This window comes from Onychostruthus taczanowskii, unplaced genomic scaffold (assembly GCF_017590055.1).
Source record: "Onychostruthus taczanowskii isolate IOZ18803 unplaced genomic scaffold, ASM1759005v1 scaffold12, whole genome shotgun sequence".
NCBI lineage: Eukaryota > Metazoa > Chordata > Aves > Passeriformes > Passeridae > Onychostruthus > Onychostruthus taczanowskii.
Window position 1 is genome coordinate 12,584,482 of NW_024498351.1, and position 144,179 is coordinate 12,728,660.

At 36.8% G+C, this 144,179-nt stretch overlaps 1 protein-coding gene across 1 annotated transcript; it reads right to left on the reverse strand.

The window, feature by feature from the left end:
* Positions 1–45,092: 45,092 nt before the first annotated feature.
* VEGFC (vascular endothelial growth factor C) lies at positions 45,093–113,605 on the reverse strand. The gene is made up of 7 exons (XM_041427944.1): positions 113,153–113,605; positions 62,246–62,459; positions 60,064–60,254; positions 52,785–52,936; positions 50,040–50,149; positions 49,476–49,806; positions 45,093–46,307 (listed from the first exon to the last, which is right to left on the reverse strand). Exons 1-7 carry the CDS (start codon positions 113,294–113,296, stop codon positions 46,193–46,195), a joined length of 1,257 nt encoding a protein of 418 aa, XP_041283878.1. The 5' UTR covers positions 113,297–113,605; the 3' UTR covers positions 45,093–46,192.
* Positions 113,606–144,179: the final 30,574 nt, after the last annotated feature.

A 144,179-nucleotide genomic window follows, 5' to 3' on the forward strand; every position in this document is an offset into this window, starting at 1 on the left:
AAAATTCAGTTTGGATAAAATAGTAGAAAAAAAGAATTTTTTTGCCCTGGATTAAACTTTTCCATCACCAGAGAGGTAGACAGGTATTGCTTGTGTTCTTTGTAGTAAGATGTTCCATAAATTCATTCTGCAATTGTTTCATTAGTAAAGTTTCAGAAAACTATGTCACTGACACTTGATTTGTAGGTTGTTATCTACTCATCATGGACAAGTTCAGCCCTTGATCTTAAAATATTTATTTTATTAGATCTCCGAGATTATATCTAAATTAAATGGTTTTGTACTGTTTTTTGAAATAGGTATTTTTAAAATTATTAGCTAACTATATCATAGCACTTTAAAATATGATTTTTCTGCAATTAAATTTTGTTTTAGCCTCTAAAAACAGTCTGAACTAAAATCCTCTTCCTGCTTTTTGCAAAAGAGAATGCCTAATATATGCTAAATTAGAGGTTTTCAGAAACTGATTTCTATAGTAATTTTATTTTCATTAATAAATAAATGATTAGGAAGCAAATTCACAGGGGAGGAAAAGAATTTGTGGATATATGAAAAGCAAAGATTATTGACTGGATTTAATGAATGAGAATGGTGACATGTTTTGTGCAGTAGTTGCAACTTGTTTTATCAAATCACATGATGCTTAAATGAAAGCCTTTTATTGAATACTGTGCCAAAACAAGCTAAGTTGAAGAGTATGTCTATTCCCCTTCAGACTTATTTCATCTGATACTGAGAAAACAGACTTTTGAATTAAGGTCAGAAAGACAGTAAAGATAACCAAATCACCAGACCTGAAATATCTACATTCCCCTATTGTACAGAAACTCTCATTTGAGTAGTTAAATAATTTCAATCTCTTTTAATGTTTCATTCACACTATGTCTCTGAGTAGGCTGAACCTGCACTATTAAATGTTTTGGCAGTGTTCTGCCTAAATGATGACTTGGACAGCCATAAAGATAAAAACACAGGAAGAGCTAAGTCTTATTTCTACTTAATCACTCTTCAATAGTTATTTCCTTAAATATTCAATCCAATAATTAGTTTTGTTTTATGCACAAGATTATTGCAATCAGCCATCTTTGCAGGTTAGGAAGTGCTAGGTAATTTTGATATTCAGCCAGTTAATTCTTTCTCAGTTAGATAACAGGTCAAAAACCTTATCAGTGTAGTAGTAGTAGTAAAAAAGCATTTTACATCATGCTAATTTGCTTTTTGAAAATTCCACAATGTAAGATTGTTTTTTATATCATGCCAAGAAAGACATTGCTATCCTCTTCAAAAATATAACACAGGCAGATGTGTTTTAAGACACAGAAAAATTAATTTTATATCGTTTTGCACCGTTGAAGCTGGATGGATTTCTAGGACAGTTTGCTTTTTCAAATGGCAAAAAAAAAAAAAAAGCCCTAGAATGTTCAAAGTACAGTTTCTATTAAGTGATAAATATACGTCTTTGATTTGAAAGTTTAGCTTCAGAGACTGGATCTAAATTTAGCAGCCCTGGAATAGCAAGTTAAACTGCCTCCTATTATAAAAATTGAGTAGTATGTTACTGGATTAGAAGTGCTTGGGTTCACAGGAGATTCTTTCAGGAATTCAAGAATTATGTAATGTGAAATCATCGTAGCAATTACAGCTGGGTGGTTTTTGACAGCCTGAAATTGAACTGGAGCTTGTAAAGATAAGAATTTATATCTTCTGCATCTGAGAACTACCATCACTTCTGTCTGAAATAAACTGCTATTCAGGCTAAGAAGTGCTGTTTGAAAGATTTTATTTTTGTCGGGACATCAGGACACTTTCAACATCAATCACTGATGTTCTTCTACCTAGTACTGAAATTTGTTAATATCTTGCACTTGGGTAGATGCTGAAAATTACCTTTCTTTTATAACCAAACAGTAGTTTGGAAATCACGATACTGTATAGTCTAAATTTGGTGGTGGGGAGAGTCGGATCTGTTAAATCCTTTCTGCAGATTGAACTTGTGTAGCAAATGACCAAAATAATTGTAAAGAGAACAGTAAAATCTCTAGTCAGAGCAAAATTGTTCAATTGATTTGATTTGCTTCTGACCTTAAACTTTTCAAATTGCTACTTTTTGTAGGGGACAGGAATCTATTCAATAAAATGAAAATTTCATGAGTTTTCTGAGGAATTTTTTTCACTCTTCTTCAGGAATAGGTGATAACTTTATTCATCTTGAGGAGCAGCTAAATGTTGTTTTACAAAGAATTTACTGCCAACTCACCATTAACAAATAAAAGAGGTGATATTTTGGTGGACACATATTCCTGCCTGTGTTGTCACTAGTTACCAAGGAAACAATTTTGAGAAACTTTTGAAGCGTAACATGAAGCAAAAAAACTGTCTATTCAGCCTACTCCTAAAAATCACCATGAAAATTCTGGCTGTAAGGGCAGTTGGTAATAAAGCCAGAAACCCAAATGACTCAACTGCAGGGAAACTTTTTTATCAATACTTATCCCTAAAGCTTCATCATAAAGTAACTAGTTTTTTTCTCTCTGCTCACAACCCAGACAGTCTGTGATCCTGATCTTAAATCAGACTAATTAAAAAGTTTTAAATGTCATAAGCATAGTAAGTATTGCCAAATTCTCATAAATTAAAATATAATTTATTTAATAACTGCATATTTATAACTCCCTATCTCCTTCACACACACCCATACAAATACTTTCCATTGTATTTTGACTAGATGAGATGTCGCTTGTAAACATTTCAACACAGTTTATATGAAACATTTGTCTATACCCTTGGAAGAGTATTTGAATATTCAACAAATCTCTGGTTGATACAGCATTTTAAATGACTGACACATTTTCCTACTTCCAAAGTTTACACAGTGTTGTTTCACTCTGTATCTCTAAAGAATCAAACAGTAATGAATTTTAAAATGTTTTAAAACAGTTTTTAGACTTTCAAAGGAAACATGAAGAGAAGGCTAATTAGCATTGAGAACTGAAGTCATACAACGCTCTATTTGTTTAGGTAGGCAAGCAGAGTTACGTGATAGGGTGGAGGCAGGATATCCCAATCATCATAATTTTTTCCTCTATAATTATGAGCCCTAATCAACATTTTGTGTTGCACTTTTTTCCCCCTGGGCAAATAACCACTAAACATGTTGGTACTCTTTATGTAGTCTAAAATCCCAGAGTTTGTCTGTATTGTAAAGACCTCTCTAGATTGAAGAAGAGTATCTGAACTCATGTACACAGACTTTTTTTCTTAAGTGTAGTAATTTGAATAATGATTAAATGAAAAAGGCTTTCTCTGTGTTTTTTTCCACGTCTTGTTCTAATTAGTCCTAACTGTATGTAGAAATCTGGAAGTCTTGGCTATCTGCCCCAAAACATGCATTATAGTTGTGCTACTCTTTTCGTGATCTCAGCTCAAATAGAATTCCAGCATACTTGATGGGTGGCATTAAACCCTTATTTATGGGATAGAGGGTCAAGAATTCCTCCTTGGTTTCTATGGTGATGGATGAGAAAGCTGGCTGAAATTACCTGGAACTTCCTCTCAATTGAGAAGTGCAGTGCAGAGAATGACAAAAGTGTTCAGAAATCACTCTGGAGTTTAGGATCTCACCACTCCCCAGATCAGCATAGAGAGACAGAGTCTGTGTCCTGTTTCCTGGACACTGTGTAGTTGGCAGTGCCTCGGCCACAAAGCAGAGACTTGTTCCAACAGAGAGCAATGCCTGCCTACGTGAATTATTATTTGTGACTCTAGGTATCCTTTTTACAGAGATTAGTAATATCTGAGCAATAGTGCTGCGTTGTACTGGCATTGTCTTCTGCTGCCCAGCTGCAGCAGCGCCTGCATTTAGGAGAGGGCAGTATAAATTGTGAATGGACCAGAGCAGAATAGAGAATTGCTCATAAACTGAGATGGACATGAATGATCCTGGATGCAGGAGCCCCAAAACCAATAAATGTGGGGTTGAAGCTTTCAAAATGGGAAAATATAATTCTATGTTAATAGCAGAATGATTTTACAGTAATTTAACCACTTATTTTCTTATCCTAGTGGACTTTCAAAATAAGAAGATAAATTATCAGAGCTAGTTAGCTAATTAAGTTAGCTAAACTTAAGAAATGTCTGAGTAGCCATGAAAAGATGCATGTAGATAATTGCTAACACACTGCATTCTCAGAACACAGAAGTAAATTTTTTTCCAAAAGCAGTGAACCAGTGAGTGAATATTGGTCAGACACAGCTTTTAAGGCAAACTTGTCAAGACAATTTTAAACCCTAAATTTTTATGCAAGTTTTTCATATGTGCCTGAGAAATGCTTGGCAACTACAAACAGCAATCAAACACTATTTCCCTGGTAGCTTAGATATCTGTTTAGATATCTAGCTTTTATTTTATTTGGACTCAATACTGGGATCCTTACCAGTGCTTAAGAATAATATTATGAAAGTGAACATAACTGAACTTGTCAAAGGACTTGGACTGAGAGTTGTTTTTTGGAGATGTTTTGTCTCAATCCATTATCATTGGTGTTTCCTCTCATTCTCCTTTGAAGACTGCAGTCTTTTTCTTCATGTAATATGTTGGGGTCTTTTTCCTCTTTTATTTTTTTTTCATGTTGTCCCTTCTGCAACCTCATCACTAGCAATATTCCTAAAGTTCTGAGTAAACTGGAAATTACTAAAGAATTACATTGTAAAATTGCACTCAGTTTTAGTAACTGTCATGCAACCAGCAGCAAATAGTGGCAGCAGTCAAAAGAGAGACAGGTCGAGTTCATCAGTCTGTTCTAGAAAGTTTCCAGCAGCAATTTGAATAATTTGGTGGCTTATATTTGTAATAGAGAAACCTGATTTTATCTGAGAACACCACTGGTACTTGACAGTTGGCGGAGTGGATTACTGTGGGTTTGTCTTGTGGCTTTCTATAGAAGAGAGACTTTCTGGTTCAGTCACTTTTGATAAAGAAGCAGCAAAAATAGAGGGTTGGCAGAAGCATAAATTGTGTTTGATGTATCCTTCCAGATGTTTTCACATAGTAATCAGATGAAGACTTTTTTAACTTTGTTCTTTTTTCTCACTCAAACTTATTTCTATAGAAATTAAGATCTTTTTTAATAATCTCTGTTAGGAAAAACTATTGATTTTCACAGAAATGTTAGATTTGTATTAAAAAAGATACCCTCACAAAAAACCCCACCTCTAGTGCTTTGTATAAGAAATATATATTTTTGTCTTGATCTTTCTGTTTTACAACCAGCAGTGAGTTCGCATTTATCAAGGCTGAATTAATTCTGTAAAATATGAAAGCAATAAGTTTCTATAAAGTTTCACTATAAATCAGGTTTATCTTTTAAGTAATCATTTAATCAAAACTGTCTGTGTCTTCTAATGGCCGATCAAGCAGAGACAAATAGATGAAAGCTAAAACTTGAATGTAATCAAATATGAAAGCACAGAAAAACCAAACACTCTAAAAGAGTACATGCATGCTTTCAAGGCTATGTCAGATTACAATAAAATTCAGTCTTCAACGTTTTTCTAGAGAAGATAAATATTTTAATCAGTTACAGCTCCAAAGTGGCGTGTAATTTGTTTTTCTAGGTCAACAAAGAACAGTAGTCAGTCATATATAAATGAAAATAAAAGAAAAGCATACCAAGAAAACAATTACGAAATGACAGATCACAAGGAAAGCAATGAATTTTGGGGAAGAAAAATCTTCCCCAAAATGGAAATTGCATAGAACACAAATACCTCTATGCAATGTTGCCTAAATGTTGGTTTAAACGTCACTTGTTCAACAGAAATGAAGTTGTGGGTTCAGATTGGTGCATTATGGTCTTCCTAAGTTAATTTTGCTCTAAAGAAGTTGGTTATTAATTAGTGGAACCTTATCAATGCTTTCTCTCTACCTTGTTTGTGTGCCCTTTTTGAAATTGCTCTACAATACATACACTATATAAAGTATTTTTTATATGCAATGCATCGTATTTTGTACTTAGGCTCATATGTATATTTACATGATGATAAAACTGACCATTTTCTACTTTTTCTGTTAATATTTTCTTACCTTGTAGGTTTTCAGAGAAAATATAGTAGTTTTCCCAAAGTTGCCCTAAACCAGGACATCAAGAATGAGACATTAACTACAGTAATTAATTTCTAATTTCAGATTCACCTTGGTCTCCTTTATTTCATTAGGGTCTTTCACAGTAAGACCTTCAATATACTGAAGAAGTTGATAATGTTTGATTTCTCTAGTTACTTTTTGTTTACAAATGTAAAAGCAAAATAAATGTGCTATTAAAATAATCAAAATTAATTGAAGTGAATGTACTTAGGTAAGTACACATATACAAGAAATGTATGTATAGTACATACTACTATTTGTACTTCAACACATATGTAAATATTTCTTTATGTGTATTCTGTATATTCTACAATATTTTTTAACCCATCTCAAACATACGCAAAGCTCTACACTGGTACCTGTGCTTTTTAGAGAAACAAATTCTTAGTCATGTTTTGCACTATTTGGAGGTTTTATTTTTTTCTTTTTTATCTTCTATGTGCTATTGTTTTCATAAAAAAAAATATGAAAATACTGTTGCTCTAGAACATGTTGATATCATTTGAAATTATTGACTACACTTGACTGGCTTATGACCTTTTCTTGAAGCACATATAAATCTAACTCACATGCCAAGTATTCTTTGATTAGTATGTATGCAGATATCTAAATGCCCTTCATCCAGGGTTTTTATAAGTGATTTATTGAACAATTTATATTTTTCCTGACAATTTTTTTTTTTTGCCTTTTTCCCACTGAGCAATATTGGAGCAGCTACTTAAAATCGCTTGTCACGGAAGTTAGACAAGCTAATCTGGTAACATGATAGATCCTGAAACAGTGAGAAAGTGAATTTTGTGGGATTTGGGTTTGGATGGTTGGTTTTAGATATGTTCATTGGTTTTTGGTTTTTTTGGTTGGGTGTTTTGTGTGTCGCAGTGGGGGCTGGGGCAGGGGAGGGTTCTGATTGGACTTTTCAAGGTTGTGTTTCTGAATGAGGCAGTTCCAGAGAACACTGCCCTGGTATGGAGAACTAGTACCTAAATTGGCTGAGATCTCCTTTCATTTCCTTTGTATCCCTCTAGACCTCTGCCCTCAGGAACTGAGCTGTGGATTTACTTGTAGAGTAGGAGGAAATAGGATGTCATATTCTCTTGTCCTCAGTGGCTGAAGGGAGTTCACCTGCAAATTGTTTGGTCTAAAATTTCAAGTCCTGTTGCAAGACAGTTTGCAGTAGAAAAAGAGCACTGTATAGTGAGTGTCTTCCTCCCATTGCTTCCTGAGAGCCCTCATTAGCAGCCTCGTAAAACTGTGTTTTATCAGATTTCATTTATCTGCGTTAAGGATGACCCCATCATGTTTGCCCATTGTCTGCTTGCTCATACATTAACCCGCGGCTGTCAAACAAGCAATAGGTGGAGGTCCAGTGGGCTGGTACTTCCTGCTCCCTTCCAGATGCACTGATAAAGGACTCTTTGCGTGGATGTCTCTCAGGGTTTGAGGGGCTGTCAGGCTAAAGCTGAAGGGCGGGTTTTCCTCCTCACGTGTCTCAAACACATGTGCCCACATATCACCATATCAACAGCGTCAAAGCAAAACTTTCAAATGTTTCGATGCACATTTTCAATCAGCATTTCTTCTTCTTTCTTTGTTCTGAACAAAAAATAGTAATTCATGTCCTCTTATTATTTTTATGAAACCTCTAATCAGAGGCAAGAAAAGCAGTTCTGTTTGAAGAAAACACTGCTTGCTCTTTTTATGCATATCCTCATGGCTGAGCATAAAAAATTGAGCACCAACTATTCTATTCCACTAATTTTCTTTCTTTCATAATAACATGATAATAATTACAAATCATTACAATGCTGAAATATTGTGTGTTGTTTCAAAAAATTTTGCAACAGAGATGATAAAAAATTATTTTATAGACAAAACCTGCTATTAATTACAGAAGTTATAGAGTATTCTGAGTTATAAGGGACCCCAAAGGATCATTGAATCCAGCTCTGAAGTGAATGGCCCTTATGGGGATCAAACCTACAGAGAAGCATCTGAATGATAATAGGAAAAAAATATAAGTTTTTATATATTGACTTGATTCAAATACTCAAGCAATTTAAAAGCTTCAGATTCAGGAAATATATGAATTTTTACATTGAAATTGAATATACTTAATATATCTATCTACTTAGCTTGCACTATAATAGAAAATAATTTTAGAATAATCTTGGCTCTGGAATACTGTATTGGAACTTGGCAGCTCTCTCTGGCTATTGTAACATTTGAATTGTGCTGCTGAATACCCATTAGGGTGTTAACCAACTTTATCCATAAATAAATTGAGAAATTATAGGTAATGATAAATGCACACTGCTGACTTTGTATGTCTGTAAAACGTCTATGGAGTTTGAAAGTCTATTGTCAAATTCTTTTTCTGGGAATTAGAAGGTGGGGTGTTTAGTGCTTCAGAAATAAATAAATAAGAAAGGAAATAGGCGTGCTGTTCCTCTGTCAATTGCAAGCCCAGGTTGGTAAATTGGGACCTTTTTTCACTTGGATGTTTCAATGCATTGGTTAGACGTGTACAGTTATGGGGAAATGGTAAACACATCATGCCTGATGGGAAAGTTTCCCCTAAGATCTTGATCTTGCATTCTACTTAAATAGGTGTGTTTCAGTGGCAATAACACTTGGGACAGTCTCTCGTTGAATTCTGCATTTAACAGTAGAAAGAAGTGAACTTCTGTTAACCTTTCCACAGCACATCCAGTAGCAGCAGATATTTACTCTCGGGGAAAGTACAAAGTGATGCTTTCCATTACTGATGGCTATTACAGCACTGAAGACATTCTGCCCATTTCCAGTCTGGAATGTCAATGTTGTTGATATCTCCATGTGGAATGGAAGGATTCTCTTTGGCGTGTTTGGGAGTCTGGTGCTGAAGCTCATTTGAAGAAGAGATAAAGCAAATGATGGCTCAGTAGATAAATAGGCAAGGCTGCCAGGGAAACATTGTGTGGTCAGGCACAGATCAGAAATAGGGGCACAGTCTAAGCTAAAAATCAAGAAAAATTGCCATTAAAAATGGTTTTATGAATCATAAAATTATACATCAATTTTAAAATCCTTTATGCGAAACCTTTTTCAAAGACTGGTTTGTTCTTTTTATCATGTTACTTCCTTCTGAGTTGCAGAGAAAAGCAATTTTTTTGTTGGATCTGAAATATCAGATGCACTTAGGAATGCAAATCTGAGCTTGCATAATAGCAAGCTTGCAATTCAGCTAGAAATTGAACTTTGTGATAAAATCCATTGATTTGTGGGATTAGAATTAATGAAAAGTGATCTGCAAGACTTTCAGAAGTATTCTTCCTATGTTTTCAGCAGTAGGAGTATGAATCAAAGATGTATTTCCACTTTTTTTAGCATTTTGATAATTTTTTTAAAAATGACAATATGTCTGAGTCTGCTTGACAGATAAGTATGCTGTTATCATCTGAAATGAATCCTGTGTTAGTTTATCAGGGTAGATGAAACAGCAAAAAAATTCCTTGATTGTTGAATGTTCTAGATCCTCTTTGTAAAAATGGGTGTTACCAAATATTAATCAGCTTTCATCCCTTATGTGGATGTGGAAAAATGAGGAAAATATAGCTGGGCCCATTATTTCTACCAAATATAGATATTTTCTTGAGGGGAAAATTAAACAGTAAATGTCCTTAAATAAGTCTAGGCAGTTGCTGGTAAATATCGATGTTGCTTAATAACCAGATTTTATTTAATAGCAAAAAATAGTTAAATATTTAAAATATAATTAAATCTATTTAAATTTGCAATGGAATTTAATTTGTAGTGGTCAGTTTCCTGTCTCTTTATGCCATCTGACAGAAGAGTTCTCTAGCATGTAGAACTATCTAAAAAGCATTGCTCTTTAACATTTTGTCTGGAGAATTTTAAGTAAATGATGTGACTGTTTTAAAGAAGGGGAGTAAAAGACAAAATGCATATGTTTGTTTTCATTTATTCTTGGATTAAAACAGTAGGTTTTTATCATTTTGAAGTGTCCATTTCCAATTTAGGTGTCAACTGACTCTAAAAATAAAGGAAGAAAAGGGAAAAAGAAGTTATAGCAAAATCTGCATTGAAATGTTACATCTTGAATTAAGCTTAGATTAGAATGCATTTCTCCTCCTTGTTCCTCTCCTCTCAGTCAGCATTTTTAGAGCTGGAAGGTGTTTTCTTGCTTATGTCAGTCTTACTACCAGAAACAGCTCTCACTGCAATTTTCGCAGTTTTGGTACAGAAGGAAAGACTATAAAGTAGTTCAATTCATTCTTCTTTGAGACATTGCAGAAGTTGATTTATAGGCAGTTGCCTTTTGCCTTTCAAAAGCCTTAACCTCTGAAATACTCAGAATAGCAGACATAATTTGTTTCATTGGTGTTTTTAGTTTACTTTTATCCACTTTTAAAATATATTTTCAATTACTAGGGCAGTTCTATGGGTGGATGTGGGCTGATACTACTGCAGGTTGTCATTTGTATTTCTAAAGTTTGTTTTGTTTTATTTCTTCTTCAGCTGGAACTGTTGCTTTCCTTTACATTTGGCTGATTACAAGCCATGAACTAAGGCCATCAGACTTGGTTGCAACCCAGATGAGTTTGGCAAGGCAGAATCTTTTCAGCAAATGGCAAAATCTTTAGCTTCTCCCTCAGCTCCGAGTCTTCCTGCAAGCCGGTCAAATTATGTTAGAGTAGTTTAGCATTTTTCACTGTCATATTTTCTTCTTACTCCAGATACACCTTTTTTTTTTTTTTTTTTTTTTTTTTTTTTTAAGTCCTATGGGGATTTTTAGACTCCTAATTAATAAGTGGCTGAAAGAGAGATGCCTTAGGTCAGCTCTCTGAAAACTTTTGGTGGGCAAACCACAACTAGAAAAGGACTGAACTTCTTGATATATTTATTCTAAAGAGTAAATCATTTGGTAAATAGCATCCCTTAGGAAATTTATTCAAGTCCTGGGAATAAAGGTGTGTTCCTCATGTTTATGTGTTTTTTATTTATCTTAGAGTTTCATAAGAATCCACTCAGTTTTGATTAATTATTGTATTGCTGTTTTAATATTTTGATCTGGGTTTTTTGCTGCTTCTTGATTTCATTTTTACTAAGCTTGATTTGAGTGTTATTCTTGTAATACTTGATTGCATTAGTACTTTAAATTTTTTAAAATTTTCTTGTTTTCTGTCATATGCTTACAGAAACTTTTCACAGCAGTTCACAGATCCACAAAGTCAAATGCACCTCCCACTGATACATTTTCAGGCTTTATTAACAAATCAATATTTAGCTTCTTTTACACAACAGTGACCACAATGTCAAGTAAAAACAAGTTTCAGCAGGTACTTAGCCTATCTTCACAGATGATGCTTCTTTCAGCAATGCAGCTACACAGTTTAAAAAAAGAGGGCTTCAGGTTAAAAATAGGTTGTATTGTAAAGACAATTACATCTTCAGTTGCCAGCATATGTTTATACTGGGTGGGCTATTGGCAATGAACTCTTTTATTAAGTGTGTTTTTCCTGTAAGTTCCCTGTAGCTTGTTCCATTTCAGTTGATACTATACCTCAGCTGTCTCTAAGGCAACCAGGCTGAGAGGAAGTCATAAGACACACATATGGATACACTAGAGAAAGAGACATCTGTAAGGAATTTAAATACTACCCACAGGCTTTTCATTCCTATGCTACTGCCTGATTCTCCTTATTTATTTGTGGGGTCCATTCTTGTAGTTCTCACCTGGATGAACATATTAGTCATAAGAGTGAAGACTTTATCAGGTGATTCAACAGAAAGGTATGCAGGGGATGGAAGGTGAAATGGAGCAGGCATTTTAAATAGTCTATACTGGGTAACTTGAAGCACTCAGAATTTGACTGAGATCACTGTGAGGTCGAATCAAGAGAGAGCAAGTACTAACTAGAGATGTTGTGTTGTTAAATCAGAAAAATCTCAAAGTTCAAAGGCATCAGCAAAAACCTGGTGCTAAGATGGAAAAGATATTAGGTGAACAGGTATTGTAATTTAAAGCCTCTTTTAGCAATGGTCAATTCATTATGAGTAAATGATTGTATGATACGATTTATTTAGAATTTAACTTTTTGCTTGTAGTTTTACTTTGCTGAATCATACATATGCAAAGTAAGGTCACTTATAGTAGGCATTTACATCAGGGATCTTCCCCAGCATTTTCTGCTAGAAGAGAAAATGAGGAAGAACTTCAAGTTTTTACCTATGCTAGTGTTTGGATTTCTTATTTTATTAATGTAATCTTCAAAGAAAAACTATTTTCTGAGTTGTTGGGCGCTGGTAAGTTGGAGGATGGTAAGTTTACAGGCTGGGTGAGGTTGTATTGATGCAACTTTGCTGCAGAAATCTATGTCATCAGGAAAATGTGTTATTAAACTTCTCTATTAAAAAAGTCTAAGAATTTCACATACTGAATTTCCTATGGGAACTGATAAAGCTATGTTAATAGTTATAGCAATTATTGGGAAAATCATTGAATAATGACTGGGCAAACAAAGCAATTTTTGGCAATGAACACTGCTGCAATGTAGTAATTGTATTTCAGTGCAATTCAGTCAATCCTCTTTCTGTTCAAGAAGGTTGCATTCCTGACTCTCATATCTGTGAGGAACTGAGGAACAGTTTAAGAGAAGTTAAGTTTTTAATTCAAGTATCTTCAATAATATACAAAGAAAAATGGTCTGTCCTGAAACTTTATTTTTTCCCCTAGAAAAGTTTAGATGAGATTCAAAGACTAGGTACATCTTCTGGTGGAAAAAAGGCTCACAGTAAGGGGTTTTAAAATTACATTTAATGGTTAATTTATCTTTAATGAATACAATTGAAAAAAATTGATGCCTTAGCTGTTCTTAAAATATGCCACTATACTACACTACTGTTGAATATTGCCAAGTTTCTGAACTGTCAAGTGGTCTTTGTACTCATGGCTTCATGTAAAAAAAAATTGATTTCATGCCATATGATGACATATAAATAGGAAGGCCTATTTCCTTGGAGGATATAATTTTCTTTCAACTTGAGAGAATATTTCATCATCGCAAATAATTCTAAATGTTATCTCGCACTTCACGTCTGTTTCTTTGTTTTTGTTTTCTGTCTTTTTTGATGAATATGTTTCTCCAGGGGGTATTGTCTGCATGCATCTCATTTCTGCAAGATAAAAATTGTGGCTAGATTTAATTTTGGTTGTACAACTGTTTTCAGTCTTTACTTCAATTTCCTTTGATCGTTTTTCTTTATTTGGTGCTTTGTCACGAGTCAAATATTAGTGTAACTAACCAAAAAAAAGCTCTAGTATGTTATTAGGCTGTGGTCTTGTTCCACCCTGTTATATAATTGCATAGTCTCCAGACATGTTAATTTAAGTAACTATTTCCAAATGGGTATAACTGTATTTTTTAATTGCTCCTTTCTTCCTACACCTCAACAAGTCCTATCTCATGTACACAGTGAAAGATATTTCTTATTATTTATGAATTGTTGCCCATCAGCTTCTGAACAGCTGGCCTTCACCTACTTAGTACTTCAGACATTTCCTTTTCTCCAAATCCTAAATTGAGGTAAAATTTGGATATCAATGCAGATAAAATAAAAATTTTATTATAAAATATTTAAAATAATTTCTACCTTCTAAGCCATTTTTCCTAAACATCACTATTTTTGAAATATTGCTGTTGTTCTGAATCCTTGTATTTTCCAGATTTTAAACATACAGAAGAATTTAATTCCATTTCCCAAAATATGTTGACTTTGTGCTGTTAGGATGTGTTTTTCCTGTTTTCCTTTTCTAAGCCACACTAATAATGAATTAGGTAAAAGTTATGGTTAAGATATTTTGCACCCAAGTTACTGATGTGGTCAGGCATATATCCAAGATACAAAAATTGGTATTTCTTCTGTAAGAATGGTACTATTAGTAAAGACATTTGGTTTGGGATACAGCTGACCAAATATTGTCAACCATAATGCAAATATCATAATCAGAATTAGTCATCTGGGTTTATTTATAGGCAGAATAGAGAAATAGGCATTCTATGGCCCAGCTAATCTCATTCTAAAATGGGTGAGAGTTGGGAGACATCTCCAGCCAGCTCCCCTACATACAGTGTTGAATTGAAGCCAGATGTCAGCACACACTACTCTCCATATACAACACATGCTTCTATTTTGCTGCTAAGAATAAAATTGAATTAGATTTTGCTTTTTATTGTTTTATTATATCTTTTTGACCTGCTGTACTTCTTGCCCAATAAAAAACCTCAAGAGCAACTTTTTATGAACTTAGAATCCTCTCTTAAATTTGAGTTACAAGTACTATTATAATTCTCATTCTATGTTCCTTCTAGGTTATGAAGTTCAGGATCATTCTGACTTGCCAATATAAATTTTGGAAATGTATAAAAAGCTTTGCATTAAAACATCTAACTGTGTGGTGGAATAGTGTTGCTCCAGAAATTTATGATCAGTGATGAAAAATAAGTAATTTAGGTAAAGCTGATTATGATGAATGCAATTAGAGTCAGGTTTGCAATTTCCCCCTTATACATTTGGGCTGTCTTTGGTCTTTATTTATTTAAGATTTAATAAATGACATATGTTTATTCTTGAGAAAGTTGAAGATCTTCAGCTTTGTGATGAAGTAAATTCCATTGAACAGAGGTGACTGCATTCATAAGCCATTCTTGGGAGCAGTTTACTCAGAGGCATTGAAAATGAGTGCATGAGAGACACAAAACAAGATCTCAGAGCTTCCCATGGGAAATGTCTTTCTTGCTAGGTCACACAATCAGGCTGTCACTTGTGTATTAAATACTTGAATCTTTTCAGCACAGATATGCATTTACCAGAGAGTAAGGAAGGAGACTGGTCCCTTTATAGCCCACTGACATCTTATCAGTTATGGGGATATGTTGTTTCCTGGAAAGGTGCTCTTATCAGAAGATGATTGCACAGAGATAGGTAGTTCCTACCATTTGCAACTGGTTTTGTCCTTCTTCAAGGCAAACCCTCTAATCAAGAAACCTGACCAGCTTTGTCTTCATATTTGGGTTTGAACAATGTACAGCAGCAGCAGCAAAGATTTACATAATGACTCTTTCTTCTTGCAGTCTTTTTTTTGAGCAGCAGTCACATTTAGCCATAAATTCACTGTATGAGAGAGAGTAGTGCGAGGTCTTGTGCAGGCATATGCCTACTCCATTTTAGCAATGGCATGGATTAGTCTAGACCACTTCAAATTTGCATCTGCGTATTAGATTTTATTGTGTCTTTTCCACTTCCAAATTTTTAAATATATTTAAATAGTACATAAACAAATACCTTATGGAATGCTGGAATGGTTTGCCTGGGGAGGTGGTGGAGTCACCATCCCTGGATGTGTTTAAAAAAAGACTGGATGTGGCACTCAGTCCCATGGTTAGTTCAGGTGTTAGGGCTGGGTTGGACTTGATGATCTTGAAGGTCTCTTCCAACCTGGTGATTCTGTGTGTGAAAAGACTGGGGTTTTCCAGTTCTACTGATCATTCTCATGAAAAGCAGACAAGAATCCCCCACCAATTTAATTTGAAATATGAAAGTAATCAGGTGCTAAAAGTGAGCTATAACATCACAAATATGTGAAACTTCAGAAGCTTGCTCAACCACTGTGTCTGCTCTTCCTTTTTAATTCTAGGGTTTTTCCATCTTGATAAATATGTAAATAAATAACCTTCCTTCCCTTTCCAGACCTTTCACTGTTCCCCCTTATATGTGCACAGCAAACAGAGAAAAAGACTATGAAAGGTAATTTGTCATAATCAAGTATGATTATCAAATTGTGTCCAGGCTTAACTAGGAATATTCTATTCTGCAGGGTAGGAAAAAACAAGTCATTGCTTGGTGCAAGGTTTATTCCATAGTGTCTCACAATGCTCAGGATCACTAGAGAGAAGAGGGTGTCCTTGCCCTTCTTGAGAAGTCTAAAAACCTGGAGAGCCCAAGGTTGGGTGTTTATGAAGCACTACTGCTGGACCATCTCAGTTTCTGCAGACAGGCTTCTCCTTCCATGTCTGAAGAACTGGGTTCATTTCCTTAAAAAGAGGGTTAGAGGAAAAGAAGGTCTCATAGATCTTTTCATTAGGAAATGAAATAAGGACTTTCTTGGCATCTGGAGTGGGAATTAGTTTAATATTATGTAACACTTCCTCTGGTGGTGTTTTGATAGAGCCAAAATCCATTAATTGAATGAAACTCAGACTGCAACTTTATAAAAGAAATTGCAGGAATTATGAAAAACAAAATGATAGCAACTTGATTTCAATTCCAAAAGCAAACAGAAATCAAAATTAAAAAGTCACCCCCCTTAGGAGCATTTCCAGAGCACACTAGGTGGTGCTGTAATTCCAACAGCAATTGCTGAATGTGCTTTATTCCTTCTGCTTTCCTGTACAGGTATAACTTGCTGCAGTGAGTTTTTCTTATAGTTGTAAAAATTTTTAAATTATAAGTTTTTGCAGTGTGCTTTTAAGTTGCTCTAACGGATCTTTTATTTGGTAGGAACAACACTGAAACCTCTATTTTTCATATTTTGGTATGGTGAAATAAAGTCCAAAGACTTTTGATTATTATTTTACTTAGGACTAAGGTTTCAGACATGAGTTTTCCTTCTGTTGGATAATTTTGGAAAAATCCTGGATGTCATGCTCAAAAAATTCTACTGGAGACTGTTATAATCTGTACCTGTGTTGGTACCACAACTTTACCAACATCCATAGAAGTGAATCACTCTGCACATAGTCTGGGATAGGTCTGTCAGAAGAAGAGAACTTCTTCTGGGGTAGTGGGATTTAGATTCCCACTACTATCCATGTTACAGATATGTGGCCTCATGTGTAGGAGTTGCTACTACTTGAAAAATGCCACTGGTCTTTGTATTAAGCTGGCAGCAGAGTTTCAGGTTTATCTGGCTTTGCCTGGACCTTGTCTTGATCTTCCTGGAAGTTTGTTTTAGCTTGTTTAGCTGCTACAGCAATTGCCTAATGAGAAGATGACCATGAATGGCTCATTCTCTCTTTTGCTTAGCTTTTTGCAATTTTGTGGTATAGTGCTTCTTGTTACATAAAGTGCCCAATAATAGGCAATAATATAATAAAGCTATAGTATGTAGAATGAACTATGATTGCCCCTGGCATAAAATGTAGGGTAGAGGGGACAGGGAATGACAGTAAAGCCTTTTTAATTATACTAGAGGCCCTGGTGTTATAAACCACTCCATGTGGTCAGTCACTGGTCACCACAGAAATGCAGCCTAGGGACTGGTCAAAACTAGTGTTAGGGATTGCAAGGAGAACAGGGGAGAAGTGTCCAATACATTAAAATATGCTGTGTGTAGGGAATTTGGTGATACTGTGGAATTGTAAACCAGTGGCACGAGCAATGTGTAGAGCATGTTAGAAAGTGCATCAAAATAGAGATATTAGAGGGGAGGAAGAAAGCCAATATCACACTTCTCCTTGAGAAGACGAGAAAGCAATCATCAACTTACACTCTTAACCAAAGGAAGGGTGTGATAATACCAAAAATAAGGTGTAGATACTAGTAACTGCGTGGATCCAATTTTAACTACTGCTTTGGAAGACTTTTCTATAATAATATTTTTTCTTTGATTATTCTCTCTCTTTTTCTCCCTGAAATAAGGAGTCCTGGGCTAATAATAGTTCCTTGATTAGACTGTTATGATTTGAGATTTGCAAAAATGAGTTTTTAACCCATAAGGTGTTTTTTTAATTCCATGCAAACTGTACAAGCTGTAGCTCAACAACCTGATGGGAAGCTTAGACTGTGATCTAGAAGCAACATCTCCAGCATTTTGACAGCACTGTGTTTTACTTCCCCCTCTTGGAGATCATTGCATGAGTCAGGGAAAGAAGATAAAATAATTTCAAGTGGAAGTTTGAGTGATTGAGGTTTTATGCTTACTATGTATGTTTACAGATGAGTAAGAACTCTTCCACAGCACTTTCTCACTCTTCTGTACTCCAAGTGTGTGTATTTAAGCAATATTAGTAGGGTATCATTGGCATACCTAATATGACTAATTTCATTGTTAGTAAGAAGAATGGAAATTGAATACAACTTTCCAAGAAAAAAAAAGTCACTGCAGGGCTGGATGAAATTATTTTGGAAATATTACCCATACTACTTCTTATATGTATGGCTTTAAAAAATTATATGCACTCACAGTGGTCCTATTAACATATCAGTAACAGCTGGAAATACTCTCCAGCCTTGATGTGAATTAGGAATCATGTGGGAAGATGTGAGAGCATGCCAGTTCAACATTTAGATTAACAATTTTAGACAGTTTGAACCCATACCCTAGGAACAAATCAAAAGACACATATAATTTTTAGTTCTACACAAGCCATATATTACTGTACTGTATCAGAGTTTGTTAAGGTTATTTAAATAGAGCCCTTCTCTTGTCAAGTGTCCTGTATTAAACTATAGTTTCATGCTGACATTCATTAAGAAGGAAAGATTTCATCAGATGTTTCCTATCACATCAGAAGGTCTTTGCTTTGGGTAGGCAAATATTGCAGAAATTATCTCGGCTTAATTAAATCTAAAAATAGTGAAGATTTAGGAGAATAACTTTTAAAATATTTTGCATGCTGTCAGCACTGATTATTTTTGAGTTTTTTAAATTGTTTAAAGCACAAAAAATGCCAACTGTGTTAGGAAACCCTTTGCTCCTACTTTTGCCTTTCAGTTTTCTGTCCAAAAACTTGTTTTATCCAGTGATTTATCTATTAACCTTATGTACTGAGGGGTGTTTCAATTCACCTTTGTAATGGTACTTTCAGGTTCTGAAATATTTAATTTCTTCAGAAAATTTTGGGTTTTATGTTTGAAATGCAAAATTATGTACAGTTAAAATAAATGTCTACTTTCCAAATTGAACTAAAAGTGGAACAATGTATCCCATTTTATTATTGTTTTCCATTCTAATCGGAAAGTAATCATGCAGCACTATCTTTTCTGTTATTTCAAACTTCATGTAAAAAAATTAAAATTTCCAGTCAATCATGCTCTCTTTTTTGAAAAAATTTGAATCAGTTGGCTTACTTCAACTGATTTTGAAAGACTAGTAGAAGCCTCAAGGCTATTAAGTTCATACGGATCCATGAAAATTAACCTGAAAATTTGGTATGGGTAATGCTTCCTGAGTAAAATGCTGTGATATAAGGTTAGTGAGACACATGATTCACCTGTGGGGAAAACCTCAACTCAGAATACACTTGAACATCTAACCATGACACCCTTAGCAATAAGAATCTATGTATGCTGAATTCCAGTATTTTTTTAAGAGTTTCAGCCATGTGTAAAGGCCTATTGTTTTTTCATTCTACAGAGGAAAGGAGAAGATATATATATAAAATTCTCTGTTAATAAATCAATAGAAAGCAATCATTTTTCCCAGCATGCTCTTTCCTACCTGCAAATTTGTTTCTGCTTGAAACTAAAATCTTTGCATCAGTTTCTCTGGAGCAAAATATATACTTTCAATGTAGCACAAAAACCTAACAACATTCTTTTTGCATCAGCCTAAAATCTGGTTCCTTAAAGTATTGTGAAGCTCCACGACAGTCGAGATCATATATCTCTAGCTTTTACTGTCTGTCTGCCAGCTTGCTCCTTGAGGCTATCTGAGCTCTGTGGCTCACTAAGTAGCATCCAGTAGCTATGAAAGTTTATTTTTTATCACATTTTCAGGCTAATTTCAGTAGATGAGGAAAATTAGATAACTTGTAGTAAGTTGAATGAGATGGATTGTTACATCATGAAAAATAGCATGCCAAGGTAGGGAAATGCCATTTCCCTATAGGATGTTGAAACAATGAACACCTATTTTGAGAAGAGAAAGATGCTATCAGCTTATGTAGACAAAAGCTCATCATATCTCATAATTTTATGATTACACAATAAATACCATTAAAGATAACACAGTCTCTTGTAGATAGTGCTTTTTACTGGTACTGTTCTAACAGCTTAATGAAGCAACATCCAAAAACCTCTGTAAGCACTTTGGAAAAGTTCATATTGCATCCTTCCTTTTTCCATAACTGTTCCTGCAAATTTTTGCCAAAATCTTTTTAGCTCTAGTTCCATATCCTCTATGTTGTTTTCACTCAGTTGACAAAAAGTGAAAGTTCTTTCTCATGGCTTAAGAAGTAAAACACATCCATAGTTATGCTCCTTTTAAATCCAGATGGGACAAGAGTTCAGCCACTATAGGGTTTTTCTCTAACATTTTGTCTTTAAAGCAAAGGCTGAACACAGACTGTCATAAGCAGATATCACTTCAGGTCAAAGGGTCCATCAGACTTCATTCTCCTCTGTGCATCTCCCTTTGCTATCTCTCGATACTAACATTCTGCTAGAAAAAAAATCTATGCCAATACACTAAGATTTGGGAATACCTAATGTTTAGAGAAGTTTGACCAAATTTATAGAATTTTTTGTGTGAAAGATGATGATATTCAGTCATTGCCAACCTTTAGTAAAAATTACCATGTGTGCATTTGTTTATTTCATTAGCATACATCAAGGAAAACCTAAGGGTGCAGGGAAGCAAAACCAGAGAAATTAGGTGCAGGCTGATTTTGACCTCCTCTGTCTACCTCTGCCCCTCTCCCCAGGATTGTATAAGATAAAAAACCAAGATGACGTTTGTGGCTCTAAGACAAAAGGTTTTGAGAATGCTCAGGTAATGAGAAGTTTATATTAGTTATGTTCTTCTAATGCTGTCTTTTAAGGCAAATAAAAACATTAGGATATTATTATTTATAACTCATTACTTAGCATAAACTAAGCAAAAACTTAACCTCAACAAATCAGAGGTCTGGCAATCACTGGCTGTAGGAAGCTTAAGAAAGACTAGTGCCAGATTCTGCACCAGTGATGGGGTGACCCTGGATGTACCTACAGACTGGGAAATGAGGTGCTAGAGAGCAGTGATGTGCAAAGGGACCTGGGGGCCCTGTTTGATGGGAAGTTGAACATGAGTGAGCAGTGCCCTGGCAGCCAGGAGGGCCAATCCTGTTCTGGGGAGCATCAGGACACAACATTGGGCAAGGGAGGGGATGTCCTGCTCTGCTCTGCACTGGGGAAGCCTCACCTTGAATATTGTGTGCAGTTTTGAGTGCCTCAATAGAAAAAATACATCAAGCTATTAGAGAGCATTCAAAGATAGTCTACAAAGGCAGTGGAGAGCCTGAGGGGGGAAGCCATAAAAGGAGCAGCTGAGGTCACTTGGTCTGTTCAGCCTGGAAGAGACTGATACCTGGGATACCTCAGTGCAGTCTGCAACTTTCTTGTGAGGAGCAAAGAAGGGGCAGGAGCTGATCTCTTCTTCCTGTTGACAGGACCCGAGGGGATGGCCTGAAGCTGTTTAGGTGGGATATTAGAAAAAGGGTGGTTGGCAGAGGGTGGCTGGGCACTGGAAGGCTCCCCAGGGAAGAAGTCACAGCACCAAGCCTGACAGAGTTCAAGGAGTGTTTGGACAATACTCTTGGGCACATGGTGTGACTTTTGGGGATGTCCTGTTCAGAAATAGGAGCTGGGCTTCAATGACCTTTGTGGGTCCCTTCCAACTCAGCATATTCTGTAATTCTTTGATTCTATAACAAATAAATTGTTAGCTTGACTAGTAGCAATCCAGATATGCAAACAATATTATTTCCATCTGAGAATAGTTTTTAATTAACTCATCTGTTCAGAGATTTTTGTCAAGTTGCCTGGTGACTTTATCTCTTTTCAATTTAGACTTATTGGAAGATAATAGTAAGAGTTTTAAAAAAGCAGACAACTGAGAACAAATCTGCAGATTTATAGAAATCTGTCAGATTTAGGGCTGGGAAACTGTGTTCAGAATCCATGGCACAACAAAATTCCTAACATATTTTGCACGCTAATCACAGATATCAAGGTGCCCTAAATGAATTAGTCAGGCTTATCCTCCAGCTTACACTTATTTGAAAGTATTAGTTTCCTCCTTTTAGGTCCACACTTTATTGAAGTTACTTAGAAACATGCATTAGTAAATGCAGGACTGCAGAATTTTTTATATGTATATATTTAAAAGTTTTAAAATTTCTTTACCAGTTTTCAAGTTTTGAAAAGCTAGAATCACTTTGAAATCTTAAAAAAAGAGAAGAATTTGGATACTTAAACTCAGCATTGGGCTCAGTTATATACACCACCAAAAATAATTATCATTACTGCAAAATAACAATGGATAATCAGGCTATGTAATATTTATTACTCTTGCATCTGTAGAGACTAAATAGGAACATTCAAAGCCCTGAGTGTAGAAGTACTACAATGTCACTTTTCATTTATATCACTGAGATGGAGAATGGGCAATAGAGAATTTATTTCTGCAGCAAACATATGATGTACAGGAAATATGCAAATATACTCATTCTGTGAGCAATTTTGATTTGTCTTTCAACCTAGAAGAGCTTGGAAGTTTTAAAACTTTCACAAGGCAATTTGTAAGAGCAACTTAGATCTGAGTTGTGGTCCTTCACTGCTGTGACACTTTGAGTGTTTTACAGTAATTTAGTTTATTTTAAGGTGTCATAAAAGAGACAGGATGAAAATACTTAAGCTGTTGAAATAAATTTTATTTCTGTGGGAGTGATGGTTATGCATTCACTTTATAAAGAAAACTAAGAAGGATCACTAAAACTAAGAAGATAATTTAGTCAAATAAAGCATGTAATATTGCTTTGAATAAATACAAGTTTTAAATATTTCAAGTTCTGAAGGTCAGGAAATAACTCACATGATCAGTTTAATTCCTTCTCAAAATATGTTAATGAGGGGTAAGCATAAAGTAGAAAGAAGCAAACAAAGATGGAATAAATACTTGTATATATGTCTGTTGCACTGGGTTGAAATTTGTAATCTCAAGGTGAACTAAAACTTTTCTGCTTATTCATGAAGATTACGAATGGACATTGCATAAATTGGCCTGCCATATTTTAGGGGATCTATTGATTTTCTCTTTGATTTATTTCCTAACAGCATCGCCACAGCAGAACAGGCTGTGGCCCACTTTTTGAAGAGTTTTCTGGCTTGTGCAATCGAGCTGCAATGATAATAGCTGTGACTATTAGCTGGCTTGAAATGTAACCCTGTTAAACATCAACCAAAGCCTTCCACAGAAGGCTGCTGTGTTCTGCTGGTGCGTGACTTAGCTGTTTACAGAAAACTGACTGGATGTTTCTGGCTGTTTACAAAGCGGCTCTGAAGGTTTACTTAGCAGTGGTCTGCTTTCAACAAAGTTGTGTGCACGATTTCCGACTGCTTTTTTTTTTTTTTTTTTTTTTTTCCCCTCTTTTTCTTTGGACTTCCATGAAGAGCGGGAGCAGTTTAACTTGATTTAGAATTCTGTTTCACTTGGTCTTAGAGCTTAGTTTGGAAGGAAACATGTGCCTTTCTAGAGGAATTATCTTCTGGGCATTTATGAAGACTTTAGATTTGTTGCCACCTACATCAGTTTTGAATCCCAAACATGACCTGAATGGGGCTGTTCCAGGTTTATTTTTTATATGTTACTGCTTGCAATTAGTGGGATCTAGTATTGTTAGAAGGTCCTCAGTAAACAAGAAGGTGACAGCAGCACACATTTTTTGACTACTTTCACCCCACAATCCATAAGAATCAGCTGTAGTATTTTGTCTTTTTATTAGATTGTTCTGAAATGTAATCCTACATGTCTAATGATATATTTTACTCCTTTAAAATAGTTCTTCACTTGACTGTATTTTTTTTCCTCTTAAGTTTATTCATCAGTTCAGAATTCTGTGGCATGGTACGAGAGCTGACTTCTCCTGAAATATCATCTCTCACATTCCTGCAGCAAAATTGTCTCCCCCAATGATAAGTTTAGGATAGAACAGTTCTCTCCATTTACAGATTTGACCATTAAAAAAAAGAAGTCTGTACTTTCTCCTGCAGAATCAAGTAGAAGGGGCTTGGATTGTGAGGAAAAAACCTCCATTTGTAAACAAATCTGCATTGCATTGTAGGAAATACCTAAATCTTATAGCCTCAATAATATGAATTTTTTTCCTGGATTTCACTGAACTGAAAGTTAGTCTTTCTATTAATTAAGGAAATGATAAAGTGAAAATTGAAGTACACATGCATTACTTGTTTGTTATTCCATCTCTGATGGAATCCACTGAGGAAGTCAGGCTCTTTGAGGTGGAGAGGACAGGGTGGAGGCCATAAGAATATTATTTAAAAGGACCTAGCTGTCATACTAAGTCAGAACTGTAAAATAAAAGTAGATAATTTTTATATGTTGTAAGAAAAGTATTTTAGATTATTCCAGTACTTTAATATTCTGAACTAAAATTTTAAAATTTATGAATGTGTGAAGAGATTTGGAGCACGTTTATTCTTGGATAAGTATTTTGAGAGACATTTAACTGTATGACAAAATGTGATAAATCCATAATCTCATTTAAAATTTCTGGTCTTTATTTTTCTTACACCTTGGATCTCAGCAATGAAAGCAAATTACTTTTACAAGATACAGTATAATTATCATAGAATGTCTTGGGTTAAAAATGACCCATAAGCATCATAGTCAATCTTTCAGTGTGTTTACTGTTTCAGGTCGTGTACCTGAGGTGATTATTCAGATTTTCTTTAGTTACAGTTCTCTTGTTACAGGATACAGAGTAGAAATTTAAATCTTAAAATATAAAGAAGGAAAAAATAATGAATAATGGCAGACATACACAATTTTAACATTTGTTTCCAAAATCGCAGTAGATTGTCTCAGATTTATCACTTGTAATCACTTGGAATCATGAGTATCATATAAAAAATATGTGGTGGGGAAGATGAAAAAAAGTTAATAATAAAATCAACGTTTGTATTTCCCGCCATTGAGATGAAATAGATTACTGCTTCAATGTTGAGTTATTAAATAGCATTCCTCAATCATCTAACTTAAAACTGTTACTACTTGGTATTAATTAATGTCTCAAATAACAGAATAAAAAGAATATGTAGGATATTTTCTGATAAGAATGACCTAGAAAGAAGCCATAAAACATACAGAGTGAGAGATTATAATTTCTTTAAAAACACATGAAAGTACTTCAGAAATGCATAATAGAAGGAAAAGGTTAGTAAAAGCATTATTGAAATACATTTACTTAATTAGAAACAATGGCAAAATAATCCAAATTTGCAAAGATACTAGTCTAGCTCAATAAAATTATTGAAAAGATGAAGCATTTGTTGTGAAAAATACACGTGCGTGGAGCTAGGAAAAATGATCTGAACTCACTAAAATGGTGCACTTGTTTGCTGACCCTTGGAAAACAGGTGCTCTTCAGCACTGGCTTGTGATTTGTATCCATGTAGCACTCCATAAAACCAGTTTCAAAGCCATACAAGTGTTGAAATCCCAGTCCCACAAGTTATGTATTTGAATAGTTTGGAAGTTAAATGTAATTGAAAATGGAAAATAACACTGAAATTTAGGCACATATAAAAATCTTGCTGTCAGCCCAGTCCATGAAGAACAATAGACAGCTGACATAGCTTTCAAAAGACAATGGAAGGAAATGCCTTCAAGGGAACTGTTAAAGAAAAGCTTTTTAAAATAGCCCTTAAGACTTTTTGACTCTACCTTCAGTTCTGCCATAAGTATCTCAGGACATGACTGTAATGGTGGTGTTGAGGAGCTTTGTGTGTGAATGTTGAATAAGGCTATGGTGCAACTTTAGACTGCAAAGGAGCACGAACTATTTCTTCATAAAGTCATAGACATGAAGAGGGAAATTGTAGCCCATTTTCCTATGGCTACCAATAGGTGAAATACAATCAAATATTTGCCTTGAGACTTGGTTTCAAAGGAAGTTAGCTATGGGATAAGAAATTTGCCTAGACAGAGCAACCCATGGTATAGGCATCTACTCCTGTTAATCCCATACAGCTGTTGGCATGAGTCTGTGTCACCTGCAGATAACTCCTTCTGGTGACGCTATCTTGATGTCATCACAACGCATCAATATGTAACTGAAAACATAACTTAGTTCATAGGCAACCATAATGATAATTTATGTAAATTTTCAAAAGTATCTTCAACTAAATTTAAAAAAAGTCATCAGCTTTTATCAGAACTTAACAGCATTTCTCATAAGACTGTGTGCAATCAGTATTGTCACCTATAACTGTGTGACCGTAATTTTTGTAACTCTTTCCTCCTCCCTGCTGGGAAGCTTTAAATAATGATTGCACCTATTGCCTTTACTCAGTAGAATATGTACAAGCAAACATTTGGGAGATTTATTGCATTTCATTTCTCCCCTCTGAGCAGATTTTTGAGTCTTTCTTTGCTTCTCAAAGAACAAGCCAAAGAAGGGAATATTTGATATATTTCTTCCGGTTTAGAAAGCGTATGAAGTTTCACGTACTGCAAATAAATACATGTGCTTGGTTGACCCTGGCTGGATGTCAGCTGCCCACCAAAGCCATCTTATCACTCCCTTTCTCAACTGGACAGGAAAGAGAAAATATAACACAAAGATTGCGGGTTGAGATAAGGGCAGGAAAAGATCATTCAGCAGGTACCTTCATGAGCAAAACAGACTTGGCTTGGGGGAATTAGTTGGATTTGTTACCGATCAAATCAGCTTGGAATAACGAGAAATAAAACGTAGGACTGGTCGTAAGTAGGAGTGTAAATTTCTGTGAAGCCAGCCTGTTGGTTGGGTTCACGTATAAATATGAGGATTTTGAATACCTCCATGGGCTGAAAATGAGAGGGGAAGAAGGATCTCTGACAGCATAAGCAATATCTTCTTGGAAGACATTCTGGCCTTTAAAACTCACTTCTAGACTTGCTTTCAGAAAATCATAGAAAAGAATACTTTACCTGCAAGAAATGAATGCAGAGTAGAGCTTAGCTTATGATAGTAGCTCAGACGCTTAATTTCATTAGCCACATTTTAAACCATGTTCTCTACTTGCTGCTTTATCTGAAAGGATGGTGGATCCTCTGGAAGGATGAACATCTTCAGGTCCTCCTTTGAAATGCACATCACAAATCACTTTGGCTAAATGTACTGCTCCTTTTCTTGCAGTGGCAGCATCCTTTGAGGTAATTCTTCCTGCTCTTCCCATTTTATTTACTTTCAAGACAAAAGGTCTACTACTATGTTTTTTATATTCTTTTGGGGGTTTTCCCAATATTTCTCACATAGTATGTATGAGATATATGAAAAAGTTTAGATAATACACCTCCTGGAGAAGCGGCAGCATAAAACATGGTTCCTACATCCATTAAAAATATTTTTATTCACTTTAATTATAAATGAAAGTTTAAGGATAAGAGCTTTCATCAAAAGAGATTTGCTTAAATACTTGCATTAGTGATTTGATTCTGTAATTCTCTTCAGAAGTTGTTTAATTTAACAAACGCTTAACTTTATTTAGGAACTGTCAGAATATGTACTTTTAAAGGTCAGGGCTTAGGTAGTTTCCTTATTAATGTTTTAGGGAGGGAAAAAGAGGAACAAAGATCACTGCTTGGGTACTTTGCCTTGCTTAGAATGGAAAGAAAAACCCAAACAAACCATAAAGTCTTAACAATCATTTCACTTTCATCACATTTTAAAAGGCTTACGCAAAGCATTTCTCCTCTGCAAAGCCAAGCAGGATTTGTCCCTTTATGATGATTGTCTTAGAAAATTTAAAATGCAGGGAAACGAGTTTAGCAGCTGTCAAAATTAGTGCAACTCCTGGGACTAATAAAAAGAAAAACTGTAATGTTGACACATCAAATAACATCCTCGGGATGTGGGACAACACCTAATGTGGGTTTTGTCTGACCTACAAGATGTGTGAGTGGCAGCCCTTGTGCGCGGTCATTAACTTGAAGAGGGACAGTATGCTTAGGTCTCAAATTGTATATACTACTTAAAGGAGAATAAACATTATACTGTAAGTGTGGGGGACCAAAACAAACCCTGAATTTGTGGAGCGCCGCATTGCAATACTGATGTGTGCTTAAATGTCCCTTTTAACCTGTGTGTGAGTGCGTTATTTCTTCAGTGTTTGGATGTGGATATGTCTAATAATGCTCATCTTTATAAAATATTTATTTGGCGTAAATACATATCTATTCAATGCATAGTGAGAAACTATAAGAATTACAAAGTATGTGTTTTTAAAAAATATTTCCAGATTCTAAAACAGAAAAAAATATCAGTAGAAAATATAAGTATGAAAAAGGTAAAATGATGTTTTAAGAGAAATTTGTTTCCAATATACTAATTTAATTACCTTGAACGAAACAGGTCAAGGGCTCAAATGCAGAAAACGGTTGCAAGTCAAAATATAAAACACCCCAAACCCATTACCCTTCAAAGAAAGGTTTCCAGGCTTATCTGGATGAATACTGACCTGAGAAAGAACCTCTTCCCTCCTGCCCTAAAGACAGCATGAAAGAGAGCTTTATCTTTTAGGTCAGAGAAAGTAGGAAGAGGTTAGAACTGCCAGAAGTCAAACTGAAGTGAAATTAAAACAAATAAACAAAAAGATTCCTTAGATAAGGAAGAGAACAAGATCTGTTTGCATGAGGTAACCTGTATTGGCCCCAAATAAGAGTAGTATTTCAAATCACTTTAAGTAATGATGCTAAGAATGTGCACAAGCCAGACAGCTAATGATTATGGACATGTGGCAATGGAAACCACCTCCCTAATGACAGTACAATAAGCTCAGTATGTAACATATGCTAAATGGATTATGGGTAGGAATTGGATAAGTGCTCTCACGAGTTTTGCCATTTCAGTATGGTAGCAGCTATTTAGGAAAATGGGATGAGAAGGGGGAAAACTGTAGAATGAAGTACAATTGGTGTTCTTCAATTATGTATCTTCTTAAAGTAATATAAGCTTAGATAAGATACGTGATCACATTACCAGCAATAGAAGTTATTTTTTTAATATTCCTAGCTCTGTTCAAGCATAAGGCACATGCCTTCTGTGTCAGCTAAGGACATTGTGCTTTGTGTTTTGTATTAAACACTCTAAACATGCTGTGGAGCAGTGGAGTGTTTTATGGCTTGTTTTGTGCTGAGAGAGTTAAAACTTTTGTTTCACAGACTCACAAACTTCTTTTTGCTGGGTTAGTTTGATTCTGGGAATGAAATCTGATGCTTGTATAGGGTGCTACATAAAGTCCTCTATTTTCCTCTGACTAAAAAACATGTTCTATGTATGTTCAAGGTCTGGAGGTGTATCTTTTTTCCCAGGTAACAAGCAATAGGACAAAAGGAAATGGTCTCATATTGTGCCAAGGAAGGTTTAGGTATTGGATATTAGGAAAAATTTATTTACTAAGAAGGTAGTCCAGCATTGGAACAGGATGCTCAGGGAAGCAGGAGAATCCCAGTCCCTGGAAGTGCACTTGGTGATGGGGATGCGATTTAGTAGCGGATATGGCAGTGCTGCTAATGGTTGGACTTGATGATCTCAGAAGTGTGTTCCAACATAAATGATTCTACGTAGAAATATATAAACAGCTGGCCTTGCCTTTGCTACTGTGGCCCAACTTCTTGGACAACTCATGGATAGAAAATAATAGTAAATGGCTTCTTGCTTGCAAGAACTAAGCAAGGATGCCTGGGAGGAATTTAAAGGCTATGTTATGAACATATTATATACACTGGTTATTAATAGAAGTTACTGCACTGACTTTAGTGAGAAACTATTGTTCTCCAAAGAGCTTGGAGAAAATCTGCTTTCCAAAGGCAGAATTTAAGACACTGCGGAAAAGAGCCAACAGCTCTGAACTGCTATTGCCTTTTCACAAGCAACTGGAGACTAATTTTATTAGAATTTTTTTTTTTTTCCAAGAGGTATTAGCTACTGTATTCGGAGAAGGAGAGGATATACAACTTGGCAACAAAAGCTTTCATCACATTTTCACTAAGGGCTGGGGTGCCTGCAAATTTTTGTTTATTTTATTCTTGACAACTATTATCTCCTTGTCAGAGTGGAAGTGCCACACAAGGGAGAGAAAGAGTTCACCTCCTATATGTGATTAGCAGCCAACTTGTTCCCTAACATCACCTAAACTCATAATTCTTGCCATGGTGGAGAAATATACTTCGTCCTCCTATAATAAATTTACAGTTAATACATGTTTTGGTGGGATTGACCCTCTTCCTTGCTGTTGATTGATATATGTCCTAACCCTTAGAATTCCTATGTGTCCTATTGTACACTCTGCCACAGCATTTTAGCACTAGGAAAAGATATTCTGCCTTATCTAAATCTCTGTATTCTGCTACTTAAGACATCCCTGTTCCCCCAGATTCTGCAAGAGCCATTTCAGAAGGCTGCTTCATGGGTGGCAGTGGATGCAGGAGGAGTGTGCCTGGTATGACACTGCAGGTGTGACTCTCCAAAGATTACTACCTGCAGTGCAGAGGAAAAATTACTCTCATGACTTGTTTAGAGCTACTTGTGGCATGTCTTTCCTATTCCCTTTTCTAGAGGAAGCTGAGCATAGATTAGAAGTAGCTCAGCACAGCTCTGTCTGGACAGTGAACACTGATGCATGGAGCCGGTGAAGCAGTGCAGGAAGTGTTGGGAGTCTTCAAGGAGGGTCTACAAAGATTTGAAAATTTGTAAAGCAGGTTTACGGTGTCCTGAATTCTAGCTATTTTCTACACACACATAGTAGTTGCATATTGGGTGAAAAGAGCATGACCTTTTCTTTCCGAAGTGAAACATTCCAGAATTATCCCAAATTTTATTAAACACAGCCACAATATTCACTGTATAACCTAAAGCTTGGCATACTCAGAGCCAGCACTAATAGAGTTATGCAGGTGGTCTGTTGAGGGATGTGTGCTGTAAGCATGATGAAACTTTACCTTTGAGAATATTTTACCTTAGTCTTTGTCACTTTTATTCATCTACTGATTTATCTGGATAATACAATTTGCAGGTTTTTAACTGTGGTGTTTAATTGCTGTGGTATGTTTATATTTTTCAGCTTCTGAGGACTTACATTCCAGACTGTCTTTTATTAAGCAGAAGCTATGGCTTAAATGCAAGTTTGACTTGGAGGCAAAGCCTGTTGGTGTGGTGGTTTTGGTCTCTACTGTGTTCATGCTTGTATTAATTATTTTTGTGGTCTTCTTGTAAACAAGAATTAGCTTGCTTTTTAAAAAATTTTTTTCTGGTGAATATCTGTTTGCCATTGACAGATTCTTGAAAGGTGGTTACAGGCTGATTTTGCTTTAAGAATGTTTTAATTTGGATAATTAGGGTTATATCTCCAGAGACAAAAAAAAAATAACAGAAAAAAAATGCATTATATTAAGTATTTTAATTCCACATACAATTTCCATTTCAGAAGAGAAAACTGCCTGAAAGTTTTGCAAAAGAAAATAATTACTGATATGCGGAACATTTTATACGTAAATACACTCCTTGCATGTTTAAGGAAATTAAATTTCATTAATGTTTGGCATATTATATGCATAATCCCATAGAGTTCAAAGTCTTGTTTTACACTTCAGCACTGGGAATCAGGATTTCCCAACACAATGCAGTCAGAAAAAATGAATTAGCACTGACGCAGAGCTCATGACCTCCTTGGCGCCAAGGGGCTACATTTAGCCAATTTCCTGCAAGGATATAGTTCAAGGAAAATTTCTCACTGATGCCTAATGTAACATATATATGATTGCATTTATCTTTTTGTTTTAACTTTTTTAGGAGTGACTTTAAAAAAAAAAATCAAATTTGTAATAGTTAGTTGAATACCATTCCCTTAGTGAAAATAAGATTTAATTTCATTGCCTTTGTATATGCCCTGCTTGATGGTTAAGTCCAGCGTTTTGTTATTTCAACAGACTTCAAACATGTCATAAATAAATTTCCACTGGGTTGGCACTTCCTTTTTGCTTCCTGATGTAGGGATTGATTGTTCTTTGCAAGTCTCTCGGGATTTTATGAGCTTTCTCAGAATGACTGACTTGACCACAAATTCAGCCATCATAATTTTCAGAAACCGTTCACACAGAAAAGCCAATAGAGGCAATTTTTAGAACAATAGTAAGTGCAACATATTGTATGAGATCAAATGCCTTCTCAGGTGTAGCAAGAGACACAGACAATGACGAAATCTATTCAAAATGTTACTGGTGGGATTAGAGTCAGTAGCAGAGAAGGTTGTTAATATGGAAGTTGTATGAGATAATATTCCTAGAATAAGTGTTTCTCACAAGGGGTGTCTGTATACGCATAAAAATACTGACATAGTTAAATAGATTACTTGGCATTTGGAAAGTTTTTCAAGTACTGTGGAGATGAAGCAATATTAAAACTACTCCACTTACAATAAGACCATAGTAAAATTTTAATATCTAAATTAGTTAAGTAATACAATTGATTGTTTCTGTGATGTTTCTGTGATTGTTTCTGTGATGGCAACAAATGCACAATGACTTCCAACTCCTCTTGGTTGTTGTCCATGTAGCGTGCATTGGTGCAGATGTACTTCAGTTAGGCTATTGATCCCATCATCTTTTATGAGTTTTTGGATGTCTGATTTGGATTTCCTATTGACTTTGGAGATTCTGTAACCAATTAGAAGGTTTCTCTGGAGCCAGCTGGGCACATATATGGGTTGGACTGCTATTGCCCTATAAGATCAAAAAAGCAGCTTTTTTTTGGAAATTTATTTTTGCCAATACTTTGAAGCTGAAAATGAGATTGTTCAGTTATTTCCTATTCCAAATATTGGGTAAAACTGGATTAAATATTTAAAGACAGTAATTGCTGAAAAATATGTTTTGTAATGCCGAATGATGCATAATTAGCATTCCTAGACTTACTATTTAAAATATTTCTGGAAAGCATTCTAAGTGATGCAGAACTAAGTGTCAAATATGCATTTAATTTATGTCCAAAAATGCTGCTGGCACAGTCATCCACTTAGGAACAAGTGGTTACTTGACTACTGAGCAAACGTGATACTAATGAATGGAGTATAACATCACATAATTTTCCTATGTTCCTACCACAGAAAAAACCGTGGAGGGCTTTGATCCAAAGTAATAATTTTTCCTGTTTTCATCCACAAGTTGTACAGTTCCACTATGCTGTGTGGAAAAGCAGCCGGAATTACATACCCAGTGTAAGCAACTACTATACAAGTTTGTACCCGGGTAGTAAATAAGCTCAGAAATATTTATGCATTTGCTTAACAGAACCAAAACTGCTTACTAATTTGTCACTGTATCTATGCCCTATATAATCATGAGAAACATGCCATTTTAATCAGAATTTTATGCCCAGGGGCATAACTTTCAGTCTTCGGTTACATCTGGTGCGCAGCCAGCACGTAAAATGAAAACTGCATTCAGCAGAGCACTTTTTCTTATCCACCTGCACAAATTTAGAAATTTGCTACAGAGACCAGAATTAAGAGTTTTATCTCCATTGCTCAATAACTAATTCGAAGTGGGAGAAACTGTATTTAGAATAGTGGGAAGACTGATATTTTCATTACCACATCTTATCAAAGAGAAGGTGAGTCTCATCAGAGGAGATACTAAATGTCCTGCAATGTAAATATCTGAAGTGTTGCAGTGTGCTTTTATACTTTGTAATAGTTCTGATTTTGTATCCCCTTATTCTCCCCAGATGATGTACCCCTTTTTGTACCCCCTTCCTCTACCTGTGTAACCATTCTCCTGTGTTGAGATCATCCCCCAAATCCCCGCCCTGGCTCTCTGTCAGTCACTCAGCATCCCATCCCTTCTATCTAGATCTTTCGGTCAAAGCTGTCGAGTGATTAGCCCGAAGCCAGGGGTCAGCCCTCCAAGGATGATGTTATACGCTATCCCAAATGTCCATCCCCTAAGGCTGTATCCCTGGAGGGTCTTTATTGGTCAGCAAATGTATCTACCCTCGGTTTCCTCCCCCCCTTTAAATGTAACCTTGAGATTCCTTTGTCTCACTCTGAGCACGGCGCACCCCTGAGGTGTGGGGCTCCCTGGGGAGCTCCGAATAAACCTTGGATTGGCCCCCTGTTCAGAGTCGGCCTTTTACCCTCCACTGATGTCTCTAGCGTCTCTTCTGCTGCAAAGGCGACTAGCCTAGCTGCCCTCAGTACCCTCGGGGCACCAGAGAGTGTCCCCCCGCTGTCGGTCACTTCGGGGCTGCCCCCGCGCTGTTTGCTGACCCGGGGCTGGCCGGGGTTCACTGGGAGGCACCCAGAGAGACGGAGACACTGAAGCTTGATCACTGTGTGCTCAATTTTGGGTCTGAGCTGCTTCATTAGGAGAGAAACCATGTGATGCCACATTCAGGCCTTTCTTATGACAGTTTGCTACCATTGCAGGCAGAGAAGATATCCAACAGGCTGGATGCTCCAACACTGGCTGTGGTGTGATCCAGGGGCAAACAGCTGTTGGTCTCTGTTTTGGAAGTTGGGAGATGAATAGGGAATCAACTAACAACTACAGAAACAATGCTGGGAGAGATGTCCCTATTGCATGAGAAAGTAAGTGGTGAAACTAAAAGGTGACAGGAACTCAGAGAGACTTGATGCACCATTTTACATAAAATTCATTTCAGGTAATACCACTTAAAATAGAATTTCTTACAAAAAGCTAAACATATGGTCTCTTACCCATCATACAACTTCAGGGAAAAAACCCCATTTTCTGTATGTCATTCATAATATGTATTGAGGAGATTGTGTATCGTGGGACACACTTGAAAAGGTTTGCAAACTGCTGAGATTATCTGCTCTAAGACCTAGCAGAGGGATCATTTATTTTCTTAGGTTAAAATTCTCATTATTACTTGTCCTTAAATTATGGTACTTGGAAAGTGATTTTTTATTCCTTGAAATTGTCTTTTTGTATGTATATGTAACGGTATTTTATCTAGCAAAATAGGAAGGCGTTCAAAACAACAGTTTTAGCCCAGACTTCCCTTCAAAGTCTCTCTGATTTTTTTTTTTTTTTACTCTAGTTAACTGTATATATACTTCATACTTTTTAATTTATTTACCTATTTATTTCTATGGAGATATATAATATAAGCTTTACCAGTTATCAAAATATATCTGTAGGAATTTAGCTACTGTGGTTAATATTTAGAAAGAAACCAGCTATATTCTATACTTTGAAGTGAATATTCTATTTATTTTTTTTAACAAAAAATAAGAACATAGCTACTCTCTCGATCAGTCATTTAAAAAAGGACATAATTGTGTCACCAAGAACTATGCTATAGTTTAAGCGTCTTTTTGCTTGACTTGGATGTGAGAATTTAAATTCTGCCTGGGAAGCGCTTCCCAATTAAAGCATGTTAGAATTCAAGACCAAATTGACCAAATTGACCAAATTGACCAAAATAATTAATTTCAATAGAAACCAACAGGAAAAAAAGAAATACTCTTACTGAGCTACAATTCTGGCACTCTTGGGGGAATGGGAACAGATGGTTTTACTACAGATCCAGGACTGTTATGCATTATTTTTCCTCACTGTCTCTTGTCCTGTCTTTCAAAAGCAACAGCTCCCCTTTTCTGGACCACAATACAGATTTTTTTTTCATACTTAGCAGGATGTGTACAGATGTGGGGTTATGAGATTCCATACAGAAGGATGCATGAAGCCAACTGAGTCAGAAGGGAGATTTTTGCTCTGCTCTTGTGAAGATACTGGTGTTTCTCATAGAAACGGTAGCTGCAGGAAAAGGATAGAAATGGATCAGAAAAGTTGGCCAGTGGCTGTATTATGAACATTATAGAAGATCAGACTGTATATAAACTGCATATTATATATGAATTAGATATAGTGAGACAGACTGTCTCACTAGTGCTGGATACCAGATTTTAGTACCTGGTTGTGCAGAACTTGAAGCTTTTTTAATTCTCATCAAAGTTTGTAGTGAAATAGAGGATATGTCTTGTTTGCATCTTGTCATGGGAATTAGTCTGCTGTTTATGGGCTGTTTAGAAAACAGCCTAATTCTGGTCTGAAATGGCTTATGCAAGAGAAAACTCTTTCTATTGTGTTTATTTTTCAATTAAATAATTTTTTTCATCTGTTCAAAATGTATGAAACAGATGAATAGTACTGAAATTATGTTTTTTATGGAGTTATATGAAAACCTTGCAGTGCTCTCTGTCTTATTTGTAGTTAAGTATTTCTAGAGAGGATGTTTAACATTTTTTTCCTGTATTTTGGCATGAGAGGGGGACTAGATCTATTAGAAATGCATACTGTTTGGTGTAATCTGGAAGTAAAACAAAATGTATCAGAATTCTAACTAAAGAATGAAATTAGCTTTTGTAATATTATTGTTCAGTGCATTAAGGGCATATTTGATGCTCTTCTCATACACAGTGTGTCCTGACAGATGGAATGATCCAGCTGGGCTTCTAAGAAGCTTCTCTGCTTATAGTTTTCTACTCAGCAAATGACAGTTTAGGTCAATGATTTCTTTATTTGGTGTAAAGACAAAAGAAAATGTAGGCAATGCAAATAATAAGGATAAATAACATTATCAAAGGGGAAACACAAGCTTTCATGGCTTTAGAGGTAGAACAGATCAGCTCTCATCAATTCCTGAATGTTGTTTTTGCTTTTGAAAGGCAGTTACTTTTGTTTTTTTCATTTCTGCTAAGATAAATTTGGATATGTGAGTGTTAAGTATCAATTTAGACATTTGGATCTTGAAGACAGGCAAGCAGAACATTATCTATTTGCTTCAATGACATTTTTTTGCTACAAAAAATGTCAAATTAAATGTTTTCTCATTTAGTAGACAGCTTCATCAGAAAGAATGCAAATAAGATGTAAAACAGTTTCACGGTCAATGTGTAGATGTCTATCTCACATAAATTCAGATTAAGTAGTCTTGAAGCCCACTAAGAGAATTGCTAGATTTGTGAATCCTGTCCTTTCCTTAGAGTCCTGTATTTTCTTTAGTATTCAAAGTGTGTGATGGGAAGGACAAAGATGGATTTTCCACCTTTTTTTCTCACATCTATAAAACAAATTAAACATTCATCACCTGAAATCATCCCACCAGAATGTCATGGACCAATGACTTGGTATTGCTGTTAAGCACTGTGAATACACAAGTGCTTTTCATTCCTTCATACCAAGTACTACACTAAAATGTGTTCTTGGTTTGCATGAGCATCCCTAAACCCTTACAGAATTTTTCTGGGGAGAGATCTTTTGTAACGTGAGTGGAAGATGCAGAGCTCACCGCGCGAGTTGGCCAAAACACCCAGAACACGGCAGCTGTAGCCCTGAGCTCCGCAGGACTCACAGGCAGGTCACCGGAGCCAGCCACAGGGGAATGTGTGTTATTCCACTCTCTTCCCCTTGAAACTTGCCCTGGCTTTAGCCCCAAGTCTTTTCCATGAAATTATTGCCAATCTTGGGGATGAACGCTTGACAGACTTTTCATGCATAGAGAAATAATTTAGTATTTTGCCTTTCAGATCTCTGATTTTCTTGGATGGTTTGAAGGATTTCAGACTTTTATTACTGGCATAAGTGAAATGAATACTTATTTAATTCTTTAATAGATTTTAAACAATTGAAGTTTAAGTAAAGAGGCTTTTTATTCAAAATGGTTTTCTTTTTTGAATTGTTTTAGTAGTTATGCCTTACTACACATGAAGATGACAGCTTAGGAAATGGAAATGTATTGCTTTCATCAAGGTATATATAAAGTATTTAATAATCATTAAATTAGCATTGTAAACCAAGAAATACTCCAAAATAATCAAGTGCACACCTGACAAGGCAGCTGAAAATGTAAGTATAAACAAGTTCTGTGTCAATTTACCCTACAATTTAATGAAATCACAGCAAAAATACAAAAAATATGTGGAGTTTCTTTGCACATTGAAGAACCATTGCATCTTACTTACTCAAAGAGAGCAATGCATATTACATCCTACAGAAGAAAAGCATGACAAAAGCATTCCCCATGAAAAATGGGAAATAGTCACATGAACTAGATGAAAAGGATTTATTCTCATACTTGTAAAATTTCCAGAACTACTGGCTTACAGCGGGTGGTGTCCTCCAGGACAGTTCAGCCCCTTCGCTAACATCTGGTGTTACAAAAACATGATGGTCAAACAAATAGCACTGGAATCCTGGTCAACCACACTAGTTTATAATATTATGTTCTCCATTTCTGACTTCAACCATCTTTCTTTACTTATTTCATACGAAGTATAATAACTTAAACAGAACTAAGAGAACATTTCACTTAAGTTTTGGGCATGAAGCTGTTAGAACTTGTAGTATCTACTGAATTTAACTTCACAGATTAAGTATAGATCATCAGTTTACATGCCTTGATAGAGTTTAGTTATATACCCTGCATTCTAGGCATTTGCCAAAGTGCATCTTCAGATTAGGGAAAATTACTTCAGAAATTGCCTCGTATGAATTCGGAGCAAATTAAAGAGGAATCCCTTTGGTCTAAATTTAGGATTTAGGTATCACTCACAGTGATTATATAATCAGTTGTGAATCTAGTTCATTGTGGTTTTTTCCTTTATGTATCCTTTCATCTTTCCCTTTACAGATTCTTCAGTGAGGAGGAGATTTTCAGCACTGACTGGTGAGTATGCTTAAGGCTTAGCTATGTTTGGTGTGGCATTTCACTGTGTTGCAAACTCTCATGGCAGGGACAAGACAGTGGAGACCACAATTTGGTTTAAACTATCTGTTTCACAACTTCCCAAACCTCATATGAATGGTTTTGCTGTCAGTAGAAGTTGTTTCAAATGCTCCTAATCTTAATTAACACTTCATAAATTGTGAGATTTACAGTTTTCTCTGTTGTATTTTTTCAGTCCTTTTTCCATGAGGCATGCTGTGAGGTTCACAGTGTTTCTGGCTCTCTCTGGGAGAGCTAACAAGAAATCCCAGTAGATATCTGCTGCTTCATTTTGCATGGAAAACTAACAAAACTTATGGATGATGTCTTCTCGAGCTAGGGAGTTGTAACAACTATAGTTACTGAATCTGTGAAACCTTGAGTTTTCAGATAAAAAACTCCTGAGGAAATGTAGCTCTTCCCTTCTTCAGTAATCAGTGATGTTAGAACAACCTGTAAAGAACAAGAGTGCTTGATAACATTTACCAGGCCTAGCTACTCTGAAGACTCATCACAGTCTTACAATGATGCCATTGAAATGAGTAATATCATTCAGATCAGAAGAAAGAATCAGTGATGTCCTGCAGACGTATGGAATTGACTTGCCGTCAGCTAGCCTCTTCTTGGTATTCTTCTCAGTGGCCAAGATTATTGTGGTTTTATTTAGTAATTAATTTATTTTTACTTTTTTGAGCATCGATTTTTCTTCCTGGGAGTTTCAGAAAGCCCCTAATACAGCTGGTCTGCATTCCAAGCTGGCAATACAAGCTGTCTGATGGGTAATCCACAGAAGATTCCAGAATCTGTTGGCACTGGTGGCTGGAGCTGCATTCCCAATTTGAAACCACTCAGAGAGAGGATGCTGGTTTAGGAATCTGTGTGCACAGTTCTGCAGGACTCTGACTGGAGATAGAGTGAATAACTGAACTGAGACTGTAGGCTAGGCTGGCTGTTTATCATTGTTAGAGTTACTAAAATAAAAATAGTTATTTTAGAACTGCTTTTCAAAGTGACAATTAAAGAATATAAGATATACTTCTTACATGTTTTCAAAGAACAATGCCATAATAAAAGGAAATGTTAACTCATAGATCTTTGAAACATAAAGACCTATAATTATGAAAGCTGAATGTTTTTAAACTTATTGCAGTAATGTACTGAATGAACAGATAAACTTCTAACACTTGGATTCTCCAAAGCATAAGCTACTATAATTAATCTTTCAAAAGAATACTGATCTTTTATATACAATACCTGTAGCAATATCAAGACAGTTCATTGCTGCACAGCCTGTTCTTTCAAAAAAATATACGAGTGTGCTGCCACACAGCCTTCTAGTTTCCTGACAGATAACAATATGTATTTGAAAACTCACTCTGTTATTTTTGGAAATTACATTTTATAAAAGATTAATCGCTACATAAAGCATATATTTGTATTTTGTTAATAGTTTGGAAGTGAAGTTAGATCTTAGTACTAGTTCTTCCTCTAGTGGATGTAACTGACTTGATTTAACATCAGAAATGTATTTCAGTATTTGTTTTTTTTAACACTTGCCTGAATTTTGCCCGAGTTTATTTCAAACTAAGCCTCCAGGCACTGCGTCTGCTCCTATGATTAGGTTTTTAGCTTTTTGTCTTTTTTTCTGAAAGAAATACAAGTCCAAGGTATTTTTGTGCTTCGGTTAGAGGTTATTTTTTGCACTTTAAAATAAGCATCTCTTAAGTGGTATATAAAAACTGACTGGATAAGCTGAAACCAATAGTATCTACTTTGATTGTAACCCACAGATCACACTGACCCAAAAGTGTTCTCCATCCAAATTACTGGACAGGGTGCAGGCTAGTGAAAAGTACATCCATGGAAGATTTGAGCTTGTAAATAGTATTTATCCTTTAAAATGGCATCATCCTTCTGGAAAAGATTCCATAACCCCATTTCATCTGTCTTCACAGTGCTGCAAAGCAAGTGGTGGGTACATCTGTCCTAAGGAAGAATACAGACCTCAGGGGTTTTGTGGGATATATGAGAAGTCTTCTTACCTTGAACCCAAGATTTTATTCCCCACACAGCATGAATGTGAACACAAACTCAATAACAAGGCTGAATTTAGCTCAAATGCTGCGCTGGACATCGAGGACTGGGTGAGTGCACTGTTAGATGCAGAGTCCAGCAGCATTACAGCTTGATTCTTTACACTAGGAGAGTGATATTATAAATTCGTTTTTGTCTGTAAATGATCCTTTCTGTTTCAAGTGGTATCTGCTAGGGTGATCAATGTATTTGCTATCTTTTTTTGCAAGTTTGCTTTGGGGAGCTCTCAACTGTAATTATATTTGTTATTATCATTATTTTCTTGGACAGATTGGATTTGCAAACTTGGAATGTGAAGTTTCAAACTTTTTTTTAACACTTGCTTTCATGTATGTGTAGTGAAGAGTAACTCTAGCTATCTAAAACGAGATTAATCCCAGTGTTGGCATGATTATTTAAGAGAGAAAAGAAAGTGGTGTTAATGATAACAGGGAAGAAAGCAATGCTATTTTTAGGGAGAGATTGGATAAAAAAATGGAAGTAGAAGGGTTAGAGTTAACAGTGATATGTGGAAAAGGCTGACAGGGAAATATAAATGTTCTTACGGGGAGACTGAGATATGGTCCAGAAATCTAAGAGAAGTAATTTCATTTGAGAAAGAGAGTAAAGGGGAAGAGTTTGGTGACCACGTATCACTGATTATAAATGTAAAAAAGGGATAAAGAGTTTGCTGAAATGCAGTTGAAAGGACAGTGACTGTCATGAATGGATATAATATCCTTACCCACGATCAGGAAAAACACCTGACATCTAAAGGATGTTATTTTCATGACAGGGTTTTGCTGAGAAGAAAAGGGAATAAATGGCAATATACATTTACTAGAGGTTCCTGTCATTGTTTTCCAGAAGTAGAAATGCTTATACAAAAGAGAAAAGCACTGTGCTTTAAGATTTTTATTATTTTTTCCTGGAATGTGCTACTTGTAATTCAGTACATTCTCAAGCTGAAATAAGGTCCACTAATTCACAGATCCAGACTACAGATAAATTATCTTTTTTTTTAATGATAAATTACTAAAATTTTTGAAATTGTAGAATTGGTGGCCTCCTAATGTTTTCTACTGTCCACATTCCATTACAACATTTGGACAAGAAAGTATAGATAAAATGAGTCCAGACATGTGTTCTATAAAAAGGTTTTCATCTCTCCAGAGCTTTTGAGACCTCTAGGGTGCTGTAGAATCTTAAACCTGTCTTTAAGTGGCCTAATTTCATTAGTTCTTGCTAGCCATTAATGTTAATTAAATAAAAAAAAAATACCTGGTCCATTTGCTATTATTTCATCACTCACTTAGGTTGTCCTGCATTCTTTCCCAATAGATTTATCTGCAGTGCAAAAGGAAAAGAGAAAGAGAACAAAAAGAAAATTTATTAAATAAATTATCAACTATTATTTTTATTTACTCTGAGGAACCATAATTCCAGTAATATAAAGAATTCATCCTATGTCATATTTTCCAAATTAAAAAGTTGTGAAAATTCTGAATTGACCACTTTCAAACTTTTCTACCTGACAGCAAACATTTGTACCTCCAAATGATGCAAAATGAAATATATTTATATCACAATCTTTTAGGAATAGATCCTTAGATTAAATATAACATTAATAATATTTTAAAGAACACAGTCTATTCCTCAGGCTAAGCTGCTGATGAGCTTACTGACTGAATAAATTATTCCATTCCTGTCTTTTGGCATAGATGTTACAGATGGTTATGCTTAAAAAAATGGGAGATATGCTAAAATTCAAGGGCAGCTGGAGTTGTAACTGAGATCTAAAGACTGAAAATGAGAATACTGAAAGCAATCCTCACACTAAGCCTTTCAAGATGATATAGTACATATGCAAGATTTCATGCTGGTCTTTCAAATAGAGCTGAGAGACCTGATTTACTATCAATTTGTTCAGCATGAATTGAACAAACATGTCAGCTGACTAACAACACTCACACTGTAAACAGTGTCCCTCTGGTTGTGCAGGTAAAGGGGGCTTACCCTCCAGAATTTATGGTCTCCCTAGAGTGCAATATTGAAAGAGTACAGAAACTGCTGTAAATTCCTGATGACATGCAAGCATAAGTCTGTTTACTATTAAATGTGATTTAGTGTAGTTACACGCACTCTCCCTCTTCCAATCACCTTGTAATTTTGTACAAGGTACGGGGATTTTAGACAAATAACAATAAAAGGTTTTTATTTGGAGTTAGAGCAGAATAACTTGCATGTAGAATTATCATCTTTCAAATCTCCCTTTAAGCTGTATAACCTATTTTTATATATTTTTTTAAAAATACCGAGGTTTAAAGTGAAGATGAAAATTTCAAAGAGATCATAATTGAGTATAACTTCAAAACTCAAAACAGTGTAGACATGTAAACTACTTTATGTAATAAATGCAAGGAAGATCTGCTGTACAGATTATTTCATGACAATATGGAGATAAAAGGAATCATATTTATTACATAGAATCTGTAGAGTCTATCCACTAGTAATAAGTCTGTTTCTGTTATGTATAATGCATTTTTATAAAACTATGCTCATGGAAAGTAGAACTAGAGATTCTGATTATCAGAAAATGTTACCAACTGCTTGTATGTATTATTCTGTGCATCTACATAATTTTGTGAATGGTTAACTAGTCACTTCGCTCAGACACAAACCTGATTTTGTGGTAACTTTTACAAGTTAGGAATTTTCTCTCTATAAATCTTATTTTACTTAGATTGGCATAATGTATGTCCAAAAGTCTCAATACTTGGAAAGTTAAGAACCAGAAAAAAATGTGCATTCAATAAAGTAGTTATTATTGAATGCTACTGTTTGTGATAATATTGAAGCTTCTTGTTCATTAGTCTCATTTTTCAACTTCCTTCTTTCCTTCCCTACTCAGATGGGTTTTACCATTTCTGAGTGTGATATGCTCACTCAGTAGAAATGCAAGTACCTGCTTAGCCACAATGGGTCTAGTAGTTGTTTTTATGAACTCTTTTAAAAAATTTAGACATTTGATCATCACTCAGTTTTGCAGCGTTTGGTTTTTTTTATGTGCATATTGTTTTAATATGCACTTTTTGTAATCTCTGTGGAATTACTTGATGGAATGTGGATTTTGTTCTACCTTCACTTGTGCCCTTCTGATTTATAACCAGAAGTACGTTTTTGATCTGTTAGTTAGATACCTGCTTACTTAGGTTCTGTTCCTGGTACCAGATTTTGTTTATCTTTCTCTTCACTGCCTCTCTTCTGTACTGGGCTGAGACAGAAATTTAAAAACTTCACCTACAGTATTTTTTCCCTCATGTCTTTATAAAAGTGTAGTGGTTTTGGTTCTCCAATACTAGTCATGGCAAATCCAATTTGTTATTTAATTGTTTCTTAAGGTGTTTTAAGCTTCCTTCAAGCAGGTAACCTACAGAAGTGGATGCTTTAATTTTTTTTTTTTGAATACTGAATTAAATGTGATCATTAACCTCTAGCTATTATGTCGACATTGCCAATTTAGACACTGATGACTTGCGCGACTACTAATCCTGCTGAGGGGGAGTGAGAGTTGCTATAACAGCTGAAGTTGTATCTCAATGTTAAATTGTCATCCACATTTCTACCTGCATTTGATTGCTGAAGCAATATGGTAATAAAGACATTGTTCAGTATTTGCATGCCCAAACTTCACCCTATTATCCTATTTGGATAATAAATAGCTGGCCTCTTAAGAACACTGAGCATAGCAGGCTGACAGTGAAAAGTGGTGAAGTCTCAAAGTATCTCTCACCCTGTTACACTGCCTCAACCCACAATGGGGACTGAATAATTAAAACTCAGTTTTAAGAAATATGAAATACAAAGAATCTAGAAAAGCAACCCCTCCTGGCCAACGTTCTAGAATAGAATACTATTTAATCAATAACTCTTTTAAGAACAGCTGCTTAGATGCAGCAGAATCATTTTTAGAGCTCTGACCGCCCTGTCACAAGAATTTTGCTTTGCAGCTTTGCTCCACTCAGTACCCAACAAAGTTTCTGTAAGTAAAAAACTTCATTCCAACTTCTGATATATTTTAATTTTTAATAGATTGCCCTTCCCATGCAAGTTAAAAATCTTACCTTGTTTTAAAATTGTAGATGTCTGATTTCATATTTTCTGAAAGAGACTTTTTTAGTGTAGAGACTGTGTCAATCCACAGCAGACTGGTATAAGTCCTTTCATGTCCCCATTGGAAAATATATTTTCCCCTTCAAAATATATTTGCATCTGTATGTGTTGATCAAGAGATCTGATTGACTACATAATGGTAAACTCATCAAAGCATTTAGAAAGATTTAGCTGTAAAATTTATAATGTAGCCTGTAACACTAAATAAAAAACAATCTTGGTATTTCCACTCACATGCCAATAATTTTGAACAGGCATAATTTTATAGTTTTCCTTGGGAATGACACCAAGAAATAAAATAGGAGATGACTATATTGGAATGTGAGTAGATGCTGCTGTGCTTTAAACACCGTCCTTATACTCGGGCAACATACAGAATCTCCAGTGTTCTCTTGCTATTAATTGTGCCTTCCTTTCTACTTTCATTCTAGAGACAGAAATATCACTGGCTCAAAAAGCCCTCAGTACAACTATTCCAAATGACAAACACAACAGGTATAAGAAAACGTCTGCAGCCTTCCTTCATAAAAGTGCTTTCTCGTTATTGCTTCTTTCCCTGTTAAGAATCCAGAAAATAGAGCTGAAGCTGAGTTCCTTTTTAGGCAGATGATTAAACATTCTCACCATTATATAATACGATTTCCATTTTATTTTAAACATACTTTGCATGATATAAAAATATTGATCACAGTGAGCTTTAACAATTGTTACTGCTATAAACAGAAATGCTGCACGATGGTTTTAGTGGAAATAAATTATATAGTCATTATCTCTTAAAAAAAAAATCACAAGAAGGAGAACCTAGGCATTTGGTCATTGACAGAAAACAAGTCCTTATTGAGTTCTTTACAAAACGTGAACCCCAGTTGTTTTCTACATTTGCTTTCCATGTCTTGAGAAAAGCACGAGTCTGTCTCTGAAAGCCCCACAGGGTCTCTGGTGAACATTTAATTCCAAATATTAGCAAAGTTTCTGTTCTTTTGTTCTAATGGAAAAATGTACACCAACGTAGCAAGTAGTGCTCTCTTGGCTAATTCATAAGTGGTCTTTTCCAATATGTAGGTACACAGCGGCACACTTCTTCACTGAAGTAAAACCCAGCGTCGCAACGTTTCGTCCGCACTGTACACGGAGGTCTGTAACAACTGAAGAAAGGGGAAAAAAAGTGGGCATTAATATAACACTATCATTTATGGTTAACTGGAGCAGAAAACTGTGTGCTTTCACACTGCCATTTCTCAACAGAATATTTAATTCCTACAAATACGTATATTTTAAGTTTTTTTGTTCTTGCAACAATTTTAGTTGAACTATTCTTCACGAAAGACAATGAAACAATAATGAATGATACTGAAATTATTCTATTGCAACAGATACATATGGATGTTTTTTATCACACTGCTGGTTGTAGTTGCATGCTAATCTTGAGTACTATTTTTTTAAGTTTTAGTTTAAAAATAGGATATATTTCTGTACTCAGATTGGTTTGTTGTAACCTACTGCATGCTGCAAATTGGAGGTGGTAATCCAGAATCAGGTGATAACCAAATCTCTCACCTTCCTACCCAGGACTGTTTCTCATCTTATTGACTACTTCAATAAGCCTGAGAGAGAGGTTTGTCTACATATGTTACACTGTGACTCTGATCTTGAAAATGAGAACATACTTCCTTTCAAGATGCAAATTCCCACAGCCAGCCTCTGAGCCAGTGGGAATATATCTGTATTCATATTGCATCTGTGTGCATTCTGAAGAAAAATCAGAGCCTAGTTGTCATGTTTCTGATAAGTCTTAATGGAGAAAGAACAGAATTAGTGTCTACCCAATTAAAATAAGTTTAAAAGAAATACAGCATTGAACCACAAATCACATCTTCCTATGCAGCAGCAGAAGTTTTCCTCACCAGCTCCTTGACTGAAAAATAGAACTTATACAAAGATAATATCTCTGGTTGTCCCTGAACCCTTCCTTTTCCTATTTAATTTTTCTATTAAAACAAGAACTTGACCCAAAATAACCTTACAATAACAATGCTAAATACTTTCTGGTGTATAATAGAGACAAAGTACAAGTCTGTGATTTTTTCAGACACTGGCAATGAGTCAAAAGACAAAAGTATATGTCTTGAATTTCAGCACAGTTATACTTAAAACTTGTATTTAAATAATGCGTGCCTGTTTGTGAAACATTGATATTATGATCTATTATGGTAACTCTTACTTGCATATATACAGCACGCTAAATTGTGCAATGTCACTCTCCTCTTCCCTAGGTAATTCTTGTTTCAGGCTTGTGGCTACTCTTATTGTTGTTGCAAATAAGTATGTGTGCTTGTTTTGGATGCTAAGTTACTACTTTGCAATAATTTGTTTATGATATGAGGTCTGCACTACAGTTACATTAATTCACACCATCTGGTTCAACCAATGAATCTGGCTATGAGGAAAGCGATAAGGAATGAGGAAGAGTGCAAATGGGACATTTATTAACTAGTCACATCATGTTCAGTGTTTTCAATGTAATTTATCACAGATTAGTTCACCACTGTGGTCTTTGTAATTAAGGGAGTAACATTATTTTGTGCCACTTAATGGAGATTGGAAATCCATGTAGCAGCTCATGGGAATCTCTCAAACCCCTAATGTGATTTATTCCCCAAAAGTTTGGAAACAGTGGTAAAAGGCAATGAAAAGGTTTGTGGAAGGATCTAATTTTCTAAGTGAATAGGCCACCAGCAGTAGGTCTGTTCTGGGAAAAAGGTACTCCACAGAGATGCAGTGGATGAAACACTGAACTCACCTTTTTGCTGTCTCTGGCATGAAAGTTCAGACCATTTCATGTACTGAATGACAGCAAAATGAAATAAGAAGAAAAAGAGGCAAAGCCAAACTCTTCCACACACCTATGACTGTACACTCTGAAAAGCACTCATGAAAACATTAAGCATGAGGAGCTCACTTAGTTTAGGATTCATGCCTCCTTGTGAACTTCAACTTGCAGCTGGGAGTGCTACACAGCACCTCTCCCATGTGAGTTTGTGTCTAGCAGCAGTCAAGGTCAGGTTACTTCAGTCTTATCCTTATTTGGGACATTTCAACAGAGCAAGAAAGTCCCTCTCCTCCTCTGAAGTGCTTAACAGATGAAGTTCCTAGTTATCTGGCCCAGCCAAAACCGACCAAAATAAATTTTAGAGGTGGTAGCACAGGGTGAATAGCAGTAGAGTCATTGTAACTACATAAATGTGGTTTCCTTAGGAAACTGCTGAACAATAGAGCAGGTCTTTCAAGAGACTTGGTCTGAATGCTGTTTACGGAGTGGTTTCATGTGACAGAGGTCTATTTCAGTGAGGACAATCTGAGCACACTGGAGCTAAGACAGATGTTTAGTCACTATTCATAGTGCAGAGCAAAGCAGCAGCAACCGTCTCTTTATGGTCAATAATTGTGATTTTTTGCTGTGCAGAATGCTCAGATTGTCACTGTGGGTACTCTAACAACTCCATACATGAAACAAGAAGAAATGCTACTTCTTGGGCTGATAAACAGCATAATCACCTTAAAAAGCAAAGAGCTTTTTTTTCCCCTTCCCATCCTGTACTTTTTAGATGATTTTCTGTTTTTTCATCTGAAGCTACAAGCACTACTTGTAGGGCAGGGAGCTGTCTAGGACATGACTATAGGATTATGCCCATGTCTAAGGCTCACACGTCTAGCACAAAGCTAAATAGAGTGGTACTTTTATTTATTTTTAATAAATTTGTATCATTAATATATTTTATATTTTTATTATATAAATTAAATGGTATAATTTATGCTGTTTTAAATGAGCAAGGGATCTTTCAGAAATAAAAAGGATGTTGCAGGATTTTTTATTCCTTTTAGAGACAGCTTGTGCTGGGCAGAGCCAATATGTAAGAAATCAAAGTCTTTTCTTAAGGAGGAGAGATTGTCCCCTCTAACAGTGCTAACATCTACAGGACTATTGGTTCTAGAAGTATAAAGTAACAACATATATAAATCTTTCTTTCTGCACTCAAAGACAAAAGAAAAACAGCTTAGAAAAAAGTTAAAAGCATCCTATATCATACTGTCCTTGGAAGTGAGAAAATGATTCAAACTTTATCATATTCAACCACAACACAACAGAAAAAGGCTGAACTTAATTTCTTCCCTCAAATACTAAGTCTTTAAATCAAGAGAGATATTAAAATCAACATTGGATATTTATGATGGTATTTCTTAGCTTCTTCACTGCCTGACTTCTCTATTTTAAGCCTTGAACACCATAGAAGAAATAAAAACTGTGGTTTTACCTGCATGTCTGGTGGTGGAACCTTTTTCCTTTCAAGAAGCATTTATTGGGAGATTCTATACATTCACAGATGCATTTTGCAGGATTTAGCGGCTGATGTCTAGGACAGGTCTTTTTACATACACACTGGCACTTTTCTTCATCAAATTCCTTGTTGGGCCCGCAGGATGCAGGGATAAGTTTGTTTTTGCACATGCACTGACACGATGACCTGTCTAATTCTTTGTGTGGTCCACAGCTCGAGGGCCGCACGCCTCCTTTGCAGACACACTGGCAGGTTTCTTCATCCAGCTCCTTGTTCGGTCCACAGATATGGAATCCTTCAGATGTGTCTAGAAAAGCAGCAGAGAAATCCCACTAGTACCAGATTTTTCTGTCTACTCTCTCACCTATTTTTATGTGAAGAAATAAGCAATTCCATACTTTTTATGGTGTTTCAAAAGCAAGAATATGTCAAAAGACAGGCAACAACCAGTAGTAGCAACAATACAGAAAAAGATACAAATAATTACTCCAACTTCTCGTCATTAGAACAACATTTGATGCTTTAAGGGAAAGTGCTTACCAGAATCTCCAAGGTGAGAAGAGAAACCAAAATCATGCTGTGACAAACATCTGCAAATTTGATTATTCCAAACATGATTTTTTGGACAGGTCTTGTTTGCCACATGACACCTGTGAAATTAAAAATGCTGTTGATTTACTACCATAAGAACTCAAGGAGAAAAAAAACCATTTTAGCTGTTGATTGCTTTAATTTCTCATCATTGCAAATATATTTCTAAGAGTGTCAGCTCATTCATAATTTTATTTTTTATTTGTGTCAAATCTGTTACTAAAGATTCTCCCCACTACAGAGATTTTCAACCATTTGTTGAAGAAACCTTCTCATATTTCAAGTTTTAGTATCAACTTCTAGAAGTATTTGTACTTTGCTGATATTGTTTTGAAACAGACCTAGAATATAAGCCTCATATAGATGAGTATAAATATTCTTTTGCATGCCAAATACTGCAAGGTAACAGACATCATTTTCCATGTAGTTTTTTGAAGTACAAAAATGTTTTCAAATTTAAGATGTCAAAAAGCAGCAATAATAGTTTCAGAATGAATTCTGTAGGCAAAACTTAAAAAAATAAAATCAGTTTATCAGATTCTGTTCTGCTTATGTGAAAGTTATGTGCCATTAGCTAACACTTCCTCATCAGTCACTCATTCTGGCCAGCCTTCTCCCACCTAAATAATTAGACTTCCAGCAGCGATGCCTCTTCACTTTAAAAATAAAGCCAATAAACAAGTTAACACTTTAGTCCTCTTTTCCTGCTACAGTTTGCAGCCAAGGTAGTGGTACCAAAGAAAGCAAAAAATCCAAACATCAGCTGTTGCCTTTTTAAAAAATGAGTGAACTGAGCTGTCTGGTGAATCACTGATAGAATATTTATGTGTATTATCTCATCTTCCTTGCTTGCAATTTCTTTATCACCACAGCTGACATTACATCTTTGAACAAGTCAAGCCTAACTTCATGTATCCGGGCTGTGTAATTTATTCATTGTTCTGTAGTATTTCTAAAATCCTACTAATCTTTTAAGACAACACCTGTATTACACAGTTGATGCACTTTTCATTCCCCTGAGCACCATTACTCACACATTCAAAAATGCAGGTGCTGGGATATTCTTCTGTGATCATCATTAATGTAGACCGCTCCCCTTCAACATGCTAAATCACTCCACTTGTGAAGACTGCTGTGGTTTAACATCACCCTGCTTCACCTCACTAGTTTGATAAAACTAGCATTTCCTGATTTCATCCCAATAATGATCTCCCTCTTGCTGCCTCACTTGGCATACATTTCCTTCAGCCTGCCTTCCAATTCCACCTGAGAAATAGTATGGATTATCTACAGATATATTACTGTATTCTGTTAAAAAAACCCAAACCAAACCAATCAAATTAAACCAAACAAAACAAAAAAATATCAAACTCTCCTGCCTGTTTTATTGCACAAAGCCACAGATTACAAACTTAAATACATTAAGTAACAGTAGAGAAGACCTTTATATATTCTGATCTAGTACTATGTTGTCTTACTCTGTTGAAGCATGATTCCTCAGCCACGGGACAAACAGCTTCCTGTGAGTGCAGGTCCAAATCTGGCATCTGTACTCTCACCGCCCTCAACTACACGTAGCTGTTTCCTGGCTAGAATAAACTCTTGCACTGATCATTAAAACTGCTCTTAACTTAGAAACACTGGGAAGCTGGAGAAAGCCAACATATTTTGACTTACTGACTCTTGGGTTGTTTTTTTTTTTTTAAATAATGTTAATTAAGTGATTAAACTAATTATTATAAGATTTATTTCCAAGCTACTGTTTATGACCCACGTTTTGATGAACAAATTAAATAAATTAAACTCAAATAGAATATAATCTATGTTTAGGAACGTGTCAGAAAACATCCAGACTTAAACAGATTGAAACCACTGAGGAAAATGCTTAACACCTCTGAGAAATCTGTTCTACTCACTCACCTTATTAAAAATGTCAGTGCATTCCGGTTTGGCTTCTAGTTACTGAGTCTTCCTCAAAGCAATTGTTAGTCTATTATGTGTTTTTGACCTTCTAAATATTTCTACATCATAAAATCATCACTCAAACCTCTAAATTAAGGAAGGAAAACTTCAAGTGTTTTAATAACTTAAAATCAGATTTCTGGTGCCAGATTGTTCTGTGACATTTTTCATTAAAAATCATACACACAAAAAAATCAATATGCTACTTCTAAGGAATGCCAATTAACCCTTTATTTCCCTCTTCCATTCTATTTTATATGCACCTCTGGCATGTGAAGATGCAAAGAAAGATTTGCGAGTTAAAGATTCCCTAAACAACAATCCTGTAAAAAAAAAAGGCATTTAAAATTTGAAAATACAAATTGAGTGAGAAATGTTGTCTCCCAATTATTTGCAAAGATATTTTTAGCTTTTCTTTTGAAGATAAATTGATTTTGCTGATTTTTTTTTAAAGTCACAATTGGACTGTAGCTCTTTCATCAAGCAAATCCCACATACATTATTCTTCAGTTTTAAATCATCTTGCTCCAATTTATCTACTGGGTAGAAACGTGATGTTAATTTAGTAAAATTGTCTTTGTGTCAAATAACTGCAGCTCCCTTGCAGAATGCATTGTGCTACTGCCATGCACAGCTGCCCATCCTAACTGTGAAAACTTCCCAGCAGTATATTAAATCTGAATTATAGAGAGTTCCTCATAATGTGAAAGACAAGACAAGCCTCATACTTACTGAGTTTGTGCTGCTGGCAAGGAACGCCTTATGATGGAGTGGACTTGTCTGTACACATCCAGCTTGGACATGCACCGGCAGGACGTGTGGTTGGCGAAACTGACGGTGACGGGCTTGGGGCCGTGGGACAGTGGCACCGTGATCTCAAACAGCTACGAAAGGCAAAGCAAAGCAAAAAACTTCTGATACAGATCCAGCTAAAACTAATGTAAGGACGTTCGAAAAACCTATCATGAACTTAGGTTAAGATTTTTTTGCTGTCTTCCAGCATCATATTGCTAAATAATTATTACGTGCAAAATAAATATAATAGTCATGATGTGACAACCAACATTTTTAGTGTTAAACCCTGTTACATGCCAGTCTGCTTACTACAGCATTTAATATACAAGAGAAAAATGTACAAAGAGCGCATTTTTCTAGAGGCGATGACTTCAAATTGGAAGCATTTTTAAAAAACCCAAAATGAAACCTTTGGAAGGCGCTTTGAAAAGCTGAACAATAATATAAAGAAGTAACAGTAAGTTACCACCTAATACATCAGTCGCACAATTACAAAAGCTTATGTAAAACAGCAGTATAGTGGACTTTGATCACTCCAGTTCTGGATGAACAACGTTTGAACTACAGCATACCACATTTTTAAAATTTTTAGTATTTGTGTCTATGGAACTTATATGCCTATCCTGATGAAATAAATATATCTTGAGCTATTTTTTTTAAGTATTAAAAAATAGCCACTACTGATAAAATAATCTGCATGTGAATTAACAAAATCTTAAATTCGTTGGGAATTATGGTTCAACTGGTGAAAGAGGACAACTTCAGTGATACCTTGTAGCAAAACTGAACAACTGATAACAGAAAAACAGAGAACCTAATTTTAATTTTCAGTTCAGGACATCTACTTTATCAAATTAAGTAGTTTTTGCTGTAAGACTCAAGTCTCAATCTCTTGAAAAGTTAGGACAAATACAGTACGTCAAAGTCTTAAAAGCTGGGTTTTGATAGTGTTTAAGAAGGGCAACAGTGTACTGCTGCTTTTTAGGTGTTCAGTCATTCTTCCAAATACACTTAAGAACATTTCTGTATCTCCTGGGGACTTTACCACCTTTAAAAATAGTAATTGGTTTTTTATTCCATTTCCAGTTGGTAAGATTTTATAAAAAGACTAATTTTTGGCTGAGATGTGTTTGCAATGCTCTTTAAAAATCTGTAACTTTAAAGTATGCCATGTACGACATGCAAATGTAATCAAAATACTGGTAATTTTAAATACTTCAAGATATAAAAACAGCATCATGGGATGTATTCACCTGCTTAGAAAGCTGATTCTTAGAAGATATGTATGAATTGATGGGCAGAACAAAGAGAATGAACTTAATTACAATATTACACATGTAAGGAGATCTTGTTTTTTCTGTTCGCTCATGACAGTATGACCTCGCTTTTCTGAAGATGAAATAAAAATCTGCTACAGAGAGAACTGATAAATCTTAGAAAGTGAAATAAGCATGAGTTTGTGAATGGACCTAACTGCAGCTGGAAAACAAGTGCATGTTCTTCCTGTATTCTTGCAGTAGATCAATTTCCCATGCTGAAAAGCATAGCAGACTACAGGCCACTGGAGATGGCAGCACAGGACGACTGCTACATTTCCAAAGCACCTAAAAGAGGTCGGTCCCTGCCCAACAGTCCAACTCAGCTTCAGGAGATCACTGAGAGAAATTTCACAAAAACAGCTGAGACGTATCAATCATGGTAATGGAAATGGAAATGATGGTGAATGTGAATTAATCTTAATTTACATTTATCCTTCCACTGTGAAAGGTATCAGTTTGGAGACGAATATTGCTAACAATTATTCCCATCAACACTTCAACGATGCAGTGAGAAAAAAGTCTAGTTAAACAACATAAGGGTAGACTAGCTTCCTTGACCTCCTCAAATTACCTTCAGTTTGTTCAAATAAATTCACTAAATAGTAACATATTTTACCTCACCCAATAGCTGCTACTGTTTATTCAATGAAACTATTTTAAGTGAATAAACTCACAACATGCATCAGTTATGTCTGAATCTTTATCTAAGTAAAACATTTCAGATTATGTAAAACCTGGCCACAATGCTTTATGGTTTTGATAACATCTACAATTTATTTTTCGCTCCCCTTCCTCATCCAACAGAACAATAAGCTCAACATCTGCTGTCACTATAGGGCATGTCTGGCAATATTTACCAACCAAATGTCAATACATAGAAAGGATATTTCTATGAAAAATGCCTCATAACATCTATGTACGAGGCTGGTTCTCAATTCTTTTTCTGGCACCACTGTTGGCTGTGGCTACTATTGCTGCTACCTACATGGCCCAAATGGGTAATTCTTCTTGGAGACCAAATGGCTGTTTGATCCCCCACTCTCTAAAAAATTGGATTTACTGCATTCTTAGAAGTCCAGATCTTCTCTTCCTTTCCAACTTTAAATTTTGATAAACAGATTAATTCACTCTAAAGGGAAAAAACATTTCCTTCAGGCACCAATCCCTAAAGACAGATAATCAGTACCGAAGACTACAACAAATGAGCTTCAGTCCCCAGAAAAACACAAGATCTGATAGCAGTAGGGGTTAGAGAAGTATTTGAAAAGTGGAGAGTTTTTATTGCTCTGAAAAATTTTAGTAGCTATAATAAATAAAACAGCAATTTATGAGTATTGCTCCAGTCAGAAGCAAATAAAAGACAAAAATAGCCTCAACTTGCCCATGCTGTCCTGTACCTTTTTGCCACAAACACTGAATTTTCAATAAACCAGTGGAAAGCAACAACAGAAGCTATAAGCGATTGTATAAGAGTAATATTTATAACCAAAAAAAACCCCAAACAAACAAACCCAAAAAAACCCCCCACATAATCACAAAGCTCTGTCCTCCTCCAGAAAAGCTGCTAATTGTAAACATAAATCAGTTACACATTGTTAATCTCAGAGTACAGCACATACTAACAGAAGCTCTGTGTAATTGAAGAACAATTGAAAGCCATTAATAATTAAATGCATTTAATAAGAATTCAGCACCTGCCATTCAGCCAGTCTAAGGCTGTTTTATCACAGAAAGACAAATGGCAGGTCTTCCAGTCTTTCACACAGTTTCCAGGGTTTATCTTCCAAGTACTGTCCACAACCTAGAACTTAATACGATTTTAAACTTAGAAAAAAAGAAAAAATCTAACAGAAGATGGGAATCTTTGAATGTGTTGACAAAAAGTGATATCAGAACTGCTGAGAACACAATTTTCCATATATTCCTTCTCACTGATCCTTAGACTCATAGAATGGTTTGGTTTGGAAAGGACCTTATAGATCATCTAATTAGAACCCCTCTGCCATGGGCAGGTTCACCTTTCACTAGAGCAGGTTACTCAAAGCCCCAAAAGACATGTGATTTTGGTCTGTGGCCTTGATGGCTTCTTCTTTACACTAGAAGGACTTCAGCGTACTTACCAGAAAAACTGAGTCTTTTTATACAAAGCATTTCTTTGCTTCAGTGGTTAAATTAATTTATTCAGCACTATCATATGTGCCAATATCCATTGTATCAGCACACATAAAATTCTTAATATGCTCACTGACTCCTAAAATATATCAAAACTGTTATTGTGTGGGAAGGCCATCATTCTAGATACTTTTCAAATACAGGATTTATGTATGTTTTTTTCCCAAGATTTACATTAACTACCCCATGTTCTTCTGATGGCCTTCGGTTTATTTTGGCAAGTTTCCCTTAAATTGATTGAGTCTAAGTTTCCATCACTTGTGATCTTTGCACTTTCTAAAGTGTCAGTAAGGCCAGCCAAATATAACCAGTGTAACACAGTACAATGTGTCTAGAGAGATTTTTAAACTAAGGACATAAGACTGACTTCAAAATTAAACATATCTATATTGAAAAGAATGAAAATAAACTATTTGAGAAATGGAATAACGTCATTATTTTACTTGAACTTTCCTGAAAAACTATTTCAAGGTTTATGTGGGATACAACAACAGGTATTTGACGTAATAAATTCATATATATTTAATATGCTTGGGTTCCTTATTCTATCTTTTGCTATTTTAATCCCTTTCTTTTCCCAGAAATATTAACAAAAAATTTGGAACTTATGTCTCCCCCACTATTTAAAGCACCTACTATATCACTAAAAGAGTTAGTCTAACAAAAAAAAATGCCTGGGAAAAGGTAGAAATGTTAATGTCGAAAACAACTGAATATTCTTGTGGCATATCTCTGAATTGTGAAAAAGAACACCACACACATCCCAAACTGGGCAAACAATTTCAAGCTGTTAACTTGTTTCCTGTGAGAAAATCTCCTCTAAATCTAATTTTGATCTGCTTGGATAGATGTTTTCCCTGGAGGGACTATAACTGTAACTGTGAAACAAGATGATTTAGGACCTTTACAACAAGTGATCTGAAAGAAGCCAAAAAAATGTCCTTCCTGACAGCCAAGAGGGAGAATGGGATGAAAAAGCTCTTTGACATCTGCCCATGCTTCCCTTCAACATATAAGCAAGTGCCTGTAGGTGGGGCATTAAAAAGTGCTGCTGAGGGACAGGCTATAACCGCAGCAGGTGGTTCCACTGTCTTTGTAACCACCGTTGAATTATTTGTGCCATGGAAACAGAGAACAGCTGTTTAATAACAAATCAGAGAAAAATCTCAAACAATCACACCACAAAATGAAAACCCAACCAGTCACATTTCCCACAGATCCCTACTAGACAAGTCACCACTTAAAAACTGGGCTACTGCAGGCAGGAGAGGACCAACTGCAGTTTGTGAATTAGCTTAGGGAGTCCTCAAATATTGTCACAGATCTTGCACTGTATCTTAATTAACAAGTTGTCTCATATCTCAATCCTGGTTGTATAAACATCCCTTAGCAACTACAAAAACAGGTTTTGGGAAAAATGGTATTAAAAACAAAGCAGAATATGTTTCTACTTTTCTCTCAATAAAGTTAAGTAGCTAGAAAGGAGGAACACAGCCTGAATAGAAAACTATTGACCTTGCTCTGGACCACCACTGTGTTCCACTAGGCAATCTGGGAACATCTGACCTGGTCTATTCTCCAGGAAATCAGTGATTTGCCCCCTATAAAAATAATTTCTCTGCTTAGTTCTTTTATTTTTAATTAATTTTGATGAAAGCTGATATAATCTTTCTTTATATTTTAATGTCTGGGACCAATGCTAGAGCTTGCCCTCACAGTGAGAACTCCAGCTAAAAAATTAATTTCCCATTAAGTACTTTTTTCTGCAGGGCGAACTGTATTAAGTTATCTTACAGAGTTTCTGCACAAAAAAAACAAAGCTAAAATTGGTAAATTACAAGAAAAGTATTTGTACTCATTTCTTTCATGAAATAAGAGAAACTGTGGTGAAAATAGATGTGTGGGGTACCTGAATTCCACAGAAGATCCTGAATCCAATACTATTTTTCTTCCTAATTCTCATCTGATATGGGTTAAACTGTGGTCACATAATTTAAAAAAATTTGAGATGGTGTCAGATGAAGATATATAGCTATAGGTTTGTTCCTTTATTGAAGTTTCTTTTAAAACTGCATTCTGCCAAGGACCAGATAAAACTGGAAGTCAGAAGCAAGACAGAAAACTCACAGATACAATTGCTTGCTTTTTCAGAATAAGTAAGAAAACAAGAGTGTTATTGCCTCTTCTTTCTAATAAGACTTTTAAGATTTTTCTTTTCAGAGTCTCTCAAATCTTTAACTACTCCTACATCATATCATCACCAATAGCATCGTGAACTGCAAAAGGAAACTCAGTGCTAAACATTTTCTAATGAGTAAAAAATTATTTCACTCAACAGATGTGAACAGTAAAATGAAGAGAAAGATATGATTTAGCCCAAACTGACACAGTGCTCAAAAACTAGGAAATCTGTGTTATGTGGAACAGCTCCTTTGATGAGATAATCCTTTATTTTGGTAAGTTAAACTTCACCAAAATGTGAAAAAAAAAACCCAAAAAACCACCACTTCTAAGGTTTTAAAATGAAAATTATATCTTTCAAGCAAGTGGAATTGAGACAATGGTTTCTCCTAATAATGAGAAAAACAGTAAGGCCTGGACAAAGTCAGTGGTGTAGTTGTCCTCATTTAAGCTATTTGAGCTACATTACTCCTGTGCTGCGTGGTTGTCTACCAGCAGCCTAAATTTAGCATTGAAAATTCTTGGAAGGATATGCCATTTCAGACAGACAGATTTGGTGAGAAATGAGGGTAGAAAAGGCACTCTACAAAAACAGTGGGTTTTGCTGTTTTCTTTATATTCCCTTTTCCTAATTTCCTTTAGAACAGGCTCAGAACACTAAGAAGGTTTTTGATAAAGGAGTGACATTTCCAAGGGCTTCAATTTTATAACTGGCTATGCAGTTTTTGGTCTTCATTATAAATATGTACTGCATCTTCAGCTAGATGAATCCTCTTGAAAAAAGAAGCAAGACTTACACTAAAAACTGAAAAAGCTCACAAACAACAAAAACCCTACCAAATACTACAGTAACAGGAAAATTCCCTAAGAAATGCTTTTAAGTATGACTTTTTACGTGATTTTTGAGGGAAATGTTGAAAGATAATTGTGATAATTCCTGTATCTACTTAGAATAATGTAGTGTAGGCTGCTTTAAAGGCAACTCACAGGCTCAGTGCATGATCTCTGCACACTCCTACCTGATCACTAACCCTGAACTTGAAGAACAAAACCTGCACATACACTGGAAGAAGATGCAATACAAAAAACAAATAGATACATAATGCTAATATGTCTTAATATAGTAAAACACCCTTCCTAAAAGGCTTTATTTGAAACATGTATCCTGACTGCACATGTCCTGCAGCAGTCTACACTAATAAAATTACAAGCTAGTTTTCCATGGATTGCCCCATACAGGCATAAGGTAGACGGGGGAAAAAAAAAAAAAAAAGAAAGAAAAAGATAATTAAGTTTCATGGATAATCTCAAAATTGAGAATGGGACATCATAATTTATTTTTTCCCCTGAAAAATAAAAGTATTTTGGGGAAAAGAGTGTTAAACATGTATTTTTTCCAGACAATAGTGTCTTCAGCTGTTTTTCCTGTGTATTTTGGAATCAACTATTTCCCTTGTCACAGTAGCAATTAGAAGGTTTAAAATATGCATGAACATAAACGTATTTGCAAGGAGCACAAGAACAGCAAAAGTGTGAGAACTTACTGTCTTGCTGATGTAATTTGTGCTGATATTCATACACTGAAGTCCTTCACTATTGCAGCAACCTCCACATCTGTAGATGGATACACATGGGGGTTTAAAGAAGGTGTTTGTAGTTGCTCCAAACTCCTTTCCCACATCCACACAAACTTCACGTGGCGTGCACTGAGTTTTTCTCCATTCAGTATCAATACCTGCCAAGTTACAGGGAATTTCATGTTATAAGTAACTGTTTAAAACCAAAAGTACCCTACAGTAAATTAGGATTCCTTTTTAAACTTTAAAACCAGAATATGAAATTCTAGCGTCACACACTTTAGTCAGTGAAGCACACATCTCTCTATGTTACCTTCTAGCTGATTTTTCTCCTTCATAGGGACATGATATATCATCATGGAGCAGATGAAAAGTCACAGTAGAACTAAAAGGGAACCCAACAGGCAGGGGAGACCTTAAAGCACAGAATCATAGCCTGGCTTGTGTTGGAAAGGACCTTTAAATGCCACGTGCCACCTAGTCCAACCTTGCTCTTGTAATGAGCAAGGACATCTTCAAACAGATCAGGTTGCTCAGAGCCCACCCAAACCTGAATGACCTTGAATGTTTCTAGGGTTGGGGCATCTACCACCCCATCGGGCAACCTGTTCCAGTAATTCACCATCCTTATAGTAAAAGTTTTCTTTTTTTAATCTAGTGTGAATCTACTTTCTTTAGTTTAAAATTATTCCCCTTGTCCTGTCACAACAGGACTTGTTAAAACATCTCTCCTCATCTTTTTTATAGAACCCCTTTAGGCTCTGGAAGGCTGCTATAAGAACTCCTGGGAGTCTTCTCTTCTCCAGGCTGAGCAGCCCCAGCTCTCTCAGCCCATCCTCATAGGAGAGGCACTCCAGCCCCCTGAACATCCTCACAGCCCTCTTCTGCACCTAATCCAACAGGTCCACATCCTTCTTGTGCTGGGGGCCCCTGAGCTGGGCACTGTGGACACAGGACTGCTGATGGGTCTCACTGGAGCAGAGGGAGGGGCAGAATCACCTCCCTCAAACTGCTGGCCAGCAGCTAAAGATGCACACCCTTTCTTTATATTACACGTCCTTTCTTCAGCTGGGGCAAGTCTAATCTTGAGAAAAATCTGCACTTTAGTTCTGCACACTTCTACAAAGTAATTCTAACCAGCCCCACACAGTATTTCACTTGGATATAATATATTAGAATTCTTAAATTTTATACACTTAATGTGAAATTCATTTAAATACATACTTAGTTTATTAACTAGAAGGATATAATTTAAAGCAAAAGCTCACTATTTAGCAATTATGTACAGCATGTGATTTAATTGATGGATGACTTTTGTGCCCAGAATACCCTCACAAATCTGGGCAAAGACTTTGTATCATGTTATACAGCATTTTACTAAACATAATCTTACACTAAACAGCTCCAAGACTTACACCTGTAAGTTTATTCCCTTTTGGCACTAGATTTTGGTAAGCTATTCAACAAAAATGGAAATTTTGCCTTATGTGTACTTTAAATTCTCCATTAAGGTACATGATTTCCAATATCATGTCCAAAAATGCACCTCCTGCTATAAATCCTGCATTCTCTGCCTACAGGCACTGGCTTAAACTGTAAGTTAATGCATTTTCATCCAAGCTATCTGAAACACTGAAAGGTACATTTCAAACACATTGGTTTGAAAACTGTTTTGCTTGTTTTAGCACAACAAAAAAAGCTGAAAAAGCTGAAGTGGGTTATTTGGCATTCCAAAGCCATAATGCGTAAGAGAAGAAAGCATTACCAGCCGTGATGCAATTGCAGAAAATAAGAGGAAATAGCTCAATGAGCCCAACTCTTAGCATCCTCTTTGACTTCTGCCAAACTGTTACAGCCTCTACAAAGTAGGATTCCTTATACTTGAAGACAAGCACTTCACTTTCTCTACTGAGCCGAGAAAGCACTTTTATGCAATAGACAAACCTAAAATATATCTGCAGAGTGACTGGTTTCATTATGAAAGGCTGACTACCAAAGATTTTCTATTATAGAGAACACATCCTATCAAACTGCTGAGGTGGGTTTACTGACAATGCTTAGCTTTTAAAGTGTTTTTGATGCAACTGAAAAGCCTTCAGAATTTCATTTTTTGTGTCGTGTTGGAATGCGGATTGTGTCCTGTACTTACTTTTCAGGATCTCTGCATTATAGTGTGCTGCGGCAAATTTCAGGGAATCGTCTGATCTTGTGTCAAAGCTGGAGTGCTCCCTGTTGTGTTGCCAACCTCCTCTCCTCAACTGACATTTGAATATTTTCCAGTATTCTGGGTAAAGTACTGTCATGAGTTCATCCACACTGGACACAGACCGCAATTGCTCTTCCAGGTCTTTGCTTCCATGAGCCTGCCAAAGTAACATGCAAGATTAATTACTTTCTCTGGTACGCAAGCTCTGTTAGAAACTAGCCTGAAAAGCAAGTCATACATTGTAAAATAAAGGGGTCCTCATTATAAAAACTGCTTCTGACAGTCAATGCCAACATCACTATATTGGCAAACAATGAAATGTTTTACTTCTTCCACCACTTTATCACTCCTGTAGTTCAAAATATCTGTGTGAAAAAGTAGCTATAGAATTAAGCCTACACAAACACAGTTTGCACATTATATATATATATATGTATAAACATTTTTATCCTGGAAAGAGAAGTTTTAGTGATAAAATTTTGAATACTTGAACCCCAAAATATTTAAATTATGTCCATGTTATTTAATATCATATATGCCTAAAGTAACATTTTTCTGTTTAATCCCTTAGTCGCAGAAAATCAAAACACCCAAAAATGCAAAACCAGTTAAAAAAACAAAACAAAACAAACTAAACACTAAACAAAGAAACTAAATCATGCTATTTAGTACCATTCTGGGGAAAATCTTAATAAACAAATCCTTTTATAAAGCACTAATTCCTAAATCAGTAGAACATGAAGACTTAGAGGTCCCTTGAAGAATCTAAACCTCACACTCCCTTGCTGTTTCAGTGGTAGCCTCAAATCCTGTAATCCTGCCTTCTTATTCTCTGGATTTACACAAAGTCATTGCAAATCTAGTTTTCTAAAACTGAGATTACTGAGATTTACACTCCAGTTTATCACTTATCAGGAAGATTCCCCTGTTCCTCATAGATGAAACTAAGGCATAGTGCATCAAAAGACTGGTGTTTGTCCCCTGTCCACCTTCCTCATCCATGCATTGCTGACTTCCCAAAGGGAAGGGCAGTATGGAGAATGAAGAGTATTGAAGAACCTTTAGCCACCTTCTCAGCCTACACGGCCCTTAGATGGCAGTATGAGACACAAAATACACTAGTACAAAATGCCTCAACTGGCTGGAGACTCTCTACAGTGTACTACAAAATTGTTGCAATACTCAAAAAACCTGTAAAACTTCTAAATGCAGAAATGTGAAGCCATATTAACAGAAATTTACAATTTCTTATCCGACTCTGCCACTAACAAAAAAATAAACTCTTTCAGTTCAATGATTTTGAGCATTACATGAACGAAACAGGTAGCTCAGAACTAGCTCACCTGAATCAAAACTGTTCCTTGTCTCGTGAACAACTGCGAGGGTATAAAATGGCATGTATGGTTTCATCTACTCCCTTATCCAGTCAGTGTCAAATACAGCAGAAACATCCCAGGATAAGGAGAATTCACAGAACTCACTTCTGTAAACAGACTTATATGCAGAACTGTGAAGAGGATGAGGCACTGAACCAGATCACCCAGAGAAGTTGTAGATGTCCAGTCCCTGGAATTGTTCAAGGGCAGGCTGCATGTAGCTCTGAGCAACCTGGTGTAGTGAAAGATGCACCTGTCCATGGCAGGGGACCTAGAGTTAGATGATCTTTAAAGTCCCTTCCAACTCAGACTATTTTGTGATTCTATTATTCTAATACTAATTGTAAATTTGTTTAATTTGACAAAGCATTATGAAGTTCAAAAAATGTTTTCACTTAAGCCTCACTAACCCCAGTGTCCTGGGAGGTTCCAACAACCAAGCCATTGTCTCAGAAATATGCCCAACAAGGCCTTCATCTCTTCCCTTGTCACCATAGGAAGGGCCACCCCTGACCCAAGCCATGCATCAAGCAGATTCTGAGAGCTTTGACTTCAAATTTATGGTAACACAGAGAATTTCATTCCCCATCACCCCTGCACTCCTTGCACGATGCCACTCAAGGTCTCAATCAGTGGGTCACAAACAAAAATCCAAGCTTAACAAACAACTAATTTGGTGACTCACTGCTTGCACCTCACGAGAGGTGGGCAGAGAGTTTGAGGTTTGAGCAGCCTCACTCCTGCCAAACTGTTTCCTGAGGGTGCTGCAGCACATGGCCCTTGAGTAATGGGAAGCAAGTTGCTGCACCAGCACAATGCCAGTGTTGCAGATGCATGTCGGCCACGTGATGGGAATATGCATGGCACAGCGTGTATATCCTGTCACAAGGCTGGATGAATAGCCAGGCTATTATGTAAAAGGCACAGGAATAATACCAGTGGTTAGCCATCCAGTAGCTGATCCTAGCAAGTCCTAGCAGATCACGGGGGTAACGTGGAAAGAGAATTCAACCAAAGCTTTACCACCTTTGATGAATCCTTAAAAGCCTGTACAGCCCACAGCAGACATTGGCTACTGCTGTTACAGATATTCAAAATACAGACCTAGAGCATCAGGAAAATAAGTAACGAAACTCAATATTACTTTGTTGATAAGAAGTCAAGCATAGAACAGGAAAGTGAAATTGTTAGAAATAATGCATGCTGATTAATTCATCCTTGGTCAGGCAATTAAGTCATGTCTTTTCAGCTGGACACAAATTTTTTTATATCTGTATTAAATATGTATGAATAAAAAAAATATGAAGAAATTCATGGCTTTAATTATGCATTGTATCAAATGTAATAAAGTCTTGTTTTACCCTGGATATTCCATGGGCCATAGTGCCATGTGCCTACAACCCAAGACAAGGAAGTCCTGGTTGTGGGTATAGATTAAGGAAGGAGAGGCTGGAGAGCAGCACTCTGGAAAGGGACCTGGAGGTCCTGATTGTTGTCAAGTTGAGTCAGCAGTGCCCTGGCAGCCAGGAGGGCCAACCCTGTCCTGGGGGACATCAGGCAATGCTGGGCAATGGAGGAGATTGTCCCCCTCTGCTCTGCACTGGGGCAGCCTCACTTTGAATATCGTGTGCCGTTTTTGGTGCCCAAATATTAAAAAAATCTAAAAAAAAAAATCAAGCTATTGGGGAGCGTCCAAAGGAGGACCACAAGGTTGATCAAGAGTCTGAAGTGATTGAGAACACTTGATTTGTTCAATCTAAAGGAGACTGACGGGAGGTGTCATTGTGGGCTTCAACATCCTCACAAGGGGAAGCAGAGAGGCAGACATTGATCTCATCACAAAACCAGTGACAGGATTTGAGAAAATGGCATAAAGCTGAGTTGGGGGAGGTTTAGTTTGGATCTCAGGGAAAGCTTCTTCATCCAGAGAGTAGTTGGGCACTGGAAAAGGCTGCCCAGGGAAGAGGTCACAGCACTAAGCCTGTCTGAATTCAAGGAGTGTTTGGACAATGCTCTCAGGTATATGGTGTGACTCTTGGGGCTGCTGTGTGCAGAGCCAGGAGTTGTACTTCAATGATCCTGAAGGGTTCCTTCCAGTTCAGCTTATTCTATGATTCTTTGAGTACTCCCCTAATATAAACAAAAGGAAAACAATTTCTGGAGCAGATATATAAAATTACTTTAAAAAAATCATCATTATTGCATCTGAAATATTTTCTGCTTAGCTTAATTTGCTTGTAAAGATGGCTTCAATTCAAATTTGTACCATGGAAAAACAATCTGATCACTAGAAGACTTTTGTTCTTTCCCCTCTTCCAATTAAGAAAGAAAAGGAGAAGGAAATTCATATATATGTACTAAATACACTGCACCTAGTGCCCAGAAGAAAATATATGTTGATTTTTCAATCTGCTTACAGTGTTACCTTGAGATACAGATCAACAATCTCTTCCTGTACATCTATGTATTTTTTAACTGCAGCAAATTACTCTCATCTGTGGAAAACTGTTTAGAGGAACATTTGTTTGAGGAACTTGTGATTTAATTTTGTAGAACAGCCAAACATCTTGTTGACATGAACATCAAATGAAATCTTAAGTTCTCGATGATTACAAGAGTGTGTCCTGCATACAGGATAAGCATCAGATCATTAAGGATCATTAGAAAGAGTTTCCTACTTTTTAAGGGAAGAATGAATCTGCTTCTGTCAATATAATAGTGATCTGGCAACATTTTTGATTTTGTGCAAATTTTGGTAATTTCACAAAAGTATACTGTCTTGGTCCATATCTTTTATTCTGTGCTCTTTCTTAATTATGCATTGGCTTGTAGTGTAGGACACTGGATTTTCATTGCAAAACAATTTTGAGACTTAAACACATTTAGAATATATGACGACACAAAGAAAGTAACATCAACAAAAATGTACTAGAGATTAGAGGAGCTCTCATTCTTAATTCTTATGCAAGTGCAGATTAGTGAAGTTCAGAAAGAAATATGGTTTGTAGCTGCAATTACTGTCACCAACCTAGTTATTCCCAAATGTTAAGTTCAAAGGGAGGAAAAAAAAGCAACAGAACATTAGCACAGGTCATAATAAGAGAGATTCTATGACTTTTAGGACTGAAGAACACTTTTTGAAGAATTTAAACAGACAGTTGATTTTCATATAATTACAGGGCGTTCCTGATGAAATTGTGGACCAACTGGTTAATGTTTTACTGATAATGCATTCTGGAATCAATGTTCTACATTAAGAAGGAAGCAGGAAATAGTGCCAAGAGTGACTGAACACGAAGGAGTTCTCTATCCTATGCTTTCTATATTCTGGGCATTTTCAAGTCAGTTAAGGGACTGGGGTTTGAACTATTTTTTTTTTTAACTACCACCACTCCCTTCATAAATGTTTATCTCTATCCTCTGGTTGGCCATTGTACTATTTTTTGTCATTTTTACCTATTATCAGTGTTGTCCTGCATGAACATCTGAAAATACTAGAAGGTGTATTCTAGAGAAAGACACTGATTTGACTAGCCAAACTCTACAAGACGATAGGTGATATTAAGCAAAATAACAACCTAAAAATACAAGTGTGAATGGAGAATACAATAAAGATACACTTCTCCATTTCATTAATTTCACATTTTTCATGAGGAACAGGGGAAGGGACAAATACATATAAATAAAGGTGCAAAGCTTGATGACAAGTGCTCTCTTGCTATTAGTTAGCTTCAGAATATTTTGTTCTATCAAAGTATGTTTTTCACAATGTGGCTTTCCATTACATGGTACGTCCAGTTTTTCATAAAATTACAAGGCTTGCAAGGGAAAGGGCAGGATACCAAATAGGCTCTATATCCATTAGCAAAGTCAAATTTCTAACAGATTTTCCATGCATTACATTACTTATCTTTCATATGTCCCCAGTGTTTGCCTCTATTATTAATAACAGAGGTCAGAACACTTAATATTTGGCAGCATGCTTGACACATAATTGATGGTGCAATATGCTATAATGGTACCTTATGTATCTGGTTCTGACTACAGCTGTCAGCTCATTTCATTTTCAAGGATTTTGTGGACAATTCTGAATTGGAAAATGCAGTCTATAAACCCCTCCATCCTAAGATGCTTATATTCTGTATTTATTGATTGACTCAAAATGGATTAAAATCAAGTATTTAAATCTGAATGTTGAAATTACTTGTAAGCAAATGGAAATATTGCAAAAGTATTTATAAACACTTCACTTGCATAATAATTTATTGCAATTTTCATGTATTTCAGTGCTAGCATTTTTAGAAGTTGATGTCAATTAAAAAAGAAAAAGGAAAATATTTTAATTTAAAATTGTAGCTATAGTTAAGAATTAAATTCAACTTTTATGCACACTTCTATGGTCTTACTGGAAAAGCCCTGATTTTGATATCCCATGCACCTATTTGTCACCAGCAAACTTGGATGACCGTAGTTGCAAACTTATAAGTTACTATTCAATACAGTAACAAAACAGAACCTTACAGAAGCCAAACAGTAACAGTGAACATAAATTTTATTTCACATCACTTCAAATAAGCAGAAAGACCACTGCAGTTGATATGAACTAAATCAAAACATCACGACAACAGCAGAGAGATTAGAATCAGTCTCTGCTCCAAAGAGCTTACAAAGCACATCAAACAAACATAAAAAGTAGGAATCAAAGTACAAAATAAATAAATCTGAACTATATTTTGCTTTAAGTGACTTCTATTCACTATGGCATTTTAAATACTAAGAATAACATCAGGGAAAGAAAACAAATGGGAGGAGTGAGGGGAGAGAATGTACAAAGTAGACAGGCAAAGAAAAATAAATGAGTTTGGGAAGAAATTCAAAACAGAATTTGTAAAGAAGGAAGAAAAAGACATTGGCTATAAGGATAAACTTAAGACTACAGAAGTTTCATTTCTATATTATATATCATGTCTTTTTTTTCTCTTGTTTTGGCCATTTTTTTGAGAGGAAGATGCATAAACAGCTAGAAAATCATCCTAGGCTTATACTATTTAATATTGCTCCTCCTGTTTATAAGTATTTAGGCTGAGGTAGTAGGTAATGGGAAATTAATTTTATGCATGTCAGTATTTTTAGAGTAATATTTTATTTAGATATTCTTACACAATGCTAGAATATCTATCCAAGTTTACAGCTTTGCAAAAAGGTACTTATGTTAAGTCCTTTAGTCAAACATTTAGCTGCTGCTGAGGTTCTGAACCATGCTTTTTGGCTGGTACTTATTCTTCAAGTGCCTGCATTCCTCAGTGGTTCTCAACCTTCACTAAAAAAATGCCAGTACTTTCATATATTCAATGGGAATTACTTATGAAAATACCTTTTTTCTAATCTGAGTTCCCTGGGAAGCAGAGAGAAAAGAAAAAAAATTCTAGTTGCTTTCTAGAGCAACTCTGCAAGCTGCTGCCTGATTGCTTTAGAAACTCATTTTGGACAGCTTGCTCTCAAGGTTTCTACAAACTTGGGCAATCAATACCATTCCTGACTATAACAGAGAGCAGTTTTCAGAAAAAGAATTTGTGGAACCTCAGACTCTTTTTTTTTTGGAAGAAATTTCACAACTAGATTATAGTAACAGGAAAGCTTGTTCTCACACACTTCAGCCTGATCTTTCAAAAAAGGTCACAGGCTACAAATATGTGGGATAACCCTTTTCTAAGTGCAGCTTCATCTGCATTGTTTAATTGATTCTAAGGCTTGTACTGAAGCTTCCATCTAGCATTAGATAGATTTGGAATCAATAAGGATTTGGATTATTGCTGCTGAAAGGCTTACATCTGATTAAATCTTGGAGACATCAGGCAGTGCAATCTGTACCAGATGAGATTTGTGTATTATTCTCTTGGTCATCAGCAGTTCCAGTGACCAGTGGTGACAAATGTGTGCAGCACCATGCATGACCAGATGCACGACTAGAAGAAAGGGGAAGCCCTTTTTAAGTAAAAAACATTTGTAAAGTGAAAAGAAAGGACAACACTGTGATGATTGCTGGGATATCAAAGTAATGAACAGACACAGAACCCTTCCAGGAAGGACACAGCTAGCGGAATGAGAATGCCAGCACCTTCTGCAGCGCGGCCACTGCAGCCAGCCAGGTTCTGCTGCTGATTGCGTGCGCTGCAATGCCTACGAGACATCTGGGTGGCTGTCACATGGCAGCTCTCTAGAATCTGACACATTATAAAAACAATATGTTCATTTTGAATGCTTCTGAGCAACTTTTAACTAACATTGAAAAAAGCAAAGCACACAATTCTGAGAAGAAAACTTGCACTAATACTAGAAATCCTCCTCACTAAAAGATCTTACTCTCAGAAAAAGACAAAATGCCAGTTAAGCTTTTTTTTTTAATATGGTCTGAATATTGCTGTTTTTTCAAAATACTCTGTAAACTCTTGTTTTCCTTTCAGCAGGCACATGTATTCCATCAAAATTAGTACAATAGACTAAACCATCAGGCCTTTCAAAGAAGGTTGCTTATTCTCAGTCTTTGCTCAGCTTTCACTGGAATTGTTTTTATTAACAACTATCATTAGCTTTGTCAAAAAAAATAAACAAATATACAGTCTTTTTTTTGAAGAAAACTATTAACATGGTAGCACTGCAATGAGCTGTAATCTTGAGCAAGTGTAACGCTGGCAGTGACAATTAAAAACTTCCGCAGTATCAGCTGGAGAGTTACTGAGTGGAGAGGTAAGGGGTAAATTCATTTTAAATGAATTAAAATTAATTTTAATTTGAATGCCAGCACATTCTGAGACACTGCTTGAGCACAGTACCTGCACTACATGAATACAGCCCAGATCCTAATTAGTCAGTGAGTAGGAGTTCTGGCTGTGTGTCAAGGGACTGGCTTCAAGAAGGCAGTAGGTAGTTTTTACGTCATGTTTTCTATTCTGCAGGTCAATCGTTCATAAAAGAAGGTTTCACTAAGGGCAGAAATAATAAATTGCACATTTGTAAGAGCATTTGAGTTATGCTGAACACATAGGTACTTACTGAGATGAGACTATTTAGTTTTCAATTCAACACCTTTGCTTATTCTTGAATTTTTGAAAAAACACAGTCATTTATAGGAAGAAAAGATTACATGAACACACTGCATCTTATTGTTGAATAATTTATCTCATTACTAAGTAACTTGGCCTTTTCACCAAGTTTTTAAAATCACTATTTGAAGCACAGAAAATATAATTAATCCATAGTCTAAATACTTAGCAACAGGTCACAGAAATTTCTTGAATTAGTGATACTTTTAAAATGGTTCATAAAACAAATAATTTCACAGGCCATGAAACTACATCACTGAATTTCAAAGACAAACTTGAACTTCATTCCTAAACAAATGTCTTAATCTGAAAGCACATGATTTCTGTTTTGTTAAACAAATCTTGCACAGTTTACAGATCTGTACAGAAATATTAATTACAAGACCACCTACTTTGTCACTATTTAAAAAAATATTCCAGCCACAACACACTACTTAAAATTCAACAAAAAACAAAAGTGAGCAAGTAATAACACAGTAATTCTATTTAAAAAGCCTTAGTTTTAAATTATTACAAACAGGTTTTCTATATATGAAAGAGGAAACAAAGGGGCTCAGAAACCTGTGCACTTTATTTCATTGTAGGGTTTCTAAGTATATGCCATTAAAATTACATTATTATTGGTTTATGCTATTTAGCATAATGTTTTTTCAGTTAATTTGACACAAGTCTATTTAACAAGCCAAAGTGACACACTAGACTAACATATCAGAAAGATTTTGGAAATGAAGGTATTAAATTGTGAGATTTCATTAATAAAAAAAGTACCAAAATAAGCTTTTATTTTTGTTATCATACTATTACTTAAATATTTTATGTAAAGAATCTTTGCTAATCCAGGCAAAAAGAAAGAGAACACCTGAATTTTTTTAGCCTGAGTAGTAACACAGTTCAGAGGACCAGCTACCCACAACCTGCTTGTGTCTAACCTGATAATTTATGTTGGAAATTTGTTCTACCCTGAAGTCTCTGTGAAGCATCCTTTGGACCACAATTTGACACCTGTTACAGATAAGTTATGCAGAGACAAACCCATTTGTTTAGACATTGAGCCAGTAATACTCTTTTTTCCCTTTTTGCTTTCCCTGATTGGCTAACTTCATTGCAAACTACAGCATAAAAATCAGTAGTTCTGTAGAGCTGTCACACCTGTTCTGAACAATGGGAAGAAAAAACAAAAATAAGAAACAACAAGGGTCTTTGATGACAAAAAGAGAAATCATGCATTTGTATCACTAAAGGAGAAAGCTTACTGTACCATGTAAAACCTGTCAGGTATTAAGAGATTTGCCAGCAAGGCATGAGAGATAGGGAAAGGCAAATGAAACCCTGAGAATGGCAAATCCAAGAACTAAATTGAGTCTTGGTCACAATTCCCTTTCATGCAACTAAATCAGAAGAAATGTATGTTGCCCATTATTTTTGGCTTATATTATACTGAATAGCATATTGTACAGCAATGTTACTTAAAAAGGATCAGGGAACATCAGCAGTATTAAAACAGATCCTAATTTACACTGACAGGACACAGAGTAATCCAATGCTGAACACAGTATGCTATCAGAAGAGTTTCTGAATGAGGCTTGACTGCAGAATGAAGTTATTGCAAGAAGTATGCCCTGAGGAATCAACTTCCATTGAATGGCAAGAAGACATAGAACCCCTGATGGATGATACAACATTGCATCTTGAAATCCATCATAACTGCCATTAATTGAAACTTGTCCTTTACCACCTTGCTGAGCTGCCTCCATTCTTAAACAGGCTCAGAAACTAATGAAAAATAAAACAGATTTATATGGATTATATATACTAAAAGGAGGCACACAGAGAGCAGGAGAAAGGGAGAAAGAGGCTCTAGTTATTCCAAGTCTGGAAAGATGTAAGGAAGATGCTTAAAATTAAGCTAAGCATTGGCATAAACCTTGTTATATTGAAATATTTACTCAGGTTAATCTTTTTATCTGCTCTTACAAGTAAACAATTTTTTTAATTTAAAATTGTGTCATTGCATTTTGTAATTATTTGGTCAGAGAGTCTTGAACCAAAGAACTTTAGGTAAAGAAACCCAATCAGGTTTGTGACATGAAAAAAAGAATGGGAGAAGAGATAAGGGAGTAAAAGTGGATTAGTATTATCACTGTGTAACACCCAGTCTCCAACTTGGAGCACCCTGAGATTTTATTCTTCAGCAGTAAAGGTGCACATCTTGAATTGACAGATTCTGATACAAAAAGTAGCAAAAAAGCCATCAAAAGGCTCTCGACTTTCTGAAAAAAAAATAAAAATAGATCCTCTCATTTTCATTATCTTCAAAATCAAAAGTTCTAGAGGTTTTCTTAGATTTTAGTAGGAGAAGGTGTCAAAGCAGGAGAACTTATGCAGAGAGAAATTTCAAATTCTACAGCACTGCTGGCAACCTTTCAGGAATTGCTTTTCGAAGCATACAAAACTACTTCCTAAAGATAATCTGGAAAGATTACTTACAGTGGTTTTCATATAAAGTCATGATGGAATTATGTGCACACAAAAATAATGCAGTAGAAGAATTCTTTTGACTTTTTTCCCCAGTAGCTTATTGCATGTGCCACAAAGCACACACATGTATTTACAGGATTGCAGTCCTGGATGCTGGAATTTTGGACACATACTTAGTAATACCAAGAGCCCATTGTAGTCACTGAGGTCACCATTTACAGGACCAGACCATGAAACAACTTCTGTTTGTTCTTGCATGTTTCTAACATTTCTTTTACTGAGAACTGCAATTTCCTCAATGCTTTAAGAGCAGCTCTTTTCAAACAAAGTAGATTCAGACACATGAACACATGTCTCATTAGAGTAACTGGCAGTGAGAATGACATTTCTGGTATGCTGAATTAAATTTTGCTTCAAAAGAAAGTGTTTTGTTGATTTTCAAATTTATTTGAACTAAGATCGCAAAAGAAGGAAAAACATAAATGGATTAATTTTAAGGACATTTTGTTTCATACTGAAATAGTTCTAAAACAATTTGGAGAGCAATTATTAATTCAACTTTCCAAACATATATGGCAAATGTTATTAGATATTTTTATTAATTTAACTAGAGGCTATTTCTGATACCTCACAATAATCTCCCATGGTCTCTTACATTTAAGAAAAGTCAAATAGATGCCTTTTGATTATAAGTGCCAAAACTTGAGCAGTATCTATTAAATTCCTGTATTTTCCTGAAAAGGAAAGGAACAAAGAACACAAAACTTTCTGTTTCAAAAGACTTAGATTATAGAAGAGTTGCCTTAATATGTCTCTTTGCAATTATTTGCATTTTTCATTTGGATCCATTAGAACTTAAACTATGGCATAATTGTATTTCTTTTTTGAGCTGTCATTAAAATTGACTGTGCCTTTAAACAAATGTGCCCAGATGCTCTGGGTACAGCTAATCACAGGCACAAAGGCCCAGTCAAGGTCAGGCTGCAACTTTGTCTCTAATTGCCTGGTTATACATTCCTTGTTCACGCAAATCTTCTACTGACTTCAATGGGATTTTTGTTTAGTGAGGATTACAGGATTCAGCCTCCTAGCTTAACTACTGCATCTATACATCGCTGTGTGTAATATGCTTCAGTCCCTATAGTTACAGTATCTGTAGTTTTACCAGCCCTAAATAACATGTTGAGCTTTTTAAGACTTTTACCATGCCAAAGCCCTAAATACAGTTGCTGTTTTTAATCCTTTTCCCTTTTTTGGCTCTTCCATAGTCAACACTATTGGACTTTAAAAAAAATAGTTACCTGGAAGCTCATCTTTGTCTTACTGCTGCTATAATTTTCATTTCAAACATTCTAATTTGCTTTCTAAACCTACTGACATAACAACTATATCAGCCATTCTGCTAAAACACAAAGACACTACGTTTCCTACTCAGTTACATTTCAGGTCCTTATTAAAGCAATCTGGTGATTTTTACATGATCTTACAAATGCCCATAATAGCTTTTGTTGACTTCTCTAAACATTTTTGTTTGCCACAGCATGTCTGTATTATTAATTCCCAATTTCTTTTTTTTTCACATGTTAACATCAGGTTGGCTTGCAGTCTTCCTAGTTTACCCCACAACATATGTTGATGAAACATTTTTCCATCATTATGCAAACACTACAATCTAGACAAAGTGCGTGCCATCATTTTTTATCAGACCAGCTGTACAACTGAAAGACAAGCGTGTTTCTATGTTGTCAGTTCAGGCCTGTTGGTCTCTTCCTCATCCAAACTGAACACATGAGGAAACCCAGACACAGCTGACAAGACAGTTCACTCCAGCACCTGATTCTAACAGCACAAAACAAAACACTATGAGCTTGTCCCCAGAACATCCCAGCTGCTCTAGCAACAAAAGCAATCCCCTTTTGTCACCTTCTGGGGCATGCAACCTGCAGTATCACACTACATAAAAACCTTATCAAGGGGCTGAAGCACATCCTTTGACAATTTAAAATCAAAAATATACTCAAAAACCCCAACAAAACCAAGTTTCTCTGAACTGGTGGACCCTTCAAAGCAATGAAAACAGTAATTATGTTTCAGAGACACTAAACAGGAGCTGAGGGTACTGACAAAATGCTCTGATAAATGTGTGTGTTTATCCTGCTCTGGGCAGCATTGACATTGGGTGGACCCATAATCAAAGGACCTCAAGGGACCTGAGGGCTCAAGTTTGCTCTCTACTACAATCCACAAAGCTCACCTAGATGCAACCTTTCCTTCCTTAAGAAATGCCATGAACATGAGATGGATCTGGTGCAACCCTTGTCAAAACCTTGATTAACTCCTAACACCTCCCAAAGCAACCTGGCACATGGACAATCCTGGAAAGTGAAAACAGATCAGTGAAACGACAGGACAGCACATATAATTTACAGCTCAGTAACTTCCCCATGCAAGTTATACCACAAGGAAGCCAAGCAGCTTCAGAGGGCTACAGTTTAGTCTAATCAAATTTATTTATATATGTTACATCCCTGTTGCATTTGTGTATTTACCAAATGAAGTTTAATTAGGAAATGAGCTTTTCTCCCTATCCGTCCCCATGTAAGGTCTTTGTGGAAATGTAGCTACCTCAAGCTCTCTGACCCCTGGATTCTACACTATCTGCTGGATTTAAGAAAAAAACATTAATTCTGGAAGACTTTATACATCACAAACTTAGCCTTTGTCATTGCAAACACTTCAAGCAAAATATCAAAAATAACCCAAGCAAAGATGTCCCGGTAGAAAGTCAAGTACTTACTGGTCTTACCATAGGAAACCATTACTTGACTGTTTCACACCCTCTGAACTCCCTCACACTTGCAATCCTACCTCAGGTCATGCTATTTATACTCATGCTCTCACTGGTATCATCTCCATTTTTGCAGCACAACAGTTTTGATAGAGATGAAGAAAAACGAAATCTTATGTTAGAGAAATACATGCCTCCTTAACCCATTGTCAAGAAAAACTTAACTATTTCTTTTTCCATTGATTAGAAAGATGCGCTGGTGAGCACTCAATATTTTTATTATGTTAAACATTTAGATTTTTAAACCTATAGACTTTGTTTCTACCCAGACCCATGGTCTTTAGTACATATGGGTCTTTGGGTAACTTCAAATGTTTCTGCTAGCCCCAATTCTAAATATTACTTTCTGCCTTCTCAGCAATATGTCAACTGTGAGCCTCAGACTGAGAAACTGAGTTCACTGATTTTTGTCTTATGAGAGGCCAATACTCCAACATGCTTTTAATAGCATTTTACTGTAATTTGAACAAAATTTCTTGAGCAGCAGATAAAAGATGAAGAGTTGCTTACATGAGGATCAGAAGCATACACTAAAGTGACACACTGTGTAGAGCATATTGGTTTAGTTAAAGTCTCTAGTGAGTTGCAAGCAGCAGCAAACATATAATTGCTGCTCAAGGTTTGCAGTTTCTGTGACATCGCTATGGGAGTGATAAGAATACTATTTAATGGCATCCACTTTCAAGGTAACCTTACGTTCCAATAGAGTTCGAAGCAGTCACTGCCAAATGACATACAAACTGGTATTTTTTCATGCTTGAAAGGCACATGCTAGTCAGAAGATTTTATCAGCTCTTTACTTTAAATGCAAAAGAGCACTTAACTCCCACTGACAAAAAAGGGATGCAAACTCAGTAAGTTTAGGACACTGCTACAGTCAGCAGGTGCTAGCCTCATAAGCAGAAACAGTAGTTAACTTCTGGAGCTCGAGCACCAGCCTGACCACTGTACTCTTTTTGCCCTGGCATATACAGTTGCAGTAAAGAGCACAGCTAATTTCCAGGTGAGGTACAGATCAGCTTGTGGGCTTTGCACAAGGACTTAGTCTTCTTCAGTATCATATCTTCATCACTCTGTTCCACCAAATAAGGGAGGCTGGATAACCCAGCAGAGAGATGCAGTTCAAAGTCTAGACTGCTGTAATTTAAATAAAAGACAGGTTATCTCACTGTCATCTCTGTAAGCAACATGAAGCACACACATGGATAGTATGAATTAGAACTGGACAATCCAAATTTTGGAAGGTAACAAAGTGCATGTTACCCAGCCATGGTAACATGCTGGGTATGTTATGCTATAAACCCAAGTGCATGTTGTCAAACTCAACTCAAAACCACATCTTTTCTGTGAATTGAAATTCTTGTGTGTGTTATTTTGACCTTATTTCAGTAAAGCCTGCACTAAGTCATGGTACTTTGCAGCCTGCACTCAGAACAGAAAATAATTCTCTGAAGTGTCCGGATACATACTTTCCATTCTTGGCCTTTTTCAGATTTCCAACAAACACTCAGCATTTAAGGATGGATCCCTATTCTCTGCAACCACATGTGGCTGGCTTCCTGAGCTCAGTGCCAACATTTCCTTAGAGCATTCCTTGCATGAGTGCCTAAAACTCACCACCATCTTTAAAACCAAATGAGACATGCACTGAAGTCTCCCAGCTCCGACTGTCAAAGCTATTTGTGCTTACTGATTCTGCCCACGGATAGACTCCAGTACTGCCAGACTCAGCACCCTTCTTAGGGTAAGGCTAAGTGATCCTTCTTAGGGCTAAACACACTTGAAGGTAGTTCTGAAGAGCACATGGATATTCCTTATATGAACAGCAGCATTTCACAATCCTCTCTCCATACAAAATTAGTACAAAAAGCACACAGTAATCACTTTAGTACAAAGTCACACAGAAAACTTCAGCAAACACATGGAAAAAGGAGCAATAAGTCTTCAGCTCCTAGAGCTTTGCCCAGTGCCAGCACCCACTAAAGCCCCATGTGAATCCATTGAGATAGCCATGTCAGGCAAACATTGCTAGCAGGCAGAATGATACCTATTTAGCTGTATCTCCACATGTAAAGCCAAAGAACTTCGGGGAAAAACAAACAGAAAACGGTCTTTAACTGACTATACCAATATTCCTGACAAAAGGCCTTACATCTGCTAATAAAAGGTAGAAGTTACTCTTGGTGTCATATTCTGAATCAGAAGGTATAGTATATCAAAAACATGTTGATTTGCCATTATATTTGAAGTGATTGCCTCAGGATTTGTACCTAATCTGGTTTTCAGAAAGCGTGAGCTATTCTAGACAGAAACAGATGTCAGAAAAAGCATTGTCAGACAGAAAATATGGCACATTATTCTAAAAAAAGGTTTATGATTTTTTTCAAACAAAAATTAAAAAGATAATGTAATATAGCCAAATCCAGCAAAGGTCTAAATGGCACATAGTTATATGTGTGTTCTTTCATGACTTTAGATTTATCACAGGTATATTAGTGACTCCAAATTTCAAGATTTAGATAGGTTACTGGGTCACATGGCCGTATTTTTGGTAAGCGAAGAGTTAAAAACTTGGAAATACAATTTTCATTTAAAAAACTCTCCGATTTATGAGCCTGGTCAGGAGGGGGGAATGTGTGTGGGTTTTTTGTTGGGAGGGGGTTTCTTCCCTTTTTTCTTGTTTTGTTTGCTTTCTTATGGCCAACTAATACTCATTCTTTTCTAATACTTCTAGAACAACAGATTGGAAAGGTCTCCAATAGCCATCTAGTCAACATCCAATCAAACTTCCTAAGACAAAAACATTCACAGTGGCTCTACAAAAATAGTTCTATTGCTTAATCATCCCCATAGAAAATATATTTTCCCTCTTATATCCTTTGAAAGCCTCTCCTGCTTCAAAATATGATCACAGTCTCTTGTTTTAAGCCTGCGCACCTCAGTGAAAAGCCTGGTTTCTTACCTGAAGTAACCTGTAAGTGGAAGACCACTATTTGGTCCAGGCCTCTCAGACCCTTCTCATAGGGCAGATGTTTCAGCCCATCTTGATTATTCCAGTATTCCTCATGTGGTTTAACAGCCAAGTAGAGGACAACCACTTTGCTCGATGTACTGGCCACACTCCTCTTGAGGGAGCCCAGGACACTGTCAGCATGCATGGCTGGCAGGGCATAATGGCTGATGTTCAGCTTCCACCAGGAACTCTTAGTGCTTTCTTACAGAGCTGCTTCCCAACCATTGAGCCTCAGCCTCTATCATTGCAAGGAGCTCTTCAATCCCAATTTAAAGACTTGCATTTGTCTTTACTGAATCTCATCAGATTCCAGTCAGTCCATTTTTCCAGTGTACCTGAGTCCCTCTGAACGGCAAACCTGCAAAGGAGTCCATCAGCTTCACTGCCTCCACACCTCCAGTTTGCTGCTATACAAAAACCATATGAAGGTGTGCTCTGTCTCACCAGCATGTACCTTCTTCTACATCTCTCAAAGGTATATCTCAAAGGTATAAAAACACGTTAGAGCACAGTAACAGCAAGGTTGTGGGTTTGATCCCTGTATGGGTCATTCACTTAAGAGCTGGACTCAATCCTTGTGTGTCTCTTCCAACTCAGAGTAACATGTGAATCTGTGACTGTAGTAAAACAGGACAAATCCCAGGAGAGGGCTCTCATCCACAAACCTAATAACTTCATCAGAAAATGTGATCAGATTTGTGAAGCATGATTTACCCTTGGCATTCACAGTCTGACTCCAAAAATATCCCATTTACCAGTTCTCTAAATAAACCCAAAGTTGGCTCTTTTCAAGGGCAAGATGATACTCAGCTACTTGAATTCCTCACATGAGCTTCAGGAATTCATGGTTGCTACAAGCCAAGACTGTCTTTGATTATTGCCTTCTTGGCCAGATCTTAATTTGTGAGGACTCTCTCACTCAGATACATTGCATCCTCATTAGCGTCATTTTGACAGTCTCCAGAAACATCCTGGGCTGCCTTTATGCACTGCCCTTCCAGCAGGCAGGAGGGAGGCTAAAGTCTATCCCAAGAACAAGGGTATCAGAGTTGCTTATATATGACATTGTCCTATTCCTATACTAAGCAAGTGATCCTTAAAATACGCTCACCATTATGTCACCCATACATGCCCCTCCTCCAATCCTGATCAACAAGAAACCCATCCACTCAAACTGCTTCTATTTGCAAAGGAAAACCCCCATGCCTTTCTTCCCTGCTAGTCTTCCTACATCCATCCATCATAGTTGTTCCAACAATGCCTTATTGATGGGTCTGCATGCAGAGGTCTGTCTCCTCCTGATTGATTCCTATGCTGTGTGCATCTCTCTGCAGGCAATTCTTCCCTGACAGTCTATAAACCAGAAGATTTATGTTTTGCTTTGGAGTTGTTCTTCCTCAGATTTGACCATCTGCTGGTAGTACTTTTCTGTCTGTCATCCAAATTTTGCTTGTTTTCTTCCAACAATTTTTTTCCTTCTCTTTAAAAATCTGTGTCCATCCCTCTCAATTCCAGTAACAAAACATTAATTAAAAAGTGCATACAGACAATCTCACAAAATTTGTCTGTCAGCTGTCACACTTTCACAAATTAGCTCTGCTACTTTGGGAGAAGCTGTACTGCTGTAAATTAAAATCATGAAAAACCTGTAGAAGTCTATGCAAGAACATGTTCAGTCAGAATCACATATGTAGGCAACGGGAGGAAAGGATTTATCCTAGCCAAACAAGGATAAAATCTCATCTAACACAGTGAGTTTAAAGACCAGAACAGAACAATGAAAATATTATCTGGAACTGAGCAAACAGCCACATAAGTACAGCTATCCTGCACTGGTACTCCAACCACCTCCTTTAAAAGCTACCCTAGGAATATCTACAGATTGCAGTACTGAGACTGCCTAACTGGATTTCATTTGGCACAGGGTACACTCTGGATCAGAATGCAGGCACCCTAGCTGGGAGTTGCAATGACTCTCTTGATGGACAAGAGGCCTTGACAGAAAACCTTTCCTAAGACAAAAAAATCAGCAGGGCCTCAGTTCTGCTGAGGATACTGACCAGCAAGACATTGAAACATTAATCAACAGCGAGGATCACCAGCCTCACATCTTGAACTACAGTTCCACTTCCTGGGCTAAGCCTGCAGAAGAGCTTTAGAGAACAATAATGCAGGCTCATTACAGGCTACAATTTATAAGAAGTGTATGCAGTTTCTCTTCCAGCAAGTCAATTGACTGATGGTAACTTAATATTTGTTTAGCAAATAGAGGTCACTTAAAAAACCAAGATGTTATTGACCCCCTATAGTTAGTTCAAAAAACTTCTGAAAGGAGGAATAGACACACAATTCAATGTGCTGGAAAAAAAAGTGTTAATGTTGACTACTGAATGAAAACTCTATCAAACAACTCCCACTGATGGGTTACTGCTATAACATTGTAAAAAAATGTAGATCCCTTGCAGTTCCGCCTAAATAAAATACTCACAATTCAAATTTCCAGTTGAGAATCTTCTTTCATCCAGACTTAATTCTGAGCACATCCTTTTTGAATTAAACCAAGGCGATAATCTCCAAGTTAAAACTAAAGTGACATAAACATTTGTAGGGCTGGAGTACAACCTAGCCTTCATTTTAAATTTATTTTTGAAAAAAGCTTTCTATTACTAGGTTACTATTCATATATTTATGTAGACTCTTAAACAACACCATGTAACTTTTAAGTATAACTTCCTATATATTGCTTGGTTAGAAAAACTTTTTTCAGAAGCTAGATCATAGCAGAGAAAATGGCATAGAAAAACCAAAAATGCAGGACCAAAAGAGACTGTGTTCCTCACTATTCAATGAAGGGTTTTTTTTCAAAATGCAGACAAAAGAAGGTTGTGTATATTACAAAATTGCTAGACTAAAATCAAAATTGTGTCTATACTAAGTTCTGCTCATTTTTAAACCTGGACTGAAAAGGCAGCCCAAACCCTTTGCTAGAAGTGCCTGAAAATCAGAAAAACATAATTGAAGGAGCCATTCTATCTTTCTGGCTGTTGTGACCAGAGCTACACTGATTTTAGTAGAGTTGAGACTATTAACAGCAGCTGAAGATCTGGTCTTCCAATTTAAATTCTGTCTTGACTTTGAGTAATTCTGTTGAGGTCACTAGAACAGGGTTACTCAGGACATAAATTTGCCCCAAGGGCTTTTGTTGCCTGAGATATAAATATATTACATTAATGTATAAACAGAAAATGCCTAGCAAGTTCCAGTAAAGCAATTAATGTAATTAGTTTGTAACTTGTGCTCAAGTCTCTCAAGGGTTACTGAGGGTCAAATTAGGGAAACACATTTCTGAAAAGCACAGGTCCTAAAATAACCAAGTTTCATCTGACATCTCTAAGTCATAGCGCCCCTGTATTTTGACTTCTAGTAATCTTTTTAAAGAGTAAACATATGCAAATTAAATAATAAAATACATCTGAAATGTTGGAATGTCAAATTTAAAAGCAAATTATAATTTTGTGTTTCCAGAAATAAAAATGCTTTAGTTAATTTCTGTTTAAACTTCAGAACATTATAAATATACAAATAACAACAAATAAGATTTTTTTTCATATATTCTAAAACAGAAAAATTCAGGGGGAAACAAAAAGTAAGTATTGTCCACCTTTTACTATCTGCAACCTCTCCTTATATGGAGTTTAAGGTTCAGTAAAACTTACACCATATGAAGCACACATAAATTAGCAGGATTGAGGCTAAACATTAAACATCAGTGGACCACAGCAAGCTGTTTAAGCAAACTGATGCCACTTGTCATACACATGAACCAAGTAGCAGTGTCTTTTACAAGCAGCAGCATAGTTTCATTAAAAAAGGCAAAACCTGAAGGTTGAGAAACACTATAAGACACTCATTATCTATAAGAATGTTAGGAAGAATATTTTTTTAATTAACTAAACCTGTCTGAGAACCCCAAACAGCCACTAAAATATAATTAAAATGAACTATCAAAGGTCACCATGGACCATTTGTTCATTTGGATAACAACAGAGGCAGATACCAGCCGTTGATAACTCTCATTTATTGGATTTATTAACAAGCTGCAGGAATGTGCTTGTTGCATTACATGACTATGCATATTGAACAATTGTTTTATTTCAAATTTACTTTCTTCCATTCTACACAGTTCACAACCCTTTACACTATGCAAACACAAAATTTTATTTTTAGATCCTGTTCTGTCAAACATGACATTTATCAACACATCAATTAGTTACAGAAAACTGAAAAGAAAGAGTATGGAAAGAGTATAGCCTCTTAAGGGCTAAAAAGACCAGATAAATCATGGGTTTACAACAACTACTTGTAGCATATAGTTCATTAGATTTATCTGACAGTACATCAAAACCCTGAATTTTTTCACGCCAAATATGTAAATCTGTTATTTAACAGTTGCTAACAAAGCAGGAACTTTCAAAGTGGAGATAAAAAGGAACAGAATAGTCAAGTCTGTTTGAGTTCCATTACCAAAAACACGATGCTTCCATATACAGCTAAAGTACCAAGGGATGTGAGCAGCCAAAAGCACATCAGCTTTAATGGAGAAAGACAGAAACACGTATTTCTGAAGCTTGGGCAGAAATGGAAAAATGCTTTTGATCTAGCTCATGAAGGATAATAAACCCTGACAATACATTTGGGATGCTGCTCTCAGGTTCCATTATAGTATTATAGTGCAATGTTTCTAATTTGTTTGTGTAGATATATTTCTAATTTGTAACTGCAAATACAAAGTCCTTTGAATTAAAAAGGAATTCAAGCAAGTCAGATAGTTCACACTGAAATAAAAGGAAATATTATTGTTTCTGATTTACAGAGAAGTAACAGCTGGCACTTATTATGTCTATGTACTACATCAATCACCAAAAACACAAACTCCAATAAATCTACCTTATGTCCTTATAAATATAAAACTGTTTTTCCTTTCCTAGACCAGACTGATAGCTTATGTAAAGTGGTACAGCTCTAAATCCAGCCCTCTATCTTCTAATCAGTTCAAATTATATACCAAACACAAATTTATCTATGAGGGTGGACTTTTAGTCTTGTTGTTGTTGTTTTATGGGGTTTTTGTTTGTTTCTTTTTTTTTTTTTAACCAAGTGATTGAATTTCACAAAGAACATGAGACATGGTACCAGTAAGTAAATCAGAGTATCAGCAAGTACTGTTGGGTTGTTTTTTTCCAAAGCTCTATCTGCAATAGATGCCAATTTGTGCATCATGATCTCTACTACAGCATGTGTAGTTTTAAACACACAATCCACTGCAACTGGATAGTGACAAGAATAAAAAGAATAAAGGCAGTGGAAAGAACGCTAACCACAGAAAGATGAGTAGGACTTGGCCTCTCACGATCCGACCACCCAATGTATGGGACATTAGTACTGAGAAACAAACGTGCTTTAACTGTCCCATCTGACAAAGAAAGAATGAAGCAGAACAGATTGTCCAGCAAGCTTCTGTTAAGGGCTTATCACAATTTTCAGTACAGAGGATAGAGCAAACCACTACAGAGCAAATATTTCTGAAGTCTACTCAAACTACGTAGCAGGATTTAATCCAGATTGCGAAGAAGGAAATAGTTTTCCATTAAACAGAGCATTAACCTTCAAAGGAAAGTTGATCTTCTACCTAATCAGCAGAGGAGTAACTTATGGACAGATGGTGATGAGAAGACATATTTATGTCTTTCAGTCTTTATATTCAGGTTTAAAAAAGGTTAGTGGTAACCAGGCAGCTCACATGGGTAACAAAGTAACAGAGGGCTTCAACTAAAATGGGGAAAGCATTCTCCTATGTGTTAATCTGGATGCTCTAAAAACAAAATTACTTTGTCTAGTTTTCTCTATGATATTTTCAATTTTTGTCAGAAGGGACAACAGAGCTATTACTTGCCATCTCTGAGAACAACCAATCTGGAGGACTGCTGGTTTCTGGAGAAACCAGCAAACGATAAACAAACAAGTTATTTGCAAGTTCTTAGGGAGGAAAATGAAGAATCATCCTTATCCCTTATGCCCCAAGAGATTGCAAACATCTGTTACAGCTGTGTGTAATGCACTAATCACATCAAATTAATATCATTATCTTTTCCTGTTATGGCAGGGAAAGGTGTCCTAATAAGGAAGGAGCAATATGGATTAGATGAGTTAGGATAAACTTCCTACATGGTAATAAGCAGCACTATCACACTGTCACATGGGGAAGAGCCAAACATTCCCTCTGCTTGCCTGCAACCCAGCCTCACTGGTCCCAGCACTCTTCTCCTAACCTTGCACCATCTCTGCCTGCATATGTGGCCACAAGTCAGATGTAGATAGCCTCTGCTGCAAAAGAGATCACACGTACTTTTAAACTCACTATTTCTGCAGCGTAAATAAAGTCAGAAACCAAGACCTGACATGGTTGCACATGATAGCTGTATAACAGCTTCCCCAACCCCTGTCCCATGATCCTGCTCCATAAACGGTCTTGAGAGGTGCTGTGGTCAAAGGAATCCACTGAAAGAAACTGATTAGCAAACTTGGCCCTTTATCCCAGGTGTTGCACTGGTTAAGGACTACGAGAAATACAAACAGTTGTCATGGAGCTGCACTTCCTCTTACAATTATTCTTGAGAAAAAACCCTAATTTTTTTCTGCCAGCTCAGTTTTCTTGGAAAGCTTGTGACCTCAGTGTGAATTAAAAGCATCATCTTGTCCACTCTGTAATTTATTTTGACTTTAGTAAGGCTTTTTCCTTGATATTCTAAGACACAGGAAATGTGGTCTAGAGGAAGTTACTACAAAGAGGGAAGCAAAACTGCTGGAAAACTGTACCCTACGTTGTTTGTCAATGTCTCACTGTCAAAGTGAACACAGCTGTGTTCGCTGTCAAAGTTAACACACTTGTTGCTGTGCAGTTGAACATACTCATTATGGATTTGGGTAGCTGAAGAGGGAGATGCTTACCAAAATATGCTTCTGACTGCTTTAGTGCTAGGCTGTAAAAAGTTTGGATGACAGGACCAGATTTCAAAAAAAAAAAAAACAACTCTGTCAATTTAAGAAATACAGGGGAAAAAGGTTATGAGATTTTGTTAGGACACTTCCACTCTTCAGAATCTTTTAAGTTCAGACCTTCAAGCAGAAATACTCAACTGGACAAACACAACTGAAGTTCTAACTTTGTAGTTCTCCAGTAAAGCCATCTATGAGTCACAACCTAAACACGAGTTAAAAACTAAAAAGAACACACTCAAGAGACCAGTGTTTAGTCTAAAAAAGAGGAGTTTGAGGGAAGTTAAGAGCTAAACACAAGGAAAGAGGAAATAAGTAGATGTTCCGTATCCACATTATCTTGGACAAAGAGTAAGTATAAGATTTATATTTACAGCACACACTATTTACACCGGATATTAGGAAAAAGAATTCTGCTGAATCAACTTTCCTAGAGATCTATATGGGAAGCTATATTAACCAAACTCCCCTTTTGTCTGTTAATAGTCTCCCTTTGCTGTGCCACACAAAGACTTCTTTTTGTTTGCTTTGAATCTAGCCAGCATCTTTGTGCCAATCTTGTACAACCGTACTGCTGCAGCTGAAGTCAGGAAAGCAATCAAGACAAACTTCACTGATGGAAGTAGATGAGCACATCTCATTAGCAATTGTTGCAAATAGTCCAAGAATATGCAACAAAATAAGGACATGTTGATTCAAAACCTTCTTTTGCGGTGAAGCTTCAGCTAGATCCAGTGCACCAAGTAACTCTTTCAAAATTCATGTGGACAGCTCTACGTGTGAATGTGATTCCAAGAAAAGTGTCCTTTTGTGTAATTATATACTAGAAGGAAAAGACAGTTGGTAAAAAATGCCCAAGAAATAATCCAATAGAGTGATTTTTCCTTAAAGGTGTTGGATATAATGAACCAACAAAACTGCTTTGCGAAAATACGTAAAGCACTACTAAAATATTACTTTGTGTTGCAGTTACAAAACAGCCTAACAAATGTTTGGACACCTGTTCAAAAATCAGGACTCTACCATATTGCCATCCAGCAGTTTAAGAGGATGGGGGATAGGGAGGGAGTAAAAGGGAAACAGATCTTTTTCTGACTAATGGATCAATTCCAGAAGCTTTGAAATACAGGAGGCTCTTTCTTTTTTCTTTTGTTTTCTTAGTCGTTGTGCAAAATTTGCAATGACTTTCAGAAAAAATACACTTCAATCTTGTATGGTCACATATATAACTGTATATAAAAGCAACCATGAAAAAAGGCAGAAATCTAATTAGGCTTTTAAAAGACAAAACACAAGGGGAGACACAACAGTGAAACGTAATCTTTCAGTGAGCAGAACACACATTGCTAACTACCTTTCCCATTCATGAATTCAGATATAAGCATCAATCCCTGCACTGTGTCTATATAAAAATGGATCTATGGTTTAGCTACAAAGTGACCCTCCTTTGTAGGTTGCTTCATGCAGATGTTCACCAGATGCCAATCCTTTGTGTAAGAGACACTTGATTTACTTGACATGGTTGATTTTAAACCAATTTAAAACTGTTTTAAAAGTGCTAAAAATTGAAAGTATTAATTAATCCCATCATAACCTACTCAGTACCATATTATGGTTTTAATCTAAAAGAGGGCTATGGAAATCAAATCATCACTTTATTTGAATTGCATGACAATTTATAGTAAGAATCTTTTATAATCATGAAGTCATAAAAAAGCTGCAACATTTGACTATTTAGAAAGAACCTCCCCCTGTAATAAAGACATTAGCACTGAAGCTTTGATTGAGGTTACATTTATGTAACTGAGCTCAAATGTGTTTCTGCTTTAAACTACTTAAGTTTTAGGGAGAATAAAAAATAAAATTGCTATTGGTCCCACTTGAAATGCAATTGAATTTCAATTTAAAGCAATTGTTGAAAAATTTTAAACCCCCCCAAGCTCTTCAAGACACAAACTTAAATTATCTCTGGAACAGCTCCATATTGAATCCTAACTTTAGGTAATTTTTCAACGAATTAAAATATGAAGTTCCAAAGACTAGTATCATTTTCTGCATGTGAAAAATTTCACTGCAGAAATTTTCAAACTCTTAATCTTTCAAGCTGCATACTCCAATAACTGAGCAACAGCTACTTTCTATTAATTCTACTCATAAAAACCTACTAGGTTTTAACAAAGCAGAAAAAAAGTTTGGTTAGAAAGAAAAGAAAAATCAATTAAAATGTGTGATGTACATCAGTTGTTTGTGGATATTTACTTGGCAAACATACTAATTTTTAAACTAATTCCTGATAGCATTGTTTTGACTTTGGAGAAGCTGAAATTTCTTATATAACCCACAATATGGTACGACTGAGATTGTAGGGGCAATGAGCTCCCAGAAGATTTAAGCTTATAAAGATTTTTTTCCAAATAAAAGTAGAGATAAGAGAATTTTAAAGAACATAAAATGCAGTTGGACCAGCTAGCTATCTACAAAAAAAATTTGAAAGAATAGTGATTAGAATCTCAGAAAGAAGTATCTGGACAAAAATCTGATAAAATGCATTAACTAAAGCTGGTTTCAAGAAATACTAAGGTTAAATGAATGGCTGCATTAGATATAGCTCAATCAGTCCATACTGCAGCCTGGTTTACCCACTTCTCAGGATGCCATCACAGAGCAGAGAAGAGTGAAGGAACATACCTTCATAGCAGAATGGTATTTTTTACTACTACAGCTCCACCTGAGGAAGAAGGAACTTCCATCTCAGCAGTCACCTGGAAGCAGAGAAATCTTGGCTCCCCTCTAAAGCTTATGTAGTGGGGAAGAACTGAAGCAGAAAAGAACATGGTGAGGGCTCTCCACTAGTGCCTCAACTTAACTTTTTGGGGTTTTTTGGAATCTAAAGTTCTTAGAAAACTCTGTAAAGCCCCAAGCTGTTCCCTGACTCATCTATCTCAGCTGAAGTGAAGAAATACCTGTGAAAGCAGAAGTTTAAGAAATGCCTGTGAAAGCAGAAGTTTAAGCTACTGGGCTCCCAGGGTGCCTGAAAGTCCTGCTCTAAGAGATGAGAGGTATACCAAGGCAAGATAAAGTGCTTCTTCAGCCTACCTTGATTAATAGAAACCTATTCAGACACATCCTAGTAAGATACAAGAACAGCAAACCCATGAGTAGGCAATTCTTAAACAAACAAACAAACAAACAAAAAAAAAATCAAAAACCCTCCAAACCTCTGCAAATCCAAACAAATAAAAAATGGATCCAAGTAATGAACCTAAAAGGTCAATATTTTTAAATCTGCCTCAATAGAAGCAATGTAGGAAATAAACTTTACCTTCTATTATCAAAAAAGAGAACATTTTATAACAAGTTTTTTAAAAGTTTAAAAAAAACCAACATATATGTACATTCCACTTCAGGCTCTAGATATTCACTTTCCCAATGCCTTAGTCCACGCAGAGAGAACTTCCAGGGGATAATTTAGAACTTGCATGGGTTTTTCCTTTGAAGCTGTTCCCTCTCCCTGATCTCTCACACCAGCTCTGGGTGACCAAGTTTCTAAGACAGCACATGGCTAAATGCCCATAGATGCTGGACTGTGTTCAAAAAGCAATTCAGTTAACAAGCACACTAAAGTCCTCCAGTGGTAATAACTACTCCTTTGCTCACAAACTTGCAAATCCCTTATTTGCCAAAGATTACCAAGGGCTTTTAGACTGTGGAAAAGAAGTTGACACCACTCACTAGAAATTACTCTATATGGCCTTTTAAAGAAAGGACACTAGAAAGAAAACAAGTAGCTTAACATATTTTCACATATCCCTATGTAGCTGTCTAATAACATAAATGTACTTCAATCTTTAACTGGGTTTTGTAAGTAATGGCAAAAGAACTTCTTGGCAGTAATTTTTAATTTTTAAAAGATCTTGAAGTACAAACTTTATTCCCACTAAAAAAACTATTTATGTGCACTAGGACTAAATCACAGCCTACTAAAACCATTGTCTTTTGCCAATTTCAGAAACTGAATCAAATCCTGAGCCTCATAACTATCAGAGAGCTCTTAATCTTCATGTACAGAGACATCAGTTCAAAAATATTCAACATAGAAATGTAGCTAGTAAACTCAAAGTGGGGATATAGATATCAAAATTACAACTGCTAGCAGAAAAACCTGACATTATCAATTTGCAGTTTGCATAGCCAGTGCTACATACACAGAGATAAGAAGTACATGTCCACATTTATGCTATTTTTTTTGGGGGGGGGGGGAACGGGACGGGACGGACTACAATTCCAAGCATATACCACAGCTGTTATTCAACACCTGAATATCCAGAGCAGGTCTTCAAAGCAGTAGTGACAAACCCGAATTAAGACAGCGAACGGGACGGGACGGACTACAATTCCAAGCATATACCACAGCTGTTATTCAACACCTGAATATCCAGAGCAGGTCTTCAAAGCAGTAGTGACAAACCCGAATTAAGACAGCCTGTCACTGTCTTCATGGTACCTACCATACATTCAATCACAGCACTTATTTCAAGTTCAAACAGAAAATGAAGGTAGTTTGTGACAATGTGCAAGGTAACACATTGTCTAATTAGTTACCTAGTGAAGGCACTAACAAGTGAAGCACTAACAGTGAAGTAGCTGTTGCAACACAGAACTAAGCATGGATAAAATTCTTCCATTTATTATGCAAGGTCTCCCAGAGACGCACCTTGCCCCAGCTACATGCCTAGAAATACCCCATTATTACATATATTATTTTTATAATATAGTATGTATTATAATATGTAATATATATATTATACATATTATAATATATGTCATACCCCAGTTATCTTAAACTGTGGTTCAAGAACAGGTGTTCTCTCAAATTCAAGACACTGCTTTCTAAACTTCCCTTCCCACTGTAATCCTTAACTAAAAGGTTGTGGGAAATTACAGAAGCAAAACAAAAGGAGTTTCTTTGGGTCTCCATTTTCTGTAGCAATTATTATGGCTTCATATATACACATTGAGCAATGCAGCAGTTTTGGGGTTTGTGGCTTTTTGTTTGTTTTCCATAAATAAGAACAGAATTACACCAACTCTCACTACCATGTCCACGACTTCTCCAAAACGAGCTTCTTTCATATTTCAAGTCTCTGGCCTATGCTTCCCAAAGAGGGAATTAGTCTGACCTGGTCTGCCCTCTGTACATGACAGTGCAGCTGCATTCACAGGCTGGGAAGAGGACTCAGTGGCTCTAAGGAGCATTTTCTTGAACAGAAGTGTTTCATACAGGTTTTTCTAAGGTTTTTCTACAGGTTTTTCTAAGTAAAGCCTCTTAGTGAGGGAATGAAAGAAGAAGGACAAATGCCCACAGAAGAACTTCCACGCCACAGTTACCATGGCCTGAAATTTCGAAGCAGCTCTAATTCATTCAGCAGGCTGCTGCACAGCCTGGTAGAGTGAATGAGAGGTAGATAATTAGAGGTGAATTAAGGCTGGCCATTTACCCTCCACCAACTTACACCATCTCTGTGCTTCTCAGAAGGCAAAAATTAAAAATCCCTCCTAAGAGTTATCTTCTGGCCTATGATAGAAAAGGATGTAAACCAAAGATGCACCTAACGCACTTCCATCACACGCCACTCAAAACAGCATTCCATCTGGCTATATTTGCAGGCACAACAAAATAAACTGAAGCTGCAAGTTCTATCTAACCATGATGAATACCCAAAGGTGTTTCACCACACCTACCCACACCTGCTTACCAGTTTGAAACAATAGCATGTCCAAGCACCATTTTCACACACAAAGTTATTTGGGACTAACAGAGGATGGTCACCAAGGAGACTCTCTCCAGGAAGCTGATGACTTTGGCACACTGAAAGCTTGAGTTTTGCGTGACGTCCAACAGGTGCTTACAGCTAAAAATCACACTTAGTACAAGGGGTCAGTGACCACTCTTTATGTAGGGTCTGGTAGCCCGAAGGCTTTCCTTGGAAATGGGCATCTGTTATCCTATCTTTTTCTCAGAGGTTCAAAACCACCCAGTGAGTCTTAGCAGCTCAGACTCACACACCATCAGGGTGTCCTTCTTCACACTGGTGAGCTACCCAGCATCTCAGTGCCAAAAGGACAGGCATGGATACCCTGAGTGTACTCATGCTGGATCACAGAATCCGGCCCTTAGCAGCTTGCTGCCCCTTTTCCCTACTTTGCTGCCACAAAAATCAGATCCTTGATCTTTTACCCAAAAGTATAACCAAAAGTAAAGACTTGAGATGTGTACCGTGGATGTTGGCTCCATATTTTGTTTCTTTCTACGTGTGGATCTGACATAAGTCTGCAGATTGGGACAAAAACATGGATTGCATTCTGTTTCAACATAAGTGCAAGCCCAGAGTAACTACAGACCTAATACACTTACTTGGGATATAAAACTGAGTAAATAAGAGAACATAAGCCAAAATAACTGTTAGATTTATAGATTTCACTTATGACTTTCATACTCCTTAACAGATCAAAACAGTCACATATTTTTAATATGCAAAATATATTACAGGTTTAGCATGCTCAGTTGAGGAAAAGTGCATTTATATTTAATTATAAAATAATTTCTTTGTTCCCCAATTACACTGCTTGAAAGCTTTTCTTTTCCTTTTAGCAATATTGCCAAAACTTATTTCCATTTTCAAACAGAACTTTTACTGTTTTATTTAAACTCTTGGAGGGACAATTCAAAGTTCCACATATGTTTCCATACAAAACCCAGCAATGACAAAAAACTCTACAAAATTAAATATTTCTTCCAAGCCGAAAAGGTCATTTGGACTGAGATGCCCAAAATTATTGACTGGATTTGGCTCACTAGAAAAATTCCTTCTGCACGTAGCTACAGCTTCCTCCAGCGCTCTTTTTCAGATAATTCAAGACGTAAATAAGGGCAAGCTGGTGCTGCATGAATCACTCACACAGCTTGCTCCCTGTCATAACATTTATGGAAAGATCACAGCTCTTCTCTCTTCACTTAACTAGAAACAGACAAGCCATGATAATACCTGCTCTGGCTTACTGATCTATGGTGGATGAATGTACACTCACATAAAAGCAGTGTGTGTGCTTGTGAGAGGACAATTAAGGACAAGAAGGACGTGTACGAGGCAGCACACAACCTCCAATCACGTGATGAGATATATAATCACTACAATGAAGAGAGACACCCATGTCACTGATTAGCATAATAGGGCTGAAATGATGTCTCGATGCATCACTTGAATAAAACTGAATGCTACTACCAGCTGTTTCAACAAAAAATAACTACGTTTTGGTCTTGTATGATCATACCTTATTAATTGCCCACTTTCTCTTCACAAATTGCACTAATCAGATCACCCCACTTCAAAATGCAAAGACAATCTGACAAGCAAACAGTAAAAGACAAGAAAAACAAGGCACAAACCCACGGTTTCTGTAGGAGAGCTGCATAATAAAAATAATATCATGAATAGCAACACAAAAATAATTATACACTATTTATTACAAGACAGAACTGTTTGAAATCTAGAAAAGCAATCATATAACAGAGTAAAGGGAATGGAGACTTCCACCTCCTTTCCAAGACTCAATTACACAATGCAACAAACTCGTTGCTGTGGAGGCAACATCTACAAGCAGTCAGAACAAAGAAATTCAACTAACTTGGGGAGGTGTATATATAACTGGATAACAAACTTGGTGGGCTAATTACCCCGGCTCAGGCCTTATCTGCTGCCTGGTGAAAGCCAAAGAATAAAACCAGAAAAAACTCATCTCTGCTCCACATGCTATCTTTCAGGGTTACCATCACAAGCAGATGAAATATTAACCCAGACAGACTTCAACAGGGTATTTCCAAGGTTTTTTTGTACTTCTCATCACACCAGAGAGGATTTTGGCATGCCATACTATACATGTTGGTACAAAGGCCTTCTGCTTGGAGAGCCAGAGACACCAAAGGAAGTCTACTCCAACTTCTTGCTTGCAATGGCCATTTTCATCTGTTATCTGAGCACTGCACCAAATGTCATGAAACATAAAGACTCCTGTCTTAGAGCATCTAAACTCAAGAATAGATGTCAAAGTCACCATTTCCCTTGACAGTTTTCTCCAAAGATTAGTCATTCTCACAGTTCAGAACAAAAAACCCCACTCTAATATCTTTGACTTCAGTTTGATGCCTTCTACCATGCCACATTTTCTCTTTCCAAAGATTTCTACATGGTTTCCCCAGTCACCTTTTCATTTGAAACTCTTTAAGCTCTTACTACAAGTTATTTCCCTCTCTATTACTATGCATCTCTTTCTCCCAACCCAGTCTTTCAATACAAGTTCATCTGTAGACATTAAAACTGGAGACAGTAGCTCAGTACCTGCCTTACTAGTGCCACATGCAGAGGGAAGGGGGGTACAATTCACAGTTGTTTGCTTACATATGCGTGAGATTCTTATGATGCTGTCTCATTGACAGCACTGGAATGTAGGAATTACTGTGGCTTTTAAATCAATCTTCTAGTACTACTTCACATTTAATCTTCTATGCAAAAAGTATATTCCATGTTAAATACTAGAAGGTAAATCACAGTTTTATTTCAACTATCATGAGTTTAAAAAGTTTCATTATTTTGCTTTGCTGGAATCATGATTTTTCATATTTGGGAGTGCTGGCATTTTACTGCAGCAGGTAAAAAAGGTTTCTGTATGTGACAGCAGATAACAGTGACATAGGAAGCATGACTGCAGCAGTAATGTACATTTGTTTATTGCTCTCCCTATCTTTATAGGTTGTTATTTTACAGACCATATAAAACCCTTGCAATTTATTAGTAAGGCAATTTAAACTAGCATGGTAGCACAGTTGAACCATTCTTCCAATTACAGTTTCCAGGCATTCAAGAACACGTTTTCTCCAATGCTTTGTTTCTATCAATGCACATGAGCAATTTTAAATATGAGACTGACAGGGTCAGGATTATCAAGCTGAAAAAAATCAAGGTACTGCATTGGATTTGAGGTAAGAGTTTCAATTGATTCATTTTCACTGTCCTTTCTAATGAAATTAAACAGCCTTTTGCCATAAAAACACGAATAGGAAATACAGGGGACCTCATTCAGTGTTCCTCATTTGTCATATTTTCTATGAAACTATCACTTGGAGTACTGAGACAAGAACTGCACTTCACCTAGAAGTCACCTGGGTCTTTATTCTAATTCCAATCTAACAAAAAAAACCCCATTTTTTCATTTAAAACAGAAAGATGAATTATATTGCACTTCACAGCTTGGGGAAAATATGACAAAAAAAGGAGGTAACTATAAAACACTTTTGACTCAGATTAAATGGTATGAGAGAGGTGACTTGGGTCTCACTTCCCCGCTCAGAATAAAAGTATTTTAAAAAGGATGAAGACGAAGGACTGTAAAAATAGGTGGTTAAAAAAAAAAATCTAAAATTCGGAAGTAAATACCTGGGTTTCAGACTATTTTCATTTCAAATTTGGTTTTGGATTATGTATTTTCTAAACTGCAACTGACCTACTGGAAACAAAACCATAAAATTAGCAGAGATTAATTCATGGGAAAAATTTAAGTATTTTTACTTCAACTATAGCAGAATTGTGTTTTAAACATACATTTGTATTCTCATTTTCAAGTTATCTAAAGAATCTGTGTGTATATATAGATATAGACACATATTGTGAATGTGCATGTGTGTTTGTGTGTCTATACATAAAAGGGTGGGAACAGCATAATTATATTCTATAGCTAGATCTAAACTAAGCAACAGCATCCGGGTACAGAACAATACCTTAAAATAAAACTATATGATCTCAGGAAATGCCATACTAAAATTATCTCTCCTTCAATTCCACTGTATTAGCACTGAATGGGAATCAAGGCAACAGCTGGTGCTAGCAGCCAGATGCATTGATCTATATACAGTTTTATTCTTTAAAAAAATAAAATCAAATGTGCTTTAGACTCTCTCAGCATAGAGTATGCTATATAGTGCTCCTACTAACCTTAGTTTCTGCATACATGTTACTGGAGCAGTAGGAATAAATTAGATAGCAGCTCCCATCTCTTCATTGCTGCTTTGCTTTATCCCTTTCACCTTCTCCTTCAGCTACTTGCTATGTATAACTCAGCACCAACCAACGGGATTTAAACACCAAGCAGATGTTCAATACTGCAGAAACCTGAGCTTGATCTGAGGACAAAAGTTTCACATACTTCAGAAAAATCCCTCAGCAACTTCACCAAAGAGACTATGGAAAACACAAAATGCAACTAAAAAGAGTTGCTTCAGTTACATAGGATAAATGTGCAAGTGCACACTTATTTAACACAGCCTGCCCATTTAAATGAGGTAACATCTGAAAACTGAAATTTGTGAATATACCTTGAAACTGTGGTTACTGAGGCCATGCCATGTATTCCTCATAGCTGCCAGGCTCTGTCTTGTAGCTACAACACAAGACCAGACAGCGTGACTCAGTTGCTTAAATTTGAGCAGTTAAGGCACAATAATCACAGATGTTTTTCAAAGAATGACTACCTCCTTCAAGGCATTTTCTGCTCTAGGGCTATTTTTTCATAGGACATTGCAAAGTAAAAGAAAACAGGCCCTCTCAGCTGGGTTAACAGTACCACTGTGATCTAAGTTATTGATCAACAAATGTCCTAGACTATCCCAAAAAAACCCCACACCCACTCTTTCTATTCCCAACTGCTTATTCATGCCCTGCCACAAATTCTTGTCTCCTGGGTAGACACAAGCACATGTGAAGCCAAGAAGTAAACCAGACTAAAAAAAAAACAGTTCAACCAAGTACTCCTTAACCCTCACACCTCTGCCCAGGCAAGCTGCCACTTGGATCACGTTCCCAATCCAGCTCCCCACATCTCCCACTAGCACTCAGGAAGGGACAGTGTAGGTGGCAAACAAGCAAGTGGGCAATGGGAATACCATTTGGTGCTGGCAGCACCAAACTAGCAAGTTCTGGCAGTTAACTTCTACTGGAACTTCTCCAGTTTGTCCACTTGTATGACTTTGTTTCTAGCTGTTTCTTCAGAGGTTTTGACAGACTTTAACCTGAAGCTTGATTTTCCACTGAGGAACTGTCCTAATGTCTGTTTCTTGTCCACATTAATATAGTGCAACCTCCTCAGTGAAGATTTGCAGCACCTTAAATTGACAGGGAAGTATGATATGGAGTGATGAGAAGAGAGAAAAAAATGGAGGGTGCCTCAGGGGCACTTTTAACTTTTAACATCTCCAGCAAAATTTAGCCAACAAATAAGCCTCACAGTTTATGAATTTCTGGTCGACTTTGGCAGATTGCTCTGCTAAAACACAAAAAAGTTTTAAGGAGCAATCAGTGCATATTCCTTGCAGCTGCTAAACAAGACCTGCTGTGCAGGTACAGCTTTGGTCTGCAGCAGGTCATGAGGTAACAGCAGTGAGAAGAATGAACTTCAGTGTAAAGAAACACAAAGCAGAAAAAGACTCATTTTGCCCTAAGAATAAAATGAGAAAAAAAAAAGGACACAGAGAGAAGAGAGTGGAGTCTGCAACTGAAACCTGGATCTCAGAGAAGAGAGTGAAAGAGAAAAAGAAAGCTGTGATCTGAAGCTAGTGAGGGAGATGGGGGAGAGACACACTCCAATGAGGAACATACATTGGCACTAATTTGCTATTTCCTAAAGCATTGCCATTTATTCACATGAGAAAGGGTAATTAAAAATTATGATTTACATACAAAGACGGGAAGGGAGAGAACAGATTATTTCACAGTTTGATGAAGAAGAGAAGCAAGGTGTAGAGAAAACACAGTGAGAAACTAGAGATAGATTTAAAACACAGCAACTGCTCAAGAAGCAGCTGAAAGACAGAAGCCTAAAGGACACAAGCCTGCTGCCTCCTCAGCTATTTTACTATTTAAACCAAGCAGCCCTAAATGAGCAAAAACCACTCAAAGGTGTTGAAACACACAGGTTTCTATCTCTCCAGCTGTATCAGTTTATGCATCAATTCACAGTCCTCAAATTAGTTTCAGCATGTAATTCACAGGCTGCAGCGAAGCAGGTAAGTGGAAGCACTTAGGCTGGTGCTGCTGCCCAGCTCCCCACAGCCAGCCCCATTCTGTGGGGGACTGTCCTTTAGATTTGGACAATGCAGCTGCAGGCATTTTTGTTTATCTTTTCAAAGTCCCTAAACATCAGGTAGCTCCAAAGAGTATCAGAAGTACATGAGAAGAAAAGTTTTTAACACCAGCATTGTCCAACTTCTGAATGCTTTATTTTTACTGAAGTAGCAAGCTGTAGTGTATATATTCATATACTTCATACATTTGTGGTTTCCATGCTTGTCAGCACTACCAGATTTATCTTGGCTCTAGTCTAACATATTATTTATGTGGAATGACAGCAAGGCATTGATAATAAACCTTCATATCACAGCAAGAGAAAGATTCCCAGATTCCAAACTTGTGTCACTGAAAGTCCAAGTACAAAGTAGAAGACAAATAATATTTATATGTCCTTCTGGTAGTTTAGTTATATCTACAGAAACAATTTTGGACAACTATCTTCACTCTACATAAATAACCAATGGACAATCTTGTAAATTGCCAGTGCAAGTTCAGCTGCTCATGAACGACATGGGATTTGTTGCAAAAATTAACCTGTTTACAATTACATCATTAACCAGATCACTTTATCCCTACACAGAACACAACCACAGTACTATCTAATCACAGTGAAACCTGAGTTGGAGCTTCATAGTTGTTCCCGAGCCATGTTCTGCAGGAAGCACAGCTGACTAGTTAAATTAGCAATCAGTCCAGTATTACCAGCCCTTCATTTCAGTATTGCTTATTCTTATCTTACATGTATGTAAGGAGAAAAAAAAATAAAATCAGCAAAATTAGTTTGGCTAATAAGAACCTTATTACCTACAAAGATTAAATGAAAAAGAATTTTATTAGAATAATCTGTCCACATTGCTAGTCACGGGTCATGAGGATGCGTTTGTGAAACACTGCATCCAGGTACGCAACTCCTCTTACTTTTGCTACACAGTAAAGCAAGATCAGCCACTAGAAGTTATTTACCTGAAGTACTCATAAGTAAACTGTTGCACAGTTACTGTAAATCCAGTAGAAACCCATGCTGCTACCAAAAGGAGTACTTCCCTCCCCACCACAAGCCTCCCAACACATGTAGAGGAAGGAGAAAGAAGTGGAGAACAGGGACAGGCTTCTGGCTGGAGCATCTCTTCTATCAAATTAAGTACAGTCTTATTCACCATAATTCATATGCAATACAGTTACTTGTTACTCACAGATACTACCTTCTTCAACTACTAGGGCTGGACCCAGACAGGTAGGATCAATTACACCTTTCTAAAAGTTTTGCTTACAGAGCATAATTCTACTAGAAAATTAATGTATTTCAGACAACTCTAGTAAAACCACTGCAAACTCAGTAAGCAAAAAATAAGTAAATAATACAATTTGTCCTTCCAAGGTACAGCTCTGTCAGAGCTTGGCATGAAATATAGTGACCTTAAAAGGGTGGTAGAAACTCCTCAAACTATTGTGATCTTCACTGACTAGAGTCAGAGAGGTTGTGGGGTTTCCTTCTTTGTTTTATTTCAATCTCCTAGAAGACTTTGAAGCCATTGTTGCAGCCCAGCTAAAGCACTTACATATCAGAGTATCAGGATGCTGGTTGTAAACTAATTCTGATTTTATGAAAGCAGATGGGAAAACTAGTAAGCAGTGGATTAGAGTAGTTTTGCATGAAATTCAGTTACTTTAATGATTACCAAAACCATCAATTCCATTTTTCTTTCATTTATTAATTCATTTTTTCTTTTAAGATTGCTACTGAGGTATCAGTGCAAGTTTTGTAAGAAAAGCAATTAATTTCACATCTTAGAAGACTTTGCATTTACTTTAAATTCTTCAGTACTGAACTAACTCAAAGTGAAAAAGAAATTCCAATTCTGATTAAACTAATTAGCTAATGAATACATCCCACTCTGGGTCAGAATAAGCTTTTTTAATAGCTTCCTCATTAGGCAGTTTGAAGGTAAAAAAATACATGTATAGTGATGACAAAAATTTAAATCTTTACAAGATTATTACATATTAAATAGTCTAATTTAGGGGCTTTATGATAATACACATACCAGGGTTTTTGAGGAAGGAAAGAACAAAATCAAAGCTAAATACAATTGTAATTGTTTTCACAATTGGAATAAATATATGCAGAGCAATAACAGAAATCAATAGGTTGGCAAAATATGAAAAAATATTTAGAATTCAAAAAGGTTATCACCATCCAGAAGAACTTCAATTTCATTCAATATATGACTTGTTAGATAATAACTCTATTATAACTAAAATTAAACAAATATGCCTCAATGGGATCTTTGGCAAGATGCATAAATTCCTCAAATACAGCAGAACATGGTACTTTTCTAGTGAGGCAGAAGCAAAAAACGTCCCAATACCACAAAACAGAAGGAACAACAATGCATGGATAAATTTAAAAAAAAAAAAATCCTAACCCTAGACAACTTAGTCTTCTTCAGAAGACTACAGATGTTTCTAAGGGGGTAACACTCCATGTCTGCTAAAGCTCACATTATATAATCTTTATCTGAAGGGCTTCTCTTAATTCCCTTATCTTCTCCCTCCTCCTAGAAGATGAGAATAGGGAATTAAGGAAAATTTGTGACTCAACTCCACCTCCTTCCCCTAAATACCCTTGCAACTGTTCCTGTACTTTTCTATAGAGTACTTTTCCTGTACTTTTCTATGGGCATCAAGAGAAAGTAAGGATCTCCTGGACTGCCCCTGTATTCAGCACACAGTACTGTTCGTCAAATGGCATTTGGAAGATGGAATTTCCTACAAATAAATCCATAATAGGGGTTTTAGGCACCATAAACACCTCAAAAGAGCTACAAATTTGAATTCTGACCTGGAGGGAAAATATTTCCCCAAGCTGGCAAAGCCACAGGTGGACAGCAATTAAAGAGACAACACAGATGTAATAAAGGTTTAAAGATGAAAATAAAATCAGTCTCTTAACCAAGAGGGTGAGAGAAATCTGACAATGCATCCAGTCGCTGGCCAAAATACATGAGCTAATGAAATTTGTACTTGATTGAAATACAGAATAAAATAATTAAATTACATATTTATGTTTCTTCTTTAGTTTGGTCTTCAAAAATTTAAGGACGTATATCCCCAATCCTCAATTTAAGTGTCCTTTTTCCCCCCCAGGTGCTGAAAATAACTTTCGTTCCTGTGTAATGCAAGGTTCAAATTATAAATCTTATTAATCAAAATTAACTGTAGAAAAAGTCTTTACATATACTGCAAGTCAACAAAATCAAAGAAACTCCACTGCCCCCACACCAGCACCATCACAGTATGAAGTAGCTCAGAATCTACCAACAGCTAACAGAATCTTCAGTATGAAAACAGACCAAACCCATGGACAAGACACCCTTAAAGAGATACTGAAGAGGCAGAGAGATGTCTTATAATATCCTCAATCCAACAACTGGATGTTAGGTGAGTAGGAGGGGAGGGCACTGGAGAAAATTATTAAGTCCAAGTATTCTCCTAAAACAGAACAGCACATGCTGCTGCCATGACAAAGACCACTTGAAAACCATTAGCTTGCCCCAGTGGGGTATTTCCTATATTCTTATGCTTTAGGCTAGGCTTGACATGTATCTAAAAATTTGCAAGCATGGGCAGGTTTTAAAATTTGCTTGGTCATATGCACCTAATTAGTGCACAAAACCAAACCCTCACAAATCTTGCCTGACAGTAACATCTTATTGTTAGCAGGCATAAACAGTCTTTTTAAGAATGCTGACATATTTCACAGATCACACTGAGACCACATCTCATTTTTAAAGAAAAATCATTAAGTACATTAAATATACAGGTCATGGTTTATAACTCAAAAGATAGCTAGTTCCATTAAATCTCTTACTGTGCACATGTGGCAGGCAGAAAAACACATTAAAAGCATAATGAACACAAAAGTCTAAATAATCATACATCATCTTGAAACAGGCCCCTAAGAACAACTTTTATGTGAATTTCGAGGAAGTAGTAATAACTATGAAATACCTTCTCCCATCCTGTTCTTCAATATAAATATGGGTAGTTCTTTAAAGGAGGCATTTTAATCATACTCATGTCTGACATGTTACAAAATACTGGCATATCAAGACACACTTTTAAAACAAATAGAATTATTAGGAAAGACAACAAAACACCATTGTGTCCCTACACACATCTGTTGTGTCCCACATATGGAATCTTGTGTGCATTCCTGGCTCTCCCCCTCCTTCTTCTGCAGTCTTAGAGAGAATTAAGAAGGCATGAATTCAGGTGATCAAAGGTAAAGAACAGTTTCATTTCAAAAATCAGGTTACGTAAGTGAAAGATCTTTAGCCCAAAAAAGAACAGTGGAGAAGGGAACGCAATAAAACCACAAATGGCATGAATACAATTGCCCCCTGCCTTGTTCAGAGGAGGGACTGTGGAAGTTTCATATTTAATCAGCAGGTGTCAGAAGCAATCCATTTGCTTGTCTTGAACCTTTGTTTGGGTGTTTTTAAATTTACTATTATGTATAGTAAACAGAACATCCCCTTAAAGGCATACTTGTTGATACAGAAAAGTGTTGATGTAAAAAGCTTCTGTGGGCTCAATGAACACCTGGAGAAAAGTCAACTGGAAGCTATTAAAGAAAACGAAATAACACACACACCCCATCATTTAAGGCAAGGAAGTTCACAAGCTGCAGCCAACAGCCTGTCAGCATGCACTTTCCATTTCTTTGCTCAGAAGGAGGTTGTCAAGCAGATCCTGTAATTTGGCAGGGCCTTGGATGGTAAGGGCATAAATAAAAAGAAAAGGCCAGCCAAAAAACTACGAGGTACTGGAAGACCAGAAGAGTGCCTGCAGCCAGGTGCATGTTGCCATGGCTGCCCTTTCACAAACATGATGAGTCTGGGGATCCTGCAAATGTCTGCTGCTGAGTTTTCTAACTAAAGTCCCCAGGTGGCCAAGGCGTGAGCAGCAGGTACATGCTGACACACTAGATATTCCTCCTGAACCTGGTCTGTGGGATGCAAAGGTGAAAGAAAAGTGGAATAGAAATTTCCCAAGCCATTTCCACGAGGTGGTTTGAGGGCAAATCAGCTGGATGTTGTGCATCAAGCTCCCTACAAGTGAATCAATCAGAGGAGCTCACATGATCAAGGATGAAAAAAGAAACTTTTGGTGGGTTGGGACTCACTGGGTACTGTCTTCTTGCAAGAATAGACATGGCCATGGCTAAAAGGCAGCCTTCACCTGGAAGGAACTGGGGAGAAGGGTGTGCCAGGGGAAAGATGTGACAGATCATTTCTCATCATTTACCGTGGTGAGGTTTCCAACATCACTCTCCAATCATCCTCTGCCACATCAGTGGGGCACAGGGTGCAAGTTCAGTGGCTATGGGCTCTCCAATGAGATTGTTGAGAATGGCACATAGGGCTAATCAGGCATTTTGTCTGACCAGCTGCAGATATTCTACTCTTATGTGACTTCAATACTCCATATATATAGCATAAGCCAACTAATCATGGAGTAAAGCAGCAACTTACAGGCTCAAAGTAAAAACAGATCATCCATCTGTCACATGAGATGAGGATTTGAAAATTTTATTAATTTTCTGAAACTGCCAGCTAAGATATCCAAAGAGTTTCATTACTACAAAGAGCCTTTTTATGCTGTTAATCCAGATTAGTAGTGACTGTTCAATTTAGAGTTTGCCTAAATCTTTAGTTCTACCTGATGCAACAGAACAGCCTAATTCTTCCTTCCTTTGAAGCATGGCCCTGCCCTCTGAAAATTCTTCTGTGCTCCTTTCCCTACTTCCTGTTCCAAATTCATGGTTCATTGTGCTTTTACTGCTTTACAGCCCATCCACAGACATTTCAAAAAGGAAAGTACTTCAGAACTCCTCTATAGATTTCTAATCCTTTATTTGTTTTTAGTGATTTGATCACCTGCTGGCCTGGCCACATGGAGAAAAAATCATTAATCTTAAAAATCTTCATAATTTTCATAACTGATACTCAGAGAGAAATTGGCAGCTTGTCTTGGATAAGAAAAATAAAAGCATTTTATCACAAGACAATTTACAACTTGAAGTTGTACAGGCTGCCTTTCATCTGACTTGCACGCCACAATTTTGGAGAGCACTGTAACTGTAGGCAGCCCTTCATCAAGCAATTTGCCACTCTAAGGTGGTCTGATCTCAGCCTGAGTCCAGCTGTTAATTTAAACTACCTCCCTCCGCACACAAACATTGAACTCCTCCCAAGAGGGGACATTCTCACGTGTCCAGTGCTATTAACGTGGTATTCCTGGCAGCTGGAACAAATTGCACGGAGGTAGCCAGGAGCTGCCCACCTGCTGGGCTCTGCTGAGCCACAAAAGCAGCCCAGACCACTCCAAACCTTGCGCACAAACAAGTTCCCATACCTCAGGGTGTGCCTGGGAACACAAGGCAGAAAGCACAAACTCAGCACCACTGACACTCCAGCAAGAAAGGAAGCCCTCAGAGAATTTGATTTTGAGCCTCTTGCTTCTGTTGTCTGGCAGTTTAGATGAAATTAAACTCTACAAGAGACATGCCAATACCCACCATATTGGGCCTCACATCTGCGGGATTTTAGCAGCTATTAATGTTCTCCTGAAAGCTGTGCCCTGTGGGCTGCACAAGATTCTTGGTATTTTTAAATGAATGAACATTCTGCCCTTCTCTAAGCAGACAGAAAAACATCCGACTGGAAAGTTAAAGTAATTGTCCTTCCTGGAAAAAAAAATTCTCCGTATTTACTGATTCTACTGTGCAAGCCTGCTTTTTAACAAGATCATTTGTTTCCTCCAAATCACAGAATATTTCAGTACTAATGAATTAAAGGAGGTAAAATTTAAAAATATCCTTGTGGCACAGAGATAGTGAATGTTTAACATGAATAATTTGACATTTGTAAGTCAAATGAAACAAATTTTTGTATGTGCACTGCAGCAGGACTGTGCCCATTTTGCAAGATGTGCTGGAGAGTGGGTGGAGTGAAGAGGAAGTCCTAGGCTCTGTTTTAATTTGGAAACATCTGTCCCTCGGGAAGGGATGGACGTCAATAAGGCATCATCTCACGAGTTTATTTTGTATTTTCCTTTCACAGTTAATTGCACTGCTGATCTAACCATAAGTAGCAATTCTACAAAAATTATACTATTATCTCCACCTAGACTCTTGAGATTATTACTTTTACAGGCAAATTATGTTTCTGCAAAGTGTCTCTGTGGGTAGTTACGAACAGGTAAACTGGACTGATTGAAGTTCCTTATTTCTAAGAAGAAATAGGAGTGGTATATTCTAAGTAATAGTGAGCGTGCAATTAAGCAGAGATTCTCTCCTCAGCAGCACATCAAATAAAGAATTATCCTTTTAGGGGTACAAAACACAAGCACTGTCTGTGACTTCAGTGAAACCCTCTATTATTGTATCCCCATAGTCTCCAACTGAAAACACTCACAAAGCTGTTACATAGTGTGCAACAACTTGCAGTTGTTAGTCAAGAAGGGTGACAGGTCAGGACTGGTAAATTCACAGGGTTCCAAAGGCAACATTAAAAAAAAAAAAAAATAGATTATTTAAAAAACCAACAAAACAAACAAGAACACAAAAAAAACCACCAAAATCCTCTCAGAATTACTTCCAGCACTTGAGGCAAGAAATGCTTTCCCTTTTTTTTTTTTTTTTTTTTCCCCTTGGGGAACAAAGAAAACCAAAGAGACTTTTCCTTAAGCAGACTGGAGAGTTTACCTGCCAGCTGTAACTTTCTCTGTTCCCCTCTGAAACAAGTACACTGATGAAACAAACTAACTAGTCCTCCAAACATTTCATTGCCTACACAAACATGAGTAAGTCAAGAGCAGATAAGGTGTAAAGCTTCACTTGGCCAGTTTTTCTCTTGGCTCTAAATATTCTAACTGATGCCACAAGTACATTCTGGACAGCTAGAGCAGTTCACCAGAAATACATTTGGGAAGCTGAATTTGGCAGCTGAAGTTAAGTTGAAGGACAATAACAGTAGTTTTGCTTCTTTTAAACAATCTCAAATAGAATAGAATATTTCAGCTGGAAGACACCTACACCAATCATCTAGTCCAGCTGCCTGACCACAAGCTGGAGCAGGTTGTTACAGGAATTGCCCAAATGCCTCCAAAACGCTGACAGGCTCAGGGCATCCACCACCTCTCTAAGAAGATTGTTCCAGTGCTTGATCATCCTCTCAGTAAAGAAATGCTTCCTAATGTCCAGCCTAAACCTCCACTGGTGCAGTTTAATTACTGCCATGAATCAAAGCACTGCACCTGAGGGACAAGAGATCTCACTTCTCTCAACTTCCTCTCCCCAGAAAGCTGAGAGAGCAGTGAGGTCACCCTCAGACTCCTCCTCTCCGAGCTACTTGGACAGTCATCAGCTGCTCTTCACAGGACATTCCTTTCAGCCCTGTCACCAGCTTTGTTGCCCTCCTCTGGCTGCATCCAAGGACCTTCACACCCTTCTTGAATTCTGGGGCTCAGAACTGCACACAGAACTCAGGGTGAGGCCACAACAATGCAGGACAGCAGGGTATCTACTTTTCTAAAAATCTTTAGAAATATTAGAAGTTTCCACACATGCTTGTGGGGTGTTGGGGGACTTACTATGGGTCATCTTCTGGGAAAAATATTAGGAAATAGCCAATTGTTGTATCTGTTCTCAGAAGCTATCCCTTCTGCTTAATTCACCTCTTCTCTCTTTCTCAACATAACTATTGAGTAAGCAAAGTCAAAGAATTAAACCATATAATTGTGTAAAGGATTTTGTTCTTCACAATTCCAGAAATGACTTAGTTCTTTCTCAGTGCTGCCACAAGAAGGTAGGAGAAGTAACACAGGTGATATTACACTTGACATCAGACAGAAATACATGTGTCATTTGCTCCCCAGCAGCCTTCTGCCATCTTCTTCCAAGAACTGTCCAATTACTTGCAAGAATTTTCCCTTGTCCAGTATAAAAAGTCCTGCTCAGTTCAGTAAGGAACAAGATAGAAAATGCCTTCAACAGTTTTTAAGCTGCATTGTGAAGGCCAAGCTATCAGAAAACTGTCATTGAGTAGGTAAAGTCATTATGTGAACAATATGGAATAATACAGAGTTTAGGGTGACAGCAGTGTCAGGTAACTAATGTCATTAACACCCCAAGCAATCATTTTTTATTGAAGTTAACCATGAGCGAAATCCCAAAAGTTAGCTGCAGATGACGTATGGCCTTAGTAACCATATGAAGAATGATACCATGCTCATCTACACTCAGTAAAGACTACAATACAGTAAAAATACAACTGCTGTCATTTTTTTCCTTCTCCTTATCAGAAGTTTTCCCCCATGTTTTCTCCTCCTTCTCCAAATAACACCATTTCTCTTGGTTACTTTGCTGAAAAAGAGCTTCTTACTAGAATATCTATTCCTTCCACTGACAACTGCAGTCTCTAAATACTTGTAAGGAGTTGCAGCTATCTTGGACAAGCCAGAAAATGTCAAAAAAAAACCCAAACCAACAAACTACTACAGAGTTAAAGGGATTGATTTATGAAGATTATAATGGAAGAACAGAAGAATAAATGACTTACAGTGTAGCTATTTCCTAACTAAAGTCTGAAATACAACAAAGAGGGAGAGCAACACAAATATTGTCACCAAGAGAACTTCTGGAGCAGATGAAGACACACAAGTTGACAAATTCAACCAACAAACATCTATGCTCCCATAAGTTATCAATGTTTTAAATTAAAATTCTGGTGCAATTTATGCAGCCATTAGTTTCTTTGAAGTAGATAACACATTTACATGGAGGGGAATTTGGTATTACGTTATCACACTGAATAGAACCAAAGTGAAATTTAAAAAGTAATAAACGCTTATAATAGGTAGGGAAAACAATCATACCTATCCTACTTACTAAGCAATATTTAGTACTTTACCAAACAAAACTCCTAAGAAGCAACTTAGTCTTTAAAAGAACTTGCAACTTTCAGGGACAATCTTGCTTGGAATTTCTTATGACTCATTCTACAAACAGCTGTAACACATTTTTTTTACATTAAACGGGATATTACATTTGATAGGGAACCAGTGTGACTTTAGTTGGTTCCCCTTTTTTTCCAAGGATTTTTTTTTTAAATGAATCACTGACCACATTTAAAAAAGCAGTAGCAGAACACAAGGTTCTCAACAGACTTCTACCCTGGATGCAGGGTATCAATGGGAGAATATTATTACTGTCACCCTCAGCTACAACAGTCTGAAGTCTAAGTCCTAGTTTATTTTTACCAAAATAAGTGGATGCACACCCTTGAAAAACAGGTAAGATTTTGAATACACACAACCTAAGTGAGCATATAATACTTTTGATGGGATGCTTCTGTATGCCTCTAAACACTGCAGTTAAAATGACCTCCACAGTTTTTTTATAACCTTCATAAATGCATGGAATTGCTGCTGACAAACAGCTGAAGTCCCTCCCAGGCACACTAGCGTGCTTACACTAGACAGGAACACTCTCCAAGACCTAGAAAGTGCAGTGAGCTCTTTGAGCTTAGTACTGTAGTTTACTCACACAAAAGGCCAGGCCAAAGTTCAATATCTATGTTTGCAGAAGTGTTGCTTAGTCTTTAAAATAATTACTACTACCCATGTTCATCCCATTGCATCTGCTATGAATAACGGTTCTTAAAAAAACAGCATCCTTTTGTGTTCAAGTGTCTGAAAAGAGAGTGGCTACACACAACAAAATTTGCAGCAGATTTAACAGCAGCAGCAGGAAAAAATACCATTCTCCCTACCCGCCCAACTTAGCACTGCTTAAGTACAAGGACTGATGTGTGTGCTTGTTTCCAGAACAGACAAGGCAGTCTCATCTCTCACCTGTGCATGAACACAGAGTAAGGCACTTGGTAAACTTAGAGGTGACCATAAAACTGATGGGTCTGAGATTGTACCATGGAGATATAGTGACAGCAGGAGACCCAGGAAACTGACATGCTGCTTTTCCTCACACTCCCACTAAGAGTATTTAAACTCTGCTAGCCATCAATGAGCAGCACTGCATAATTAGGTCAGATTTAAAATAATTTTATAATAGTCAAATTAAAAAGGTACATCTCAGGTAGTATCCAAGAAAAATGCAGCTCAAGTAAGTGCATCCATTTACATTGCAAAAAATCCTAAATCACAGAATCACAGCACATTGAATTATGGCTTATAATATTGTTAATTATAACAGAATTATTGCTGTCTGTGTAAAGAGGCCCCAGTGAAATTTTCAGGGATGTGCTTTAGAACAGGCAAATACATTTTCATTTGCTATTCCCATTATAATACAAAACTAAAAATTTTTGCATAATATAGTTTTAAACCTTTTCAAACTACATAGGGCAATTGGCCAATATTGCTTTTGCATAGTCATATAATTCTAAAGACTATGCAACAAAATGATAGTGCAACTATGGCAAACACTGCCAGCTGTGTATTTCATTCCAGGTATTGTTTCCATAATAACCTATTCCTGCTATTGTTACCTCATTGCCATTAATGAAGTCTAGCTACATGGTACAGCCACACCTGTATTTCAATGACCTAAGAAGTTTAATTCCTGCACAGAATACCCACATAGCTCCTTCAGTTCATTTTTAAACTTTCAGCAAACAATAAAGCATTATTTATTTCTTTAAAATAATACTCTCGAAGGTAGACAGTTTACACACACCCCACGTTCCTTATACAAAATTACCTAAAGAACAAAAGCCAGAGCTCAAACATACTATAAAATTTATTAAAACACTCCAAGACAGTACAAGGAGCTAAAGTTGCAAAACAGCTCACCCTCCCCTTGCTGCAGCTGCTCCGAGCATCCCTGCGGGGCGGCGGGTCCCTGCCAAAGGCTGTGAAATCCGGGGCAGGAGGGCTGATTCCCCCGGGCCCGCCGTGAGCAGAGAGGTAACTGAAGTACCAGGTTCCTTCCACAACAAGCCACCCGGGCGGAGAGAGGGGCCAGAGGGGCCAGGGCCGCCCTCCTGCCCCGCCGGGAGGGGCGGGGTGTGGCTGCCAGGGGTCAGCTCGTCGGGACAACCCCCCGTGCTGCAGGAAATCCGCAAGAGGTGATTTACGGGCAGGGCTCGTTCCCATCCCACTGAGCTGACAGTTCAGCTGAGAAGTATTAATCTGCGCCCTGAAAGCTTGTTAAAGAAGGAGCCTTACCCTTAGGCTGAAAAAAAAAAAAAAAAAAAAAAAAAAGTAGGGGTGGGGGGTAGGAGTGGAGAGAGATGAGGCAGTCTTGCACAAGGTTATCAGTGCCCACTTGCTGCAGAACATGCCCTTGCAAGAGCTGTGTATGAAGAGCTGCTACTATTTATATCTGTAACACTTCCAAGTTGCTGCAAATCTCACAAGTTTAATATGTGAAAATTACCTGCTTAAAAACACAATACCCCTATTTTCTGGCCAGCTTTTCCTCCTATGTTGGAGGAGCCTCAACTTCATTCACACTTTTTAAAGTGCTTTCTAAAGCTAGAGCCCTTAAAATAGGAGTGAAGAGAAAGAAATATATTGTATGAAGAGCTGACCCAATGGCCTGTATGACCTGCACTTAAGCATCAGTTTAACATGCAGCAGCATGGCATCTTGATCAGAAGTAAAAACATAACATCTATGAACTTCTTTGAAGTTGACAAAGTTCAGGCAGTTGGCTTTATACTAACAATACAAGCATATTTTCATTGAAACAATTATTTGCAGTTTACTCATTTAATCCTTTCATAATTACCTAAGATACTCATCTCAACATTCACAGAAACAAATATGTGCAGTACTCACTCACTCACTCAAACAGTTCCAGCAAAAGCAACAAACTCATAACTAAAGACTTCCAACATGACTAAGTCTGCTTGGATCCAGAATCTTTCTCTACTTACTACTCAGCAGTAGTCAGGCACAAAAACGTTTTCCTACTAACGTAATCTCTTAACACATGCTATCCCACTCCCTGGTCCCTTGACCTTTCCTTCCTTTGCTTTGCTGACAGTTCCTCTTTTTCCAGGGAGCACTTGCACTTATACACAATGTACTGCAGTGGCAGCTCCCAAAGACTTCGAGGTTTCTTCAAGAAACAGAGTAACTTTCCACACCACATGCATGGGAACACAAAAGCATCACTGAGGAGAGTACCTTCACTATCAGCTGTTCTACCTCAGCAGTCTAAGTACACAAAGTATGTGCTATGCTCCAGTTTGGAGTCTTTCTACCTTTTCAGCATAAGCTGTTCCAAGGCTTTACAACTCAAATGCCAGTTTCACCCAGTAAATAACTGACTTACAGTCATGGGTTGGAAGGAGTTGAGGTATTTTTACCCTCCACTAAGTTTTGACATTCTTTTTTTTTTTTTTAAATTTTTACAAATAGTCTAAGTGGTAAGAGTGGCTAACTGAATTGATTTTGTGTTCCTACTTTAAAATACTAAAATGTGAAAAACACTTTATACACTTTTAAGCAATACAATCACTGATCGCGTATTACCTCTCAGAATATTGCAATGTAAGCATTTAGCTGTAGTTAAAATATTTTAAGTGAGACTACAGTATAATCAGTGAACCTTTCCATGCAGATTACTATTTGAAAAGTATGAAAATATGACTTCTGTGTACAACGTATGGTGTACAACAGTTTGCATACCTGAAGTGCAGCTAATGCATACTATCAAAACTTGATTTCCTAGGTAGTTACAGTAAAATCTCCCAAACTTTTAATTAGCAAAGCAAACAGCATAGGGGGAGGAAAAAAAAAATCAGAATTTTAGTTTAAATTTTAATCCACATGACTCTCTCCCTGCCCCATACTGAAATGAATAATGAATGAGCTAGGTTATGATTGCTTTCAATAAGTATGTCAGAAATCTTCAAAACAATGACATGAGGGTAAGACAGACATCAAAGGTCTCCCTAACAATGCCACATACTTATACAACCACATACTATGCATCTTTTTTATGCATCAGCATACCAGGAACTGCATAACCACAAGTACCAAAGGTACTTGAGTTTTATGTTACGAAACTTAATATGCAAACAAAAATTAACCGAGAATTTTAAGTATTTATGTCTGGAATCCGAGAACTTAAGCCCAACCTTCACCATACGTCTGGTCAGAACTAAGGTTTTCAGACTGGAGCGTCACCTTACACCTCCCGTCAACTCTGTCACACAGCAGCAGCAGCAGCTCGCCCAAAGCGTCAGTAACACCAAGAGACTTCTCAACAAATGGAAAGTCTAGGGTTTTGTTGTCATCGTCCTCCCACGCCTCCCGGGCCGCTTCGTTCCAGTGCCCAGCTGCTCCCGGGGCGCTCCTCAGCCCGCCCTCCCTCCGCGTTGCCCAGCGCCGGACCCCGCTCGGCGGCGCCTGCGGGGCGCGCCCCAGCTGCCAGGGCCGGCATCAGCCGCAGCCCGAGGGCCGGGATCGGGATGGGGATCGGCATCGCTCCCCGCTCCACGGCAGGAGCGCAGCCCGCGGGCTGCCTCTGCTCATCAGGTGTTTCGCGTCTCTCTGCAGCCCGCCCTCCAGCAACCCCGAAAACTCAGACACTTTAAAAAAAAAAAAAATCCTTCTCCCACTTTTAGGGAACCCCCCCGCCCCCGCCCTTCCAAAGGCTTCTCCCACATCTTTTCCTTGGTGGAATTCCCAAGCCGTCCATTCAAAGGGACTCGCAGCCACATGCCCAGAGGAACTGGCATCTACAGCGGGGGCACGGGCTTACCTTTGCCTCCCCCGCGTCGGGCTCCTCCTCGTAGTAGCCCTGGCCGGACTCGTAGGCGGCGGCAGCGGCCGGCTGCCGGGGTCCCAGGAGCACGGCGCCGGCAGCCAGGCAGCAGCTCAGGGAGAGCACCTCCAGCAAGTGCATGGTGCAGGGAAGGCAGAGCGGGCGCGGAGCGGGGCCGCGGGGCAGTCGGAGGAATGCAGCCGAAATTATGAGGCTCCTTCTTTTCCTCTCCCCCACCCTTCTTTCGCTGTCCTCTCCCCCCTCCCTCCCCTCGCAATATCCAAGGCAGTAAAATCCGTGGGATGGAGAAGATGCGGTAGCAGCAGCTCCTATGCGCCTGCAGGGGAGTTCCCAACTTTCCCAGCCGCTTTGCAAATTCTCACCAAAGTTATCCAGAGTTTGCCAGGTAAAAAACCCACCAGGAAACCGGACATCCGAGGCTGCGCTCACTCAGGAGCAGGGGAGGTGGAAAGCGCAGAGAGGAGGAGGAGGAGGGAAGGGAAGGAGGGAGAGAGAGCCAGGGAGCAGCAGAGCGGGACCGAGCCGAGCGGCCGGTCGCACCCGGGGAGATCCCTTGGCGCGGGCCGGGGGCTCGGTGCCGGGGGGCCCCGCTGCGCTCCGCCCGCCGCGCTGTGCGGACGCCTGTCAGCGGCCGGGGGGTGCGCGGCGCCCGGGGCTGCGCGGCGGCGGCGGCCGCGCATGGCGAAAGCGCCCTCTGCCTGCGCGCCGAGAGGGGCCGGCTGCCTTCCTCCTCCTCCTCCGCCACCTCTGCCTCCTCCTCCAGCCGCTGCTGCTGCCGCGGCGGCGCCGCCGGCCGCTGGCGCCCCGGGGAGCGATCGCCCCGCACCGCGGGCAAGAGGCCGCCCGGGGCGCGGCGCGGCTCTGCCGGGAAGGGGAGGCCAGAGCGCCCGGTCCCGCAGAGCTGGGCTTGTCCGGCCCCGAGCTTCGGCTCCGCCAAGATGAAGCCCGCGGCAGCTCTGAGGAAAAAGCCAAGTGCCCGGCTCGTTTCATTTGGCTCGGAAGCCGAGGGGTGAAGTTCGGTAAAATTCACACAGAGAAATCATCCAAGAAAATTTTTGTGAATCCTAATCACTTATTTGTTGAGGGGTGTTGGCATCTTCACTTAGGACGGTATGCAGCTAGTTTTGGCTGCAGAATAAAGGATTTTGCCGTGTTAGAAACAGTAATCCAAACAGCACCATAATTATTTGTAGCCTTCCTATCAATGACATTTTGAAGCCATCTTCGAAGAGAAGTAACACCCCATTCACAGCCCTAAATAAAACTGAACGCAGATCTTGTGTTCCAGTTACGCAGTGATTAAAAGTTTAAAAAGAATACATATTGCTATCAAAGTAACACTCTACAGCCTGCTCAAATCTCAGCTATGAAAAAGGAAAACGATATATTCCCTATACTCTTATTTCTCACTTGATTATTGAACCTTGTGTAAATATTTAAAAAGCTTTTCATTTGTTTTCTGCATCACTTATGTACATCTTTTGGTAATTAGACTGTATGGGAACCAACTGTGGTGGCAGATCCCTGACTGCCTTGACTAGATGCTGGCAGTCTGCTCATGTTACACTGCTCTTATTCTTTGGGAATCCCATTATGTTATTCTTTTGGGAGTGACATTCTGGGAGTTATACATAAAGGTGTCTCTGACAGGCTCTCAGGTACATCCTGGGTTTTTTTATTTATTTGTTATCATTTCCAAGATGGTATGCTTTCATGCTGCTATACAAATATTTTGATGCTAGAAAGTAATCACTTCATCTGCAATCAGAATGAAATCTAAAATTTAAATAGTCTATATTTTAAAAGATTGTATAGTCATTAAAAATTATTGAAGCACTAAAGTTTTTCCAAATACTTTCAAGACAGTGTAAAGCAATGAAATAAAGACAGGGGTAGAAGTTAAGCAGAACAGCTATGAAGATACAAAATAGCATACATAAATTAAAAAGACCATTGTTCTTCACTGGACCCTTATGGTGCTTTAGATCAAAGCATAGGATTAAAGCCCAAAGAGAGCATAGTCCAGGATGCAAAATCCGTCTAAATAGAAATACAGCATTACTGATTTGAGTGTAAACATATTAAAAATCTCTCAAAAATACCACAGACTTCTATAGAGAGGAAGTTCTTTTGCAGCACTTTATTAAAACCTGCCTGACAAATCAAGCACAGATAATATTATTTCAATGAGTGCTGTGCAAGGAGAAGCGGCGTAACTAAATCACAAAACAGAATGAAACATACCACTCCTGCTGTGCCATCATAATATCAGCTGGCTTCATTATTTATTTCCCCAGTTCTCCAGCACTTTCATTCTTCCCCCCACAATTCATAGAACGTCCATCATGGGATCAAAGGCTTTTATGTAATAGAGCATTTCCACCAACTGCCCTGTATAGCAAGTTTCAAGTGTCATAATTGAAATCATAGTCATGGGGGCTCAAGTCTCAGTCTAATCTAAGTTTTAATATGAAAGTGGTTGCAATCTATGATAGTTTACATATTCTGTGCACAAACATATAAATATTCTGTTGGTTCTGTGAGACGCTAACGTTTTCCTTAATCTAGACTGTATTTCTCTCCATCCCATAAAAGATGGCTAATTTGGAGGTTTACAAATTAAAATATATTTCATACTTTCTCCACCACCTAATAGTTAATATTTCTCCTCTGGTTTTCAAATGCAGTAGAAATCAGCCTACAGGACAATCAATTTACAATTCTAAGTGACACTGTGTACACTAACAGTGAGCTGACCTTACAAACACAAATGACTAAAGAATAATGTAGAGACACAGGTCTGGATCTGACTGTCCTATATGCTTCAATGACAACAACAGCTACTGTTGAAAAATAAAAACACAATTTTTATGTCAGAAGTAAGACTCTTTCAAATTAATTCTTTTGATATTGTTTTAAGAATGAGTTTTAAAAGTCCAGGCCCCAGTCCGTTGTTCAAGTTGGTGTAACGTATGTCTGCTGGATCTATGCAGATAGTCCCTTGTTCAAGTTGATGTAACGTATGCTCTTGTATCTAGAAATTCCTGATGTGTTCCTTTCAGATACATTCTGCTTCTGAAACACAGATTCATTTCAATGCCTGTTTCCTATCCATTTGTTAGCAGTGTGAAAACTCACTGCAAGAAATGTGAGCAGAGAGTGGGAAATACAAGAGTTAAGAGCAGCAAGAAAAAACAGTAGCATGCTTTCATAATGAGGCTTATTTGCTTAATGTAGAAATAAATGCTAACAAATGTTTTCTTTTCACAGAATGTGATTTCCATTATCTTTATATTTAAATTATTGTTTGATTTAAAGCAATCTCCTTTTCATCCTCCTATTAGACAGACCGAGGCACGCTCAATAGTTAAAATAAGATACCATGGTTTGTTTTTGTTTTAATGCACATCAGTCTTACTGGTAAGTTTCCGTGAAATTTCTGTTTAATGTAAATCTCAAAGGTAGAAAACATTGCTTCCTGTGTGCAGCAACTCGAAAGACTTTGGAAGTGCTATTCTGGAGTCATCCCAAAAGATGAAGGTACTAAGTAAGCTTCCTTAGTTCCTTTACAGATGGGACTCCACCATACTTCCTCTCATGCTTAAAAATAAAATAAACCAGGTACTGATCAGTGTCTAAAATATCAATGTCTGGTGTAGATTCCATGAAGTAGCTGTAAATGTTTAGGGGTGAAAAAAAAGAAAATGCAATTCTGATTCAGTGCCAAACTGGAGACAACAACTGCTCGCTGATACAATTTCTGCCATTGAATCATTCAATCCAAAGTTTAATTACACATTTCTTTTCATGTTGCTTATCTAGTCAGAGTAACTAGCTTACCAAAATTTGGCTACTGAAAAAGGGGGGTGCTGTGGATTTGAGGCTGCAGTCTGCTTCTCTACGTGTCTTATTTGCATAAAACATAATTTAATGGAAATATTTAGGAGTACTGCCAGTTTTACTGATTATAAGAGTAATGTCCTTCTTCACTCATCAAAAGCACATTTAAAGCCCTATCTTTTTTTGGTGTGGGCCCTCATTTAGTATTTCCTTATATAATCCTAGAAAAGGATATAAGCATGGTGGCTTGGAGATCATCAATAGCTACTGAAATATTTTCCTTGGCTTTGATCAGACATCCTCACTTGTAAAACCCCATGGGAAACTGTTCTACACCAAATTTCCAGCTAGGACTGCTGAAATGTAGTTTTATCCATTCATTCTCATTATTGCCAGGACAAATAACTTCAGTTCAATGAGAAAGACATCATTGCTGCAAGATCATTTTCTGCAATGCTTGACATAGCAGCCTGCACTTTTTAATCTAGAAATTTGTCTTTTGTTTAGTATAAAAATTGGTCCCTTTTGAAAATTAATTAACAAGACAAGAATCCTTAGAATTCAGCTTTTTGACACCCGTTGATATTCAAGGATTACAGGATTATTGGTATTTCTTTGTTCTCAGGGGTTCCCTTTTTAAACTGTTAAAATCAAAACCGTTGGCATCTAACATTAGAATTTCTCTGTGTTACAGACTAAATGACCACAATAGTATAAAACCCTTCCAACCTTTGCTATAAAAAGGGGTTGTATGATGCAAAATGGACACTAGGCTGCATCCCAAGAAGTGTTTGAATTAACCAAAGCAAATTATATATCTCTAAAGCTTAGAATGGAGAAATCCCTAGCACACATTTTATTAAACTGACTTACATTATGATTTTCCTCTTTACCATAATTTTTCTTCCCTCTTGTGATGCAAAGTCTCACACGACAACAGGTATCCATAGAATATTAATTTAACATCCTGTAAACTGATGATGTTCATTGTCGTAACCTCTCACTATAAACAATAAAATGACTGATTCCAAATTTATGCTGCTTCTTAACTGAAAGCTGTGCACAATCTAAACTGTGTATAGCTGAAGCCATGTCACTAAATAAACAGTCTTAGATTCAACAAAAATATTAGGAGTTAACAGCACATGACCACTAAACATACAAACACTTAGCATGATACATACCTTCCTGCAGTAGTTTTCCAAGTGACAAGCTATGAGATAGCTTATTCAAAATTTTTTTCTTCCCAGTTATACTTACAAAATTTGGTAGTATAGCAGATCAAGATGGTACCAAATCAATTCAAGACACATTTCTGTGTAATTTTTAAAACAATGGCAGAAATAATTGTTTCTTTAGAGATGCAGTTTCCCCTGATTTTGCTCCTGTATACCTCCTCTTCACTTGGATATCTGCTGCATTCCTTCTCTTTTTCTTCAGTGCTTCTAACTTTCTGTTCAATATTTTATCTATCCTAGAAAATAGATATATGGTAAACCCTACAAATGTAAAATGCTGAATTATTAAAACCTTAAAGATATTGTCAAACAGTAGTGAGAACAGTTCACTTCCAAGTCCAGAGTAGTGTAAATGCATTATTTTAATGATCCTCATTTTTTCTTAATAGGGTTTCTTTACAAAACTCAATTCTTTTCCCCTATTTAAAATAGCCTATTACAAATTTGAACACTTAGCCTTCTTTACCTAATCTAGTTTTAAGCTAGATAAGATCAGTGTTTTCAAAGTCTTGATAAACTTTTGTTTTCCAAAGTTACGCTTATAACTGACATTTGAATAACATTTATCCAGGGGTTCATTGAAAGCTGATGCTCAACACTGCAAAAAAAGGTGCTTCAAAACTGACTGGGTTGGGAAGAACAAAACATCCCAACCCATTCTTCTGCATGTACATTCCCATGTGGTATTTGCTTTTTAGGCAGATTCATTTTAAGCTTGAAATAGGATGTAATTAATATATATTTTTAAAGATTTTCTATCCAGCCAGATGTTCCTTTTCCTGCAGTTGTAGATCTGGCTCTTCCCACATAAGTGGATCACTCACATTTCCCAAGAGAAAGGTGTCCATTACCTTCTATTTTTTTCTAGTCTTTTTTATACTTCATGAAAATTACTTCAATTTTTAAGATTATCTGTCTTTGCTGTCCTTGCTCCCTAGGTCCCATCTTTATGTATAATAAAGTAGAAGTGTATTTCCCTTGTGCTGCCATTGGTTCCTTGTGGTCAAAAAAAGTCTTGTTATTGACCTATTGCAAAGTTTAAATGTTAAAAATTCCTTCCTGACTCTCTGATCCACACTGCAGGGCTTGCTTCAGCCCATCATACTGATCCAGAAACCATAAATACCAAAATGTGGGGACATTCAGGACTGAGGTTCTTGCTTAGGTCCAACTTCATTTTTCACATGGCTGAAAATAGTTGGAGATGAACTTAAAAATGATGAAAGAGAGATTTGTGGTTTGGGTTGGATACTGGTTTGGGTTTGTTGGGTTTTTCTTTTGTTTTCCTTGATATGCCAGGTAGTGAACCTCTGGAATTTGTTGTTACGAGAGGTTTAAACTGTGAGGTTTAAAAATGCATCAGACATAGTTCTGGACATCAGGAATGATTTTTAAGTAAAAAGGGAGCTGGAGGGGTGAAAGGGAGGAGTAGTCCAATGTTGGATACTTTATTCAATGAATACAGATGCTGGAAAAGCATGAAGGAAATTGACTGCAGTAGCAGACACTCACTGTGCTCTTCTTAAGTAGTATATTCAATTATAACTGTTGGAGACAAAAAAAAAAAACTAGATAAACAGTCTAGACATATGGTTTATCTAAGCCCATAGGACATATCTTATATATGAGGGAAAATGATTCCATTTCTCATTGATTCAGGTCCAAACCACAGAGTAAATTTGTTCTTGTCTTACAGTCTCATGTTCAGACCACTATGCTTAGTCATAACAAAAATATTTATTTTTACACATCATTATTACACCAAAAGCCAGTCCAACAGATACGGTTGAAAGGAAGTACACAGGAAATCAAATCTGTAAAACAGTCTTCATAATTTTCAGTTAAATTAATAAAGAGTGCTACTGACATCCTCATTGAAATTAGATTTAATCATTCAGGCAGAAAGAGAAAAAACCTAAACCAAATTCCATGTACCAGTTTTTTGGATACATCTCACAGAAAACAATAAAGCAGCAGTTTCAGATATTTTATTTCCTCTTTTTTTTTTTCTTTTTTTTTTTTTTTTTTTTTTTTAAATAATAATAACAAATAAGACAAAGCAAAATGAAAACTTCCAGCTTTCAGGAAGTTACCATTACTAAGTTTGAATTTGCAGTGTGCTTAACTTGGTTACTAAGAAGGTTTTGTTCTCTGCTAAACAATTGCTTAATAAAAACCGTGACGTGTCGCCTTCAAAAAGTTGCATGTTTTGTGCTGAATCAAGAGCATTATTGTTGCTATTAGACTTCAGGATATATCCTGGGTACAGACCTAGAAATATGAGGAACCAATGTCTCTAAAAATTCAAAATTCAACCCCTAACCTTTTAACTTTTCAAAAGCTGCTAAGAAAAACAAACAAGCCAAAGCAATGGCAACAAATTAAAGAACAAAGGTGCACTGATATGGAGATTGCATCAGAGGCCCCAAATAATTCCTTCCTTCACTGTCTGGCTAGAAAATTTCATTTTCCTACACACTTAACACTGGGTGGCAGAGGTCCTAGTTTGCTGTGATATAGCGAAAGCCATGCTAGTTTCCCCTATTATCATTAATGAATTTATGCAATAAGAGACATGCTTAAACCAGTTCTTGACTGCTTCCTACTTTCAGCACAACCTGTTAATCTGTCTCTGAAGAGAGTCTGGATGTTCAACACTTCAGGCTAAACTAGGCAACTGATTTAACTGGTATGACACCATCACTGGGCAAAGCAGGCACAAAGTAGAGCACATCCATCGTCCTTCTGCTTGCTTATCTCTTTCTAACTTGAATTCAAGCAGCTACTACTGACCTAAAAAGCAGGTAGCATGCTGGGCCTAATCTATTTTTTGAATTCCTATCCCATCACAAACCTACAGCTATACTCCACAGGGACACTTCAACTAATCTATCCCAGTATAAAATTCTTAAGTGCAAAGGGTAGATCAACAGACCACTTTCAGGAGCAGGTTCCAGCTGTGGAACTCAACCTAATCTTTCCTATTGATAATGAACATAAGCCTGAGTGTATTCAAAACTAAAACTAACCTCAGCTTCTTAGTAAGACTCCCTGCAGTGATGGCATCTTCCCAGGGTAACCAGCTGATCTGGAGAGAGGAGGAGGAGGCAGAGAGACAAGCATGTATATTTTTAAAAGCTAGAAATTGCAAATATTTTATTTAAAAAATTAAAAATTATAGGTTCCAAACTGTGTATGATTACAATAAAACAATTGTCAGAAATGCACAGACATTACCTTTGCTTACTTTTTCTGCCTTATAATTCTGAGTGGTCAAAAATTACCTTTTAAGTAACTGTATGGCCACTCATAGCTTTCTCGCTTAGGCAGGATAGAGCAAAGTCCAAGTCATCCTTCCATCATATTTCTCTGCTTCCTTGAGATGTGACCAGTCAGGAGCAGCACCTCTGCCATGCTCTGGGATGAAGGAACAGGCCAGTGTGGTGCTGGCTTCTGAGATGCCCCAGCTGAGGTTGGACTGTCAGACCACCTGATGTTAACTTCCTTTAATCTGTTTTATAGACTAGTATATAGTCAAGGACAACCTCTCCAAGCCCATGAGCTCAGCTACATGCAAAGAGAAGAAATGAGACAGGATTTTTTTTTCTGGGACCTGGCCATATTAGGAATGTAACCTGGTGAAGTTCAGGGAACCCTAACTACATGGTGGTGCTGCTGAGACTAAAAAGACAGCTACAAGAGAGATGAAACAAGCTATGCTATAGTTTTAAAAGCATTTTTCTGCTTTCAAGGCATTGCAGATAGCAGATGGCTTCACCACACACTTTTTGCTCTTTGGTTACTCCTAGTAAGTTTCTAATATTTTAGAATGAAAATCTATGGAGTTCTAGGATTCTAGTTGATAAAACTACATAAAAATCAAAATAGTCCAAAGAAATATTTGTTTCCACACAATTCGGAAACTATTCATCTGACAGGCTAGTATTTACAGCCCACAGTTTTGCACTGAAGTCTTTAAGGAAACTGGAGGGAACTAGGAGCCATAATTAATTGTAATAATATCCTTTTACATTGTAGTAGCCTTCTTTCAAATCACATCTGGTTTCCTAAGTCCCTATTCCTTACCTTGCCCTTTTCCATATATGTTGATCACCTAAACCAAAAGGGGTAAGACTCAAATGAGAAAGATGTATTAGTGCAGAAGTATTCACAGCAAGGTTGTTAATATTCATAGATCTTGAAAAGTCTTTTGATTTTATTCCCTTTTTAAAAACAGAGCTTCAAAGTCTAGATGTACAGTAGATTCAAAGGATTTTTTGAACATTGTGTGACCTATTGTTTAATAAAACTGTGTAACAAATCCCTTGAATTATAATGCTGCATGCCAGTAGGAGTAAAACAACTTTTTGAGTTCAATCTACTCTCAGTCAAGGTCAAAAAAAGCTGGGATCAAACTCAGTGAGTTTTCAAAAGCTTACTCTAAATATACAATATCAAAGTTCATAATTAAGAAGACTCATTTCATCAGTCAACTTCATGCTTGCACAGCAGTGGGAGTAATTATAACACAACTCGTTTTTTCAGGTTGGCTTGAACACTTGACCTTATAAGCAAACTCCTTTTTTCACCCTTCCTAAGATGCAAAGCCAAACCATTTTGCTTTTAACAAAACAGAGCTGTCAGTTTGACATTTCAAAGCACGTTTAAATGCTTTCTTTCATTAAAAAGATAGTTTATCTTTAAATAGATATTTACAAGCTATTTCTACTAATTTTTACCATGCAAAGATTAAAAAAATGTTTCTGCTTTCTTGACATTTTCTTAAGGTCATCAGTTAAACTGTATTTGTTCTAGTCTTTAGAATACATAGAAATCCTCAAATCCAAACAAATGCCAGGATGCCTCAAGGGCATTGTTGCCTTGATATTCCTCTTGCATCATGCCAACATTTATTGACCAAAGAATGTGAAATCCAAATGGAGAACTACAATTGTTTTCAACAGTAGTCATGTGTGGGCAGATATTCATCAAAACTAATTGAACAACAGAAAGAGTAAAACAAATAGGAGAGGACCTCATCTCCCTTCTGTCATCCCAGAATTAAGGCTCCAGCCAAGAATTAAGGCTAAAGCCAAATATCTGATGGTTCATTACAGTCAATGAAAAACAAAACAGGCTCTGTCCTAAGAGGAAGTAGTTTTCCATTTCTTTGGCACTTTGGGACCTGTGCTAAAATATGTTTTCTCTCTGTTAGTGAGAGAAGGAGACTATGTGCTAACTTTGAGAGCTCTAAAGTTACAGAAGAGAAGTCTCACATTGAGAATCTACATTACATGTACATATCTGTCCCTGCGGAGATCCAATGCCGTAAGAGGACGCACAATAAATACAGGCGGAAAGAGGGAACTTAGTCTCCAGCATGGCCATTGAGCAAACATTATAGTGACATAATTGATAAAATAAGGAGAATATTTGATTGTGATAAAGCTTTCATATGAAAATTGATGTATTGCTCATCTTTTTAGCTCTCTATTGAACAAAAATTGAAAGTTGTGACAAAAGATGATTAGACATGTCAGTAGGTTTTACTGGAGAATTATCAATGAGTGAATGAAAAAAATTCACTTTGCAATTTATTAAGTCAGACTAAAAATTTGTTATGTCCTTCATATTGTCATCTTGCTTATGGAGTGATTTCTATTAAAGTAGTATGATTTCTACTGAGATGTTTGGACTGTCAAAATCAAGCCACATATAAATAGGATATGGCTAGATGATCTGACATTCTGATTGAGTTTTGGGATGCAGTCATTTGTTGGGAAATATGCCATTAAAAAAGCTATGTGATCTATAAAGTGTGAAAATAGACAGATTAAAATGAAGGAAATAGCATTTGAGACACAGCAGGTGTAGAAAAAGCTTAAAAAGTTGAGGTAGACCAAAAAACAAATTAAGAAGATTCCAGGTCAAAAAAAGAAAAAAACCCTGCAATTCATCTGATCATTATAAAGTATTTTTAAAGTAAACCTAACTAGAGTAATAATGTCATGGAGTCAAAAGCTTCTCATTTAATACCCCTAGGCCCAGAAAAACCTGACATCTTTCCCCCCACGATTTTCTTCCTGCCAATCTTTTAAACTCTGGAAACTAAAAAACAATTTGTCTCTTTCTAGTTAAAGAACCTCTCTTATGGAAGTCTACATTGTGAGACAAACTTGCTAACAAGTTTGGTGATCTGAATAATCTGTTATACATAGGTGGAACTGACTCTTTCATGGTTCCTTTGGTATTTCAGCAGTAATGCATTCAAAGTAGTCTGGTTGCCAAAGTGAGCAGATATTGCTCAACAAGTAAAGGTTACAATTTTATCAAGGAGAAACAACATTCTAAGGTTCATTGTTTTTTTGCCATTAGAGAACATGCTATTTTTCTACCCTTTTGTATTTGCACTGCAAATACAAGTTTTTACAACATGCATTTTTGATATTTATAACTTTATGAGGATTTTAATGTAACACAGTGAAGAGCCTTGCTGGACTCTGATTTTTGTTTTATTTGTTCGTTTGGGTTTTTTTGGTTTTTTTTTTTTTTTCATTTTGCCTTTTTTGTTGTTGTTGTTGTTTTTAGTGAACTAGAAGAGATTTCTGCAGAACTGCTATGTTTTTATAGAGTACATTAATTCCTGGAATTGCTACGTGTATCCCGTTATACATACAAAACATACTAATGCTGCCATGTAAAAATGTGGGCAGCTGGGTATTTTAAAGGTCCAATTTTATTGTAGGTAAAAAAAAAATAAAGCCATTTAACAAAATCTCACACAAAGTCTCAGATTTTATCATGGATGACTAACATAGCTAATATTAAGCATTAAAATCCAACATCATTTCCTTCTCTTCCAGAATTCTGCTTCCAAGACCACCCCCTCAAAAAAAAAAAAAACAAAAAACAAAAAACAAAACAAACAAACAAAAAAAAAAACCAACAAAACCAAACAAAAACCAAAAACAACCCTGCTTGAGGAGGAGAGAAACATGAAGCATTTTACCTACAATTATGAAATCTTCTGAATTAGAAATATAGATATCTGAGACACAGTGCATGCCTATGTCTATCTCATTGCAAAAAACCTCCTCTGATTCAAGCCACTGATCATAAGAGATCTTCTTCCAATTATGAAGGACTGATTGTATGTCCAAATCAGGTTTTCAAAGACTCGTGGAATAGTGGTTTCAATAAGAGCCTCAGATTTCCACAAACTAGTGAAACACGCACCGTTCCCTTACTCACACATCACTGCAGTAGTCCTTACACTCTAAATGTATTACGAGATGGCTTTTTTAGCAAACCAGATGTAAAAACTACCCACAAGTTGATTTGTTCCTTCTGTTGGAACCACGTTTATGGTTTTAATTTAAACAGCACTACTTTTCCTTTGTGCGTGTCACAAGAATTAAATGGAAATGAGACAACTGTGTTCCAGCTATTCAGGTATTCTTTCATTTATAGCTAAATATCAATCATTCCATATAAGTGGTCGGATTTGCACAAGTATGTTTTATGGGCTACTAAAATTAGTTTATCTGAGCGCAACAATTGATTTCTCTAATATTTGAGACACAGAAAATTGTGTCTAATTTCTCTATAGACATTCTAATTGCAAATGGTAAATGCCTACCTGGGAATGAAGAAATTCCATACTTACTCACTGTAAGCTTCTTGTGCAGTAAATCCAAACTACTCAACTGAATCAACAGCAGGCTAGAAAGAGAGGACCAACCAAGGTACAATTTCCACATGAGAGGTGTGTTCTTCAGAAGCACTGTACTTTTTGTCTTGTATCTAGAACACTGATTGTCTTTTACAAAATTGTGAACAGACAATAATTCCACTGCAATTTTTTCTCCTGAATCTTTCTGGTCTGCCACATGAATTTTTTAATCTTTAAATGATACCATGTATGTAGGCTTCAGCATTTTGTAGTTAGGAAAATAAAGTAGCACTTAACTTTCTGTCTTTTATTGACTACAGAGGCTTCTGCTTGACTTTTTATAAAACAAGGAAGAGGTAGTTGTCTTTACCATTTTGCCACCTGTTTGAGGTAACAATTCTAGGAAGTCACAAAAATTATAATTACATTATGACATTCATTATGTATTCTTACTTCAAAGAAGCAAAAAATGGCATGAAGTAACATATCCTATTAATCACAGGGCTTTGAATCCATCTAATCTTTTTCTATAATATTGGCTAGACATCTATTATAATGTCAAATACTATTAGTGAAGCTTTAGCTACTCAATACGTGCAGCACAAGTTCTTGCATGAGAATTGACACAACAGAGCTGTAAGACAATAAAAGGGCAGCAGGGCCTGTGGCCTCTGCTCTCCAATTCTGTAATGAGAAGAAAAAGCGAATTCACTAGGAGCTGTCAACTCTAAAACATCTCAGTTCAACGTGATTTCACCAAAGATCAAATGGAAAAGGCTAATCTTGTTTTCTAGACACTTAAATCCCATTTTCCCAGGCAGATTTACCGTAGGTTCATCCAAATGTGTCTTAAGCAGAATATCTTATTCTGAAGTGTCTTTTTTTTTCCTAATACAACAGGCACAATAGCACTGAATACATCAGTGTCACAGCTATTGTTTCCAAAGATCAGGCAGAAGGCCACAAAACATCTATGGAAAGTAGAAAGCATGTCACTAACATTCTTACAGTACATTTATATTTTATCAAAATATTTATTTATACTTGCATATCAGAAATTTTCAGCATGATATCTTCCCACACTTGTAATCATCCTGTATTGGTAGAAAGCAACACAAACCTTTAGTAGGTTTTCCTAAGGCCTTTAAGTTCTTTTTGCTTTTGTTTAAATAATAGATTGACAGGAATGCAATTTACTAATACTTGGTGTTTTGTACATGAAAGATATCCTGCTGCTCAGTTAAATGCATGCTGCCATAATAGTTAAAATGAGATAAATAAACCATGTAGCCAAAATGATCCTAAAGATTGGTTACCTACAGAAAAACTGTAAGGATCCTGCAAATATGGGATTTAAAAGGTATTTTCCCCTTTTGGCATCCAATATTTAACTCTGGCAAAATTGCTTGGTCCTACTCTAAACATTTTCCATCTCCATTTCTGTGATTTTTTTTTCCCATTGCTCTTTAGTAAGATTTTATTTTCAATACAAAGCCCAAAGTGTTAAAATGAAGTAACACCTACGTTGTATTGAATTAGTAGAAAAATTTGTCAAGTATTTACCTGCAAATCTGACTCAGGTCACAGTGTTTATAAGTTACACTTTGGATATAATTTAGAGCCTTGTGCTCACTATTTGCCTTGGGGATGGGGATGAGAGGGCGGGTGATATTCTGATAGCAATGAAATCCAAAATTTACTAAAAATCAATAACAAAATTTTCCACTATCCTCAGTGAGAAAGCTTCATGCCTGTTTTGCTCTTTAGGCAGAAGAGTACACGGTGAAGAAATCTAGAGAAATTTTGGGTTTACAAATGCATTGATCTTGGCAAAACTGGTGGCAACATAGCACCGGTGTTTTGTGTTGCAAAACCAATCACTAACTCTCCATCAAGTTCAGTCCTGCATTGAAAGCAAGGGAAGTGTTCCTTTTCCAACTTGGCATACTCAGCAACATGTCTTTCTATTTCTTCATTCTATAGGAATGAAAATGTAACTTAAGGACAAGATGAGGCTTAAGCTAAGCTGATTCCGTCTTTACAAAAGTGCCTTATTTTCCTTTTAAAAATTAGTACTTGTTTTGAATAGAAGAAAACAAGCCAAGAATCTTGACAGTTTGTACTATTTTAGCAAACAGCTCCCACAAGAATACTTCTTTTTAAACTGTGGAAACTTACGGGTGTGTACGTTCAGAAGTGGAGGGCAAGGCTTAACAGTTTGTTTTTCCTCTGTTAAAAAAGGACTTTTTTTTCTATATTTTCCCCCCTCTAATCACAACTGATGAAGGAGGTAAAACCTCACCACTGTATGCCTCTGGATATATTTATACCTAATTCTGAAAGCAAAACAAGAAAACCACCAAAATATTTCTCCTCCCTTAAATAAAACATGTAAATTAATGTTTTGCAACTTTGAAGAAGAGGAATAGTAAAAACTAATGCTATACAATATGGGAAATTTGCTAAACTCCCAGGATTTTTCTCTTCAGATACCAAGCATCAGATTTTTTTTCTGTTAAAAGAAATATAATCATTCCTTCTTGAACTTTGCATGAATAAAAATTTTTAAAGGTGATTTAACAGGATTTACAAAGCCATAAAAGTCCACCAGAAGCAGGGAATTCTTGCCAGCCTCTGTAAAACTCCAACAATACAGCTGAAGATGACTACTGGGAACCCACAGCAAACCACCATAGAGCATGAGCCAAAAACCAAAGCCACATATTACCAAGTTTCTTTTCTTTGGTATCACATATAATATAATAAGTACAAATTGAGAAAGATGGGAGTCTATTATTTTCTGGGGTAATGGACAGTGTAGTACCTCAGCCCATAAACTGAAGGTACAGGAGTTTAAAAGATTGAACATTTTAGTTTTAAGATTGCATATTAAGTAATTTTAATGATGCTGCTTTGACCAGGCAGAGAAAAATTGTGAAATGTATAATTTAGTGTTGAAAAGAAAATGCAATCCTAGCCAAAGATTTTTTTGTGTGACTCTGAAATTGAATTCTTTGAAAGGAATTTGCATTTGGGACAAAAATCCCAAACTTTTTGGCTGCAAAAATTAGGGAAAATGCCAGAAGAAAACAAACAACAAACAAACACAAGCATTCATCAGAATACAGAGACCTAATAAACTGGTAAATAAATAATGAGTGATCTCAGTTAAGGCAAAAAAAATATAGGAAGCAAAACCCTGACAGTTAACAGATGACAATATCTTTACTTTCTCCACTAAAAAAAAAGCAGCTATTTTACCTCTCTTTACTTGTACAGTATTTTAATCTAAAAAACCTAGAATAAGAAATAATTAATCAAGAAAAGAGACAAGAATAATAACAGTACTCGATTAGGCAGCATGTATCAAACTAGATGAATTATTTTGCTCGTATGTAACAGAGAGTACTAGAATTTTGGTTTATATTTTCTACTTTTAAAAAATGTATAGGAATATGTTGTTGTCCAATCAGAATAACTACGTAAAATGTCAATAAAGGCTTTCCTGCTTTCTGTTTTCTTGTTAGGTATTAATATTTCTGGAATAGATGCAGCTTTTATGTTGAATGGAAATATTGGGGAAAAAAGGATCTCACCAGCCTGCTATCTTCACCCTTACAGCGACCAACAGCAGGAACCTGAGGAAAATTAAAGCAAGAACACAGCAATACTTTCTCAGAATATTATCTAAACCTCAGCAAGATGCAGCTTAAAAACTTCTTGAACAGAAACATTATCTATTTTTCTATGTAACAGTCCTTATTTTTCTTCCAGGAATCTGAACTGTCATACTTTGAGATCATGTAGATTTTCACTATCCGTAATGCCATGTGGCAGCTCAATAAGTTGTGTGAAGAAACTTCTTCCTTGGTTTGCTATGAATACTACTAGTTTTATGTTATGCCTCTCATTCTTATGACAGAACTGACATAAATCCCTATCACCTTTCCTCCACACTTCATTTTGTAAACTTCCTTCCCTATATTCTTTAGTTTTCTTTTTTGTGAAGGATCCTAGCTATTATGCTTTTTGTTCATGCAGATGATGGTCTTATTCATTCTATACATTCTTATACATACATCCTTCTCTAAACCTGTTTCCATGCATAACTGAAATGAGTAAAAAAGAATTGTATACAGTTCTTGAATGTTTGTTGTAGATAAAAGTAATCACTTTTTTGGTGTGATTTCTATTTAATTATTGCATTCCTAATAATTTTTAATATTGGTTTCTTCCTTTATTACTAAGTCAATAAATATTCCCTATATAGTTACAAAAATTAGCTCCTGAAGAGAAATCTAAATAAACGTATGTTTGCTTTCATATTGCAAGTCATGCAGCTTTTTGTGCCAAGCCTATGACTCAATTTTAAAGTTACAGGTGCTTTACCAAATATCTAAAGTAGAAATCAAGTGATGTTTGAAAAAAAGTGCTCAGTTTGCTAATGTCACACAACCCACGCTTGCTAAGAAGTAGTGTTAGTGTTTCCAGGACAGCAAACTAATGGTGCAATAACTTGTTCTTCCTAAAGTCTAATCTGACTCATACAGACCATCCAGAATCTTCTTCAGAAATAAAGAGAAACTAATACTTTATGCCTTCATTCTGTGGCAAGAAGCAGCTCAACAACGCACTGTAGCACCTGAAGGGGACCACCAGTGCTACTGCTGCTAGAATAAGATCAGGCACTCTCTTACTGTCACCCCACATGAACCCCGTAGCATTTTCCTATGTAATGGAGAGTAATTTACATTAATGCCCTGTGTGAATCAAGGCTTGCAGCAGCAGAGTGATCTTCTGCAAGAGCTGCTGATGTTGTATCAGTCAGTGTCTCAGAGGCCGTTTCGCCCAATGAGCAACTGATGGTGACATCTGTCACAGTCATTCAACTGGTGGTCATTTCTGGAAAATTACATTCATAGGAAAAGATGTGTATATGGGAGATAAAATATTCAGTTGGGCTGTGGTCAAGATGTTTCCTGCTCTCAAAAGATTTAGAGTTTTCAGTTTAAGTTTTCTATTATACAAGAAAAGATAATTCCAAGTGATCTTCACTTTGAATTTAAAGTTAGTTAAAGAGCAGAAAATCTTAACAGACCAAGTAAAATGGAGTCTTGTTGCAATCCCTATGTTGCCTTTACTTCAGACATTTGGCTCCAGAAAGCTTTAAATGAATGAAAAATCAGTGGTAGAAATGAGAACATTTAATGTACCAGAAATATAAGACAACAAACAAACTGAAGTAAGTACTAACAAAAAGAAGAGATCGATTTGTAATCAGTGAGCACATCACTCATTGAAACAAACCATTACTACAAGCCCCCTAGTTAGATCTAGATATTTTTGAAAACTAGATATTTTGAATTAATGTTCTACGTTACAAAACTCAAGATAACAAATTCTTACATATGGCGTTATGCTTGTCTGATCAGATTTAAATCTGGAAAATCAAAAGAATTATTTTTATTGTTTTCCCTCTTCCAACTCCCTGTAATGTTTCCTAGTAAAACAGAGTATTTACCATCAGTGCTATGTGCATTTTTTAATCAGATGACCTTGTCCCCTTAGCCTACAAAGTACAAAATATGTGGCAAGGATTTGAAAGGCCTATTAGCCTTTTCTCAGAAGGTATAGGTATGAAAATGTCATATTTATTTGTACTTTTTTGGCATCAAAAATAATTCGAAAGAGAGGCTATAAACTAGAAAATATGTGTTACTCTTGAAGCTTACAGCACCAAAATTTGTAAGTAATATGGTTTCTGAAATATCAGTACAATTTTAACTGTGCTCATTGTACAAGTCCAGTGCATTTCAGGTAAGAGCTCTCGTGATACAAATTATCAAACTACCAGTTGTGGCTTCCTGTACTTCCAATTCCCTGCTTCTCCTTTTCAGTTGCCCAGCATGGAACATCCATAGGAGTGCAGTTCAAATGACATAAATGGATCCAGATGCACTGGTGAATTCACAAGCTGATTTGTCCAAGTGAATAGTAACCAAAAAGCAGGTCATAAGCCTCATTTTTGCAATTTTTTTACTTCTTGGTTAGTATTTGAAGTGCCTCTGAGGTACTACGTAAAAAGAGTTCTGAAATAAATAATAAAACTGTGAGCTTTATAGAAGTGAAAAATAATTAAGAAGAAGAGTCAAGAGGTTCTATTAGCTTTTTGGAATACTCTGACATAAGTTGCTAACACATGTCAACATATGTTGAACCATATATTATGCCACATTGACCACTATGTAAAATGCTTTATGATAGAAATTATGTCTGAGGTCATGGCTGAAATTTATGAAGTGTTTTTCCAGTCATTTATTCTAATATAACCATTTAAGAGTAATTAACAGCTGCTATAGAATGAAAATGCTCAAGTAGTGTGGTCTTCCAAAAATTCGTGTCACAACCGATTCCCAGATTACTGTATATTGCATTCTGCTTGCACATTTTAAGTGTTGTTCCAGGGGAATGCCTGAGTTACAGAGACGTGATTGCTGGTGCAATGTGATGCTCAAGGGGTGACTGGGATGCAGAGAAACAGGAGGTCACTTCTACTAAAAATAAGGAAGCATTACAAGATTATATTCAGGATATCATCTACTTAGAGATCTATCTGTGCTAGAGCAGGGTAGGAAATTATGGTACTGTTTTGTAATGTATGAAGCACAGGTCTAATACAAAAGACAATGCAGAAATCATGAGAGAGGAAAGCAACTATCATGGTTGAGTCTGTGGTGAAAAGGATGCATTTGTTTGACAAACATTACAAGAGCTGGATAGTGCATGGTCTGCAGTGAGCAGAGCAGAAGGGAGGATTGACTACAAGAGTGGACAGGACTGAGAGTCTGAAGTTGCCTGCCACAGCTCTGCAGGCAGTAATAAATGCTGGAACACATCACACTCATCAGCTAGAGCGACTCCACAGATGAAGGTGCCTTGAGAACTTAGTGTAAGAGAGAAGTCCTAAAATTCACGTTGAAAGTCCTCCTTCTGCAAATGCCAAAAATCCCCCAAACCAAACCAAAAAATCCCAGTCAAATAGGAATTAATTTGTACTGAGTGCCTGACCATTTTTTTCCCAAGTTCTAATGGAAAAGAAAGTGTGAGATGAAGGCTCCATTATGCTAAGATTGATAATTTGTCATTTGGATACAAAGCAGGACAGCTAGAAACAAATCACAACCTCAGTGCAATAGGTGGTAAGTGCAATACAAGTAAGCACAATGACAAGATTACAATTGGTGAAGCACAGACTCTCCCATACCCCCTTCTCATTTGGTGTTTTCTAATGCTAGGAGTCTCAGATAAGAACTTAAAATGGGAATAAATATTTTTCAAATCATTGTAGTGAGTTTATTTACTCTATACGAATCATCAATAAATATTTTAAAAAGTGATGGTAACAACATTAAGGAGAAGGCGTTCAGGGAAAAGCAACAAAGTACCACACTGTTAGGCCATGAGTTAATGAACTTCAGTTTGCTGGCTCTAGCCTCCAAAAGACAAAGAAAAGATGTTGCAGGGGTCAAACTCAAGGATTAGAATGATTTATTGCTTCAGCAGCTATGATATATAGGGTAAAGGAGTTATCAGGGCATTCAAATTAGGTTATATATGCTAGAATCATGTACAGTAAATCATTAGAATTTCTGCAAACCCTAGATAATTTTCTAATACAAACAGAACCAGGTCCAACACACAATCTTTCCAGAAGACTGCAGCTTAAACATTGATCCAGAAACTGGTTACCTAGGGACCAGTTAGGATGGCCTGTTTATATTATGTATGAACAGAGGACATTTGCAAGCAACACCCACTCACTCATTCTCATATATCACATACACAGTACATTGAAAGGGCTAAATGTTCAGCAAACTCAGTATAATGGGCCAAAGTTAGTGGTGGAGTGGTAGTACTGCTCCCAAGAGACGTGGAGTGTTTATTTGCTATGTGGGCTAGGGAACTTAGGTCATATTCCTAGTCTTAAAATGACAAATAGCATTACAATTATGGGTATCTTCCGAAGTGAAAAGCAGCCCATGTGGTCTGCTGACTACTTGAGTTTCTTTAAAAATAAATGGTAATTTAAAGTCAGCACTGACCTGTAAGCCACCATCCCTTCAAAGAAAATTAATAGTTGCATATAATCTATAAGGGACTGAGATCCATGCACAAAAGAGATAAAGCATTGTCAACTATAAAAATTAAAGTTAAGTTGTGACAATCAGTAAAGGCAGAAATGCCATGTCTGTCTCAGAATTACAATAAACCGGCTTATCCTAAGTAACTTACATTTCCATGTAAGACTACACCAGTATCCACTGCCAAAATGCGGTATGCTATGCAAAAAAAGATGTAGTTAGAAAAGCATATTATGCTCCTCTTTTCAGAAGTTTTCTAAAAGATATCATGAAAACAAATGAAACAGCAATGTGAGTAATTTATAAACTGCATACAGAACTGTATCCTACTTTGTCTGTCCATCTAGTTTTCTGTTGTCATCCTACCTTTAACCACCTCAGAAATAACAAAAGCTTCAAGGGGACGGAGACCTTTTAAAACACCATGAAAAAACACATTCAACCCCACCATTTGAATCAGTTGTTTAACTTCCTAAACATCTGTCCCATCACAGGGCTTTACACAATAAGATCATTAGAATAATGAAATTAATTGGAATATATTTTCTAATTTTTGCTTGAGGTAACCAGAGCAAAAAAGAACTGAACCACTAATAACTAATTTATAACATGATGCAGTCAAGATTTCAACATATTTGCTTTACATAGACTACTCTTAATTGTTTACAGTCAAACTTAATAATGATGCTTTTTCTCTCTACTCCTGCCCCAAATGTTGAGAACAAAATTCAAAAGCTTAAATAGTCAAAACATATTTTCCTCTAGTCACTCTTTCCATAAGAAAAGGTTGTGAAAAAAAAGGAAGCTTGGGAAAATTTAAGAAGACAGTAGCTCAGAGATTAAGCCTCATAAAAACTTAAGTCAAATTGAGTAATTTAATTTGCTTATGCCTTAAATCAGCTAAATAAGCATGTAACTGAAGCAATATGGACACTTTATCCCAGCAAAATATCCATTAAACACCAAGTCTGTGTGACTTAATCTAGAATTGCTACAAGCTCTCATGTGTAAACTCTTACCCTGATTGCATTGCTACAAGCTCTCATGTGTAAACTCTTACCCTGATTGCACTCCACCATCACCTGCCTACTGCATGTCCTGATGTTTCACCTGTACACAGCTAGAGAGACCAGCACAGCTGTGTAAGAGAAGCTCTTTGCTGGGGTAATGTCAAGCAGAACTTTCTAGTCAGCATTGAAAGTGAATTTGAATCCTGAACAATTGTTGAATAAAGAGCCTCTCTTTTGCTATTAACCCACAATTGGCCGCTCTACAGATTAATCAGGTTTTGCTCTTAAAAGCCTATTTTGTTACCAGCCTGCATTCATGGATTTGATTGACCGTTTTCAGAACTATTTTGCCCCAAAATGGATCTAGGCTATTTCTAACAGGCCTCCTAGTGGCATAACCATACCCTACCAAAAAAAGGAATGTTTTGAAAACACTCAACCCAAGGCAGGACAGACATTCAACTCACTATAAAAATCTCATTGTCAGGAACCTTGAGAGATCATCACACCATGGTTAGATAATTTTAAATAAAAAGAGTTAAAATGTTGCTGAGATCACACTCAAGACTGGGAAAGAGACTGCACTAAAATCCCTGGTTTTGTCTAAATTTTTATCATTTTTTTGGATTAACTTCCCTTGCTTGCCTGATCCAGCAGCTGCAGGGATAAATTCCAGACCGTTTGGCAAAATCCTTTCTTCATCTGAGAGGTACCTGGAATTGACCAAACTAAGTTATTTTTGTAGGTAATATGTTATTTATACATAGTACATAGTACATTATTGTAAACTGAGATTTTAAGGAAGATGAAAAAACCAACAAGGCTAACTACCTACTAAGCTGCACAGGTAATTAAAACCTGGAGATAAATACTCTCTTTGAAATCACAATTTAAGCTACTGTTTTCACAGTAATGTAAGGCAACAAATATTTAGGCAAGTGTATCATTCACTCCCAAGGGCTCAAACGTGACAGTGAATGTATTTTTTATTCACCCTCTGGGAGGCCAAGCAGTTCCTGCAAGGTACGAGTTTTAAAGGAATTTTTGAAAAAAATACTGTTGAGAGAAAAGTCACATAAAGCTTCAGGGGCACGGCACAGCACAGGCACATTCAAAAGGTTTTGAAGTGGCCAAACTTTATGTACACAGAAAGGCTAAACATTTCTTGTTTCTGGGTCACAGGCCATCAAGACCTTTGACCTTCAAGCTATAGATCTCCTATGCAGGCAAATTACTTACACTGCAATACTTCATAAACAACAGGAGCCCTGCGTGTCCCACCAGGCATTACAAATAAGGTGAGGTTACACTCCTATAGGTTTGATTTGGATGGAAATGAGCCTCCCTGGGAAGTCTGCTTAAGCCTTTTAAATAATGCCTGATCAACGGCATGGCAACTTAGTTGTAGAATTGTAGATAATAACATTGCTTTGCTATTTTGGGAACTTAGCTGGTATGAGTCAGCATAAACATTAAATTCAGATTTTTTTTAAATTAGAAATATTATACAATAGATGAGAAGGAAAATACATCCATTATCAATCTCTGATTTGCTTGGGTGATTTTTCCTTTAGATGAATTCAGTATTTAACTGCCTTCTGTAATATGTGCATAAGTAAATACTTAAAACATGACGTGAAAAGGGGAGAAAATGCAAATTAGACTGGCAGTTTGTGTAGGTATACTCAATTCTTGTTGCCAGCGAGCTCCATACTTTCTCTTAGTTTGTGTATTCAGAGCCTAAAACAACAACAAATATGTTTTAAGGGGCAACTAGAAGCCCACACTTCCACCAGAACAAAGGCACAGAAGATCTAATTATTTCACTTTTCTCCAACTAAAAATATGCATATATAACCCTGTTATATATGTTTCAATAGATGTTAGAGTGAGAAATTGGATGGTTCCTGTTGGAATGATGACTTTCACCCTTTAATTTGCATTATCTCTTATTAATTTCTCCTTCAATTCAGTTTCTTTAGGAAACACCTTAAAGCACCAAGAATTAAGAGATATGTCAGCATCCAGTACTCTGTATTCAGAGGGATACACAGAATGAAATCACATTCAGAGGGATACACAGAATGAAGTCAACTGCCCATGATTCAGTAGCACTTGGCTCAAAATAGAAAGAGTGAGCTAGGGTAAAAATTTTCTTTTTTTCCTTCTGTTTTAATGCTTGGTATGTGATTCAGGCTGTTAGAAGACTGGCAGTATACAAACATTTAGGTGTGCTCCAGCCATATTAAGCACATCAATATAAGCAGAGTTGTGGTCATGCACCCGAGATGCAAAAGTCACAAGATTTGTCCTTCCCCTCAGGAGACTAATGAGTTACCAAATTCAGACTATATTTTTAACTGTTTTTCTAGAGCTGAAAGAGCTCCTGAAACAGCAACTAAAGGTTTATTGGATCAAAAACAAGGAACAGAATTGAAAAATATATTTTAAATCTACTGAATGGAAAATTTATTTGGAAGGTGGAAACACATAATTTCCTTATTTTCAAGGTTTAGGCAACAGAATCCATGTCTTTTCCTTGGACAGGTAATACAAAACTAGACACTTTAGAATCACCACTAATTATCAATGCTACAATCTCAAACAAGAAAAACACCTTTCTAATGACCATTTTTCCACTCTGAGAAGAAAAAAAGAACACTTTTCACAGGAAGATCTCATTTCATTTAATTTTTTTCTCTTCACTTACTCCATTCGTTTTACTTCAGTTACATATTGTCAGCTGAGGTATAATTTCTTTAATTTGCCCATCCAGCTTCTCACTTTAAAAAAAGCAACCCACTACCTATAACTAATTGGGGCACTCAAATTGCATTAGAAAACATCTGCTATGCCTATTGAATTTTTTTTAAAGAAAAAGTGTATCAAAGTAGTATGATTGCCTGCCTTTTCATTCAGTCACCAAATCCCAAAGGATTATCATAACTTTTCACAGTTCCAGAAATTACCCTGGATCTTATTCCATCTCCCTCCTAATTCCAGAAATACATTCACCAATTAAAAATCCATCAAAAGGCAACTAAAAAAAAAATCCTTTCACAGTCTCTGCATAGCACCTATTGAAAACTGGGTTCCACTTGTAAAATCCTATTTCTGTAAGAACAATCCCCATTAGTAAATTAGGTAGGGTTAGACTTAAGAAAATAGGAACCTTCACTGAGGTGAAGTGGTTTCAGTAATGGCTGTCTGGCTAAGAAGCTAGACAAGGTAATAAGTGGTTAGGAAGAGAAAACATAGGGCAGACTGTAAAACAGAGCACTTGTCATAGCAACAACAGAGCTGTACTGATTTTGCTTGCAATTTGCGGTATATAAATAACAACATATTTACTCCTGTTGATCTATTTAATATTACTGAAACATTATTTCTTCAGAAATACTGAACTATATTTCTTTTTAACAGAAACATATTTCTTGTTTGTGATCTTAATGCAATGTTTTCCTTGATTTTTCTATTTCATGATGTTCCCTTACTTTCCCACCTAAAGGTTCTATGAAGTCAACAAAGCACATAAATAAGAAAACAAATATTCAATAAAGCATTATACATCATGAGATTTACTGCAAGTCAAATAAGAGCTTTACCAAAGAGGATAATAAAAATCAGGTGCTAAATGCACAGGTGTGGGAGGAAGTGCTTCATTAACAACCTATGGACTAATTTCTTGTATGCTTTTCTAAACTCCTTTCCCACTTATTACAGCAGAATTTTGGCATCAAAAAATATTATCCACATTAGTTTATAACATTAAGTAATATTATATTAATGACTAAGTCATCTGGTTTAGTTATAACAGTCTAATATAGATTAAGTACAATTTGGTATTCTTCCAGGGACCAAATCATGTTCCTTTTGCAAAAAAGAAAGTACTGCCCAACTTTTTTTTTTTTTTTTTTTTTTTTTTCCCCTAGAGTTTAGTCCATGTTTTCTGGCCAAATTAGTACAAATGTCAGCAATTTCTGGCACCATAACTTCTCTCACAGAGAGTTTTGACTTGCTACCTTGAATCTCACTCTTTTGCTACAGTACTGAACATTAAACCATTACAATCAAAGAGATTCTGTCATTCCAATTCCTCTATTTCTATAGAGAAATGAGAATGCCAGTAGTGAAGCCCATTTAAAGAGAAACAGCTATTAAAATTCTTTACTTCACTTCTACTTACTACTTACAGCACTGTAATATAAAAGGAAGTGAATTTTAGCTAAGCATAGTGACAAAAGGCCCTGCTAAATTAGGCTGGTTTTCAGGAAATATAAATACACCAATGTGACTACCATGCTTGAGGTCAAACAACAACAACAAGAAGATTTTATACAAAGAAATAATTATTTAATCTAGCCTTATGTGGATATTAATCTATCCTTACATAGGTATAGACTACCAGAAACAAACAAACAAAAACACGACAAAAGTTTTGTTGTATTAGTCAAGAAACTAGCCAATGGAGATGATGCCAAAATGAAAAACTCAGGCTTGGAGAAGTGTGCATCTGGGCAGCTGTGCTCCATCAGCTCACAGCAATCAGAAGCAAGTGTCAACACCTGAATCCTCCTTTCCCTGCTGCTCAGGAGAACCGTGATTGACTAGAACAGCAGAGCAGATTAAAGACAGCTGGTTCTTAATTCCTTCCAGGAAGGAATGAAGGTAATGATTTTGCATTGAAACAAGGTTCAATAATACAGCTCATCAAAGCTACTATTTTCTTTTTATTAACCTGAAGCAATATGAGGGCTTCTTACATAGTTTAATAATGCTGGGGAATTTCCTAACAAAAAATTTATGCCAAAATAATGAGGACAAAGGGGATTAAGATATTATCCTTTAAAAATGGCTTTGGTTTATGCCTTTTTATTAATATTGTTATGATAGTAATTATGATTAATTTATTTTGTTTATTTCAAGCCTATGATGGAGGTTACAGCTCTAATAGAGGCCTACCACACAACAGTGAAAAAAAAAAATTACATATGTATGAGGGTAGTCATTTTTACTGGAGTCACCCCCTTACAGACTGGTAAGGTTCTGGGAGAAATGAGGCATCTCATTTTTGAGATGCCTAATTTGTTTACCGAGGCCACACAGAGTCTGCTGGGATTAGATACCTCATGTGGATGCTTATGTGATTTCCCTGTGTCCTCCATTACTCACAGTATAGAAATGGCTTTGCAAGGCAGACCCCAAATACTTAACAAAGTTCTTCACAACCTCCATTTCCTCCAAAACTGGGCAAAGTACACTTTCCCTTTGCTGAGGTGAACTGTTTCTTAGCTGACATTTTCAATAGCAGTTTCCAAGATTTGCACTTAGTTAAAAATAAAATATCCAATTTCCTTGATGGGGTCAGGGCTCTTCCCATGCTGAATTAGAAGTTCTCTATAATGCATTTCTTTTCTTCATGAGAGTGACTGTATCCCCCAGGAAGCCACAAGCATTATTCCACTGGATTTGGCTTCAAAGGACATGTAGGCACATACATAACTTTGCCAGTTATCTAGTATTATTTGCTTTATTAGATGTATTCTAGTAAATTGCAGTCATACCTAGGAACTAGGCTGGACTGGAGTCTGGCTTGTTGTTGAATATGGTTGTCCAACAATGAAACTTGAACATTTCTAGCTCAAAACTATAAGCCTTCAGAAGCTTGATTGCCAGCTTTTCTAGGTTAAATAATGTACTTTGCAATGCTTCTTTACTACACTACCCTTCCTGTTCAAACAGGGACTGCCGCCCTACCAAAAAAAAAAAAAAATGTTTGTAAGTAATTAGTACATATTAAAGACAGAAAAAGTCAAAAAGTCGACTTGTAGTTATATGACTTATGAGAGGGTGACAGATTAGTGTTTCATCAGTTTTGCAGTAAAACCCAGTAAATCTTACATAAACCTTCAGGCTAAGTCTGTATGAATCTACATGGTTCAAATTGAAGATATAAGACGAAGTCATGAAAGGAGAAGTCACTGTCCTTGCCCCAGTCATGTTAATTAGCTTCTCAGTTTTGGGTAGCTGAAGAGTTTCTGCACAGGTTTCCCTCCTTCTAAGTTAACGTGAGACTTGCAACACAGGCCAATTAATAGCTTGATCAATACCTGTTACAATGATCTTCTGCAAATCAGCTGTATATTTTTATGTGACACATCAGCAGGATTATTATGGCACACATATTTATGGTTTTCTTACTTAGGTTTTTCCAACTATTTTGTTAGGTTTTTTCCCTTGGAGTTATTGTCCGTCATCTAATGGTGATTTTCTACATTTCATTACCTGGGGAAAAAAATATGCAGAGTGCAAAACTTTCATTTTTCCATTGAAACACCCTCAGCCTTGGTATCATGCTCTTGGGATACTTCATATGGACTTAAAATTTAAGGTCCTGAGCAACTTGTGCAGAAGATTTTGTGCAATCGATAAAGAAACCGGGAGCTTTCTAAAGAGTCAAGGCAAAAAAAGAGCTGACCTAAATCCATCAGTAAGATCTAAATATTTTGAGGTATCTTTCTTAGGGTAGTGACCTTGTACTGTTATGTGTCTGTTAGTAATGCATGTAACTAGTTGATATTTTTCTCTTAGTCTTTTACACATCCATGATAAAAACATTGATACCTTTCTTTATCTATTTTCTTATCTGACCAGAGTAATTGCAGATTAGTTTCTAATGAGAAACATTTGTTTGCCTTAATCTGGAGTCAGAAGATGATAAAGAAGACATACGTAATCATATTTTTGTGGAGATAGTTCCAAACTTTATTTAAGTAAAAAACACTCACAATTGCTCTTGCCACTAAAATCACCATTGTCGCGGGGCAGGGGCTACGTGCCCCCAGCCCGGCGGCGGCGACAACAGGGGCGCGACAGATCCCCCTGGCAGACCCTGCACAATTCCAGCTTCTAGGGTAGGTTCGGCGCAGATTAACAAACAGGCAGCAGCACAGGTCCTGGGGTTGGAACAGGGGTAGCTTTATTCGGTGATACAACTCCCCAGATCCAAGGTCCCAAAACCCCAATCCAGAGGCAGGCACTAGCTTATAAACAGGGGCGGTCTTGGGGGAGGATACAATTTTTGACCAATCGGGAGGACTGAGGGTGGAACACAAGGCGGGGAAATACAGTCTGTAAACCAATAGATGATCTTAAGGGAGGGGAAAGGCTTAGATAAACCAATGGGGTTTCAAAGGATACAAAACTGACACAGAAGGTTCTGGAGGGAAGGGCAGGTTTAGGGAAGGATTGACATCTGAGGAGGGGAGGAGCAGGGAAGGTCTTGGGGAAAAAGGGTAGGGACAAGAGGGATTGAAAACTTAGGAGGGAGTGTCCAGGCAACAAACAAGAACTGATAGTTAACCAAGCTGAATAACAATAAGGGAGTGAGTCTAAATTTAGCAACATAAGATACAAAATGGGGAACCTGTGCCACTCCAAAGGCAGGGGGAGAAAAAAAACACAGAGGGATTAAGAATGCCACAAATCAAACAGTAAAATATACCCAATAAAGAAAATGAAAACACACCACAACACACCATGACCTTGCTTTTTTTTTTTTTTTTTTTAATTGTTATTACTTCTAATAAAGATATACCAAGGAATTAAGACCAGTCTACAAAAAGGTTAAATTCATATTCATGTAGGCATCAATAAAAACATCCATCATTGCTTTTTAATTATTTGGATTCTTTTGCTTGATTGGACTTCAGCAGTTTCTTCAGTGTCACTCTTTATTTTAGATTACTAAGTGCCTGCTTTTTCAGTCCCTAATAATCTTCTTGCATAGGGTTAAACACATTTTTCAACATGTTCCTGAGATCTTTTGATAAATCCCATAATAAAAATTGTCCCTCCTTCATTTGAGAAAGGACTTTGGTAGGACGTCTATTTTTCAGGTCTTTCTTTCTTGAAGTAGTGACTTTGTATTATTATAAATCTTTTAGCACCGTAGAAGTAATATTAGATCCCAAAAGGGAGAGTATGCTGACAGTTACTTGTACCAATAGCCTTTCTTAATATCTCTGTGGTTTCAGGTTCTGCGATGGAGCTGAATATCACTTCTTATTTGGAAAAGTTTTTAAGTAAGTAAATTGGTATGTGTCTAGGTTTGGATATCTTTATTTTCCTTAATTTCATGGAGTGAGGGTTAAATCACCAGCTACTTCCTTCAGTTTGCAAATTATCCTGTTACAGAATTAAAACAAAACACCAACAGCACCACCACCAAAAAAAACCACACAAAACCAAAAAATTAGCTCCACTCAAAAAACCCCAACTCTCCCCAAAAACTAACTGAACAAAAAAAGCCCAAACCAAAAAATGCAACTAAAAACCCAAACAAACAAAACCAACCAAAGAGACCCCCAAAAAAATAAAACAACAATCCAACACAAACAAAAAACAACTCAAATCCACCCCCAAACAATAAAACCAAAACCCAACCAAATAACAAGCAAAATCTCACATAAATATTTGCCAATTACTTTTGGGAAACACGAGGTTTATCTAAATTTTAGTTAGAAAAAAGCAAATCTTCCTTGAGATCTCTAGAAAAGCTCTTAAATACTCATTATAAAATCTTAGAACTGCAGCTTCAGCTACTGCTGAGCACCTAAAAAAATCAATATCTCTATGGGTATTTGTTGTTTAAGTGTTTTTAAAATCTATTTCTTGTTTTTTGAAGCAGACATACTGGCAGTAGCAGTCATACAGTAATTTACCTGCTGTATTGACACACATAGGAAAAGAGCTCTCTCAGTTTTTGAGGACTGACATTCATGTCTTCCCCTTTTCTGAGCATTAGCCCAGGTATCACAGCTCTTTCCAAAACTATTCAATTTTCAAACATTGCTGTGTTCTGCAAAATCATATATCTATGCTATTTTTATCCCTGTGAAACACATTAGGTGCTGAAAGCAACCCAGTGTGACAGTGTGAGGCAAGAGTGCCTGCAGAAAGGTGTTGAATGTGCATAAACACATACTTTGTTTTTCTCATAGCACCTGCCCCAATCCTGTCGCTGACATGTCAAGTGGTGAAAAACATTTGACAGCATAACTCTCCAGTACATCTCTCTTCTTAAATCTCAATCAGTCAAAA

What these genes read in the sequence shown, in the direction of transcription:
- VEGFC (XM_041427944.1), bottom strand. Translation starts at nt 113,296, where the DNA reads ATGCACTTGCTGGAGGTGCTCTCCCTGAGCTGCTGCCTGGCTGCCGGC. An exon ending in TAATGCAGAGATCCTGAAAA is followed by an intron (nt 60,255 to 62,245) that starts GTAAGTACAGGA and finishes GTAACTTGGCAG; the next exon opens with GTATTGATACTGAATGGAGA. An exon ending in TTCCACCACCAGACATGCAG is followed by an intron (nt 46,308 to 49,475) that starts GTAAAACCACAG and finishes CCCTTTCTTCAG; the next exon opens with TTGTTACAGACCTCCGTGTA.